This window comes from Electrona antarctica (assembly GCF_951216825.1).
Source record: "Electrona antarctica genome assembly, chromosome: 7".
Lineage (NCBI taxonomy): Eukaryota > Metazoa > Chordata > Actinopteri > Myctophiformes > Myctophidae > Electrona > Electrona antarctica.
Genome location: NC_136812.1, coordinates 48562693 through 48704738, shown reverse-complemented (window position 1 = coordinate 48704738; position 142046 = coordinate 48562693). Strand labels below are relative to the sequence as shown.

General features: G+C 42.3%; 11 protein-coding genes across 12 annotated transcripts; 4 read left to right on the top strand and 7 right to left on the bottom strand.

Moving 5' to 3' along the window:
• Positions 1-3880: 3880 nt before the first annotated feature.
• On the bottom strand, positions 3881-14214 carry LOC306927162 (lysozyme g-like). 2 transcript variants are annotated; one of them, XM_079506844.1, is made up of 8 exons: positions 14057-14214; positions 13696-13781; positions 11771-11952; positions 10890-10924; positions 5351-5431; positions 4993-5219; positions 4760-4898; positions 3881-4441 (listed from the first exon to the last, which is right to left on the bottom strand). In XM_079506844.1, the coding sequence occupies exons 4-8, from the start codon at positions 10891-10893 to the stop codon at positions 4314-4316; spliced, it is 579 nt and encodes a 192-aa protein (XP_079362970.1). In that variant the 5' UTR covers positions 10894-10924; positions 11771-11952; positions 13696-13781; positions 14057-14214; the 3' UTR covers positions 3881-4313. The 2 variants fall into 2 exon arrangements, with proteins under 2 accessions (XP_079362970.1, XP_079362971.1); XM_079506845.1 differs by lacking the exon at positions 14057-14214 and having other exon boundaries at positions 13696-13865.
• A 12628-nt stretch (positions 14215-26842) lies between these two features.
• Positions 26843-32443, bottom strand: LOC306927305 (GTPase IMAP family member 9-like; the record flags this gene model as incomplete). Its single annotated transcript, XM_079507014.1, has 3 exons — positions 26843-26897; positions 27308-28217; positions 32422-32443. 3 exons carry the CDS (start codon positions 32441-32443, stop codon positions 26843-26845), a joined length of 987 nt encoding a protein of 328 aa, XP_079363140.1.
• A 104-nt stretch (positions 32444-32547) lies between these two features.
• LOC306927303 (5-hydroxytryptamine receptor 3E-like) lies at positions 32548-43686 on the top strand (the record flags this gene model as incomplete). Its single annotated transcript, XM_079507012.1, has 7 exons — positions 32548-32604; positions 33295-33401; positions 34011-34180; positions 34584-34744; positions 42191-42401; positions 43028-43216; positions 43376-43686. The coding sequence occupies 7 exons, from the start codon at positions 32548-32550 to the stop codon at positions 43684-43686; spliced, it is 1206 nt and encodes a 401-aa protein (XP_079363138.1).
• A 3942-nt stretch (positions 43687-47628) lies between these two features.
• On the top strand, positions 47629-62179 carry LOC306927302 (5-hydroxytryptamine receptor 3E-like; the record flags this gene model as incomplete). The annotated part of the gene is made up of 14 exons (XM_079507011.1): positions 47629-47743; positions 48068-48131; positions 49897-50063; positions 50790-50834; positions 51641-51747; positions 53396-53565; positions 54123-54283; positions 55524-55734; positions 55851-56039; positions 56474-56736; positions 59526-59589; positions 60584-60747; positions 61289-61395; positions 61999-62179. The coding sequence occupies exons 1-14, from the start codon at positions 47717-47719 to the stop codon at positions 62177-62179; spliced, it is 1920 nt and encodes a 639-aa protein (XP_079363137.1). The 5' UTR covers positions 47629-47716.
• Positions 62180-62472: 293 nt separating this feature from the next.
• On the top strand, positions 62473-65721 carry LOC306927301 (5-hydroxytryptamine receptor 3C-like; the record flags this gene model as incomplete). The annotated part of the gene is made up of 4 exons (XM_079507010.1): positions 62473-62568; positions 62964-63174; positions 64408-64620; positions 65441-65721. 4 exons carry the CDS (start codon positions 62473-62475, stop codon positions 65719-65721), a joined length of 801 nt encoding a protein of 266 aa, XP_079363136.1.
• Positions 65722-69620: 3899 nt separating this feature from the next.
• Positions 69621-70988, bottom strand: LOC306927300 (5-hydroxytryptamine receptor 3E-like; the record flags this gene model as incomplete). Its single annotated transcript, XM_079507009.1, has 3 exons — positions 69621-69931; positions 70078-70266; positions 70754-70988. 3 exons carry the CDS (start codon positions 70986-70988, stop codon positions 69621-69623), a joined length of 735 nt encoding a protein of 244 aa, XP_079363135.1.
• A 5280-nt stretch (positions 70989-76268) lies between these two features.
• On the bottom strand, positions 76269-85175 carry LOC306927299 (5-hydroxytryptamine receptor 3C-like; the record flags this gene model as incomplete). Its single annotated transcript, XM_079507008.1, has 7 exons — positions 76269-76402; positions 77144-77313; positions 83146-83252; positions 83495-83539; positions 83949-84115; positions 84921-84984; positions 85149-85175. 7 exons carry the CDS (start codon positions 85173-85175, stop codon positions 76395-76397), a joined length of 588 nt encoding a protein of 195 aa, XP_079363134.1. The 3' UTR covers positions 76269-76394.
• A 6529-nt stretch (positions 85176-91704) lies between these two features.
• Positions 91705-93815, top strand: LOC306926009 (lysozyme g-like). The gene is made up of 5 exons (XM_079505206.1): positions 91705-91757; positions 92291-92368; positions 92500-92726; positions 92821-92968; positions 93302-93815. The coding sequence occupies exons 1-5, from the start codon at positions 91754-91756 to the stop codon at positions 93427-93429; spliced, it is 585 nt and encodes a 194-aa protein (XP_079361332.1). The 5' UTR covers positions 91705-91753; the 3' UTR covers positions 93430-93815.
• An 18754-nt stretch (positions 93816-112569) lies between these two features.
• LOC306927163 (microfibril-associated glycoprotein 4-like) lies at positions 112570-118051 on the bottom strand. The gene is made up of 5 exons (XM_079506846.1): positions 117677-118051; positions 116349-116406; positions 114868-114988; positions 113541-113698; positions 112570-113197 (listed from the first exon to the last, which is right to left on the bottom strand). Exons 1-5 carry the CDS (start codon positions 117766-117768, stop codon positions 113159-113161), a joined length of 468 nt encoding a protein of 155 aa, XP_079362972.1. The 5' UTR covers positions 117769-118051; the 3' UTR covers positions 112570-113158.
• A 1533-nt stretch (positions 118052-119584) lies between these two features.
• On the bottom strand, positions 119585-124951 carry LOC306927160 (microfibril-associated glycoprotein 4-like). The gene is made up of 5 exons (XM_079506842.1): positions 124642-124951; positions 123325-123382; positions 121839-121959; positions 120462-120619; positions 119585-119910 (listed from the first exon to the last, which is right to left on the bottom strand). The coding sequence occupies exons 1-5, from the start codon at positions 124731-124733 to the stop codon at positions 119665-119667; spliced, it is 675 nt and encodes a 224-aa protein (XP_079362968.1). The 5' UTR covers positions 124734-124951; the 3' UTR covers positions 119585-119664.
• Positions 124952-126022: 1071 nt separating this feature from the next.
• LOC306927161 (microfibril-associated glycoprotein 4-like) lies at positions 126023-138082 on the bottom strand. The gene is made up of 5 exons (XM_079506843.1): positions 137871-138082; positions 129737-129794; positions 128241-128361; positions 126876-127033; positions 126023-126324 (listed from the first exon to the last, which is right to left on the bottom strand). The coding sequence occupies exons 1-5, from the start codon at positions 137960-137962 to the stop codon at positions 126079-126081; spliced, it is 675 nt and encodes a 224-aa protein (XP_079362969.1). The 5' UTR covers positions 137963-138082; the 3' UTR covers positions 126023-126078.
• Between the last annotated feature and the right edge of the window lie 3964 nt (positions 138083-142046).

Genomic DNA, 142046 nt, shown 5'->3' with positions numbered 1-142046 from the left:
TCATAGGAGGGCTGTGGGCAGTTCAGAAACCGTCTTCCAGTGACATCATCGATGGGGAATACAAGCTAATAGAAACGGCAGGCTTTCTAGTCCTGAAAAGTTGCAATGCGAAAATGGAAGCCATCGTTCTCATGATAATGAAAATCTAAATATTTTTGTAAAAGAATCTTGTTTAAAAAAAGTCTGCCTAATGATGATGTCACTGGAAGACGGTTTCTAAACTGCCCACAGCCGTCCTATGAGACACAGACTGAGTAGAAAGAAATCGTGCCATTTTTTCATGATTATTAGTGAGGACCTATTATATGAAGATAGGTTGAAAAGTGGTGAAGTGGTCCTTTAATGGTATTTTGGTGTGGTCATGGGCGTGTTGGCACGCTTTCCCCTAAATTGCTATTTTGGTCACACACATTTGGGAAGGCGATAGTGGAGTTTAAAAGCACCCGTAAGCCGTATGCCAAATTAGTTTGGTATAGCGGCGGAAATTAAAAAAATTAGCGAGATATGAGCTATGAGCTATGAGTTGTGACTCAATGAAAAGACGAGTGTTCTTGGCTCTGTGCGCGGTGGGAAAAAAAAAGAAAAACGGCACTCTTCCATGGGCTATAGGCCTACACACTTTGATCATACAAACAGGGACAAATTAGCCATTGGGCAAGTGGGGCCGTGGCCCAGGGGCCCTTGGCTCTCAGGGGCCCTTCAGGGGAATTGGACCGTGAGGTACTAGGTTTGACGCCCTGAAAAGGGCTCCTGGGGCCCTTCATTGGCCATTGATTTTGTTACATTTCGGTCAAGAAGGCGATAAAAACACTGAAAAACACGAAAATGACGCGCACACGGGCGCTATGGGGGCCCTGCAAAAATTACCGGCCCAAGGGCCCTCGTGGGGGTTAATCCGTCCCTGCATACAAATGAGCAATACTGAAAAGAAATGATGAATTAAAGTATGATTTAGTCTGAGCATAATTACACCAGCGGTTCTCAAGCCAAGGACAAGGACCCCCAAATGATATACAGTATTTGGCTGTGGACATTGGCCCATCTGAAAATGTTTTGTGCTGATTTTTATTAAAATAATAAAGACTATTCAAAAATGATGACAAGACGCCAAAGGACGTTTTTGGTGCTATCCTTTTAGACCAAGTGCACTGTACTCTGTTGCTGTTTACTGATGGATAATTTCTAATTATTAAGAATTTAATTGTTTGTGGATGTCGTATTACATGATCCCTATGACTTATTTTTCATGTGCCTCAGGTCACACTGCCCCACTGAGGTACATCTCACTTCTCCCCTAGCCAGCGGGTAGATAAAGAATTGTTTTTCTCCCATTGGCCACAGATTACATGTGTATCTGTGAGAACTGTTGTTTGACCTTGTAACAAGGCAGACTTCATGTCTCCCCCTAAACATTATTTACGTCTTAAAGGTTATATTCGTCCACTGTATATGCATTATGCTTCCTGGTTTGTCGGGATATGACCGGCCCCAACATTGTTCTGACAATGACACGTAGCTCTGTGTGGCTTTCCCAATCTTGATTACAATGCTACTGTATATTAACCGTGTCCATTTGGTGACACAGGGAAGAGACTTTTTGTAATTTGGCTGGTATGTGGATTCATTCTTTGTGCTCTCCAAACTAAAGTGAACTGGCTGAAACATCATAAGCTCCTGACTGGACAATCATTTATTTTATGTGGATTAATTTATTCATCTTTGGGTATTTAAAGGTATTTTACCTTAAGTATTTCCTACTTAAGGTATTACATTTATATTGATTTATCCTAACAAGTATTCCTGTTAAAGCTAATTCTTAACTTTATAATTTAAAGGTTTATAACCATTTTTGTTACAGGCTCTCTGCATAGGTTTTTGGTACTGAATACTTTTTTTGTACTTTTTTGATTACTTTCAAACGTATTTTTACATTTCAGGAGTTTCTTGCTCTGCTATCGAAGATAAAATATATGCAGTCCTTTCTAATTAGCATTATTAATTACCTTAATTATACATTTATTTAACATTTACATTTCTGAATCAATCAATCAAACTGTTTCTGTAACAAATGTATTGTGGTGTTGCAGGTTAACGCCATGCACATTCATATCCACTAAAAATGCAAGATTATAAAAACTGTCTGGGTCATGTCTGCCGTGCACTAACCTGGGTAAACCCCTCCCCCCTCGCCAGATTTGCATTCGGCCTGAGAATGAAATGTTGTCCAGCAGGGGGAGTGGGTTTACCCAGGCTAGTCTGCCACAGGCGTCCCTTTATCCTTCAAATTGCTCACACAGCCTAATTGAAAATAACTATGGAACACAGCCCAAGTTAAGCTGTCAAAGTCAAATTGCAGACAGAGACAGCCATTTGGACCCTTGTCTCCAATTGCAATTTCCCATTTTTGCAATAGGAAAAATTGCAATAGGCCTAGAGAAGGAAATAAATGTCTTCAAGTTGTCTTTTAGTTTACTGTCACAATCTCCTGCAAAGTCTCTGATTCTCTCTCCTTCATGGTCTTTAAAGGACAACTTTAGTTTTTTTCAACCAAGGTTCATGTTTTAGGTTGTTATTAGAGAAAGTAAAAGATGAGTGTTAATTTTTTTTCATTTGCTGCTTTCTTTCGATTTAGGGTTTTTAGCGTTTTTGACGGGGTATTCGAGCATGGGGCTAAATATGTATTTTTTTTACAAGATTTTATGGCGATTTTCTCAGTAGATCCTGTGATCTTCTGTGGCCAGATGTAATTTCCTGGGGTTTATTAGGACTATAGTAAATAATAAAAAAATAAATCCCCATACAATTTTGTACAAAAATACATATTTAGCCCCATGCTCGAATGCCCCCGCACCCCTGTCAAAAAGAGCTAAAATCCCTAAAACGAAAGAAAGCAGCAAATGAAAAAAAAATTAACACTCATCTTTTACTTTCTCTAATAACAACCTAAAACATGAACCTTGGTTGAAAAAAACTAAAGTTGTCCTTTAAGCACAGCAACGGCACACATTTCCCCCCCGTATTTTCCATGGTAGCATCAAGGAGACGCACAGCTCAAAATAGTTTTTGAGTAGGTGAATAATGCTGATAACATGAATAGAAAGGAATGCCTCAGCCATACTCGCATGATAAATAACACTACCATATATTATTGCTGTGCAGTGGAAACCTTGTAAGTCCAAAACCATTCCTTTTATTCTGCATTATTCTGAAAACATATTAGCTTGTATCGGCTATTTTCACTTTTGTATGATGTCATTAATTCACACACACAAACAAATTGTTTCTCTCCATTATGGTTATATTGCAAAATTACTTTGATACAGTTTGCAATGCCAATTGTACCTCAGAAATTAATAACCCAAGAGTGCAAGTCTAATCAGTCCAATAAAGGCATGATTTGATTTGTTAGTTTTTGTATTTTTCACATCGGAAGATAATGTGTGAATACATTTGAGGCATTTTCTTAATTTTTGAGTGGTGCAACCACTCCCTTACGGACTGCTGCTGATATGGGGTGATACCAGTCGAATCGGCTGACGGACTTATGTGTGTGGGTGGGTGCCTGCCTGGCTGGCTGCCTGGGTATGAGCATGAAAACAGCATGGTTGTTTTTCACCACCTGTGCGCAACCTAACACACACACAAACACACACGCACATATTAACTGTATATATGATGATTCCGGGTGTTCCAGTACAGTACAGTACAGTACAGTACAGTACAGTAGAGGGACCGGCACACGGTAACTCTGTCATTTCTGTACCTTTTTGGACGCGGGGCGGCTCGCCGGAACCGGGCCGGCACCCTGGGTGCGTTCCTGTGGGCCTGGAAACACCCCCCCCCCCCGGAACCCCCACACGGAGTTGCACCACTCACTTCACACGGGTGTTATATTTTTATTTGACATGGACACCATAATTACACAAAGCACTGAAAGCAGACATTGTTTGAACTGTCCACAGGAGGATGAATGCACAGGATTAATAAAACAATTGTAAAGTGTACAATTCAAATCGAATTTTGTACTATTATATAGGTTTTAATGTGGATAGAGAAGCTTGTGACCATGGTGCAATATGACAAGTGTGAGTGAATCATTTTGAAATGCAAGTCCCTTCTAATGAACAGAAAATGAATATAATTTTAGCCGGACTTTCATGAATGTGCTTTACCTGTCTAAAATGTTTAATTCTTATACCTAACTGCATTAGAAATTATGTCATGTTTAAGCAGTAAGTCTACATTGACAGGCCTATTGCATCATCAGGATATAGAGGACGTTTTGTTTTTGCCACCTCTTCCAGGTCGATGTTCTAATAACCGTGTTGTTTGTACCACTGAGCTCTGGCCACCACGTCATTGGAGTAGTCTCTACCGGTGGTCTTGGCATCCACTTGTTCATAGGAGGTAGGTGGCCCCATATTGTAGTATGCTAGTGCTCCTACAGAAAGAGATTCTACAGTCAGTCAATGGTGGACATTGGACAATTAAGGTACTTAACCCCAGTACTGCTTAATGTGGTTAATTAAAGTACAGATACTCAAAAAATGTACTCAAGTATAAATGTAGTAACTTTATTGCTGTCCCCAAATGATCATAATCAAGTACAGTGCTTACAGTACAGTAAGAGAACTGTGACTGTACTGTGGATACACAACTGAAACATGTGAAGGGAACCTTTTGTCATTAATTAAAGCTTAGATAAAGATAAACCATAAAAATGAAAAATAATAATAATAAATAACCAACAACAACTAACCCATGAACTGCTTTTGCTCGCTTAACCCAGACCATCTTGTCTGCATCTCTCCAATGATGCCGACCAAGATCCTGGTGGCTTGGGTAAGGTGTTCCTCACCGTCCCATGCGCCGATTGGAGTGTGTGACCTCTTATCGACCTACATAAATACAATTACATATTAATGCATTATATTATAATATAATGTTCTCCTAAGAAGATGTGAGCTAATAAAACGTGATTATGGTCATCACCTGCATCAGTCCAAAGCCATTATAATTGTCACCCCAGCCTCCAGTATGTGCAATTGTATTCCCAGCCCTGGATTCTCTTGAGATGATGCCGGCAATGATCGCTGCATCAACACCCTCCCTTTCTCCCACTCTGGAGATGATGTACCGTAGTTTTTCTTTCGATGATGTAATGTAGTTGTTCATTCGATCCAGATCAGTCTGAGCCATAGCATTTGATGCCTGAACACCTTTGAGAGTGATTGAAAAGAGAAGACAGTTTCTCAAAGGGACCCTCAGAGTTCCTGGAGGGGTTTTAAATGAACCCTTGCAGGTCCGTAACCCTTGAAATTAAAGTGTTTGAGAAACATTGATAACTTACCTGAGCATCCCAAATTGTCCTGCTGAGCTGTTTGCCGTGATGCCCCAGTAGGTTTAATGCTCATCATGATGTCTGCATAACCTAAACATATGAGATATTTCAATCATATAATTAAATTCAATAAGTGTTATATTTGGTGAATGTCCTGATTTATTTTGTTTTATATTCTTTCTTTATTTTAATGTATTATTTATATTGTAATGTTTTTCTGCTTTTTACACTTTTTATTCACAATTTAGTTTTTAGCCAATGAATTCCTCCCAGCACACATTTTTGTGTTGTCACTGCTGTTGTATCCTACTGGCTCACCTGGCTGCCAGTTCGGCGCCCCCACTGTTATGATATTAGCCCATGCACACTGCATCTTAGTCTATGTACTTGAACGTGAGATACAGTGTACTTGATATGTATTGTGTACTGCCTGTACTGTAGCATACTTTATAGATAGGCTACGAGAGACATCTCGGCGGCAGCAAGGTCAGTCTTGCTGCAGTAGGCACGTTCTTCTGTCTCATATCTTATTGTCACGTCATTATGATCCAGCACTATATATGTTTCCTGTTTGTGTAATAAACTTTGTGAACCTTAGCGTGATACTGTCTCTTGTCCGTTAATTTGTTCTCCCGGGTACCCGCCGCCGCAGTCGCCGTACCAAAGGAATACTTCAACAGGATTGTCACACACCACCCAGCCTGCACACACTACCTGTCTGTCAGAACCAGACGAGGGTCCAGTACTTAGAGATTACAACACCCACCAGTAGAAGCTTTCGGCCTACTCCTCCCGCCTAACACCCCCTCGGGTGCCGCCCCAGCCCGTAGGAGTACGTGCAGTGACAAATATCACTCTCCCTGCCCAGCTTCCCTCCCCCGAAAACAGGCCAATTGTGTTAATTTAGCCTATTAAAGTCTGACGCTTTGTCTACACAAGATAGGCCTATAGGAGTTTTACTTTTCATGAGCTATCCATTGGTAACACCATTTTTTCAGAAAATGAAAAAAAAAAAAAAAATATCCCAATATGGAACAAATGTAGTTATTATTTAGTCATAACACACTTATTAATTTTAAAATAATTTGGTTTTCTGCCCGACATACAGTACCAATAATACATTTGAAAATAGACCAAAAAAATCTCACCCATTTCTGCGTTTGGTTGATGGTCTACTTAATAAAACTGGAAGCTGTCTGCAGTATAGACAGAGTTGTTCTACCTTTTATATGGTTATCTATAAGTTTCACTATGAGAAGCACTTTCACATTCTAGACCGTTTGTAAGTTTCACTATGAGCAGTGTACAGTATAAGTAATACTGTACTTTCACTTTCTCACTATTGTTATCAGCTGTCTGTTGGAGAATGATACATCTATAATTCAATCACAGAACCACTTTGGTCATCTGTGCTACTGTTAAGTATACATTGTGAGGCTATCATCCTGTCCATATGTAATTTAAAATAAATGTGCATATGCTAGTTCTGTTTTCCCAGAAATACCATGAGATAAAGCAATAACACCACGTGTCTGTCTGATGGCCTGAGGCACAAACGACATGAGGGAGTTTCCTTGTGTTATTAGCTGTGTGCCATGAAAGGAATGAAACATGGCATGGACCATTTACTTCAGCAGTGTGCAAAGAATAGCGTGACTAAACTAAACTATAGCCTACTTATTGTTATGATATTAGCCCATGCACAGTACATCTTAGTCTATGTACTTGAACTTGAGATACAGTGTACTTGATATGTATTGTGTACTGCCTGTACTGTAGCATACTTTATAGATAGGCTACGAGAGACATCTCGGCGGCAGCAAGGTCAGCCTTGCTGCAGTAGGCACGTTCTTCTGTCTCATATCTTATTGTCACGTCATTATGATCCAGCACTATATATGTTTCCTGTTTGTGTAATACACTTTGTGAACCTTAGCGTGATACTGTCTCGTGTCCGTTAATTTGTTCTCCCGGGCCCGCCGCCGCAGTCGCCGTACCAAAGGAATACTTCAACAGGATTGTCACACACCACCCAGCCTGCACACACTACCTGTCTGTCAGAACCAGACGAGGGTCCAGTACTTAGAGATTACAACACTTATACTTTCACTTTCTCATAGCCAACACTGTTATCAGCTGTCTGTTGAGTCATGTTGTTAAAGGAAAACTTTTACATCATGAACTTTTACAACATGAACCAAGGTTCATGTTTTAGGTTGTTATTACGAGAACGTAAAAGATGATTTATTTTCATGATTTTTTTACAGGGGGCTGGGGCATTCAAGCAAGTGGCTAAATATGTTTTTTAATTTTTTTATTTATAGCAATTTCTTTATTATGATTTACTATAGTCCTACAGACTAGACCGCAGAAAATTACATCTGGCCACAAAAGATCACGTGATCTATTGAATGTGAAGGAGGAAGTGACAAACTGACAATTGAGCCCATAATTGAGCTCATGATGACACACAGTATGGGAGACCCCTGAGACCTCCCATTTGTAGAATCGGCCTCAGGTCATAATGGGTTAATTAAGTCCATGTAATGTGTAGAAATGTTCCAGATTTGTAAGGGGGAAAGACACTCAACAGAGCAGGTAGGATTAGACAGTATATGTTTACTTTATGTATCCAAAATATCAAATGATCAGATGATCAGATGAGGTATTGTTGGATCTTTATGTGATATTGCAGAATGAGTCGTAACGTAACGTAAAGGTTAAAGGTGGTCAATCTGACCGGACCATGGTGTACTGTACTGTACATACATGGCGGAATTAACATCAGTGTGTATGCACAGGCACTCATGTGTGTTTGGTACGCATGGAGTTGGGTAAGCTGACTGTGTGTGTGTGTGTGCGTGTGCGCGCGTGCGTGTGCGTGTGTGTGTGTGTGTTTTTCCCCTTCCCCTAAACAATGAACAATGTTGTAGTTAGCTGGTTTCTGCTCGACAGCTGAGATTTGCATTATTGCATTGTGGAGCTTGCCACGTACTTGTTGTGTCCAAGCATCCAATGTCCTTTCAGTTTGTCTATTGTTGGGATAAAGTAGACCTTTAAGCAGTAACCATTAATTATAAGAGTGTGCACCCTAGCTGTGCTCAAGCAAGGTCACAGAGCGACAGAAAGATTTCTATATAGTGTCTGAAAAAGTAGAGACACGTCAGAATTCTCCAGGATAGACAAGCCTTCTGTCCTGCTTCCAGGGGCGCCCCGATCAACGGACTGATATGAGCGAATCTGATTTGTGATGTAACAGGTCGTATTTGCTATAATCTATGCCTTTGCTGTTCATATGCATATCACATGACCATTCATTTTGGGATAAGTATCCCGGGAAATCATTAAATATATGATTCCATGACTTATGTATACAGCCTGTTTATTGGACTCTCTGATAACTCCCGAACAACCATGACGCATCACTATGGTGTTCACCATGTATTCTGTTGGAGAAAGTATGCATGGCACAGTTAATGATTAATCAGAAGCCTGAACATAGTGAAACATGTTGTTGTTAAAGCCTATAAGGTTTGCCACTTCCATGTAAAAGCCATGACAATAATATGCCTTCCCACATGTCCATATTACTATGAAGCAATACAAAACTGAGCATAACGGGCAGCGGATAAGGGATCTCTTAAAGGCAATGGCATGTGGCACGGTGATTGGTTTAATTATTGTAACGCCCAAACCACACTTGTGCATAATGCAACGGGTAACAAAGGTGTTTTAGGGATTTAGACAGGTAACCAAAATACCACTGCTAAATCCTCAAATTGTGTATTTAGAATGCTTGAACGAAAATGGACCCCATAGTCTCTCCCCATGGCTTCGGCCTGGTGGACAATAAACTCCTATATTTTAATGGTTAACCCATTCTAAAGCCTGACCTAAGTTTTCTGAAACTTCAAATATTTATATAGCAGCATCCATTACAAAAAATGTAATACTGTACATACAGTATGTGCTCTGTGCTCATAATGTGTTCAGCTGATTGGCTGAGCACGTAATGTGTTCAGCTGATTGGCTGAGCACGTAATGTGTTCAGCTGATTGGCTGAGCACGTAATGTGATGCATGATGATGTATGATGAAGAACAGAACAGGAATTAATCATAAAGGAGGTAAAAAGGGAAAATAAACATATACAGTGAGGGGAAAAAGGGGTGGGCGGTGGGTGAAACTCACAACTGCACACTCCTGACCAGATAACAGGGTTGCCTGCAGGCTTTGGCCATATACTGATAACGTGGATATTCACTCACACTTCCTCCACGTTTCAGTCTGGACTTTGTCCCACATGTAGGCAGCTTGAAAAGTGGGCCTATACGTCGTTAAGACCTGAGGACAATTCTACAAATGTCTTAACCCCATGGTTCTATATCAGTGGTGCTCAAACATTTTCATGTCAAGGACCCCCAAAAATATATGTAATTGGCCGCCGACCCCCATCTGAAAATATGTTGTTCCAGGGACCCCCCAGAAGCAGAGATTTGAGTTAAAAACATGGCTCTGAAAGAATATAGCCTATATTCAAAGATTTGCACTACATTTTTATGATTTTTCAAAAATAGCAGATCTACAAACTCGTAGCGCGGCACTCGGTGCCGCACTATGAGCTTGTAGATCTGCTATTTTTCAATAGCTAAAGTATAAAATAATGCTTAAAACACCAAAAGGGGTTCCCGCCCTGAACGGGTTTAAACAGACCCGTTTAAACAGATAGGATCATGCACTCATACCAGTGTTGTTTTTGACAGCTGATTTTAGTTTTAGTCATAGTCTTTTGAATAGTTTTCATTTAGTTTTAGTCACCTGGAATGTTTTATTGCTAGATCTTGTTTTAGCCGACTAAATATCATCATGAGATTTTTGTCGACTAAATCTACAGTTGATTTAGTATTTTGATGCCTTGATGTCGTCGTAATGGCTGATTTCACAATTAGCCGATCTACAAGCTCACAATGCGTCGCGCTGCGACACATTGTGAGCTTGTAGATCGGCTATTTTCAGCATGCAACCAAGTGTAAAATGACTTCTGTATTTTGCTTATACGGATATTCATCCACTAGTCCCACCAGTCATCATAGTTTTCATTTAGTTTCCATTTAGTTTTCACCAGTGAAAAAAGGTAGTCGACGAACACTTTTCGTCATAGTTTCAGTCGACAAAATCAACACTGACTCATACAGTGCACACACACACACACACACACACACACACACACACACACACACACACACACACACACACACACACACACACACACACACACACACACACACACACACACACACACACACACACACACACACACACACACACACACACACACACACACACACACACACACAGCTAATGCAACATGACAGTATGTCGCAGGTTCGACTCCAGTCAGATCCCGACGACCTGTGCTGCATGTCACTCCCCATCTCTCTCTCTCCCCCCCATTTCCTATCAGACTACTGTTCACTTACTTCACTATCAAATATCAATAAAGGCAGAAAAACTTGAAAAAGCCACAAAATCTAAAAAGGACAACTCACCCATTGTGTTCCGTATGTTGCGTGTATTCTTTTACCTGTTGAAGAAACACAACGATAAAATTATTTGAATGAAATAAATCAATATGTGTGTGTGTGCGTGCGTGCATGTACAATCCTGTGCCTCAGCAGATCATGCCATTTCCAAGAAATTACCTCCTGGTACACTGTGTGCGCGCACACACACACTGTACATAGTCATACAGTACATATCTCTGCTGTCAGGAAGAAACCAACTAACTCCAAAAAGTTCATTTTTCAGGACATGTTAAATATTTATTTTTCAGAAAATTAAGAAAACCTTATATTATGAAAACAAAGCAATACTGCCTCATCAAAGTTGGTGTTGCGACTTTATATATTATTGTCAATTACTTGCATGAGAGGGAGAGGTGGTGGAGTATAGCTGCTTTAGCAGAGTTTGAGGGTCCAATGGAGTTAAGAGGTTTTGTCCAAAGCGTTTTTTACTACTTTCCATTGAATCTAAAAAAATCTAAAACCTCAAAAATGGAGTTAGGTGGTTTCCTCCCGACAGCAACGATTTATGCATACTGTGTGTGTATATATATATATATATATATATATATATATGTATGTACACATATATGTAGACATACGTTTATTTGGCATTAGTAAATAAAACATTTTGACTTGCCTTAAATGGGCACAAAAAAAAAAATAATTAAATGAACAAGTTGAATCTAGGTGGGTGGATCTTTGTTGGTTGTAAAGTGTCTTGACTCTTGAGACAACTTGTTGTGATTTGACACTTAATAAAATTGAATTGAAATGAAATGAAATGAAATGAAATGAATTTAATTTAATTGAATGATATACCAGAGTAATCACATGAAAGCAGGAATAGAAAGATATATTTCACCAACCTGAAGGAGACCGTACAGTAGTCCAGGACAGTTGTCTGAGTTGTCTCTTCAGTCCAGCAGCCTGCAGGCTATATATAGGCTAAGCAAACTTGCTTTCACTTTCGGTTGTGCTGGGTGGGCTTTTCTTGTAAATGGCCTGATCTTCCAGAGCTCGTTATGGGAGGGAGGATCGCTCGCTCGCTCTCACGCACGAGTCAATAAATAACATACATAATGATAATGGAGTTATACAATGCTATTCAGGGATCTGCCATGACAATAGTCACACACAAAAAAAAACTAAATTGCACACACAGTATGGGACATTACAGCAGTGTATAACATTTCAAATGGCCATAACTCTGACCATTGCTCTGATCAGCGCAATATATAGGACTGGATCTCTGGAAAATCTAGTGCTCTTAACCCATTTTGGGTGGGAAACCCTTTTGGTGTTAGCATTATGTTATGCTTTAGCTATTGAAAAATAGCAGATCTAAAAGCTCACCAGTGCCGCGCTACAAGCTTGTAGGTCTGCTATTTTTGAAAAATCGAAGAACGACTGACATAGAAACATAGCTTTTTCAGAAAACTGTCAGGATGTAGAAGACATTTTTAGAATCTGATCAAAATGGTTCTTTTAAAGAGTGAAAAAACATTAGGGTCTTTAAAAATTGTATAGAGAACACAAACACGCAAGATAATAGAAATGTTTCCCTAAAAAGCTGTAAGAGAAGCTATTTATTGGGTCTTTTGTATTAATTGTACACTTTTTTTTCTTTACAAAAAAAGAAAAACTACATTATTTACAGAATTAACTTAGAATGGACCTTTTTTCTGATTTAGGCACAACAATACAGGAAACCTTCAGTTTAGATTAGATTATTACATGTCATGGTTATAAAAAAAAAATAACCAGTTAATATGAAACTATGCCATGAATATGAAAGATTTCAAACAATTTAAAGAGTCTAATGTATCCTGGTGAACTTGGACTAACAATGTAGCTCTGAAATAAAATTCCTGCATTAATGGGGGGACAAAATAAAATAAGTTTAAAATATAAGATCTCCGTTAGTTTAGTGGATATTCATGGAGCTCTCTTTGGGACAAGAGATCTAAACAAATAAAACAAAAAGCCACATCTCTGGACTCGTCTAACTCAACTCCAAACCACCCTTTGCACTCTCAGAAATCACTTATAATACACATCGTCTCAATGACTGCAATGAGTCCAACCCATTTTGGGTGGGAACCCCTTTTGGTGTTTTAAACATTATGTTGTAATTTAGCTATTGAAAAATAGCAGACCTACAAGTGCCACGCTGAAAAATAGCAGACCTACAAGTTCACTGCGCGGCACTCGGTGCCACTTGTAGGTCTGCTATTTTTCAAAAATAGCAGACCTACAAGCTCGTAACGCGGCACTCAGTGCCGCGCTACGAGCTTGTAGGTCTGCTATTTTTCAATAGCTAAAGTATAACATAATGCTTAGTTATGTAGCCCTCCCATCAGCCTTACTCACATTAATTATCAGATTAATGAAAAGCATGGGAGGAGCAATACCAAAATTCTCGTTGTCTAGGTTCTCACTAGGGCGACCAAAAAGAGACCTTAGGTAGCCACAGAGACATAACATATACTGTAACTTGAACAACACTAACACTATAAGGTACTATTAGCTCTTGAGCCCCCACCCTGAACACAATCAGAGAATAAACCAAATTATAAATTCACAGACCATGGTACTTTAACTATATTGGTGTTTTTATTCACCCACCAAATCAATTAAAATTCAACAGTCAACCATGTAAATTCCAAAAATGTGTGTAAATAAAATAAATAAATACCCCAGGGTTTTAGTTCTTAAAGTTTATGGTACCATCGTTGGCGCGCATGTTGGAGCTCTTATTATGGCACAGTCAGTGGTCAGTTAATTTCCTTACTTATGTAGCCGGTTTGAGCTCTGCGTTGTGTTTGGATGCAGGACAAGGGGACTCTGGTCACTCTTTAGCCTTTGGTATATTTATTTCTGCACAGAAATAAAGAGACACACACAATGAAGCAGGCATTAGACACAGCCTCTGCATGCAGCACACCAACCCACCTTCTCTCAGCTGGCATCAAAGCAAGAGAGAGCCAAACATGACTTACAAAAATACAAAACTACAAAATACATAATCTGTCACAAAACATTCACATTACATCACAATACAAATACACTTGAAATGAATAAACCATCGGCTAAACAGTATTTTATATAAAAGGTAAATAAAACAAAACACATGTAGTACAACAAAAACATACCTGCACAGAAATAAAGAGACACACACAATGCAGCAGGCATTAGACACAGCCTCTGCATGCAGCACACCAACCTGTAATGAGTGACAATTGACAAATTGACAATCAAGCATGCTGCAGTCTCTGCTGTGTGTGTGTGTGTGTGTGTGTGTGCGTGTGTTAGAGTGCTGAGTCCTCACAAATGCTGTTAAACAAAACTTCTACCAAAACTAAAAAGTTTGTCAAAACACTTCAAACTTTGCAAAACAAATACATAGTAACATACAGAACTACATTACGACAATGTTTCACTGTTTGCATTGGTTAAATACACTTAAAACAACTTTAGAACAAACGTCTACTAAGAGCAGAGGACTAACCCACCTTCTCTCAGCTGGCATCAAAGCAAGAGAGAGAAGGGGAAGGAAACGCAGGTAGATGACGTCACTGCAGGAAGGAGTGACTTCAAAATAAAATAACAACACATTGCTCCCAAAACATTACAAAATAAAAGTGACAATAAATAATGCACGTGAGGGATCCTTGGTGGAATGCATTCACTTGTATATCTTATATACTTGCTACACTTACAGTCTGTCTGTACTCTGTGATATGAACCAATAATTCCCGAATCCCGCACAGCCCCGGTCCAACGTGTCCTCCTCCTCAACTGGCATGCACGTGCGTGCGTGTGCTGCGTGTGGTCTCCTGCACACAGTGAACCAGTTTGTAGTAGTCCCGAAATTGCGGTAAAACAAGCGTTCAGAAAGTGTCACTTAAACTCACTTCGGCAAAACTTAAAACTAAAATAATCCTCAGTTGCAAGTCATACAGCACTAAACTGTCTTCTTTCAAGTGTCAATATTGTAGCGGCCGGCTACGGCTTGAGCCAATGGGGTTGACTTGGAGGTGGGACTTCCGGGACTGGGGAGTGAGTGACGTGGGCTGTGTGTGGAATGTTGTTGTGTTGGTTGTGCAACAAGGAGTAAAGAGGAGCATAAACGCTGTTAACGTACTGAACGCAAAGGAGTAATAAAGAGGGATTCTTATATTGTGCAACACGTCTCTGCCTCCGGTTCCTTGGATCGCTACACTGGTGTCAGAAGAAAACTAAAACTAAAGACGGACTGTTGAAAGACGTAAGTTGCGCGCATTGTTTACTAGCTAGCTTAGCTTCAGTTAGCGTGTTAGCTAGACCGGCATTATAACATGGAGAGCTCCGGTGGAATGGAGATAAAGACAGAGCCGCAGAACGAAGCAGATTATGGGCTGCCTGGACCGTCGGACATGCCCCAGCTAGAGTTGGCCACAAGACAGATGGCTGACCACCGCGTGAGTCGCGCTGCGGGGGACGCCATGGACAGCGCCGCCGCCGCCTCCTCCTCCTCCTCCCGCCATTTTCCCGCATCTGCTGCCTCGGTGAAGACGCCCAAATACACTGGTGGCTCGGACTGGGAGGCGTTTCATGCTCAGTTTGAACTGCTGGCAGACGCTAGAAGGTGGGAATCAAGGGACAAGGCACTGCAGTTGGCTTTGTGTCTTGAGGGGGACGCTCTGTCATGTCTCCTGCTGCTGGACCCGGTGCAGCGGCGGTGCTACGATGCCCTGGTGGGGGCGCTCAAGAGGCGGTTTGGAACGTGGTCCCAGCCAGCGCTCTTGAAAAATGAACTTAGAGGAAGATGCAGGAAGCCTGGTGAGTCGCTTCGGGGGCTGGCTAATGACATTGAGGGCCAGGTGCGGCGGGCATACAGTCACATGCCCGCCGATGCACGGAGTGAGTTGGCTACTGATCTGTTCGTCGGGGCCATCTCCCCCCCTGACCTGCGTGTACAAGTACAGCTCCAGCACCCGAAGTCTCTGCAGGAGGCGATGGAGGCGGCTATAGAGAGGGAGAGCCTGCAGAGCGCTGCTGCCGGCGGTGGACAGGAAGTGAGCTCCCATGCGGTGAGGGCTGCGTCAGGATGCCCCGCCAGGGAGGAGGTGCCAGCATGGGCGGCGGAGATGACTGAGCTGCTACGGGCGGTGACTCTGCAGGGACCGCGTGGGCCGCGGGTCTGCTGGGGGTGTGGCCAGCCCGGCCACATGCTACGGGACTGCCCTGCTGCCCTCCAGAAGCGGGGAAACTCCTCGGGGTCCGCATAGACGGGGATATGCGGGCCCCTATTTCCGCCGCTGCCCCAACGTCGCCAGCCCAGGCCTGTTGTCCAGCGGAGGGAGCCCAGCGGTGCAGCAAGGGGGGAGGGGCTCCGTCCCCCCCAGAAGTAGATGACAGCACACCGCCGCCTTCTCAGCCTCGTCCGTCAGCAGGAGGAGCCCAGTGGTGCAGCGAGTGGGGAGGGGCTCTGTCCCCCCCAGAAGTAGATGACAGCGGTGCTCCACCGGTCGTGGTGGGGTGGATCCGTGGGAGCTCCGGGGGTGGGAGCTCCTGCCATGTCGCTGTCACTGTCCAAGGGGTGCCTACTGCTGGCCTGGTGGACACCGGGTCGTCGGTGACGTTGGTGAGGCCGGACGTCCTGCCCGGCGGGACGACACTACAGCCTACAGCGGTGCGGCTCCGCACGGCCACAGGTCAGCTGGCTCCCATGATGGGGAAGGGGCTGATGTGGTTGTGCGTGGGAGGCAGACGTGTTCGCCATCTGGTTTGGGTGGCGGACGTGCAGGACTGCTGCATCCTGGGACTGGACTTCCTCCAGGACACGGGGTGTCTGCTGGACATGGGGAGGGGTACGCTTAGCTTTCCAGGGGGTCCTACAGTTGCCATGGGCCATCTAGCTACCGGCCCCCTGCCCCCTGCCCAGCCCATCGTCCAGTCGCTACAGTTGCCCCTCGCCGTCCCCGCCTCCCCCTTCATGTGGCCGAGTTACTTCCCCCTCCCTGTCCCCCTTCCACCCATGTTGGCTGCCGGGGCGGGTCAGCCCCTGGCAGCTCCGCCCAACGCCCCCCGCCAGCAGCTTTCTCCGCTGGCCCCTGTGTTCACCCCGCCACCCTCCACCAGTCTTCACCCGTGCCCAGCGTGGCCTCCCCAGGGGGGGGAGGAGACGTCGATCGACGCTGGGCATCTCCAGTGCCAGTCAGCAGCCACGGCCCTGCCCGACGAGGGGGGCGGGGGTGAGCTGCCTTCAGGGGTGTGGAGAGAGGAGTACGGGGACTTGGAGATGCAGCAGCAGGAACAGCTGAGACAGCTGCTTGTGGAGTTCCAGGACTGTTTCGCGATGAGTGAGAGCGAGGTGGGGAGGACTACCATGGCGGAGCACATGATTGACACTGGACCTGCGGCGCCCATAAAGTGCCGGCCGCGCCGCCTCCCTCTTGCTCGTCAGCAGGCATGCGACAAGGCCTTGGAAGACCTGCTGCAGGCGGACTTTGTCGAGCCGTCAGAAAGCCCCTGGGCGGCGCCTGTAGTCATGGTCGCGAAGAAGAATGGAGACTGGCGGTTCTGCGTCGATTACAGGCGGTTGAACGACGTGACCACGAAGGACTCGTACCCCCTCCCCCGCATCGATGAGTCCTTGGACCTAGTCTCCGGGTCCTCGTGGTTCACCACACTGGACCTCAAGAGCGGCTACTACCAGGTTCCCCTCTCCCCTGAATCTCGCCCCAAGTCTGCTTTCTGCACTGGGCGGGGGCTATGGCAGTTCAAGGTCCTCAGCTTCGGTCTTTGTAATGCCCCTGCCACTTTCGCCCGGCTCATGGACAAAGTGTTGGCTGGTATCCCCCGCCAGGAGTGCCTGGTGTTTCTCGATGACTTTTTGGTGCACGGCCGTTCCTTCGAGGTGGCCCTGGAGTCCCTGAGGCGGGTTATGGGGAGGATAAGAGCTGCGGGGCTGACGTTGCACCCTGGGAGCCAAACAATAGCACACTAACCCACTGAGCCACACAGGCTGTGTTGAGCATTAAGGCCAGGGGAACACAGAGTGGGTGTGTGTGTGTGTGTGTCAAGACATTTTATTAGCAGCCAACTACACACACCTGTTGCAAGGTGTCACTGTGAGCTCCTCTCCTCTCCTCTCTAGACAGACACAAAACAGACCTTTAAAACATGTTTTTTAATGTTAATCTTCGTACACTAGAATTATTCTTCATATTTAGAGCGTGCCGAATCCAATGACGCCGGTCTCGGCTTTCCACGACGTTTGCAAAGGTCAAAGTTCAGCCAAAAGACTGCAACGGTGACCTTTTGGGCCAAATTCCTTAAAGAATGGGGTGATAGATATTTTTAAAAATATGTAACACCCCCGAATATCCATATTCAGGCCATGGCGAATAAAATGGCGTTGGTCTCGATTTTGTGGGACTCTTACTAGCGTCCGATAAAGGGAACTACACTGCAATGCTAGGCCTCGGGTCAGATTTGAGGTTCCCGAGGTCGCAGAAAATAACACAGACCATCACGACGATCGGCTCGTCGCCGCGATCGCAGAGGTGTTCGGCCCATCCCGAACAGACGATTGTCGACGTAGGCGCGCGTGAACGTCAAACCTTTGCTTCACTGGAACGCCACGACGGTGAGGCCTTCCGGGCTGATTTTCGGATATGTTATAGAGCTACTGGAGACGCACGCGTGGAACTGTAGTACGTCCTCGGGCGACCTTTCTAGGAGGCGCGGTCTCGTTTCACTTTTTCAGCCAGGATCCAGTTAGAGTCTATGGTCCTCATTCACAAAGGAGAAATACGCCATAGTGTAACGGAAGAGTAACGGAGGCGTAAACAGATGCGGGAAATTCCGTCCGATCACGCAACGTTGTTTTGCCGTGCAATTCAAAGAGCGGTGTGTACCACAGGTACGCAGGTGTATGTTGTGAGGTACGCAGGTGAATGCGAGCGGGTGCCAAATGATCGGAAAATCACCGGATAACTTCATTTGCATTGATCCACGCCCCATTTCACACCATAAAAGGCGTCAAGCATGACTCAGCAGACAGCAGTAAAAAAAACAAAAAAGAACTATAGGCCTTACAGCTCAAACGAAATAGAGGTCCTCTTGACGGAATGCAACAAAATAATGATATTTTCCAGTATAGTGGCTTCACAAATTAAAATTAAAATGATTGCTGGACAGAAATTAGGCTATACTGCCGCGGTCAGTCAGTGCTGTGCAGATATATCATGAATATAGCCCTCTATTAATTTCATAATTCCACAGGACCACAAACAAGTTTTTGCACCATTGTATAAAGTATACCACTATAGGCCTACCATACAAACTGTACAAACTGACACTCAATCCATCAAAGGACAGGAAATTAAAAGAAAATGATCTGACCATGTCAAGCGCCGGAGCGACGACCACCACCTGCAGTCTCTTTTTTTACATCCATATACCATTATATTTGTGCGTGATTCTTTATATTGTCTATAGCCTACCATTAAACTATATAAATCATTTTCCCAAGCTTACAAAACGGTGAACGCTGCTCCGCACCGCTACAGCAATGGCAAGCTGACTTACGGTATAAAATGCAGCTTGGCCATTTATTTATTTAAGTTCGGGACCAAGGCAGCAAGCTAGCCTATACTTGGCAATTATATTATAAAGCCTTTTATTTTCTATTGAACAATTGCTCACTCACACCTTTGCAGAGGTAAAACATATATCCGATATTTTTATCAGAGCTGCATTGATTCATGCGGGGAATAGATTAATATCATCTCACTGTCATCTGTCTGAATGCCATGTGGAGAATGGATTTGTTCTGATCATGGACACGTAGGCATAGGCCTATAGCTATTTAAATTTTCAACCATATACGGCGGGTAGCCTCCTCTTTGTCAGATCTAAGTGCAGGTTCATTTCATGATGTCGTCATATTAAAAATTAAAATGATTCACGGGACATTTGGCACCAAACTTGATTGATCTCATGATGAGATCAATGTAGTAGCCTACAGCCTAGCTATAAGTTCCCCATATTATAATTAACTAGAAAAAGTGCCCTTCTGGGCACAGGTCTCCACCAGGAGGATAGGACTGTGTGTGATGTTTGGCAAAATGTTTAGGAGTAATATAAACATGTTTTTTTGTAACAATTTTCTTCATTTTGTTGAGGAAATGCAGAGCCAGATCACTCATAGCATCTCTGAGGATAGAATTCTGGATGAGCAGGACATGTGCAGCATTTTGAAAACTCCTGAAAACTTTGGAAGGCAATGTTAGCCAATCAGTGTACAATCTGAGAAATCCAACAGACTCGTCTTGATCACATGACTACAGAGATCGTGTGTACCGATTTGCGTGATATTTGGATGAAATCTGTGCGACTAACATAAGCAATGTGTTTAGCAGAAATCGGCCTCATGGTGGCGCTATAACCGGCAGATGTGGAGGGATGCAGGGAAAATGTTTTTCCATGGCCTCTAGGGAGTGCGCATACATAAGTTGTATACAGATTGATGCAGTTATAGCTAAAAACAGGAATTGGCCTGTTATAGCGCCACCATGAGGCTGATTTGGAAAATAATGAGTGGCATGTCGTCCTCGGCCTAGTGGAAATGTGCGTGTATAATTTCACGGAAATTGCACACTGTTTTTGTGATTTGTGGCATTTTGTTCGAAACGGACCATTCATGTGAGCTTTGGAAGCCAATATTAGCCAATCAGGATGGAAGATGGGAAATGGTGCAAATCCGTGTTGATCACATGACTATGTAGATAGTGTATACCGAATTGTGTGATGTATGGATAAAATGTGTACAGGTAATCTACAGAAATGTGTTTTGCCTAAATCGGCCTCATGGTGGCGCTATAACAGGCCGTTGAGGAATATTTGCGGCAGAGGTTCATCGTTGGCATCCATGGAGTGTGTGTGCACAGTTTGGCATGGATCGGGCCAACGGTACCGGAGATTAGCTGGTAACGGACGGACGGAAGGACGGAAGGAAGGAAGGAAGGAAGGACGGACACACACACACACGGACGGAGTGCAAAACATACTCTCTCCCCATGCCTTCGGCCTGGTGGAGACAATTAAGGTGCACTGGCTTAAAACTATGCTGGCCGAATTGCACGCGCTGATGCAATAATGTGGACTTCTATATTTCTATAGGGCTAATTAGCCCTCGTGACTGCTGTCTGTCTGTCAGACCGGCGGAATAACACAGGGCATGTCTGTGAACCATAGAAATAATCTGTTCTGTCCGGGCCAGGCTCGCCGTTATATTCATTTTCCAATGTGAATTTCACCCAGATTGGACTGTCCACACACACACACACACACACACACACACACACACACACCGACAGTGTGACTCAAAGGAGCTCCGTAACAAAACAATTTCAATAGGCCTACTGCAGGCATTACTACACTAAACAACGTTGGATTCGTACAGTGCAGAATGCAGATAAGTGTATGTTCTTATAATAATTGTGAGTTTGTTTTTTAACATGCAGCGCGAGTCCGCGAGAGCCGATCTACAAGCTCACAACGCGTTGCACTGCGAGTAGAAAGCTGTCAAGTGAGCAGCGCAATCGCGCATGCTAGAAATATCCTAATAAATAAATAAAAAGGTGTCGGGCTTGCAGGGGCAGTTTCTGTATGGGACTCTAGGCTAACCTGCCTCTAGAATGCTTGCATTTAGGCATACAAGTGATACTTGGCTTTTATATAAGCTATCATTTTTTTTATGTGCTGACCAATGTTGACACATGCCTACATATTTTATCTGAGGTTTGGGGACTTTTAATTGAGTCAGCATGAAGACTAAAGCCTTCTGAATAAATCTACGCAAGCAGTACACGACCCTCTGAGGTGGCGCAGCTTATAGCGGAGTTTCCGACCAAACAACGTCACCGTCAAGTTCACGTTCAACTTCATGAATTCCCACGTAATGTGGGAATCCACGTAAATGCCTGTCCGCTCACGTTACGTAACGTTATGAGCGTAAACGCCGTTGTGAATGAGGCCCTATGGGTCTATGAGGTGTCTGCACGCACAGAGCCAAAGTGAAGGACGTTTTGTACGACTGTCGGAGGCGTACGTCCGAGACACCGAACCGTTCGTCTCGGCTCGCTCTCCGACATATCCGAACGTCGGACCGTGATGTTTTATCGGTGGCGTGTTGTCGCGCGTCAAAGTCGGCAATTTGTAGGCGTTCGTTTGGGGCTACCGCCGCGACCTTATGTCCGTTTGGCCCGAAACCTATACGGCTGCGATCGGGGCCGCGACCCGGCCGCGGTGATGGTCTCGGATTTGTTCTGCAACCTTCGCATCAAAGTCGCACATTTCCAGGCATTCGTGCAGGGCTACTGCCGCGAATTAGTGGGCGTCGCTTATGCAAATTAGTGTGTCGCCCCGCCTACTTTGTGGGAGTGGTTTATGCTAATGAAGGGGTGTGGTTCTGGCTACTTTGTGGGCGTGGTTTATGCAAATGAAGGCTGTGGTTACGGATACTTTGCGGGAGTGGCTTATGTAAATGAAGGGGCGTGTTTCGGCTACTTCATTTGCATACCACGCCCCTTAATTTGCATAAGCCAATCCAACAAAGTAGCCGAAACACGCCCTTCATTTGCACACCACGCCCCTTCATTTGCATAAACCAATCCCACAAAGTAGCCGAAACAGGCCCTTCATTTGCATACCACTCCCCTTCATTTGCATACCACGCCCCTTCATTTGCATACCACGACCCTTCATTTACATAAGCCAATCCCACAAAGTAGCCAAAACACGCCCTTCATTTGCATACCACGCGCCTTCATTTGCATAAGCCAATCCCACAAAGTAGCCGAAACACGCCCTTCATTTGCATACCACTCCCCTTCATTTGCATACCACGCCCTTGATTTGCATAAGCCAGTCCCACAAAGTAGCCGAAACAGGCCCTTCATTTGCATACCACTCCCCTTCATTTGCATACCACACCCCTTCATTTGCATAAGCAACTCCCACAAATTAGCCGGAACCACGCCCCTTCATTTGCATACCACGTCACTCCCACAAAGTAACCGAAACCACTCCCCTTCATTTGCATACCACACCCCTTCATTTGCATAAACCACTCCCACAAAGTAGTCGAAACAACGCCCACAAAACAGGCGGGACAACGGCCATTAATTTGCATAAACCACGCCCACAAAGTAGTCAAAACCACGTCATCAAATTTGCATAAGCCACACCCACAAAGTGGCCGGAACCACGCCCCTGCATTTGCATATCACACCCCTTCATTTGCATAAGCCACTCCCACAAAGTAGTTGAAACCACACCGCCCACTAATTTGCATAAACCATGCCCACAAAGCAGGCGTGGCGCCGCCCACTAATTTGCATAAACCACGCCCACATAGTAGTTGAAACCACGACCATCAAATTTGCATAAACCACTCCCACAAAGTAGCCGGAACCGCCCACAAAGGAGGGACGACGCCCACTAATTCGCATAAACGACGCCCATGAAATTTGCATATGGTTACATAACGAGTAGGCGTGGCCTAAGATAATGAGAGGCATGGCCTGACATTACGAGAGGCGGAGTCATTAACGAGAGGGCGTGGAGTTTGTAACCAATGTGAGGTGTGTGTGTGTAGTAGTAGTAGTAGAAGTAATACATACGAGATGATGCCTGATCTTCTGACATCCATATTTGGTTGACTGGATGGCATTGTCCTCACCTGGAGAGAAATGCCCCCGGAAATATGATTGATTGATTATTTATTTATATATATATTTATTCATTCATTCATTCATTCATTCATTCATTCATTCATTCATTCATTCATTCCCCCCGGAAATAAATAAATAAACAATGCCAATGCCAAAGCATATTTTAGACTGATTCAGTATTGACCATATTAAGCCAGGTATCACGGCAGACAGCACTAATATAATAGACAAACGTGAACGGAGCACTGTTGCCAACATAGTACACACATAGTGGCCATACTGGCATACTCACCATAGCCTGGTCAAGGTTTCCCCCTGGTGGACGTGTCATTTCCAACTATTGCCAGCCCATGGAAACTAGGGGCTACTGATACTATTCTCTGCCTATCGGGACGTAACTCGGACGCTGAGTCAGGTCTTAAATACATTTCAATTGTACATTTAGTTGACAAAAAGGTAAAGTGTGATTTATTTTGATTTATCCTTAGTCCTTAGTCCTTGTCTTGACTTTTGACTAAAAGGTAAAGAGTGATTTATTTGGATTTATCCTCATTCGCGAACCAGCATGTCGTGGCACTGTAAGCGACTGCCTGAACCACTGAGCCACCGTGGAATACTCTGAGCCAAGGATTGAGGGTATATTTATCGTCTTGTTTTTTTGTGAGACCTGCGGGTCTGTTCTCTGCATAGTACCCGGCAGATCCGGTTGGAGACCAGGGAAGAGTATTGTGAACAGTATCAGTGGGTAGATAGACACACTAGTTGTCAAAGTAGACAATGCTGTAAAAAGTGGGGACACAATCTTACAAGATTTTGAAAAGACCTGGTCAACGGTATTTTAGACCATCCCATCTAAAGTGAATATGGTGGCAACAACAGCCAAACCATTCAAATGATACACTCCAGTCCACAGTGTATGACCTGAATTCTATCTATTCAAGGGTCATCGTACTCCTGTCTATAGTGACGTGATGTTCATATTGTGGAGGATGCCCTCACATAATGAGCTGGCAGTCTGGCACCAGTCTTAACTGCCATGTTCATTGAGGATGGAATGCAAATTCAGAAAGCCAAGTCCACCAGCATGGGACCCAGAGAAGTTTGGATGGAAAAAGAAAGATCTATCCAGGCCACTGAGCCCTCCCAATCTACCTGAAGATTACAAACCTGCCCCAGATGACATTTTTAAATTGTAAGTGTGTCTGTGAGAGTGAAAACCATTTGCCACAGACATAATGATAATGTTCTGTTGATGTTTTGGTGTAGAATGCTCACTATAGGCCTGAAAGAGTTAATTCATAGGAAAGGAGATGTGGTGGACATGGCCACTTCCAAATAAGCCTTTATTTTGCAATGCAAATGTGTTGCATTTGCATTGATTATTGTATTTTATGAAATGTAGCTGTTTTAAGCATGGAGGGGTTAATATCTATAAAAATGCTCTATTCTGAAATCAAATGTACATATCCACATTCATGGATAAACACTCTAGAAAGAAACTTTTATGCATTTAGATCTCAAAAGATATCTTTTATGGGATGTTGGGGATTTCGAGCATGATTGAGTTAATATGCATTAATTAATAATGAATTAATCATAAATCAAATATAATCTGCATATCCACATTCATAAACACGGTAGAAAGCAAATTTGATGCATTTAGACCAAGTATTTTACATTAAATACCATAAAAACATTAACAAATACCCGGGTATTTGTTAATGTTTCGGGCATTAAACTATTAAAGGTGACCTCAAGCTACAAATATCAGTTGAGAAAAAACCGTTCACCCCCCCGGCTCCCGAACTATGATGTGTGAAAACATAGCAGTGGAAATTTGGGGCATGACTCCACTCCGCACCACCTCCCAAATCTAATATAGGATGTACCCACACCTTCCTATATGGTTCGGTAGTCAATTGACTACCGACTACCCAGCTAGCAGAAGAATGGTGGCGGGTCATCGGCCCACCCAACTGTAGGACTAGGAAGACATGACCTCTGATAGCACATTGTAATGTGCATGGTCCTTGGTGGCATGTGCTTCACAGTTCATGCCTGCGCAACTCCCTCCCTCACCCCACGCTATAATACAATGTTATTCTAACGGATCTACAGTAATAAAGGAGAACAGACACATGCACTTTTATTTCTTATTCTAATGGATCTAGTAAAAGGAGAACAGTATGAACTTTTATTTATTGTTTTATTTAAAGTGACAACAACATCAAACTGTCTTTGTAAATAATGAAGCCTACTCCAAACAATTGCTGTTTTCTATCCCATTATAAAATTGTAAGAGAGTGAAATTATTGTGTTTTAGCTCTTTAAGCCATTCTGGACGGGAACCCCTTTTGGTGTTTTAACTAAGCATTATGTTATACTTTAGCTATTGAAAAATAGCAGATCTACAAGCTCATAGCGCGCCACCGAGTGGCGCGCTACGAGCTTGTAGGTCTGCTATTTTTGAAAAAACGTGAAAATGCGGCACAAATCTTTGAATATATATTCTTTCAGAAGACTTTCTTTTTTATTTCGACGTCAGGCCTAAATGCAGGGTTAAAACACCAAAAGGGGTTCCCGCCCAGAATGGGTTGGAGGCAGTAGCTTACTCTGAGTCAAGTCAGCATCGCAGCCATCGCTGCAAACTTTGGCTAAAGGAATTACCAACAGTTCATACTAGCGTTAGCAGGGGAATGAGGTGAATCCTCCAAACGTCAATCATTTAAGTGTGCAAATTAGTATCGCGTCAGGTTATTAGAATGTCAACAAACATTTCTCACAGGCAGACGGAAAGGAAAATATATATTTAGCAAAAAATAAAAGACACAAGATAAGAAATGTAACTGTATGTAACTAATATGCACTAATCTGAACTCAAATTAAAACGAGCACAATAACGTAAATATAAAAAACTGCTATTACAACATAAAATGCAATTCTAGTGCTGTCTACGTAACATGCTATAAGTCTGTATAAAATGCTATCTAAGTCTACATGAAGTGCTATCTAAGGGGCTAGGGCAAGATAGGTCATCACATAAAATACAATTTCACTGCATTTTCACACAATTACTTTGATTAGTGGCGATAAACAGTGTGCAGTTAACATGTGTGGACATGGAAAAGCTCTCATGGAAACATTATTCTAAGTAGTCTTATTATACTGTATTCTTGGTTCTGTATAGTTATGTATCTACTGTATGAAGGCCCACTATGTGGTTGGGGTCAGTAGATGGATTAGCTCTTCCAAAGAGAAGTAACCATATCTGTCGCACCAGAGAAGACTTTTAGTGGAGCCTTCGCTACCTCCACCACGCCTCCCTTTATTTCTGCTCCCGCTATGCCTACAAGAACCTCTGGAAGATCAGATCCCTTTATTCTCTGTCTCCTATCACGATCATCTCCGTATTCCACGGCACTTTTGACCATGCCCACAGGAACATCCACCACTGCCTTAACCAGCCCGACTGCTGCACCACCTACTAAAGCTGGAACCGTCATCACCACCTTCCCCAAAAAAGCCAGCGGGTTGTTGTTTGACTCCCTCTCCTTCTCCTCTTGCCTTTTCTTCTCTTCCTCCTCCCTTCTCTTCCTATCTTGTTCCTCGTGTCTCTTCCTGTCTTCCTCTCGTTTCCTCTCCTCCTCTCTCTTTTCTTCCCCTCGTCTCCTCTCCCACTCCCTCTTCTCCTCCTCTCTACTCTGTCTGTCCTCTTCGCGTCTCTTCCTGTCTTGTTCATCGGACCTCGCTCTGTCCTCCTCTCTCCTCCTCTCGAACTCCATCTTGTCCGCCTCTCTCCTCTTCCTCTCCTCCTCTGCTTTCTGTCTGCTTTCGTCCTCAAACCTCCTCCTGTCCTCCTCACGCCTCTGGCTCTCTTGTCTCTCCCACTCCATTCTCATGGCCTCCTCTCTCTGCCTCTGTACCTCCTGCCTTTTGCTTTCCTCTTCCTGCTGTTTCATCTCTTCCTCCCTCCTCTTTCTCTCTGCCTCCTCTTGGATCCTTCTCATCTGATCTGTGTAATGCTGTCCACCGTTGGCCACTACCATCCTGTCAATCTTGGCTAGCAGACGGGTCACCTGTGTCCGCTCTTTCTTTCTGTTCTCAAAAGCATGGTACCTTCCCTCACACTCGCTAACCAGCTGCTTAAGTGCTGGGCTTTTCTCTATATAATCCTCCACGGGTATGTCGATGGCGTCTTCACCGGTGAACAGAACCAATGAGTACTTTAACGCCAGCTTGGAGAAGTTCTCCTGAATCCACCTCATGGTCATCCGCTCCTCTTCGGTGAACCTCGTTCCCAGCCTGATCACCAGCAGGAAGACGTGGGGACCGGGCACGGTCAGGTACACGCACCTCACGATCTCCTCCTTCAGCTGCTCGTTGGTCAGCGACGTGTCGAAGAGCCCAGGCGTGTCGACCACCACCACCTTTCTTCCTGACACTTTGCTTTCAGATCTACTGGCCTGCCGGGTCACCGATTCAGGCGAGGCTTCCTCGACAAACTCCTCACTTCCCAGGATGGTGTTCGCGGAGGCACTCTTGCCCACGCCGGTCTTACCCAGCAGCACGATACGCACTTCGGATCCAGCTGCTGACACAAATGATAGTGTGTTGTAGGTAGAGGATATTATAGAGCGTCGCAGTCCCGCCCCCTCGAGAGACCCGGAAAAGAAATCCCCGTTCATTTTCCTCATAGACTTTTCAGAAAGTATTTATTTAAAGACGTTTACGCCGCGGACAAAGCCAACTCTTGTCGTGACAAATCATGACAACAAACACAATCTTTCGGGCCAAACAAATAATTAGAAAGTAGAAAAAAACGGCAGGTTACAACACTTTTTTTTTTGTTTTTCTTCTTTGTAATTATTTGTTTGGTCCAAAATATTGTGTGTGTTGTCATGATTTGTCACGACTCGAGTTGGCTTCGTACAACGCTTAAAAGGTCTTTAAATAAATACGTTTTGAAATGTCTATGGGAAAAATGCATTGGGATTCATTTCCTGGGCCTGGCGTCATCATGAAAGGGGGCGGGACTGCGACGCTCTATTATGACAGGATCACAAAGGAAAACAAGTGTTATAAGTTATATAAGTCGTTATATAAGTCGGCCTCCTGGTGGCGCTCTAAAAGGCGAAAAAAAGGTGAAAAAGGCAGGCCAGACGTTTTTCCTTGGCCTCTAAGGGGTCTGCATACAAAGTTGTATGCAGATCGGTGCAGTTATAGGTAAAGACGTAAAGACGGTAAAGAAATCTAATTGTATTAAACAACATGAAACCAACATTGCAGCTGTACGAAAAGCTTGAATTATCCTCGTTCTCATTTCATTGTCAAAGTATTTGTATACTATGTGCAGTGACAATAAATAGAATCTAATCTAATCTAATCTATCCGCAAAGCGTTTGTGTTTGTGTCTGTTTTGGAGTGTTGGAAGTGCTCGTCAAAGTCACTGAACGCCGGCCCTGCGTTTGCTTTACTGATAACAAGCGCTTCCAAACTCTGACGCTTAACAGATAATCAGCTGCAAGGTATTTCTTGACAAGAATTAGCTCATAAAATGTCTACGGTGGATTTTTATGAAACAAACACTTTGCAGATAGAAAGAGGATATTTCAAGATTTTCGTAAAGCTGCAATGTTGCCGAGTTTGACATTGTTTAATACAATCAGATAGGACTTTTCAGTTTGGATGTATGGGCTGTCAATGGGAAATTGCACCTAGTTACCACCGTGACGCGGTCTGCATATGGACAATAGAGCCACCATGAGGCTGAAAAATGTCAAGTGGCATTTCTTCCTCAGCCAAAAACAGCTCCAAACTACAAGAAAACGTTCAAATCTAATTTGGAACCAAGGAATTCATTAAAGTGGTTATTATTAAGATTCAAGCACATCTGGACTCGATTTCAGGAACCAGAAATTGAGAAATATAACATTTATATCGTACAGGGTGGGGCCACCCCACAGAACTGGCATGCATGGTGGGGCGAGATAAGGACAATCGCACGCACGCACGCACGCACGCACGCACGCACGCACGCACGCACGCACGCACACACACACACACACACACACACACACACACACACACACACACACACACACACACACACACACACACACACACAACTTCACCATTTCTCAGAAACGGATCCAATGCAATAAATACAAGCTGAAAGTGAAAGTATTCGTTTGTTCTGGGTCATACTGGGTCATACTCTGGGCTATACTCTTTGCACATTGCTGACCAGATAACAGGGTTTTATTTTTCAATTTTTTTTCGTATTCATATCATTGATCAACCTGAGAAGTTTCGTGGAAATATCTCTCAGTTTAAAATTTTGCCCTATTCACCCCCATTATAACTAATAGGGGCTAATATTGGGGGCAGCCATATTGGACTTTCGCAACAAAATTGACCGAGTTGTCCATATAGGTTGTGATCCTATGGGGTCATAGATATTTCTGGTGGACAACTTTGTATGTTATGACAAATGCAGGTTTCCTAAAAAAAGGGTGGTTTGCCCCCTGGGTAATAAGAGCACTCCTCACTTAACACGAGTGTGATTTTTTGACTTTACTGGAGTGCTTCCAAATGTCAATGCTTTAATTACTTTTACTTCAACTACATCTCAGAGGCAACTATTGTACTTTTACTACACTATAATTACTTTGTAATACTATATAATACTTTGGCAATTTGAAAATAACCGATCTACAAGCTCAGGATGCAAGCGATGCGTTGTGAACTTTTAAAGGATTTGTATACGTTTTAAAACTTGTGAAACTGGACCTTCTGCATAATCATTTTGGTACTTTAAGTACATTTTCACGTCACTTTAGTACTTTTTCATGTTTCCGTAATTCCGTAATTCCGTAATTGATGCTTAAGTAAAACACTTGAGTACTTCTCCCATCACAGCAGATTTCACCCCTGCTATTTGCACGCATGCACAGTCGCACACATACACACACACTCACACACACACACACACACACACACACACACACACACACACACACACACACACACACACACACACACACACACACACACACACACACACACACACACACACACACACACACACACACACACACACACAAACACACACACACACACACACACTTGCCAAAGCCATCCACCACAACTGAGCAGTCTTGTCCAAGCACGTACAGGTAAAACAGAACAGAAAAAAAAAGCCACCTGATTTGCTGATGGTTTTATATCCAAGTCACGCTTGGCTTAGTTTATGCTGCCTGTGTCACTATAGCTTATTTAGGATTAAGGTTGATGGCACAAGGTTAATTTGGATTAGCAAGAGTTTGTAAGTATCAGATTATATCCTTCTGCATAGTTTTAGAATCAACACTGCAATAATGTCTCTCTGAATCTTTGATCCATATATGAAGACATTGAATCTATATGATCCATTCATTTTCTCGGCAACTTGTGCTATTACTTTACGTTATTTCATTTATTTGGACAGGACAATGTAGATTAATGAGCATTCATGAACATGAATTAAATCATGTATATACGTGCTGTGATTTAGCTAGAAGCTCATTTCCGCATCCACAGTCCCCGCACATCAATCCAGATTGATTGTTTATGTAAAATACCGTTGCATTGGTTATAAATGAATCTGTGATCTGCAGCCATTTGGAAACTGAAGGAACCATTACACTCTGACAGCGTTGAAAACACAGAACTGGAAATCAGTTTGATGGCTGACAAGAATTCTAAACCGCAGGTAAATGATGATTTCATGGTGCATTATTATACTCGTGTGACAGTATGTTAGTTGTAAGACAAAAAATGGATTAAGCTCTGATTGTGATAAACACTTCTAGTTCTGTCATATTTAACTGCTAATTTTAATTGTATTACTTAACATTGGTAATGTCAATTTTAGCTGCTCCAGCCACCAGTCCAGCCCTTTGTGATTTTGTGCATCATTACCATCAGTGTCATGAAAGGTAAGGAGTCGTCTTTTAATATTTAGGCTTCATTTTTGTTGTCCCCCAGCATCCACCATCCACCCGTGGGATTTATAATTCTGTATGAACATTCAAGATGTTCAGAAAATAGCATATCTACAAGAATCAAGAATCAAAGTGGTTTCATTTGTCACTAACTACAAGTACAAGCAGTGAAATGTTTTGGGGTCAGCAACCTTTTTGACATGAAGTGCCATGTTTTTATTTGCTTCATAGTCTGTGCCATAACAACATTAAGAAGTATGTCACTGCACATGAAAAATATATAATATCTACTTTTGAAATATTTTCAGGATTTGACTCTATCCCCACCTATCTTCTAGCCAGGTTAACCACTCCCCCTTTGAAAACATTTCAGTCCTGCAATGTGATTTCAAGGGGAGTGGTTCCTCAGGCTACCTATCTGCCAGACTCCCATCGATCCCAGTCAAAGAGTTCAGTTTTAATGAATGTAATATTGCGTGCAGAATGTAAATTGCGTAGAGATGTGAGAGGACTTGATTTACTTGCCTTTTTTATTTTATTTTATTTTATTTTAAAAGAAAATCCTCTCTCACACTTTCCAGTGATCACCCTGCTATGTGCCAATGTTGGCACCCCAGGCTTCCTATATGCCCCTGATAATAATTTAACATATTAAAGTAAGCTCACATTGTGTTCCAATTCACCATGTTGTGAGCTTGTATAGTGGCTATATTCACTCTTCATTGTACAAGGTATACAGGGTTTAATCGGGTGCTTAATGAGTTCACTTAAAGTCTGTAAGAGAACAAATAACCACAGCATGACCCTGACCAGAGTCGTCCCACAGTTCCATGCGATGCCAACATTGTATTGAACTGTACGCGTCCGGATCCCCCTGCTCTCCTGGAGGCTCTGGAACAGGTCTTCAACCTGAGGGCCATACGGCCCGTCCTGAACATGTCCACGATCACCGATGTCACAACAATCTTCACCTTGTACGGTATCCTCGGTGTGGTACGTCCTCTTGTAGGATCAGTGAACATTCTGTTCTCCACAACGTAATTATTACAGTCAGTGTGGACCATTCACTCCAGACACATATAGGCCCCTTTTCCACATATTTTTCCCCACCTAATTAAAGACCTAATTAAAGACTAAAACCAAAGTTATTTCAGTGGAAAAGGGGCCCGAGAGAGGGTTTCTTTATAGCATTTCATTTAGTTCAAGTCTGGACTTTTATTTCACCTAGCTGTCAATAATGTCGATGTTTGTTCTGTCTTTCATTAAATTGTGATACATAAGCTACAGGTACATCTGAAAGTGACACACTGATGTTTAATTTCCATAAAATATTTGTTCCTTGTAAGAAATATGTCTTAATTCCTATTATTTTCTTTTTTATAAAAAATAAAAACAGGATGAAAAAGCTCAGCTTGTGACTACATACCTCTGGCTCCTTTTTGTGAGTAAATTATCTTAAACAATACAAACAATTACTTGTGGGAAGTTGTGGCTGACCACTATTTGACGTGACTTAATTTACGGTATTTCACTGTGTTCTACATTCTGACAGATCAACAGTCCAAAACTCATGTAATGACGGTACAAATATTCTGCATTGTCTATGACTTGAATCCATTTAACCCACTGCAGGCCTGCTTTGTGTACAGCACGATATTAAATTACACCGGTATGTTGTTCTAGTATTGGGAGAATGAGTTCTTCAGCTGGGACCCGGTCCAGTGCGGCGCCGACAGCATTGTCCTACCCAGAAAAAGGTTTTGGGTACCAGATGTAGTGATCAACGAATTGTGAGTTCTATTACATGTACTACATGATTTTCTCTTCACAAGTATATAGAGTTGTTCAGATACCGACACCAGTATCAGAAAAGCTGCAGATACTGACCCCATTTTGTTTTGTTTTTAATGCTTCAGTTAATGAAGCATTATTTGCAATACTGTTTTATACTCTTAAGGTCTGCACAGTGCACACTGCTGTTTTGTTTTGGTTTTTTTATGTGCACCCAGTATGCAAGGACCTTTACTGTACTATTTACATTATTATTTTACTTAACTTAGGGCTGCACTATGAATGTGTTGTTATTTATTCCTAGATTTTATTATTATTATATTTCTTATTACGTGTTGGTATTGGATAAGTATTCTGCATCGGCCAATACGCAAGTTGTGGGTATCGCAACTTGTAATATTATGTAAACAGGGTCAGAGTCAGTTGAGAGTATAGGCTGAGATGATTGGCCAGTGAACCCACGTGATCAGTCTGGCTAATGTTATGGTTCAAACATGAGGAATGACTATAAAATACTTTACAAAAAGGTCATTCTAGAGCTGCTGTATGAAACCAGTCTACACTCAGCAGTGATGAACCTGCTGTTCTGCTTTGTTCCTGTCTTGCAGCATGGATGAGAATAACGCCCCGTCTGTCCCCTACGTGACCGCCTATCATAACGGCCACATGAAAGACCTGCTGCCCATGAGGGTAGTCAGCTCATGCAACCTTGACATCTACACCTTCCCCTTTGATGTCCAGAACTGCACTCTCACCTTCAACTCCTTCATGTACCTTGGTGAGGTGCAACACTTCCTCAAGAAGGGCTCCTCCTCAATACCCAAATTATTACAATACAAATGAGCTGTTGGTTGTTCCCTCACATGTATTTAGAATACTGGATAATAATGAATAATTGACATATATTAATTATTAATGTATACAGCTATGTCCAACACAATGATTATTCAGGACTTCATTTCAGCATCAAAAGTGAGGCAAATCATTGTGAGCTTGTAGATCTGCCACTTTTGTGTGACGCTCAAGTAGGTCAAGTATAGGGAGTCAAGTAGGGCGTTTAAAACACAAAAGGTTAAAATACGGAGATAGGCGGATTCTAGCCAGACAGGAACACATTTTAATTGACCCTTTTCTTCTTATTTCCTTCCTAATCTCTCATTTGGTCCCTCTTCTGCTCTCAGATAGTGAGGTGAGAATGAAACTTGGGGATCGAGTGGAGGACATTCTGGAGCGTTCCAAAGAGGTGATGACAACCATGGGAGAGTGGGAGCTGATGGACATCACATCCACTAAATATACCCTGCCTACTTATATTGGAGACGTCGATGAGCTTGCATTCCATGTAAGTAATTTGTAATTTGTAATCTTTATTGTTTTCCCCAATGTAGTCATTCACTAGTAAGAGACCATACCTTCTGCTTAAAGTTTACGGTTTTTATTGAACAAAAAGGGATGGATGAGTATTGAATGGGGAACTCTGTAGGGTGAGACCGTGAGACTCAGGGTGGGGAGTAGTCTTGGGAGCTGACGTCATCGATGCTTGCTCGGGGAGCGGTCGTATCAGCTCCGATACTGCCCCCAAAAAGAGCTGACTGCAGAGAGATGAGTGAGGAACTGGCAGACGATGGAGGGCGAACCTTAGGAGGGCCGTGAGTAACGGGAGGAGGAAGACGTGAATTCGGAGCAGCGTAGGAACCCGAAGAAAGCGAGCAGGAACATGCTTTCGAGGGTGAGGTCGACCCTGAGCGGACAGTAACTAGACACTTGAGGAGTGTGTCAGAGGTGAGTGGGTGGCAACCCTGTATTGGAAACCTCGGAGTAGCATGATGGCTCAGGAGGTAGAGCAGGTCGTCCAATGATCCCTGGGTCGGCGGTTCAAATCCCGGCTTCTCCTGTACACATGTCTAAGTGTCCTTGGGCAAGACACTGAACCCTACATTGCCTCCAATGAGTTGGTCGGTGTTAGCTTCCCACCATTGGTGTGTGAATGTGGCAAGTGAGGACGCTGGTGTCGACTGTTCGCCGCTTCACCTACCAATGTATGATTGAATGAACCATTGTAAAGTGCTTTCAGCACTTGGAAAAGCGCTATAAAAATGCAATTCATTTTTGATGATGTGAGGGTGAGTGATGGTTGGGCTTGGGGATCCATGGATGAGTTTGAAAAAGAAGTTTAGGCAGCTCAGGTAGACTGGCGTGGTGGATGACGGTGGGTGGAATGGTGATGGAGTGGAAGCGCTTGAAGGCGTTCCAGGCGGTGAGGTATAGGTTGAGATGGTTCCGTGTGAGTATCCGTTGAGGATGTGGTGTTGGGCTTGGAGGGTGAGGTGTCGGAGATGAGGGTTTAAGTGAATATCGTTGCAGAAAATGGAGGAACTGGCGTGGAGTGAGGATCCGCATACGGGGCTAGCCGCCAACATTTCTGAAACGACAGGCAGGGGAGGGAATCAGCGATCAGGTTGTGGCGAACGGGGACGTGCTCTGCGCGGAGGATGAACTGGTGAGTGACAGATGTCCTGTTAATGCGGCGGAGAAAGGGGCTGTGTTGTCGGAGTAAGGATGCTCCTTCGGGACCATTCATGGCCCCAAAGAAGCATGGCAATTACAACCGGGTAAATTTAATGAATGGCTTTTGATATCCGTGATACAGGCGGAGGCAGGGTGGAAGGGGGCTCCACAGACCTCAAAGGGAGGCCCTGGCTGCGAATACTCTACAGTAGAGCTCGTGGTCTCGAGTGGCGTTGGACTTGGGGGGGGGGGGGGGGGGGGGGGGTGTAGGTGGGAGGCTCACTTGTGTTTGTGTAGATAGACGCTCGACAAAGCCGGTGGTGGATTTGAACCCACAACCTCCGCAGTGGTGGGCACTGGACAGCCACTGTGCCACCTGAGCGCTTTAAATTTTATACATAATCTAAGAAATATACTGATAGCAGATATTATGATTTGTAGTAATAATTACAGATGTACCGATTGATTTCTTTCTTTCCCGATACTGCTTCGACTAGGCTTGATTTCAGAAAATGTGCTTATTTAAAGTGCTGAAGGCAAATCGTGTTAATTTATTACATACATGTTTTCTATGGGTATTAAGGGCTGCTGAATCCAAATCTGCTGTATGTATAACTCAAAAATTGTCACGGTTTGCAGAATGACTGAACCCAAATGCAGAGGAACGTTCAAATAAGGATTTATTAAATCAAACACGGTCAGGCTTACAAAAGTTAGCAGTAGTTAATCAGGAAAGCCAACAAATGAAACTCTTCAAAAAACACAAAGGCAAAAACAAAGTCCAAACAATGCAAACCTTTCAAAGGCACCCATGCAGTAAAGTCCAAAAACGCTAAACACTAGGGCACAGCAAGGAACCAGAAACGTAGAGAGCTCAGGGACAACCAGGTAGCGCACCGGACATTGAGTTATGTTCTGACAGTTTGTTTGTGTAATGAGTCCAGTACTTATAGGTGGTGGGTTGATTGTAGCAGTGTTCACAGGTTTGTAAGGGGCTGGGCTGATGAGAGTGAAACCAGGTGCAATGGGAGGTGGGAGTGGCCGAAATGGAGAGAGAGAGAGAATTGGGCAGAGGGAGAGATACAGAAAGAGATAAATAGCCAGGCAGAGAGCCAGATCATGACAGTACCCTCCCCTCAAAAGGCGGATACTAGACGCCCAACGACCTTGACCAGGAACGAGCAGGGTGGGTGGAGGGGGCCCGGAGGAGGGAACCTGAGGCAAAGGACCAGAGTACAGGGGAACTTCAGGTGGGCGGCCAGGGGTAGTGCTGGCGACTTCAGGAGGACGTCCCGGGGGCTGGGACGTGGCAGAATGGGCTCCATCGGGTGGACGGCCTGGGGGGCGGGACATGGTGGAACGGGCTCCCTCGGGTGGACGGCCTGGGGGGCGGGACATGGTGGAACGAGCGCCATCGGGTGGACGGCCTGGGGGGCGGGACATGGCGGAACGAGCGCCATCGGGTGGACGGCCTGGGGGCCGGGACGTGGCGGAACGGGCGCCATCGGGTGGGCGGCCTGGAGGCCGAGACGAGGCAGACAACTTGGGAGGCGATGCCGGAGGTGCTGCAGTCTCGGGAGGCGACGCCGGAGGTGCTGCAGGCAGAGGCGACGCCGGAGGTGCTGCAGGCAGAGGTGAGGCAGGCAGAGGCGACGCCGGAGGTGCTGCAGGCAGAGGCGACGCCGGAGGTGCTGCAGGCAGAGGCGAGGCCGGAGGTGCTGCAGGCAGAGGCGACGCCGGAGGTGCTGCAGGCAGAGGCGACGCCGGAGGTGCTGCAGGCTCAGGAGGCGGGGAGGGTGCTGCACGCCCTGGAGGCGAGGAGGGTGCTGCAACTGCACACCCTGGAGGCGAGGGGGGTGCTGCAACTGCACACCCTGGAGGCGAGGAGGGTGCTGCAACTGCACACCCTGGAGGCGAGGGGGGTGCTGCAACTGCACACCCTGGAGGCGAGGGGGGTGCTGCAACTGCACACCCTGGAGGCGAGGGGGGTGCTGCAACTGCACACCCTGGAGGCGAGGGGGGTGCTGCAACTGCACACCCTGGAGGCGAGGAGGGTGCTGCAACTGCACACCCTGGAGGCAAGGAGGGTGCTGCAACTGCACACCCTGGAGAAGGAGAGCCATCACCCAATGCTCCTGGCAGCTGAAGGAAGCTGCTCAACAGAAAACCCAGGACCACAGCTTCCAAGACCTCGGGCTGACACCGGTCACCACTGGAGACGACTAACAAGGGCTCTGGCAAGTCATCGGTTGATAAAGCCGGTGAGTGCGCAGAGGGCGCAGGCAGGTCACCAGTGGAGACAGCAGGCTGGAAGGGCTGGTGGATGCTGGGAAGCGGAGTGCTCTGGGTGTCTGCCAGCGGGGTGCCAGGCAGTGGAGTGCTGGGCAGCCTGGGCGGTGGAGAGCTGGGCAGGCTGGGGGCCGGAGAGCTGGGCGGCGGAGAGCTGGGCAGGCTGTGGGGCGGAGAGCTGGGCAGGCTGTGGGGCGGAGAGCTGGGCGGCAGAGAGCTGGGCAGGCTGGGCCGTGGTGAGCTGGGCCGTGGAGAGCTGGGCAGGCTGGGCCGTGGAGAGCTGAGCAGGCTGGGCCGTGGAGAGCTGGGCAGTGAAGACTGCTGGGGGTGTAAGGAGCCATGGCGACCACGCCTTCTCCTGGCAGGGCCACGGTTCCCCACACAGAGGGCCAAGCGAGACCCTTCATAAGGGTCCTGGGCTCGAGCTGGCTCAGAGTATACCGGGATTTTAGCATTTTTGCAAAAATATGAAAATAAATCCACTGGCTTGGTTGTTCGCTGATCAGGGACAGGGCAGGCATATTCCAGGCTCACCACTCCAAGTTGAACAGATTGGGTAACAGGCTGGTAAGCACGGGGTATTGAGGTGGATTCAAAATCCCTAAGCCTTCCCCGCACCACATCCAGGTGGGGGACAAAATGGCTGACCCATGGCCTCTCCTTGAACCACTGCTGCTGGATAGACATCTCCACTTGGAGTTCAGCATGCAGATTAGGGGGAGAGGCCATGAAACTACTAACCAAATGTTCAAAGTCCACCACCTTATGGCGGAAAAGCTTTAGCTCTGCTGGGTTCATTTTAGGTCAGAACATACTGTCACGGTTTGCAGAATGACTGAACCCAAATGCAGAGGAACGTTCAAATAAGGATTTATTAAATCAAACACGGTCAGGCTTACAAAAGTTAGCAGTAGTTAATCAGGAAAGCCAACAAATGAAACTCTTCAAAAAACACAAAGGCAAAAACAAAGTCCAAACAATGCAAACCTTTCAAAGGCACCCATGCAGTAAAGTCCAAAAACGCTAAACACTAGGGCACAGCAAGGAACCAGAAACGTAGAGAGCTCAGGGACAACCAGGTAGCGCACCGGACATTGAGTTATGTTCTGACAGTTTGTTTGTGTAATGAGTCCAGTACTTATAGGTGGTGGGTTGATTGTAGCAGTGTTCACAGGTTTGTAAGGGGCTGGGCTGATGAGAGTGAAACCAGGTGCAATGGGAGGTGGGAGTGGCCGAAATGGAGAGAGAGAGAGAATTGGGCAGAGGGAGAGATACAGAAAGAGATAAATAGCCAGGCAGAGAGCCAGATCATGACAAAAATGGATGCTAAGCCCTCAAAATTTACCATTTAAAGATGGTGGCCACCACTATACTGAAATATATTACATTGCATCTTTTTGACCAAAAAAGGTATAGAAACTTTTTTTTTTAGGTTTTCATATATGGGGAATCCAATTAAATATTCAGATTTCAAATAAAGTGTGAGTAAATTGCGTAAAACTCATATGTTGTCGCATAACGTTAACCTCTGTTGTACTTTCACAATTACATCTGATAATCTGATATCATCATGATGTGTGACTGAGTGGCATAATTTACTCCCCTGTTTTATTACTGTTAGTTGTGTAAAGAGATAAGAAATGTGGGTGGATGATTTCCATGAAACCATGTGGTTTCAAGAGAATACACAGCTCAGCATATTTCCTGTCAGTAGGCTGGGGTGCAAAACCCAAACTCAACTGTACTACACCATGCCATACATATTAGGGATATTAGTGATACCAGTGGTCCTTGAGGGGGTTCCAGGTGGTCCCCAGCTAAATGATAGAGAGTAACCAAATTGACCCTTAGATCTTTAACTCTTGAGAGCATAAAATGAAACGAAATTTGGTTTCATTTTAAGCTCTCAAGAGTTACATTATTGTTAAACATCTGCATTACTAAATTTACAAGAAGTCTACACAATTAGAGAATGTAGAAGCATTTCTACAGTCTTTCCTGTTCTCTCCTAATGGTACCAACATCAAATACAGCATGGAATTGTGGACAAAATCTTACATTTTGGTGGCTCAATTGCCCAAAAAAAGAATGGGCCTTGGTTGCTCTATAGTACAACGAGACTATGGAGAATATACCATCAGCATTTAATATTTGTATTAAGGTTTTGCAAAAAAAACAGACAAAGGAATTGAAAATAAAAAGAGAGAGAGAAAAAAAAAGAAAAAAAGCATAAACAACAAAAGAGAGAACAGGGCATGATTTCAAATCAATGAGTTACACTGCTAGAGACTAGAATATATCATATGGAAAGTGGAGGACACACAGATGCTGCATGCAGACTAAATGCTAAGTGGGATCAGTATTTGAGCAATGTGTTCTAAGAATTTATGCCAAATCGCATGGAACTTGCTTGAATTATCCATCATAACATAACACATTTTCTCCATGTGTAATATACAGTACAAGTCAGTTCAGATAACCAAGAGTGAGGTCTGTTATTTCTGAAATACTAGGACTGGATGTGAGGTCTGTTATATCTGAAATACTAGGACTGGATGTGAGGTCTGTTATTTCTGAAATACTAGGACTGGATGCAGTGGCGTGCACAGACATTTTGAGGGGCAGGTGCTCAAGTGAAAAAAGGGCACCTTGTGCAGCGCATGGATCCTATCACTCTAGATAACTTACAAAGGGACATTGGGATCAACTTTGAAACTAATAAAACTGCTTTTCATTCATGTGATTAAAATGATAAAACAATATATAGATAAGGTTTCACCCTGCTATCAGTTCAGAGTGATACAGCGAGAGGTGGGAGGTCAGGAGACTCAGGACACCACATCATGAAACTGAAAGTGTTTGTTATCTTTTATGAAGTAATAACAGGTAGACACAGCAATGCTGCTGAAGACCTTTGTCGGCAGTTAACCTTTATTGAGTTTTATTGGAATTTATTGGGCACTGTAATTGTATTCCCCCCTTATTTTGTCTTTTAATATGTGTTTTTCTTTTCTTATGTTTCAAACAGTACTAAAATGTCCTTTTATAATGTGTCTAGTGTTCTGCCTCTCAATGTGTTCATGCTTAATGTGTTAATGTAAAGAACTTTGAATTGACTCGTTGTTGAAATGGTAAACCGAATTGGTTACCACTCTGTCAGACACATTTTTTGATGCTGCATTAAAAAACAATTAACTCAACCTATATGGTCTCAGCCTATTCTAGTAGGCCTACTTCAGGATACACTATAGCGATAGTTTTCAACCAGTGGTCCAGGGACCACCAGTGGTCCTTGAGGGGGTTCCAGGTGGTCCCCAGCTAAATGATAGAGAGTAACCAAATGGATCTTTAACTGAGTCCTGAATGGTCAGTTGGTGCCAATTTTCACAATATAAATGATATAAAAGTGGTTCCTTTACAATTTATCTTAAATATGAATATGTCAATGTATTCCCCATATATAAAAACATAAAAAATGACATTTCAGTCTATTTTCTACCTTATTTAGTCAAACATATATAGTTTTATTATGTTTCAGCACAGTGGTGGCCGCCATCTTTAAATGGTCCATTTTGAGGGCTTGCGGCCATTTTTGAGTTATACATACAGCAGATTTGGATTCAGCAGACCTTAATACCCCTAGAAAACATGTATGTAATAAATTAACACGATTTGCCTTCGGGGTTCATATTTTTGGGAAATGGACCCAGTCGGTATCGTATACTGAGTACCGATCCGATACCAGTGTGACATTTAAAAATAATCTAGGACAGGGAGGGGTTCCAAATGGAAAGAGTGTATAAATGGAACCAAATGAACCCGTTCCATTTTGTACACTCTCAGAGTTACAGTATAGGGGTCATTGATACCAGCAACCAGCGTTGGCGGTATCGTCAGCAGCTTTTCCGACCCTGGTATCGGAACAACTCTAGTAATAATTCCCTGAACCCGGAAGCAGTGAACCCAGGAATGGTTTGTTCTTGTCCTGTAGATCAAGCTGAAGCGCAGGGCTGGTCTCTACGTGGTGAACCTCATCCTTCCCAGCTGCTTCCTCATCACATTGGACCTCTTCAGCTTCCTGCTTCCTCCTCAGAGCTCCGACCGTTCCTCCTTCAAGATGACCCTCATCCTGGGCTACACCTACTTCCTGCTCATGATGAACGACTTGCTGCCGGTCACTGGAAACGGCATTCCTCTCATAAGTTAGTAAAACAAGCTGTGCGCGCGTGTGTGTGTGTGTGTGTGTGTGTGTGTGTGTGTGTGTGTGTGTGTGTGTGTGCGTGTGCGTGAGTGTGCGTGCGTGTGTGCGTGCCCGCGCATGCGTGTGTCCAACCGTCCCTTGAAATACAGAATTGTCCCTCACTTGGACACTAAATGACGTGATAAGGGACTTTGTTCTGTATTTGTGGGAATAAATGACACAAAATGACACACATCCACAAGCTCACATCCCCTCGCAGCGGGAGTCGTGAGCTTGTGGATCATCTCTTCCCGGCTATAACGTTCCCCTCAGAAAAGGAATTCTAGGATGCCAAGTGGTTAATGTAAAAAAAAAGGTTCCCATCACCACACAAGCATTTGGTGGTCTCCACTATAGTAACTAGTGGTCCTGGACCCCCTGTTGAAGACCCCTGAGGGCCCTGAGTAGTCTCTTATCACACAGTTGTTGTGTTATTTTTCTGTGAGTGTGTGTTCGGAAGAAAATCCTTGCGATGTGCTATAGCTGCATGAGAACAATGCTACAGTATGTTGAGTTGTCTTCCAGATGCAGTAAGGTCAGGTGTAACACTCTGCTCTACTTCTCTCCCTTTTCTCCGTCTCTTCCCAGATGTGTTCTTCTGTCTCTGCCTGGCTCTGATGGTGGCCAGCCTACTAGAGACCATCCTCATCACCAATCTCCTGTGTGACTCCAGTTGGAACCTCACTCCGGTCCCCCGCTGGGTCCAGGTGTTGGTCCTACATATGCTGGGCTCTCTCGTAGGCCTTCCTCCAAAGCCCAAAGAAAAAACTAACTCAGGTATGGGAATAATGTCCACATTTCACAATACAATGACAGGAAATGTCATTGTGGATTGAGTATATAAGCCAGATGATGTCAGTTCAGAACTTTGCTTTTTTATACACCCAGTTCACCTCCCATAATGCCAGGCTATTTTACAAGTCATGTGTTTCCTAGAAGTGAATGCCTGCCCTCTGGTGGCGGTGGAGGGCAAGGTTGATGACCAAGCTGAAGCTCCAGAGGCTCAGGGGCCAGAGGCAGAGGATAAGGCCCTGGAGCAGCTGAGGAGTCTGGGGAAAGACCTCCAGGCCATCCGCCTCCAGGTGGAGCAGCAGCTGACAGGGAACCAGAGCTCTGAGGAGTGGCTCCAGGTGGGTTTCATCATTGACCGCCTGCTCTTCATCTTCTACATCATCTTCATATCAGTCAGCTTCATCACCATCATCGATATCTGGGCCAGCGCATACGCAGCTGATATGTCAAGATAACCACTGTTTGTTACAAGACCCCATGATTGTAGACCAGGGGTCTTCAAAAAAGATCTGTCTAGAGGCCGCTTACTGTAGCTGAGAGAGAGATGAAGCAGGGACTATTACTTGGCTATTTACTTTAGTGTGGTTGCATATAGGCAAGTGCAGACTATTGTTATTGCACCGCAAATCGTTTAAAAACCTTTAAATCGTGCAATAACTCTTTCTAAAACAGTTAGTCCCAATACTTGATTCCGATTGGCTGTTTTCTGATTTGACCACGTACTAAATCTCCCGTTAATATACACCAAGTTAAATCAGTTTATATCAATCCCAGGTGCATTACAGTGATCCCGCATCTCCGTAGCTGAACTAGGGAAGGGAAGCGCTTGATTTCCATACAAACACTAAGTAGGCTACTGCTAACTTCTAGCACAAGCTATTCCAAGACGTACTTGAAGAAACGTGTCGGATTCATACGCCGCATCAAGGCTTATATTAGGTAGGCCCTAAAATTATGATGGCCTTGGTCACAGGGAATTTGGGGTAGGGCCTACTTCCTATTCCGGTTTGTGGTTGTGAGCTTGTAGATCGGCTATTTTCAGCAAGTGTAAAATCAGCCATTACAACACCATCAAGGTCCGCCAAAATACATTTTAGACTAAAGCAACTGTAGAATTAGTCGACTAAAATCTTATGATATTTAGTCGACTAAAACTAGACTAACACTAAAAGATTTCAGATGACTAAAATGTGACTAAAACTAAATGAAGGCTATGTTGACTGGAATTTGAGTTAACACTATTGGACACACAAAGTCCCATACAATTAGAGCCAGGGCTTTGTGTTGTAGAATCTAGGAAAACAAGTAACACTAAAACGTTCCTTGATAACAGTCGAGGAGCATCCCTGTCCTTGTCCTGTTCTCTGTCAAGACGTTGATTGACAGATTGATTCCACCTGGGAAACACAGCTGAAAATGCTTGAGTTATAGTGTTCTGGTAATTAAAGGTGTAGTGAAATGAAAAATACGTTTTGCTACTGATTATAGAAATCCTCCGTTTTTAATCCAATTCAAGATGACATCCAGACAGTGTATTACTCGTTTTAAACTCAATCATCACGCTAAAATATTGATATAGGTTGTGTACAGGTTAGAAAAAAATCCCCTGGCTTTGCTGCCGTCTCTCTGTCACTTTGTAAACAAACCACTGTGCATGTGCGTGCGTGCATGAGACGGACCTATAGGACCCATAGCCTGGAGGGATGCATCGCTCTGATTGGTTCAGAAACCTGCCGTCTGAGGCTGAAACTTGCCCCAAAAGCCATTTCACTACACCTTTAAAATAAGACAATTTGGATTATTGTCTTTCAGTCTCAGTGTGTTCAGTCATGTGTTAGTTAATGTTGGAGTGTTGTTCCTCTGTGCTCTCGTTTGTTCTCTCATTTTGAGGAATACATTTTGTTTGCCTGTTTCTCTGAGAGCTGTAGGCCTACATGTGAGTGTTCTGTTCAGTAAAGACTTTTCGCCTACAATCTCACGTGTTCTCTTCTCTGCATCTTTTGGCTCCTTCCTTTCATGTGAGTGACAGGCAGGAGTAGCCTACTCAAATTAACAATGTTCTCAGATGTCTTGATTGTGAAACAAGTGCCCCCCCATGGCACTATTGTTTCCATTGTGGTCCTAAGTAAGATACCTTTTCAGCCACAAGAGCTCACAGAAGAACACAAATGCAATATAAGATTGAAAACAAATGTTGGTGTGAGATTGATTACAAATTTACAAAGGCCAGCTAGTAATAAAAAGACGCATGGGTTAATCCCAGAATTCACAGTTTCCAATGCAGCACCAAATAACCTATTGCATGTGTGGTACTACCCATGCAAATGTACCACAAAAATGATTTGTACTGTAAATACATTGTTGAACATGGGTGGGAACTATCTACAACTAGCCTATATTGTAGGGAGGCATCAGAGTTATGGGTCAAATTTAAAAACTAGGCCTACATTTAGCCTAGGGAGCCAGGACAATTGGGACCACGTACAGGAGAAAACAATTTGCATTAGCTGAAAGTCACAAGAACATGATATGAAGCCCCTCAAAATAGCCAATCTACAAATTCACAACATCACAGATCAACATGTGAGGTTGATCTGCTATTTTAAAGAACTAGACCTGTACGTGCCCGCCGGCCACCGGCCTACTTGAGAACGATGCAACTTGGGAACCTAATAATACCCGTCAATTTGTCATAGCACCCGTTTTAACTATGTCTGTGGCCCTTTTGTGCCCACCCCATACTGTATATGGAGATGTCTGTATCTGTCTGTCTGCCTGTGTCTGAAGAGTGCTGCAAACTGAAAAGTGGAATGGTTAAGTAATCAATTGGCAGGTGTGGGGTTGCCATGGCAATCAATTGGCTGAGGCAAATTGCACAAGTGAGGGGATTTAGGCTCATTAGGCCCACTGGCAGAGCCTGACCTTTTGTGGTGGTTCTGGAGAACTGTGCGTCCGGCCGACTGGATACCGGGCACTGCACTCCCTGCGGGGGTGTGGAACACGTGTGTCAAATTTGAAGTCGGTGGGGCGAACGGTTCTCGAGTTATGTGCATTACAACCGTACACACAAGCACACACGTACGCACACAGAGACATGGCGCATATAGTAGGATAGAACAGTGAGACGAAAATGTGTAAGTAAGAAAATGCACAGCGAAAAGAAAATAAATACAATAATGTATACTATAGTTTATACTGTAGTCAGTGAGTGCATTTAGAGAAGTGATATGAGCTTTTAAAAATCAGGACAGCTCTCACCGGAAAAGCACTTCTCAGTTGGATTTTGGACTTTGCAACAGTAAAGGTCTCCACACACCGGGCGCGAATCGGATGCGAATTCGGATTTTTAGCGGCGTTTCTCCATCGGTTTTCCGAAAAACGCGGCCGGTGTGCAACCACCTTTAATGCTGGTACAGTATGCAAGTAGTATGCAGTAGGCAATAGAACTCTAACTCTAACCATACCACTTAACACTTTCAAGTCATCAGTAAAATCCTACAAAACAATATACAGCCTAGTGAGGTTACAAATGGGTGTTATTTGATCCCATCTTGGATTTTGGTCAGAAGCCGCCTCTCTGCCTGAGACCAGAATGGAGTTGCAATGTTCTAAAACAAACAATCAATAAACAAGGAACAGATATGTGTTTAAACTTCTCAAAGTGGAAAGGTTTCTTCTTCTTTTTCACTGCGCAAAAAGCATTGAATACGGATGTGTATATTACAGGAAACTCCTGTTAAACTTTCCAACAAACTCTGCTAAACTCCCAAATTGTACCATCACACCTGCATATTACCGTATATTACTGTATATAACTGCTAAACTTGAGGTTTACGGGTAAATCTAGTGCCCATAATTGCCCGTTAACTTTTTTTCATGTGATTTCACCCGTGTTATTTCATGAAGGGGTAGAGGTGCATGTGAGAGTCACACACCACTGTGGTTATACTGTAGTTCTCACCACCTGCAGACACAGAAAGACTGACCACAGCCATCCACCACAACTGAACAGTGTTGTCCAAACACGTACAAGTAAAACAGAACGCAAATTTAAAAAGCCACCTGATTTACTCCGGTCGTCACGCTTGGCTTATGAAGTTATGCAACGTATCTAGGCTATATGTATATCTGTGCCGCACTGCCATGCTTATTTTAGTTTAGCAAGAGTTTGTCTGCCGGACATGCATGGATTACCTTCTTCTGCGCAGTTTGTTGAACGATTTCTTTTTTTTAATCCTGCAATTATTTTCTCACTTAAGAATTGCTTCATATGAAGAAACGGAATAGTTCAAAACACTGAATGGTCCTCCAGTCATTTTCCTGGTGATTACGTAATAGCAGCAGCTGTGGCGATCATCCAAGAGTGATATGCAAAATAGCTGGGCATTGGACATAAATTAATCTGTTCTCTCTGGGCATTTGGAAACTGAAGAAACCATTACACTCTGACAGCGTTGAACACACAACACTGGAAATCACAGTGTGATGGCTGACAAGAATTCTAAAATGAAGGTAAATGATGTTTTCATGGTGCATATACTGTATACCAGCATTTCTCATACTTTTACATTTCTCTGACAGTGTACACATGGAACCAAATGGACCCGTTCATTTGGTTCCTTTAGAGTTACAGACTTGTAAGGGTCAATTTAGAACCTCCTCAAGAACCCTGAGAGTTCCTGGACTGGACCCCACTTTGAGAACCACTAGACTCAGGTCTGGTTGTAAATTTTTAAGACGAATAACTGAATTGAGCTGTGGTAACTTGTGATAAACACTTAAATGTAGTTCTGTAGAGTTAATTATATTACTTAACCTTGCTAATGTCAATTTTAGCAGCTCCTGCCATCAGTCCAGCCCTTTGTGATTGTGTGTATCGTTGCCATCAGTCTCATGAAAGGTAAGGAGTTTAGAAAGCAGAGGATGTGTTGTGGTGTTTGAGCTCCCACCACCGCCCATAGCCTCCACTATCAATTCCACAGCCCATGAAGCCTTCAATTCAAGGAGATTTATTGGGTTTTGTAAGGCAATAATTTGATGAACGGCAGAATCTAGTAGGAGAGTCTTGAAGAGTATATATCCTGTCAAGCAGCCACCCGGTCATCAAATGATATAGGTTCAGGAATGAGACAAAAAAAATTATGAATTCAAGGCTTCACGGTGTGTGTAATTGATATAGAAAATAAGTTGTTTTTTGGGTGAACTAGCCTACTCCTTTAAGGGAGTTTTACATTGAATTCAATTTCATGTAATATCTACAGTATTTATTATATATTTCCAATATTTGTATTGGAAATATTAAATATTATATATATATATATATATATATATATTTATAATTTTTATTTGTTTAAATTATTATTATTTTATTTTTTTACAACTTGGTGGATTCCAAGAGTTGTCATAAGTTGACATATAGTAATAATACATTAATAATATACTGTACTTTGTATAACCCATACTGATACTATGGTTGCACTTTCTTAGAAAATACCAAGACATCTGGCTTTGACTGCAATGTCAAACATGAAACAATTATGAACTTAAGTACAGTCAAAAAGACAATTCATCCAAATGCATGGCTAAAAAAAATAGCAATTCCACTCACGTAGGTAAAATAAGACTATATAGTCGGCTTTCTATCATCAACTGACATCAATATCTGACTGTTGGGTGTTAAGCAGCACTTTCAACCTGTTGTCCCTATACTGTATATTTTGGGTATGTCATTGTATGCAAAATGTTTCCATTAAATTAAATGTTAAATTAAATAGCAAAACTAGCTAATCTACAAGTTTACGACGTGCCCCGATGCACAGCGTTGTAAACTTGAAGACGTTTGGATATTTTCACTGTTGTTGATTTAAGTCAGGGTTCAGCATCCTTTTCGAAATTAAGTACCATATTTTTATGTTCTGGAATAGTCAGTGTGTCATGTCACCATTTCATTTATTTTATATGACATCACATCAACATGAAATATTTGCAGCAGATTTTGAATGTCCATAAATAATATAGCATTCCATAAATATGCAGACACTCCCCAAACACCTTCTTTTGAAATATTTTCTTTCACATAAATGGTAAATGGTGCATTTATATAGTGCCTTTATCCAAGGCACTTTACATAGATTGTGCATTACATTCACCCAATCACACACACATTCACAGCGATCAAGTGGCAGCGGTGGCCGAACGGATTGCGGAGCGGTCTTGATACCGGAAGGTCACCAGTTCGAATCAGCGGTCCGACACGTTAAAATTACCACCGCTGAAGTGCCCTTGAACAAGGCATTGAACCACTACGATGAAATGTTCTATGAGCAGGGCCTGGCTGGAAACAAGTTCTTGAGCTTAGCCCAGATACCCTGGGTAAATATAGCAATCATTTCATTTCATTTAATTTCATCTACTGTACATGCAGGTCGCATGCTTTGGTTGTCGAGTAACCATTTTTTTTAGATTGTACTTAAAGGATGGAAATGACAGACAATCTCTTATTGTCAGAGGTAGGTCATTCGAGATTATCACCCTTATATGCCAATGTTGGCACCCATGCCTAAGGCTGCTTGTTAAACCCTGCTTTAAGTGGTTAATGAGTTCACTTAAAGTCTGTAAGAGAACTTAATAACCACAGCATGATCCTGACCAGAGTCGTTCCACAGTTCCATGCGATGCCAACATTCTATTGAACTGTACGCGTCCGGATCCCCCTGCTCTCCTGGAGGCTCTGGAACCCGTCTTCAACCTGAGCGCCATACGGCCCGTCCTGAACTCCAACACGCCCACCAATGTCACCACGTACTTCACCCTGTACGGCATCCTCGGTGTGGTACGTGAATCAGTGAACATTCTGTTTATCCACAAGACCACAACCCTCTAAATAATTGTGATTAATGCTATTATTGCTATGATGAAAATATGCCTTAAAATGCCACTTTTGTTAACCACTTGAACATTGTACTATATATTATATACTGTACAATATATTAATCCATTTTGGGCGGGAACCCTTTTTGGTGTTTTAATTTAGCTATTGAAAAATAGCAGATCTACAAGCTCACAGCGCGCCACCAAGTGGCGCGCTATGAGCTTGTAGGTCTGCTATTTTTGAAAAATCGTGAAAATGTGACACAAATCTTGAATACATATTTTTTCAGATTCAGGTTATACAAATACAATCTACTAACTGCAATCTATGATCTATGAGCTCAACAAAAGTGAATTCATACTATAGTGTATGACGAGGACATTTTCCAGATAAATTTAAATCTCCGGCGATGCAATTGCGTTTTTTTTATCACGATAAACGATAATAGCGATTATCGTCCCATCCCTTGTGTCCACCATTCACTCGGTCAGACAAGATCACAGTAATTCTCAAAGTTCTCTAAGTAGTCTTTTTTAGATTTGCTTATCTGTCAATAATAGTTCAGTCTGGTTTGTCTTTACATGATACATACTGTGTGTAGGCCCTCCAAAAGTGTTATACTGTAAAATATTGGGTCCTTATATAAAGAAATACAGCATATATGTCTTTAAATATATTGTTTTACAGGATGAAAAAGCTCAGATTCTGACTACATACATCTGGCTCCATTTTGTGAGTATCTTATCGTAAAGAAGGCAAACTATTTTGAGTTATTTAATTTGTTCCCACTCAATGCACTTTAAATTCAAACTGGCACATATCAAAAACTGCAAAGGTCAAGAAATTTTACAAAATAAAAATCTGTAATGACAATACAATACTATATTATGCATTGTCCATGACTTAATTATCAACACAGCATCCATATAAACTACTATAGGCCTTCTTTCTGTACAGCACAGTGGCGGAAAGTAGTAAAAAAAAGAAAAAAGGGATTGTTAAAGCCCTTTATTCAGTAATTTCTTGTAATTTAGATTTTTGTATTTAGATTTTTACTTTAGTATTTCCAATGTTCAGTACTTTTACTTACTACACTATATCAGAAGCAAATATTGCACTTTTACTTCACTGGAATTTTTTTAACATTTTTGTTACTATAGTTACTTTGTAGATTTTGATTTTGATTACATTTTTTTTTTTATTACAAAACATTACCCACTTTTCATATTACGCACTATTTACATTTTGCTTGTTTGAAATGAGCCAATCTACAAGCTTGTAGATCTGCTATTTTATAAAAGATGGTTATATATTTCATACATTTGAAAACATGTTAAAGGGGTTAGCACTTTCTACTTTTGGTACTTGTACTACTTTAAGTGCATTACTGATGCCAAATGTTTGTACTTTTTTAATCAAGTACATTTTGAATTTCCGACTTTTATAGAGTATTTTTTGTCTACATTGCAGTATTTACTAAATAAGAAAATAATGTGAGTCCCACCACTGAGCACAATAACACTGGTGTGTTGTTCTAGTATTGGGACAATGAGTTCTTCAGCTGGGACCCGGTACAGTGTGGCACCAAGATGATCAATCTTCCCAGAAAAAAGTTCTGGGTACCAGATGTAGTGATCAACGAATTGTGAGTTCTGTTACACCATTGTGGGTCAGTGAGTATATCCGACAGACAGTGGGTTGAGAGAGGTCGTGATTTGGATTTGGATTGTTTATCTCGGACACAGTTAAATGGCAACAAATATATAGTAATTTAAGAAATATCTTATTATATTATATAATAAGAAATCTATTATATAAGAAATATAATAGAATTTAAGTAGAAAGTAATAAAATAATAATAAAATGTGAAAAGGAAAATAGAAATAACTCCAGGGTTCACAAAGGGCTTAGGGCACAGTCACACCGAACTTAAGATTCTGCCTATGAGAGTGGAGATTTCCAAAATAATAATAATACAATAAAAAAGCTACATTCCCATTGGCAGAATCCACTCTCACAGGTCTAAACTTTGATGTGACCGCGCCCTAGAGAAGTTTAAAACATATCTAGTAATTTTATTGGTAAATTGTAAATGGTGCATTTATATAGCACCTTTATCCAAGGCGCTTTACATAGATTGTGCATTACATTCACCCATTCACACACCAATGGTGGCGGAAAATTTAAGGCACCAACCAGCACATCAGGAGCAATTAGGGGTTCAGTGTCTTGCTCAAGGACACTTCGACACTAACTCTGGGGGAGCCCGGGTTCGAGCTGGCAGCCTTGCGGTTACCATCCGGTCACTCTACCCCTGAGCCACTGCCACCCCTGCGGCACCATTGCTTCTATAGGCTATAATTTATCAATCATTAGGACACGTCACACCAACGTTTTAAACCTATGAGGGTGGAGTCTGCTAATGTTATTCTTGCTGAAATCTGTGAATGGCACGAAACCACTCCGTTCCCATTGAAAGGCATTGGTAGAATTAAACTTTGGTGTGACTGTGCCCTTATATGAAATAATTACAAAAAGAAAGACAATCTCAAATCTATCTAAGGAAGATAAAATACCTTGGAAATAGAAAAGTGATGTTGGGTGGGTATAAAATGCAGGAGGGGCCTGGGCCGTGGCTCAGCGGTCCAGGCACCTTGGCCGGTAGTCCAAGTCTGGCAGTGTGCCGCGGGTTCAACTCCCGATCCCGACGGCCTTCACTGCATGTCACTCCCCCATCTCTCTCCCCCATTTCCTGTCAGCCTACTGTCTGTCCCTCTATAACAGGGGTTCTCAACGTTTTTGGCCGGGGACCCCCGAAAATGCTTTGGCAACGTCTCGGGACCCCCGCCCCGCCCCCTCCCGACCCCCAATATAAATTGACTGCTACAATAACCTTAAACCATTTTTGGCGGGAACCCCTTTTGGTGTTTTAAGCATTGTTATAATTTAGCTATTTAAAAATAGCAGATCTACAAGCTCATAGCGCGCCACCGAGTGGCGCGCTACGAGCTTGTAGGTCTGCTATTTTTGAAAAATCGTGAAAAAAAATTAAAAAACTAAATCTTTTTTTTTTTTTTTTTTTAAATAATTTGGGGACCCCCTAAAATAATTTGGCGACCCCCCGAGGGGTCGCGACCCACGGGTTGAGAACCCCTGCTCTATAACAAAAATATAAAATAAAGGCGAAAGCCGCAAAAAAAAACATTAAAAAAAAAAAAAAATGCAGGAGGAATGACTTCAGAAAAGACACACCAGTGATTAACCTGCTGCTCTGCTTGGTTCCTGTCTTGCAGTATGGATAAGAACAGCGCCCCGTCCGTGCCCTACGTTATCGTCCACCATACGGGCCTGATACACGACGCCAAGCCCGTGAAGGTGGTCAGCTCCTGCAACCTCAACATCTACACCTTCCCCTTTGACATCCAGAACTGCACCCTCACCTTCAACTCCTACGTCCACCTGGGTGAGGTGCACCGCTTTGCTCAAGGGCCCCTCGACATCCAATGTCACATGTGACACTTTTTCATTTCTTTTTTGGGGGGGAAATTAAATAACTAAAATACAATAATAAAACCATAATAATAATATGGATGAAAAAAGTAATCAGAAGAACATAGCCTCGTCATGTATTAGGAGGACAATATCAGTCACCAGAACCAATGGCGGGTATTTTCGATGAATCTAACATCGTTAACATTGAGTTTGAAGTTACAATGGGTTTGTATCGGAAGGGGCGTGCCGGATAAAATGAATATCAAATATCTAAATACTGAATCGAGCAAATTAAAAAACTATCTTGGGTGTTCACAAAAGTCTGAGTAGATGATGGAAATGACCCATTTTTTTTAAAGACAAATATCCCGTTAACCACTTTCAATCTGGCACGTCGCATTGAGACACATTGTGAACCGACTGGCACTATACTGTAGCAGATAGGCTATTTCAGCTGTTCATTGTACGAAGAAGTATAACGTTGCTCTCTCTTCCCCTCCCCTCCCCTCCCCTCTGCTCTCCTTTCAGCGAAGGAGGTGAAAATGCACCTTGGTAAGCCAGTGAAAGTGATCCTGGAGAATTCCCTGCATGCGATGACTACCATGGGAGAGTGGGAGCTGATAGACATCTCATACCATAAATACACCCTGCATGTTCCCGATGGCGGCATCGATGAGCTTGCATTCCATGTACGTTTAACATACTATGGAATAAATATACTGATAATGTTGAATATCATTAATATTATTATGATTTGTAGTATAGGCCCCTATAGTAATAGTGTATTGTTGAGGCCAATAGTTAGTTAGAATAAAGATACTTTGTATAATTAAAAGAACAAACCCAGGGCAATGGTTTGTTCGATCTTGTCCCTGTAGAATTGTGGATCAACGTGTTAACACATTAACTGCCAGGTATTAAGTCATTAGTTACTTAACACAGTGGATGCGGGAGAGGGATTTCTACGTGGTTCAAATCTCAAACGTCACGTGCGGGAAGCGGATTTCTACGTTTACCGCATGTTTTTATTGATTACTTTCAATCGTCTTTCTACACACCCGGGTACTTTATCAACTAGCATCGGATGATAGCACAACACTCCGATCACGTGATCGCAAAAAAAAAAGAAAAAAATGCCTCACCCCCTCCCTTCCTGAAAACAGCACGAGGCAGCCCAGCCCCTGTATTGTCACTCACGTAAAGGCTGGAGACTCCCATGCATCTCGGGGCAAAATAATGGCTTCGTCTTCATAACCAAGCTGGCTGCAGTCTTCTTGTTTATCTTATAATATATTTGTTTCAGGGAGGGGAGGGCTCTCTCGTGTGACTTTCAATGGAGGGAGGGGTTGTGTGTGTAATCTGATCCGAGTGTGACTTCAGTGTCTCCGTCAGATTTCTCTTCTTTTTTCTTTTTTCTTCATTTCTTCACGCATGGATTGTATCGCCTGTGCGAACGGTTATTTCTTTATCATGATGATCAACGCCGGTCAGATAGAACATGGCAAATGTGTTGTGTTGTTTGGCAGTAATACTAACCGCCTAAAAACATCGGAGGGAACTCAGCGCGAGCACGGCTTTCCGAGTTTTTATGTCAGACAGCGTCTGACAAAACCGCTTCTAATTAGCCTTTCTGTTCAAGAAGAGTAGGCTACTACAAAAGCAGGTGTTACATAAAGGTGCATATCTCCAGAATGGAAGATGGTAAAATCACAATTTTTTTTAAAAATTTGAGTGGACAAGTTACGCTTTCTTTTGAGGTATTCTGTGTGATTCTCGCTATAAGAGAACATTTACTGTGGGCCTCAGACAAGGTCCTTCGTTCAATGCATCACCTTTAGCACCGGCGGAATAGCTCTACTCAAAATGGCCAGCATTCAAATTGTTAAAGATGAAGAATCTGACTGCCTTCTGTAACATCTCTCCATTCAGATCCGGGTGCGGCGCAGGGCTACTCTCTACGTGGTGAACCTCATCATCCCCAGCTGCTTCCTCATCACAGTGGACCTCTTCAGCTTCCTGCTTCCCCCTCAGAGCGTCGACCGTTCCGCCTTCAAGATGACCCTCATCCTGGGCTACACCGTCTTCCTGCTCATCATGAACGACCTGCTGCCTGTCACTGGAAACACCATACCTCTCTTAAGTCAGTATACGAGCTGTCCAGGCGACTAGCCGCGACCCGCATGAGAACAATGCTACAGTATTTTCACATCTCTCTCTGTCTGCTCTCCTTCTCTCCCTTTTCTCTGTCTCTTCCAGATGTGTTTTTGTCTCTCTGCATGGCTCTGATGGTGGCCAGCCTACTAGAGACCATCCTCATCACCAATCTCCTGTGTGACTCCAGTTGGAACCTCACTCCGGTCCCCCGCTGGGTCCAGGTGTTGGTCCTACATACGCTGGGCCGTCTCGTATTCCTTCCTCCAAAACCCAAAGGAAAAACTAACTCAGGTATGAGAATAGTATGGTGAGTTACTTGCCATGTAAATCCTCCTCCTGAGCATCCGCTGAATCGAGAGAAATGTGTGAGCCATGAGGGCCAGATTATGTTCGTTCAGAACTTTGCTACATATTTAGGGAGTGGAAGTTAACTTCTGAACTGTCCACAGCCTCCATGGTTGAGTGGGGAACATAGAACCTTTTATAGAACCTTTTCTTAGTTATGTGGGGAACATAGAACCTTTTTTGAGTGGGGAACATAGAACCTCTTTTTGGTTGAGCGAGGAACATAGAACCTTTTTTGGGGGGCCGGGTGAGTGGGGAACATAGAACCTGGGGAACATAACCTGGGGAATATTTATACACCAAGTTCAACTCAAAGCCAGTGATCAATGTATCTCCCATGCCCAGCTATGTTACATTAATGGCTGTTTCTTTTTCAAAAGCCTGCTCTCTAGTGACAGTGGTGGACCAGGCCGATGAGCAAGCTCCAGAGGCTCAGGGGCCAGAGGTAGAGGATAAGGCCCTGGAGCAGCTGAGGAGTCTGGGTAAAGACCTCCAGGCCATCCGCCTCCAGGTGGAGCAGCAGCTGACAGGGAACCAGAGCTCTGAGGAGTGGCTCCAGGTGGGTTTCATCATTGACCGCCTGCTCTTCATCTTCTACATCATCTTCATATCAGTCAGCTTCATCACCATCATCTGTATCTGGGCCAGCTCATATGCAGCTGATATGTCAAAATAACCACTGTTTGTTACAATTAAGGCCCCATTATTGGAATGCAGACAGTGACATACATGTTTGTTGAGATTGCTTTATATTTAATATATATAATATATATATAATATAATATAATTTTGTGTTTGTGCTATATTTCTGTGCAAGGCTTTGTTGGCTGGGAGTCGAGTTAACAATATTGGACACACACTGTCCCATACTATTAGATTAGTAATTTCAAAATTACTAATTCATTTCAAAGTGATTTGAAATATTGTTATTGACCTATGGTTTTGTGTACCAAATGTAGAATTAAAGAAAACAAGTGAATACTAATTCCAAATAAAAGTCCTTGAACACAATGTAATAGTTTTTGATGAATATATTGAGGAAAATGCACATATTCTTGTATACTGGATTATAGAATTCACAATAACACTTCCTCAGGTCAAACAGTAAGTGAAGTGACATTTTCAATTCTGTCACCATTATAAACACATTTTGCATTTTTATAACGGCATGGCAAACTTTCTGAAATTTAAAATGATGCTAATGTTTTGTGGATAATTTCCCAGTCTTTTATTATGTTTTATGGATAATTACCAGGTCTTAAGGTAGCTCTCCACCACACCAATGTAGGTAAGCGTCTGTTACCGAAAATCTGTGGTTGAATGGACGGTGGGTACACTGTTAAATCTGCTGTTGAATGGACGGTGGGTACACTGTTAAATCTGCTGTTGAATGGACGGTGGGTACACTGTTATATCTGCTGTTGAATGGACGGTGGGTACACTGTTAAATCTGCTGTTGAATGGACGGTGGGTACACTGTTAAATCTGCTGTTGAATGGACAGTGGGTACACTGTTAAATCTGCTGTTGAATGGACGGTGGGTACACTGTTAAATCTGCGGTTGAATGGACGGTGGGTACACTGTTAAATCTGTGGTTGAATGGACGGTGGGTACACTGTTAAATCTGCTGTTGAATGGACGGTGGGTACACTGTTAAATCTGCTGTTGAATGGACGGTGGGTACACTGTTAAATCTGCTGTTGAATGGACGGTGGGTACACTGTTAAATCTGCTGTTGAATGGACGGTGGGTACACTGTTAAATCTGCTGTTGAATGGACGGTGGGTACACTGTTAAATCTGCTGTTGAATGGACGGTGGGTACACTGTTAAATCTGCTGTTGAATGGATGGTGGGTACACTGTTAAATCTGCTGTTGAATGGACGGTGGGTACACTGTTAAATCTGCTGTTGAATGGACGGTGGGTACACTGTTAAATCTGCTGTTGAATGGACGGTGGGTACACTGTTAGTCCATTTAGACTTGAGGCCGATTCTACGTTTTTCTGAAAAGTTTTCTGAAAAATGTCAAATATTTATTTTAAAAAAGAAAGAAGAAAAAACTACTAAAAATGGGTTCCTGTCTTGAAATGTATAGTTACAAATAGGTGTTCCCGTCCTTAATGTGTTAAATCTGCTGTTGAATGGGCGGTGGGTACAGTCGCGTCGGGTCGTAAGTTGTATACGGAAGCGTCAAATGCTTTTGACCATCGGATAGCAGTGGGCTTGTTGATAAAAAAGACATCAAAGCCCCATAGTAGCACAACTTCCAACCAACTGATCTTCCAACTTCATTCGACTGCATGCCGTTCTGTAGTAATCTGTAGTAGTCTGTTTGGTGGAGAGCTACCTTTACTGATCAGTAATTATAATAAAAAGAAAGAAAATAAAAAATAAATTACTGAATGAACAATTGAGCATCTGTTCATTTTCATCAATCATTGCCTTTCTTATGACACACAATGAACGCCAAAATTAGTAAAAACCTAAAACTACAAAAGTCAAAACAACAATATGAGGTATATCCTATAACAACCTCCTAAATAATATAGCCTATACTTATTAATGTTCTGTAAAAAAAAAAAAGCATTTCCCATATGTTATCCAAGTAATGAAAAAGTATGTAGGCCTATATATATTTTTTGTTTTAATTAGAGTTAACTGGTTTAAAACTAAATGATGCTGCCTATTGCTGAAGCCATAAAAGAGACCCTCATCATAATTATTATATATATTCCACAAAGTTATCCAATTATCTAATTAAGAGGACCAAGAAAAGTCTTTGTCTTCTTAGTGTGGTTGTCTCCAAATCACATATTCCAAGACTAGAAGATCCAGTATTCTAAAGAAGAAAGTGAGGTCATTTTTATAGTGCAATTAACCCAAAAAGTCACGACATTTCAATACTAACAGCGTTGTTGTTTACAGTGTCGATGGATCACACAGGTAACATCATAAATTGGATAAGATGGATAAGATTTTCTTTTGTCTTTTCTATCCAAGATAGAGTATATTCAAGCTAGGAAGGGAATTTACAATTGCTCAAATATTTAGACTTAAAGCTGCAATATTATAACTGTCCTCTTCTAACCCGGATTTGAAAGCAGTTTGCTCTGCAAATGCTGATTTTCTCTTTCATTTATTTTTTACCATGACCCATGAGTGTATGCTTGCTCAGGGGATAAATTGAACATCTTCCAGATCCTGTTTCATAGGTGAGGGCCTTTGTCACAATCTAAATATCTCAATGAAAAAAGCAGGGAGGCAAAATTGAACCGCCCCAAAAAGTTATACACTAACAAAAAGTCACGTGCCACTTTAAATTAGTTTTAGTTTTAGACCAGTGACATTTTTCAAGGTTGAACCACCACAGAACAGTGAGTTGATACGTATACGGTATAGTTGTTGTTTAATGTGTACTCAATGTTTTAGTGCCAGCTGCTGACAGCCAAGCATTCTCAGGTTCTGTTCATCTTCATCTCACTGCTCACACTCGGTAAGTGACGTTTCCCAGATTTCCTTTGTTGTTGCTATAATACGGATCATGTGGGCCAACGATCGATGCATAGTTTGGGATACAAATATAGACGATCATGGTGGAAAGTAACTAAGTACATTCACTCAAGTACTGACTGTAATACTGTAATATTGTACTTTGTACTTATTTACAATTATTTGAAAACTTTAGTTACTGCAGTTACTTTGTAGATTTTGATTACTATTACAAAACATACAGTAACAATTCAGCCCTATTTGGATATTTAAAAAGAGCCAATCTTCAAGCTCACAACGTGTCGCACTGTGACGTCTTGTGAGCTTGTAGATCTTCTATTTCCAAAATAATTTCATACATTTTATACACTGTATGATACCTTGTGAAACGGGACGTTCTGCATGAGTAGTAGCATATTTTGATGGCAATACTTTGGTATTTTTACTCAAGCTAATTTTGATTACCGGACTTTTCACCTTGCTGGGTCATACCAAAGAATGGCTGGGAATGTGCTTGTACGTCAAGCCGCCTCATGCTACAGAAACAGGTGCTCCTGCCACGGCTTGGCAAGGCTTTCTCTATTTCATTTTCAGAAACGATGTTTGGCGACCGAGTTTAGTCCATGTTTGACATGGTTGTTCCCAATTAAGTAGCAAGGTTGCCCATTTTAGTGGTCCAGGTTGGTCAGCGGCCTTATAATCCCTAGAGAAGATAGTGCGGCAGCTGAACAATCAGTGGAAGCTGACCATATATGTTATCACTTTATAACAAATAATGACTGTATGTGATAAATCCATTGTGTCCTGTCAGGATTCTGTCCAGCATCAACATTTAGCCAGAATCCATATACACATAGAGAAAAATGTGTAGTTACCGGTACTAACATCATCTTCAAACTTATTTGTCCCAAAACTAAGATCGTCTACTGTAGCAGCTCTCTCAATGGAGAGATTTGACTCAAAGGCTATGCTAACAAAGTGCCCCGTTTCCTCCATAGCTCCATGCAACGCTACCATGTTGAACTGTTCTCGACCTGAACTCCCTGCTCTCCTGGAGGCTCTTGGTCCAGTTTTCAACCTGAACTCCATAAGACCTGTCGTGCACATGTCTACCCCAACCAATGTCAGCATTGGCTTCACTCTTTATGGCATTCTTGGAGTGGTAAGATTTTTTTCTTTTTTGTATTATTATTTTTTTTTTTTGGGGGGCCACATGAAAGTCATGGACGACTGATGCCACAGACTAGCCACATGAAAGCCACATTAGAGAATGTTGTTCCCATATGAATCCTCACATCTACATGGGAACTTGATGTGATGAATCTATTTAATTCCATTTTTTTCCAGGATGAAAAGGCCCAAGTGCTGACAACATATATCTGGCAAGAGGAAGTGAGTACTCAATCAATTAAAAAAACGTCAATTTTACATGTTTAGCAGTCACCCGAACTCTTAGAAGTAAGCACAAACCACAAAATGTTGCATACATTTCTTATTCACATGATGTGTATAGTATTCTGGAAGTTTCCCATATGTGATAACAAAAAAGGTATAAAAAAAAGGAGAAAAATGTAAGCTAGCCGCTAGACTCAATTCACTTTCGGACGACGTGGACAATCGTGATTTGGCCTTAATGCACAGTGTTAATGGAGACAGCCAAAATCGACCACGCATTAACATGTATGCAAATGTATTTTGTTTAGATGTGGAAAAATGAGTTTGTAAGCTGGGATGCAGATGAGTGTGGCAGTAATCATATTAGCCTGCCAAGATCAAAGCTTTGGATGTCAGATGTGGTGATCAATGAATTGTAAGTTTAATCTAATGTGAGTTATTTTGGCCTATAGGCTATGGTACATACAGCCCATGTAGGGCAGCATCAGTCAAAATCCAAACCTAGCCCTAGATTTGTATTCTGTAAGCATTATCTCCTAACCAATTCAAATGTCAGCACTGCTGCAGGTTTTAAAAACACATGTTGAACAGACTGCAACCTTTTTGACTGACTGACTGACCAAACTACTACTAAAAAGTAGTTATTTTTTTTACTATAAACCCAGGATCCCTATTCTTTGGGGAACATTAGCCAAAAATAGCAGATCTGTGTGTTAATATAGTAGACAGTTAATATAACTTCACACAAGTGATTGTATTATTATTGCGCTTGCCGAAGGCACGTTTATTGGTCTTTCTGTTCTCTCCCCTGATTGGACGATGATTATGTCCTCCTCCTCTGATTGGAGAATAACTCCACTTTGTCTGTAATAATTGCCCTCATATGATGGACAATATGGTGACATCACAATAGGCCTATGTGTATATGTCCCTGCCCTCTTCTGACTGGACAATAATATTCCTATAACCACAGTCACAATTCCCATAATCATCAATGCTGTGTTTGCCTTCCTTTCAGCATGGAGGAGAACTCGGCTCCATATGTTCCATATGTGGTCATGTTCCACGATGGCACAGTTCATGACGCTCAGCCATTCAAAGTGGTCAGTTCTTGTAACCTCAACGTCTACACCTTCCCCTTTGACGTCCAGAACTGCACTTTCACCTACAACTCCTACAGTCACCCCAGTAAGTGTTAAATTGTCCATAGTATACTAACTGCCCCTGGAGATCAGGCTTAATTGCTGAGTCTGTTCCCCGTGTTTTAAATCTCTCCTTAAAACCCACTTCTCCAATAACCAGTTCCAATAACCAGTCAGAAACTATATATTCATGTGAACAACACAGTTTATTTGATTTCAACCAAAGTCTTTACATAGTTTAGAGAGAATATGGATTAAATTCATTTTTTCTTTCAGTATCTGAAATTCAGTTGAACCTGGCCTGGAAAATAGAGGAAATACTGAAGTATTCTCTGTCTGTGCTCACGACCATGGGGGAGTGGCAACTGGAGGACATCACCGTAGAGAAGCCACTGATTAGAGGCACCGATGATGACAGAGACCCGTATGATGTGCTCTACTTCTATGTATGTATTTAATATTGCAGAATTGAAAGTGCATATTTTTTATACAGGAAGCCGTGGGTTCGTTTTAACCTGCCACGCATATCGGGAACCACGGGTGAATTTAACCACGCCACGGGTTAGTTGTAACTAGCCACGCATGTCAGGAGCAACGGTGTTGTCGGACTAATGTCTGTCGGACTGTTATATAATCAACGTATGCATGTTTGTTGGAAAGAACATTCAGAAACTATAGTAATAATGTCCAAACTGGAGGCCATTATCTGTTGGTATAGCATTTTTCTGTATACCTATAGTCCTATACAGTACATTTTGGGTAAATTCACATCATTTCTCAAAGTGTGTCCTCTTATATAGATGGATAATTTGACTGGCCTCTGTAACATCTCTCCATTCAGATCCGGGTGCGGCGCAGGGCTACTCTCTACGTGGTGAACCTCATCATTCCCAGCTGCTTCCTCATCACAGTGGACCTCTTCAGCTTCCTGCTTCCTCCTCAGAGCGTGGACCGTTCCGCCTTCAAGATGACCCTCATCCTGGGCTACACCGTCTTCCTGCTCATGATGAACGACCTGCTGCCCAGCACTGGAAACGGCATACCTCTCATAAGTCAGTATCATTATCCAACAAGTAATTTGAGATGATTTCATTAAAAAAATGATGACTATTTTATATTTGTACATCTTGCTATACTGTTGAGTCGCTTGTTGGCAATCCTGGAATTTATACTTGCACCTCCTCACTTGCACTTATAGCATCTGGTTGACCCCTAACATGAAAGAAAACATAATTTTGGACATTCTGGTCAATGTAATAAGGGTAGTTAGTTAATGGTTATTAACTCTAGCACTTAACACTTAGCGCGCCATTGCCGACGATTAAAGTCAATAGAAGCCTAATTTTGATACTGACGCTTAACGCCATTGCCGACGGCCTTCGGCAATTGAGCTTTTATAGCGCGTTCGATAGCTTGAGCCAAAATGCTACTCACGTTAGCCGGTTAGCTAGCTGTGTTGTTAGCACAGCACTGGATCGCCCATCTTAGATCGCCGTCGCCATAAGAATCCATTCTATCCATTTCTTTCTTTCAATCTCCTATTCCTTGTCCCAGATGGCATTTTGGTCAAAACAGCGTTTCTTTGACGGCACAGATCGGACGATGTAGAGCTCTCCAGAGCTCCGGTCTGGCTTCAGATGGTAAACAAGGCCTGTCCGTGTTAAAAGACACTAAACCCGGGTGATTTTCACAATGTTGCTGATGTCTTCTGACTAGGTTGTTGTAAGGTTGCTAGGAGGCAGCCAATCATGACTAGGTCGTCACTAAAGTCACCACTAAAGTGGTCTTTACGGTCGTCAGTAGTGGTGTGAGCAAATGTAGTCCAATCGCTTTTCAAGCATCATCAAAAATCCCATACTCCCACAATGAGCAATGAGTTGATGCAATTATCACTGGACCATTCTTATGTCCCAGGAATGGGTGGACCAAAGGTGAAGTTGCCAGCTACATTATTTATTTATTTTAGAACCCCGCCCCCCAAACTTCCCCCCCCCCCACTCGATCATGATTGGAGGAAGGCCCCTCTCATCCTGATTGGATGAAGGTTTTGCCACCCGCCACCAAAACTGAAACTAGGATTTTTTTGACCCCAGGGGCTCACTGGGGACAGGGAGGATTTAATTATATGGTCAGCACACTCTATAGTAGGGAGGATTATCCAGAAAAAAATAAAAAATAAGTGATATTTGAATTAAGTCAAATCACTGAATATACCTTTAATATATTTTGATGAGATTGTTTTTCTTCAGTGTCCTCTAGCCTCTCTTCTATCCTCCTCTTCCCAGATGTGTTCTTCAGTCTGTGCATGGCTCTGATGGTGGCCAGCCTACTAGAGACCATCCTCATCACCAAGCTCCTGTACTCGGGTGCAGGGAACTTGTCTCCGGTCCCCCGCTGGGTCCAGGTGTTTGTGCTACACGTCCTGGGCTCTCTAGTAGGCCTTCCTCCTAAGCCTAGAGGGCAAGGAGGCACTGTCATCCCAAATCCTGCAGCACAAGGTAGTCATTTATACCGCACGAACGTGACATACATATATACGTTGCTGTTGGGAGGAAACCACCTAACTCCATTTTCTTTTCTTTTTTTGCATAAATCAATTCAGTGCTATTGAACACCCTTTGGCTCTGTGTGGTCCGTGTGTTGGTTAAAACAAATATTGAACCAATGAAAAGTATTAAAAAGCGCTTCTGACAAAACCTCTAAACTCCATTGGATCCTCAAACTGTCTTCTAAAGCAGCTAACTCTATCCACCACCTCTCCCCCTGCATGCAAGTACTTGACAAATAAAGTCACAATAACAACTTTGATGAGGCAGTAATGCTTTGTTTTAACAAATATAAGGTTTTCTTATAATTTCCTGAAAAAATTAACATCTGTACGACCCTGTCATAAAGTATATTCTTTTATGACTATGAGCTACACTATGACCTGTCACAACTCATTTGTCTGTCTACTGAAAAGGTTATATGTATGCTTGTATTTGAAAAAGTTAATGTTGCAATTGTGTCATATCAGTCATACAGATTACAGAGTAGCTATATTTGTCCATAGGCTAATGTGTTTGTCCAAGTAGTCCTGTGTAAAGTAATAACAGAATTCCATAAAGTTGCTCAGCAGGTTAAAGTACGTCCTGATTGGTCGCAAATTTCAAGAACTCATCCGTAAAGTGTGTACGTTTTATCCATTTGTCCATCCAACCAGTTCAGTTGGTACTGTATATTACAGAAGATCTTTGTGCAAATTAACATCAGCTGTCCATGCATGCTCTTTACAGTACACTGCCATAATAATGTGTTGCTCTGCTCTCCTCAAAATAGATGCAAAAGCCTGCCCTCTGGTGGCGGTGGAGACCAAGGCTGATGACCAAGCTCCAGAGGTAGAGGATAAGGCCCTGGAGCAGCTGAGGAGTCTGGGTAAAGACCTCCAGGCCATCCGCCTCCAGGTGGAGCAGCAGCTGACAGGGAACCAGAGCTCTGAGGAGTGGCTCCAGGTGGGTTTCATCATTGACCGCCTGCTCTTCATCTTCTACATCATCTTCATATCAGTCAGCTTCATCACCATCATCGGTGTCTGGGTGATGTCATACAAAAAGTTTTAAGCTCATGTATGACAATGTTTCTCTGCTGATTTATTTTGGTAGAAAAGAGTGCTAGTGCTCAGAAACTTTCCTGGTTAAATAAAGGTAAAAAAGAGGGGAAAATTATATCAAATGTCAATTGAATGAAGTGCTTAATGCATGCATTTTAACACTATAATGTAGACAAAGAAAGAACTTGGCTTAGCTTCAAAATTGTCAATTTGTCCTTGTCGATTATATATATGGTAGAGCAACTGAAATAGCTGATGGGAAGTTCAGTTGCAATTTTGCTTAATTTACTACTGTAATTCAATTTGTTTTGTGATTATTTCTCAAATCTACACAAAGTATGATGGCTTACTATCTAACCCGCACTTAGCCAAAACACTTGAACTCAGCCAGTTTTCATTTAGGCTTTGTCATTGTGAATTATTAATTATTATTGTTATTAAATTCTTTCTGGAAATCTGTCACAGCCTGCTAATCAGCTTTTGGACTTTGACTATGTATTTTTCAAATTGGACATTTATTTCTTGCTGATAGTGTTGTATATATGAGGATATCAGAAAATATCAGAATCAGTGACTTCCATGACAATACACACTGGGCATACCATTCTCCACAACTCATGGTGCTTCAAAATACCTCCGTCATACAGTGTGCAATGGAAGTAAATTTGTCTTATATTGCTAATCAAATTATTTGAAGCATATACAGAGAGAGAGATAGATAGATAGAAGAAATGTAAATATAATTATATATACGGGAAGTAAACCAGATATAGCATGTCTTTCTTTCTTTTTTGGTCCTGGCAATTAATGTCACCTGCCCCGACAATCCCAGTGTTGATTGTACTATGACTTCCACCTGTGTCTAGACAGTTCCCTAAAAGCCGTTTGTTTTTGGGAGTGCCTGTCTCATCCTCTTTTCTTTTAGCCGTTGGCTGTCAGTTTCGCCACCCGGCCGGTGTGTCATGAGGATTGGAGAATAAAGTATAGGCTACTTCTGCAATTTGTGTTGAGTCCGATCAGGTTACTTATACGGTGTAATTTCTGAAGACATACAGTATCACAACACTGGCTTTGAAGATAGCTATTTTAATGTTCACGTGCTAATGTAACCTTCATGAAATGTGTGTCAGCCATGCTGTCAGACTAGACTACTTATTATATTCATGAATATTGTGTTTTCCGTCGCCATGTTAGCCATACAGTGAATACAGAATAAATGAGATGCTGCCCCATGTTATCCCCACCGCCCCCCCCCCCCCCCCCCCCCCCCCTTTCCCTCACTGTATATGTTTCTTTTCCCTTTTTACCTCCATTATGATGAATTCCTGTTCTGTTCTTTGTCTATATAGAAGTGTCTATTTGTACGTCTCTAAATGTTTTGATGAATTGAACATGGTGGAACCTCTTGTAAACAAGTGTAATGCTTAATTGGGTCGTCCACTCACAGTTAACAGCCTTTGTATTGAGTTTGTGCTTGAAATGTACTGTAATTCTGCAAACTGTTAATACAATTATCAATCAATCAAAGCGTCGCAGTCCCGCCCCTTTCAGAACGACGAGGGCAGCAGGAAATAATTTCCCCATTCATTATTCCCATAAACGTTTCCAAACTTATTTATTCAAAGCCTCAGACAAAGCCTATAATAAACAAAAAAAGTGTTGTACCCTAGCCCTTTTTTTCTTGATGTGGCTTAAAGGTAGGGTATAAGTTTCTTTGGTTAATGATTATTTTCTGTTTTCAAAGAGCTGGAGAGACAGGGAGACTTCTGTTACTGAACAAACACTATAGCAAAGACTACTATCAGAATAGCTTTACAGTAACAACAAACGTTTTTGCATGTCATCAAGATTATTTGAGATAGTTCATTTGTAATTCTTCACATTGCTCATTATGTTGTTTATTAACTAATCAACACATTCATCGTTAATTGATCGATTATTTCAGTTGAAACTCAGGCAGCAAGTATAGTATCTATAAGTTCATATAAGTAGTGCATACTAGTGCTATAACATGTCAATCAGGAGTGCTGGGGTTATTATTGTCAATAAAAACAACACATTTTGTAGTAGCAGATCTAAGCTTAGCTCTAAGCTCAAAAGCTTGTAGAGCTGCAATTAGTTGCTATACCATACTTTTGTATGACAATGTGTAGTACATGATGAAGAGGGGCATTAATTTATGAAAAAACATAAAATGTTGCCCTACAACAACAATGTCAAATATGCCTATACTCTAAGTTTGAACTTGTTTTGGTCATGTATTTTAAATTGTAACTAGTTTATGAGGAACACATTTTAAAGTTTGATTGAAACCTTTATTTCAGGGGAATCCTTTGAGACCAAGGTCTCTTTTTCAATGGTGCCCGTGCATTTGTGTTCTTCTGTGAGCTCTTGTGACTGCTGAAAAGGTATGTTACTTAGGACCACAATGGAAACAAGTTTCATGGGGGGGCACTTGTTTCACAATCAAGACATCTGAGAACATTGTTCATTTGAGTAGGCTACTCCTGCCTGTCACTCACATGAAAGGAAGGAGCCAAAAGATGCAGAGAAGAGAACACGTGAGATTGTAGGCGAAAAGTCTTTACTGAACAGAATACTCACATGTGCAGCTCTCAGAGAAACAGGCAAACAAAATGTATTCCTCAAAATGAGAGAACAAACAAGAGCACAACACTCCAACATTAACTAACACATGACTGAACACACTGAGACTGAAAGACAATAATCCAAATTGTCTTATTTTAAAGGTGTAGTGAAATGGCTTTTGGGGCATTTTATTTTGAAGTTTCAGCCTCAGACGGCAGGATCTTAGTTTCTGAACCAATCAGAGCGATGCATCCCTCCAGGCTATGGGTCCTATAGGTCCGTCTCATGCACGCACCAGCACGCACATGTACAGTGGTTTGTTTACAAAGTGACAGAGAGACGACAGCAAAGCCAGGGTTTTTTTTCTAACCTGTACACAACCTATATAAATATTTTAGCGTGATGATTGAGTTTAAAACGAGTAATACACTGTCTGGATGTCATCTTGAATTGGATTAAAAACGGAGGATTTCTGTAATCAGTAGCAGCTGTGATTTTTTGGCATCCATTGTTAGGTATGCCCATATGATGACCACGGATATGGTCTAAAAGTGTGAAAATTTATTTCACTACACCTTTAATTACCAGAACACTATAACTCAAGCATCTTCAGCTGTGTTTCCCAGGTGGAATCAATCTGTCAATCAACGTCTTGACAACGGGACAAGGACAGGGATGCTCCTCAACTGTTATCAAGGAACGTTTTAGTGTTTATATTACTTGTTTTCCTAGATTCTACAACACAAAGCCCTGGCAATCTAATTGTATGGGACTTTGTGTGTCCAATAGTGTTAACTCAAATTCCCTGTGACCAAGGGAATCGTAATTTTAGGGCCTACCTAATATAAGCCTTGATGCGGCGTATGAATGCGACACGTTTCTTCAAGTACATCTTGGAATAGTTCGTGCTAGAAGTTAGCAGTACTTAGTGTTTGTATGGAAATCAAGAGCTTCCCTTCCCTAGTTCAGCTACGGAGATGCGGGATCACTGTAATGCACCTGGGATTGATATAAACTGATTTAACTTGGTGTATATTAACGGCAGATTTAGTACGTGGTCAAATCAGAACACAGCCAATCAGAATCAAGTATTGGGACTAACTGTTTTAGAAAGAGAGTTGTTGCACGATTTAAAGATTTTTAAACAATTTGCGGTGCAATAACAATAGTCTGCTCTTGCCTATAGGCAACCACACTAAAGTAAATAGACAAGTAATAGTCCCTGCTTCATCTCTCTCTCAGCTACAGCAAGCGGTCTCTAGCCAGATCTTTTTTGAAGACCCCTGGTCTACAATCATGGGGTCTTGTAACAAACAGTGGTTATCTTGACATATCAGCTGCGTATGCGCTGGCCCAGATATCGATGATGGTGATGAAGCTGACTGATATGAAGATGATGTAGAAGATGAAGAGCAGGCGGTCAATGATGAAACCCACCTGGAGCCACTCCTCAGAGCTCTGGTTCCCTGTCAGCTGCTGCTCCACCTGGAGGCGGATGGCCTGGAGGTCTTTACCCAGACTCCTCAGCTGCTCCAGGGCCTTATCCTCTACCTCTGGCCCCTGAGCCTCTGGAGCTTCAGCTTGGTCATCAACCTTGCCCTCCAGCGCCACCAGAGGGCAGACATTCACTTCTAGGAAACACATGAAGTGTAAAATAGCCTGGCATTATGGGAGGTGAACTGGGTGTATAAAAAAGCAAAGTTTATATAGTTATATACTCAATCCACAATGACATTTCCTGTCATTGTATTGTGAAATGTGGACATTATTCCCATACCTGAGTTAGTTTTTCCTTTGGGCTTTGGAGGAAGGCCTACGAGAGAGCCCAGCGTATGTAGGACCAACACCTGGACCCAGCGGGGGACCGGAGTGAGGTTCCAACTGGAGTCACACAGGAGATTGGTGATGAGGATGGTCTCTAGTAGGCTGGTCACCATCAGAGCCAGGCAGAGACAGAAGAACACATCTGGGAAGAGACAGAGAAAAGGGAGAGAAGTAGAGCAGAGTGTTACACCTGACCTTACTGCATCTGGAAGACAACTCAACATACTGTAGCATTGTTCTCATGCAGCTATAGCACATTGCAAGGCTTTTCTTCCGAACACACACTCACAGAAAAATAACTGTGTGATAAGAGACTCAGGGGTCTTCAACAGGGGGTCCAGGAGTAGTGGAGACCACCAAATGCTTGTGTGGTGATGGGAACCTTTTTTTTTACAATAACCACTTGGCATCCTAGAATTATTTTTATGAGGGGAACGTTAGCCGGGAAGAGATGATCCACAAGCTCACGACTCCCGCTGCGAGGGGATGTGAGCTTGTAGATGTGTGTCATTTGATTCCTACAAATACAGAACAAAGTCCCTTATCATGTCATTTAGTGTCCAAGTAAGAGACGATTCTGTATTTCAAGGGACGGTTGGACGCTCACACGCACAGCTTGTATTACTAACTTATGAGAGGAATGCCGTTTCCAGTGACCGGCAGCAAGTCGTTCATCATGAGCAGGAAGTAGGTGTAGCCCAGGATGAGGGTCATCTTGAAGGAGGAACGGTCGGAGCTCTGAGGAGGAAGCAGGAAGCTGAAGAGGTCCACTGTGATGAGGAAGCAGCTGGGAAGGATGAGGTTCACCACGTATAGAGACCAGCCCTGCGCTTCAGCTTGATCTACAGGACAAGAACAAACCATTCCTGGGTTCACTGCTTCCGGGTTCAGGGAATTATTACTAGAGTTGTTCCGATACCAGTGTCGGAAAAGCTGCTGACGATACTGCCAACGCTGGTTGCTGCTATCAAGGACCCCTATACTGTAACTCTGAGAGTGTACAAAATGGAACGGGTTCATTTGGTTCCATTTATACACTCTTTCCATTTGGAACCCCTCTCTGTCCTAGATTATTTTTAAATGTCACACTGGTATCGGATCGGTACTCAGTATACGATACCGACTGGGTCCGTTTCCCAAAAATATGAACCCCGAAGGCAAATCGTGTTAATTTATTACATACATGTTTTCTAGGGGTATTAGGGTCTGCTGCATCCAAATCTGCTGTATGTATAACTCAAAAATGGCCGCTAAGCCCTCAAAATGGACCATTTAAAGATGGCGGCCACCACTGTGCTGAAACATAATAAAACTATATATGTTTGACTAAATAAGGTAGGTTTTTATGTTTTTATATATGGGGAATACATTGACATATTCATATTTAAGATAAATTGTGAAGGAACCACTTTTATATCATTTATATTGTGAAAATTGGCACCAACTGACCATTCAGGACTCAGTTAAAGATCCATTTGGTTACTCTCTATCATTTAGCTGGGGACCACCTGGAACCACCTCAAGGACCACTGGTGGTCCCTGGACCACTGGTTGAAAACTATCGCTATAGTGTATCCTGAAGTACTAGAATAGGCTGAGACCATATAGGTTGAGTTAATTGTTTTTTAATGCAGCATCAAAAAATGTGTCTGACAGAGTGGTAACCAATTCGGTTTACCATTTCAACAACGAGTCAATTCAAAGTTCTTTACATTAACACATTAAGCATGGACACATTGAGAGGCAGAACACTAGACACATTATAAAAGGACATTTTAGTACTGTTTGAAACATAAGAAAAGAAAAACACATATTAAAAGACAAAATAAGGGGGGAATAAAACAGTGCCCAATAAATTCCAATAAAACTCAATAAAGGTTAACGGCCGACAGAAATGTCTTCAGCAGCATTGCTGTGTCTACCTGTTATTACTTCATAAAATATAACAAACACTTTCAGTTTCATGATGTGGTGTCCTGAGTCTCCTGACCTCCCACCTCTCGCTGTATCACTCTGAACTGATAGCAGGGTGAAACCTTATCTATATATTGTTTTATCATTTTAATCACATGAATGAAAAGCAGTTTTATTAGTTTCAAAGTTGATCCCAATGTCCCTTTGTAAGTTATCTAGAGTGATAGGATCCATGCGCTGCACAAGGTGCCCTTTTTTCACTTGAGCACCTGCCCCTCAAAATGTCTGTGCACGCCACTGCATCCAGTCCTAGTATTTCAGAAATAACAGACCTCACATCCAGTCCTAGTATTTCAGATATAACAGACCTCACATCCAGTCCTAGTATTTCAGAAATAACAGACCTCACATCCAGTCCTAGTATTTCAGAAATAACAGACCTCACTCTTGGTTATCTGAACTGACTTGTACTGTATATTACACATGGAGAAAATGTGTTATGTTATGATGGGTAATTCAAGCAAGTTCCATGCGATTTGGCAGCAATTCTTAGAACACATTGCTCAAATACTGATCCCACTTAGCATTTAGTCTGCATGCAGCATCTGTGTGTCCTCCACTTTCCATATGATATATTCTAGTCTCTAGCAGTGTAACTCATTGATTTGAAATCATGCCCTGTTCTCTCTTTTGTTGTCTCCACCAGGCCGAAGGCATGGGGAGAGAGTATGTTTTGCACTCCGTCCGTGTGTGTGTGCGTGTGTGCGTCCTTCCTTCCGTCCGTCTGTTACCAGCTAATCTCCGGCACCGTTAACCCGGTCGATGCCAAACTTTGCACACACACTCCCTGGATGCCAACAATGAACCTCTGCCCCGCATTTTCCAGAACGGCCTGTTATAGCGCCACCATGAGGCAGCTTTTCAAATTTTTTACCTAAAACTGCACCGATCTGCGTGAAACGTTGCATGCACACTCCCTAGAGGCCAAGGACAAACCTTTGACCTGCATTTTCCGCATCTGCCTTTTATAGCGCCACCAGGAGGCCGACTTTTGTAAAACACATTTTTTGATATTACTCCTCCAGATTCTGTCCAAAAATCACCCAAATCGTTACACAGTATCTCTATGGTCATGTGCTCAAGTTGGATCTGTCCCATATTTCATATTCCATCCTAATTGGCTATAATTGGCTTTCAAAGTTTGCAAGATTGGCCCGTTTCGAACAAAAGCCTCAAATCATCAACACAGCATGCAATTTACGTGAAATCTTTCACACACTTTCTTACTAGGCTGAGGAATATATCCCACCCTTTTCACATTGGCCTGTTATAGCGCCACCAACAGGTTGATTTTTGCAAAACACATTTTTGGAACAAAATGCCTCAAATCATCCAATTGCCATCAAAGGCAAACATGTTTATATTACTCCTAAACATTTTGCCAAACATCACACACAGTCCTATCCTCCTGGTGGAGACCTGTGCCCAGAAGGGCACTTTTTCTAGTTGTTTATGCTTTTTTTCTTTTTTTTTCTCTCTCTCTTTTTATTTTCAATTCCTTTGTCTGTTCTTTTTTTTGCAAAACCTTAATACAAATATTAAATGCTGATGGTATATTCTCCATAGTCTCGTTGTACTATAGGGCAACCAAGGCCCATTCTTTTTTGGGCAATTGAGCCACCAAAATGTAAATGATTTTGTCCACAATTCCATGCTGTATTTGATGTTGGTACCATTAGGAGAGAACAGGAAAGACTGTAGAAATGCTTCTACATTCTCTAATTGTGTAGACTTCTTGTACATTTAGTAATGCAGATGTTTAACAATAATGTAACTCTTGAGAGCTTAAAATGAAACCAAATTTCGTTTCATTTTATGCTCTCAAGAGTTAAAGATCTAAGGGTCAATTTGGTTACTCTCTATCATTTAGCTGGGGACCACCTGGAACCCCCTCAAGGACCACTGGTATCACTAATATCCCTAATATGTATGGGCTGGCATGGTGTAGTACAGTTGAGTTTGGGTTTTGCACCCCAGCCTACTGACAGGAAATATGCTGAGCTGTGTATTCTCTTGAAACCACATGGTTTCATGGAAATCATCCACCCACATTTCTTATCTCTTTACACAACTAACAGTAATAAAACAGGGGAGTAAATGCCACTCAGTCACACATCATGATGATATCAGATTATCAGATGTAATTGTGAAAGTACAACAGAGGTTAACGTTATGTGACAACATATGAGTTTTACGCAATTTACTCACACTTTATTTGAAATCTGAATATTTAATTGGATTCTCCAAATATGAAAACCTAAAAAAAAAAGTTTCTATAAATTTTTTGGTCAAAAAGATGCAATGTAATATATTTCAGTATAGTGGTGGCCGCCATCTTTAAATGGTCAATTTTGAGGGCTTAGCATCCATTTTTGAGTTACACATAAAGCAGATTTGGATTCAGCAGCCCTTAATACCCCTAGAAAACATGTATGTAATAAATTAACACGATTTGCCTTCAGCACTTTAAATAAGCACATTTTCTGAAATCAAGCCTAGTCGAAGCAGTATCGGGAAAGAAAGAAATCAATCGGTACATCTGTAATTATTACTACAAATCATGATATCTGCTATCAGTATATTTCTTAGATTATGTTTAAAATTTAAAGCGCTCAGGTGGCACTGTGGCTGTCCAGTGCCCACCACTGCGGAGGTTGTGGGTTCAAATCCACCACCGGCTTTGTCGAGCGTCTATCTACAGTACACAAACACAAGTGAGCCTCCCACCTACACCCCCCCCCCCCCCCCCCCCCCCTTCACTCAGACCACGAGCTCTACTGTAGAGTATTCGCGGCCAGGGCCTCCCTTTGAGGTCTGTGGAGCCCCCTTCCACCCTGCCTCCGCCTGTATCACGGATATCAAAAGCCATTCATTAAATTTACCCGGTTGTAATTGCCATGCTTCTTTGGGGCCATGAATGGTCCCGAAGGAGCATCCTTACTCCGACAACACAGCCCCTTTCTCCGCCGCATTAACAGGACATCTGTCACTCACCAGTTCATCCTCCGCGCAGAGCACGTCCCCGTTCGCCACAACCTGATCGCTGATTCCCTCCCCTGCCTGTCGTTTCAGAAATGTTGGCGGCTAGCCCCGTATGCGGATCCTCACTCCACGCCAGTTCCTCCATTTTCTGCAACGATATTCACTTAAACCCTCATCTCCGACACCTCACCCTCCAAGCCCAACACCACATCCTCAACGGATACTCACACGGAACCATCTCAACCTATACCTCACCGCCTGGAACGCCTTCAAGCGCTTCTACTCCATCACCATTCCACCCACCGTCATCCACCACGCCAGTCTACCTGAGCTGCCTAAACTTCTTTTTCAAACTCATCCATGGATCCCCAAGCCCAACCATCACTCACCCTCACATCATCAAAAATGAATTGCATTTTTATAGCGCTTTTCCAAGTGCTGAAAGCACTTTACAATGGTTCATTCAATCATACATTGGTAGGTGAAGCGGCGAACAGTCGACGCCAGCGTCCTCACTTGCCACATTCACACACCAATGGTGGGAAGCTAACACCGACCAACTCATTGGAGGCAATGTAGGGTTCAGTGTCTTGCCCAAGGACACTTAGACATGTGGACAGGAGAAGCCGGGATTTGAACCGCCGACCCAGGGATCATTGGACGACCTGCTCTACCTCCTGAGCCATCATGCTACTCCGAGGTTTCCAATACAGGGTTGCCACCCACTCACCTCTGACACACTCCTCAAGTGTCTAGTTACTGTCCGCTCAGGGTCGACCTCACCCTCGAAAGCATGTTCCTGCTCGCTTTCTTCGGGTTCCTACGCTGCTCCGAATTCACGTCTTCCTCCTCCCGTTACTCACGGCCCTCCTAAGGTTCGCCCTCCATCGTCTGCCAGTCCCTCACTCATCTCTCTGCAGTCAGCTCTTTTTGGGGGCAGTATCGGAGCAGATACGACCGCTCCCCGAGCAAGCATCGATGACGTAAGCTCCCAAGACTACTCCCCCACCCTGAGTCTCACCCTATACCTGAGTTCCCCATTCAATACTCATCCATCCCTTTTTGTTCAATAAAAACCGTTAAACTTTAAGCAGAAGGTATGGTCTCTTACTAGTGAATGACTACATTGCGGAAAACAATAAAGATTACAGATTCAAAAACTTACATGGAATGCAAGCTCATCGACGTCTCCAATATAAGTAGGCAGGGTATATTTAGTGGATGTGATGTCCATCAGCTCCCACTCTCCCATGGTTGTCATCACCTCTTTGGAACGCTCCAGAATGTCCTCCACTCGATCCCCAAGTTTCATTCTCACCTCACTATCTGAGAGCAGAAGAGGGACCAAATGAGAGATTAGGAAGGAAATAAGAAGAAAAGGGGCAATTACAATTTGTTCCTGTCTGGCTAGAATCCGCCTATCTCCGTATTTTAACCTTTTGTGTTTTAAACGCCCTACTTGACTCCCTATACTTGACCTACTTGAGCGTCACACAAAAGTGGCAGATCTACAAGCTCACAATGATTTGCTTCGCTTTTGATGCTGAAATGAAATCCTGAATAATCATTGTTTTGGACATAGCTGTAGGTATATTCAGTGATTTCACTTCATTCAAATATCTTTTTTTTTTGTTGATAATCCTCCCTACTATAGATGTGCTGACAATATAAGGAGTTCCTCCCTGTCCCCAGTGAGCCCCTTGGGTCAAAAAACCCTAGTTTCAGTTTTGGTGGCGGGTGGCAAAGCCTTCATCCAATCAGGATGAGAGGGGCCTTCCTCCAATCATGATCGAGTGGGGGCGGGCCTTGGTGCACGTGCTGTTGGCCTGTTGCACTTCCCCCCACTGTAGTGCGTGCATGTGCACATTTTGTTACCGGGGCGGACTGGGTGGTTTTCCAAATCACCCAAATCACTGCATGCTCCTTTAATAATTAATATATGTCAATTATTCATTATTATCCAGTATTCTAAATACATGTGAGGGAACAACTAACAGCTCATTTGTATTGTAATAATTTGGGTACTGAGGAGGAGCCCTTCTTGAGCAAGCGTTGCGCCTCACCAAGGTACATGAAGGAGTTGAAGGTGAGAGTGCAGTTCTGGACATCAAATGGGAAGGTGTAGATGTCAAGGTTGCATGAGCTGACTACCCTCATGGGCAGCAGGTCTTTCATGTGGCCGTTATGATAGGCGGTCACGTAGGGGACAGACGGGGCGTTATTCTCATCCATGCTGCAAGACAGGGACAAAGCAGAACAGCAGGTTCATCACTGCTGAGAATAGACTGGTGTCATACAGCTCTAGAATGACCTTTTTGTAAAGTATTTTATAGTCATTCCTCATGTTTGAACCATAACATTAGCCAGACTGATCACGTGGGTTCACTGGCCAATCATCTCAGCCTATAACTCTCAACTGACTCACCCTGTTTACATAATATTTCAAGTTGCGATACCCACAACTTGCGTATTGGCCGATGCAGAATACTTATCCAATACCAACACGTAATAAAAAATATAATAATAATAAAATCTAGGAATAAATAACAACACATTCATAGTGCAGCCCTAAGTTAAGTAAAATAATAATGTAAATACTGTACAGTAAAGGTCTTTGCATACTGGGCGCACATAAAAAAACAAAAACAAAACAAACTAGAAAAAGTGCCCCTCGGGGCACAGGTCTCCACCAGGCCAGGTCAGGTTGTTGCCTCCTGGTGGCGCTATAATAGGCCAAGGTGAAAAGGGTGCCATTTATTCTTACACCATTGATGGCAATTGGATGATTTGAGGCATTTTGTTCCACAAATGTGTTTTGCAAAAATCCACCTGTTGGTGGCGCTATAACAGGCCAATGTGAAATGGGTGGGATATATTCCTCAGTCTAGTAGGAAAGTCTGTGAAAGATTTCATGTAAATTGCACGCTGCGTTCATGATTTGAGGCATTTTGTTTCAAAGCGGCCAATCCTGCCAACTTTGAAAGCCAATGTTAGCCAATTAGGATGGAATATGAAATATCGGACAGATCCTTCTTGAGCACATGACTATAGAGATAGTGTGTAACGATGTAACGATTTTTGGACAGAATCTGGAGGAGTAATATAAAATAAAAAAAACGGACGGACGGACGGAGTGCAAAATATACTCTCTCCCCATGCCTTCGGCCTGGTGGAGACAATTAACGTGGAACTTTTGTTGTTGAAACGTACTAAACCCTTCCAAAGAGCACCTGGTTGCAGTTTGCCATATTCACAGACCCAAGCAGCGCTTCTTCCTCTATTACAGACCTGGGCATTGTACGGCCCGCGGGCAGACTCTGACCGGTCCGCGAAAGATTACTTGATAATCAGAAAATAAAACATAATTTCTAATTACTTTATGGGTGGACTAAAACCACATCGCTTTTATTTTGAAGCCCACGTATATTCTCACAGTGCATGCAATCTGCACGTCAACTGTGCATGTGAATTGCGTGTGATTGAGAACCTGTCTTCCTTCCTTCACCCCCCTCAAAAGCAAAAACGTCTGCGTTTTGGATGTATTGTTGACAACATCGTCGGTGAATGCAAATAGCCATGAAGCATGCAGCCAGAGCCGGATTTACCTTGCTGAGGCCCACCCTAGCCCAACGGGCATTGTTAAATTAAAATGCTAGTATTTAAGGACTTAAACAAAACTGTTTTCAACTGGGAAAGGAAACGTCTCAAGCATGCAAGTAGAAAGTAAAAAAATCACACCCATGTGAAGTGAGGGGCGCTCTTATTGTACATCATCATGACGTAAAATAGTCATTATGCCTATAATTTCAGTCAAATGTTTCTGTTGTTCTAAAACAATGCCATTTCTGCTTTTTATATAGAAATAAAATTGATATTATGCATAATTAAGTTCAGCCTTTTGGCCCGGCACTACAAAATAATTTCTGTTTCACATTTGGCCCCTTGGGAAAAATAATTGCCCACCCCTGCTCTACCTAACTTAAAACCTGTTTTAACATTAATTCACTCATTATGAGAAAAGTAAACAGGCTATCTTTTTGCATGAGGGAACCGGGCCTTGGATCAAGCCTGTCATACATTTATTTGATCGATTCTGACAACTACAATTCCCATAATGCTTTGGTGCACTGCTCCTCCTTGTCTTACTGAGACAACATGTAGTCCAAGGACTGAATAAAGAGGACGAGACGCGAAGACGTCATGTTGCTCCATGGAAGGAAAGAAACATGCGCAGTTGAGACCAGGACGTTGTACATGCACAAATTTGGGCATGTACAACAGTCCAGGAAGTAAGTGAGTCCAGTGTCCATGACATCAGAGACACTTGGCTCACTGCTAAAATCTAAAATATCAAAAACCACATATTACACACATAAAGACCCCAGGAAAGTGTTCTAAATCTTCTAAACATCATTAACATATATCTGCCGTCGGGAGGAAACTTCATAAGTCCAAAATTTTCAGGAAATGAAAAATATACATTATTCAGGAAATTAAGAAAACCTTATATTTTTAAAACAAAGCAATAGGCCTACTGCCTCATCAAAGTTGGTGTTGTAACTTTATATGTTGTCAATTACTTCCATGAGAGGGGGAGAGGCGGTGGAGTTAGTTGCTTTAGCAGACAGTTTGAGAGGGGGAGAAGTGGTGGAGTTAGTTGCTTTAGAGGACATTTTGAGGGTCAAATGGAGTTAAGAGGTTTTGTCCAAAGCACTTTTTACTACTTTCCATTGGTTCATATTTTCGAAACAACACACAGACGTAAAGGGTGTTCAATAGCACTGATTTAAAAAAATCAAAAACCTCGAAAATGGAGTTATGAGGTTTTCTCCCGACAGCAATTGTTTTGCAAAAAGGGTGAAGTTTCCCTTTAAGGTACAATAAGGCAAACATTTCTAAATGGGGGTTTTCATGATTCTGAATCCATTCCAAGCATTAGTTTTGCACAAAGGAGGGGCATGGGGGATCAATTCGTTTTTTAACCTTCATAGATACGGAGAAACGGACCTTCACTGTCCGCTGTCATGGAAGTATCAGATATGACCCAACCAGTGTTGGGACAGTAGGCTACGCACACTGTCACACACACACACACACACACACACACACACACACACACACACACACACACACACACACACACACACACACACACACACACACACACACACACACACACACACACACACACACTCCAGCCCTACTCGTCGGATATTTGTGCTGCCCCCCCTCCCGATGAGAGCGCTGCATTTCCTCATTCAGATCGGCTATTTTTGCCGTTTGCACACGTACACGGCTACTCCTTATTATTATGATGGTCGGCTTGGCACTTTTGTGGAAAAAAAAGGCAAAGAAGTTTAGGGATAAGGAGGTACGGCAGTAAAAAGGCACAGACGAAAGTAAGGCCCTTAGCCTTCCTGACCCAAATAGTGTGTGGAGTTCTGTGTTTAAGGCCTGTACATCTCCATAGTGATACATTGACCTGTACGAGACCATTATCATATAAAATACTTGTATCTACTGTCTTATTGCACAATCAGCAGTGTGCAAATAGTAGCTCGACATAAAACAAACTCATTAATGTATTTTTATTTCTTTTTTTCGTTTAATTTTTATCCCACGATTTTGTGGGTGAGGGGCAGCGGAGGGTGGGGGGGACTGACCTCATGCTTCCTTCTATGCATGAGGAGTCCAAGCTGCTTCTTTTCACCTGACAGGGGAGAGTTTCCCCGACTGGACATAGCGCATGGAAGGAACACGTTATTCCGACCAGTTCCTTTCCCCTCCATCAGGTGCCTCGGCTGGCCAGGGGGAGGTAGTTTAGAGACCAGGATTACTGCATGTTTTTTGTGAGGGTACCCTAGGGGACACAGGGGGAACATGCAAACTCCATACATAAAGGCCCTTTCGCCAACCCCACCTCGGGTAAGGGCACTGATGACGCGGAGGAGAGAACACACCCACAGCGTCACCAGTGGGAATCGAACCCAGGACCTTCTAGCTGTGAGGCGACAGCACTACTGACTGTGCCACCATAAATGTATTTTTTATCAAATCAAATCAAATCAAGCTTTATTTATATTGTACATTTAAAACCATCGAGATTGACCAAAGTGCTTTACACAATAATATATAGAAACAGTTATGCATATTAAATCAAAACAATTATGAATGTGCACCCACATAACAACGAGAAATTAAACAGTTCAACTGACAATAAAATAAAATAAAATTAATGATCAAAAGCCATAGAAAAAAGATGAGTCTTAAGAAGAGACTTAAATAGTTCAATGTACTTTTGATATAAAAAGAGGCTATTCCAGAGAATGGGTGCTGCAACAGCGAAGGCACGATCACCTCTAGATCTTAAATTGGATGGGGGTCAGTCAAAAGCAGCTGGCCAGCAGACCTCAAAGGTCAAAGGATTTTTAGAGTGGTCACTGTTCACTGCTGTATTGTAAGTGTGTGTGACACAAGTAATCAACCCATAAATCTTAAACATTGCGCCATACTGTACATAGACCTGTCTGAGATAGTTATCAGATAAAACCATGTTATCTACTGTCTAACTGCAGAATCAACAGATCAAAGAGTAGCTCAGCACATAAACTCATACATGCTAGACACACCTTTACTTTCAATTGTGTTGTTTGTCAGGGATTAATTTCTGGGAAATGGGCTGACTGACTGTGAAGCTTTGTGTGTAAATTACGTAGTACACATTTTGATATTGAGAAACTAGAATATATAGATAGGAGAGAACACAATAATCAATACCAGCTCAGTGGCCTTGTGGGGGCCCTGGGGGGACTGGGTTCCAGGTGGTCCCCAGCTAAATGACGGAGAGTTGGTGACCAAATTATGGACCCTTATAGCTCTTTAACTCTTTAGAGCGTAAAATGAAACCAAATGGGTCCATTTGGTTTCATTTTATGCTGTGTCCCAAGTGTTCCATTAGTGTTAAACATCTGCATTATTTAATTTACAAGAAGTCTACACAAATTAGAGAATGTAGAAGAATTGTTATTTTGTGGACCAAATATTATCCGACAACAAAATATTAAAAGTTTTGGGTCTGAGGGGCTAAATGCCATCAAATGGTGGTCCGTGGCTCAAATGGGTCTGAGAGGCTAAATGCCATCAAATGGTGGTCAGTGGCTCAAATGGGTCTGAGAGGCTAAATGCCATCAAATGGTGGTCCGTGGCTCAGATGGGTCTGAGAGGCTAAATGCCATCAAATGGTGGTCCGTAGCTCAAATGGGTCTGAGAGGGGTGCATACAAAGTTGTACACAGAACGATGCAGTTCTAGGTAAAAACAGGAATTGCCCTGTTATAGCGCCACCATGCGGCTGGTTTGGAAAATAAATTGTGTCATGTCGGCCTAGTGGAAATGTGCGTGTATAATTTCACGGAAATTGCACACTGTGTTTGTGATTTGTGGCATTTTGTTCGAAACGGACCAATCATTTGAGCTTTGGAAGCGAATCAGGAAGGAATCAGGAAGGAAGAATCAGGAATCAGGAAGGAAGATGGGAAAATGATTCGTGTTGATCACATGACTATGGAGATAGTGTATACCGAATTGTGTGATGTATGGATAAAATGTGTACGAGTAATCTACAGAAATGTGTTTTGCCTAAATCGGCCTCATGGTGGCGCTATAACAGGCCGTTGAGGAATATTTGGGGCAGAGGTTCGTCGTTGGCATCCAGGGAGTGTGTGTGCAAAGTTTGGCATGGATCGGGCCAACAGTGCCGGAGATTAGCTGGTAACAGACGGACGGAAGGAAGGAAGGAAGGACGGACGCACACACACACACACGGACGGAGTGCAAAACATACTCTCTCCCCATGCCTTCGGCCTGGTGGAGACAAACAGCAGTGTGCACTGTGCAGACCTTAAGAGTATAAAACAGTATTGCAAATAATGCTTCATTAACTGAAGCATTAAAAACAAAACAAAATGGGGTCAGTATCTGCAGTTTTTCTGATACTGGTGTCGGTATCTGAACAACTCTATATACTTGTGAAGAGAAAATCATGTAGTACATGTAATAGAACTCACAATTCGTTGATCACTACATCTGGTACCCAAAACGTTTTCCTGGGTAGGACAATGCTGTCGGTGCCACACTGGACCGGGTCCCAGCTGAATAACTCATTCTCCCAATACTAGAACAACATATCGGTGTAATTTAATATCGTGCTGTACACAAAGCAGGCCTGCAGTGGATCAAATGGATTCAAGTCATAGACAATGCAGAATATTTGTACCGTCATTACATGAGTTTTGGACTGTTGATCTGTCAGAATGTAGAACACAGTGAAATACCGTAAATTAAGTAACGTCAAATAGTGGTCAGCCACAACTTCCCACAAGTAATTGTTTGTATTGTTTAAGATAATTTACTCACAAAAAGGAGCCAGAGGTATGTAGTCACAAGCTGAGCTTTTTCATCCTGTTTTTATTTTTTATAAAAAAGAAAATAATAGGAATTAAGACATATTTCTTACAAGGAACAATTATTTTATGGAAATTAAACATCAGTGTGTCACTTTCAGATGTACCTGCAGCTTATGTATCACAATTTAATGAAAGACAGAACAAACATCGACATTATTGACAGCTAGGTGAAATAAACTCGAAAGTCCAGACTTGAACTAAATTAAATGCTATAAAGAAACCCTCTCTCGGGCCCCTTTTCCACTGAAAGAACTTTGGTTTTAGTCTTTAATTAGGTCTTTAATTAGGTGGGGAAAAATATGTGGAAAAGGGGCCTATATGTGTCTGGAGTGAATGGTCCACACTGACTGTAATAATTACGTTGTGGAGAACAGAATGTTCACTGATCCTACAAGAGGACGTACCACACCGAGGATACCGTACAAGGTGAAGATTGTTGTGACATCGGTGATCGTGGACATGTTCAGGACGGGCCGTATGGCCCTCAGGTTGAAGACGGGTTCCAGAGCCTCCAGGAGAGCAGGGGGATCCGGACGCGTACAGTTCAATACAATGTTGGCATCGCATGGAACTGTGGGACGACTCTGGTCAGGGTCATGCTGTGGTTATTTGTTCTCTTACAGACTTTAAGTGAACTCATTAAGCACCCGATTAAACCCTGTATACCTTGTTGTACAATGAACAGTGAATATAGCCAATATACAAGCTCACAACATGGTGAATTGGAACACATTGTGAGCTTACTTTAATATGTTAAATTATTATCAGGGGCATATAGGAAGCCTGGGGTGCCAACATTGGCACATAGCCAATCACTGGCAAGTGTGAGAGAGGATTTTCTTTTAAAATAAAATAAAATAAAAAAGGCAAGTAAATCAAGTCCTCTCACATCTCTACGCAATTTACATCCTGCACACAATATTACATTCATTAAAACTGAACTCTTTGACTGGGATCGATGGGAGTCTGGCAGATGAGTAACCACTCCCCTTGAAATCACATTGCAGGACTGAAATGTGTTCAAAGGGGGAGTGGTTAACCTGGCTAGAAGATAGGTGGGGATAGAGTCAAATCCTGAAGATATTTCAAAAGTAGATATTATATATTTTTCATGTGGTGACATACTTCTTAATGTTGTTATGGCACAGACTATGAAGCAAATAAAAACATGGCACTTCATGTCAAAAAGGTTGCTGACCCCAAAACATTTCACTGCTTGTACTTGTAGTTAGTGACAAATGAAACCACTTTGATTCTTGATTCTTGTAGATATCCTATTTTCTATTATAAATCCCACGGGTGGATGGTGGGGGGGGGGGGGGGGGGGGGGGGTAACAACAAAAATTAAGCATAAATATTAAAAGACGACTCCTTACCTTTCATGACACTGATGGTAATGATGCACAAAATCGCAAAGGGCTGGACTGATGGCTGGAGCAGCTAAAATTGACATTACCAATGTTAAGTAATACAATTAAAATTAGCAGTTAAATATGACAGAACTAGAAGTGTTTATCACAATCAGAGCTTAATCCATTTTTTGTCTTACAACTATAACATACTGTCACACGAGTATAATAATGCACCATGAAATCATCATTTACCTGCGGTTTAGAATTCTTGTCAGCCATCAAACTGATCTCCAGTTCTGTGTTTTCAACGCTGTCAGAGTGTAATGGTTCCTTCAGTTTCCAAATGACTGGAGATCACAGATTCATTTATAACCAATGCAACGGTATTTTACATAAACAATCAATCTGGATTGATGTGCGGGGACTGTGGATGCGGAAATGAGCTTCTAGCTAAATCACAGCATACATATACATTCATGTTCATGAATGCTCATGAATCTACATTGTCCTGTCCAAATAAATGAAATAACGTAAAGTAATAGCACAAGTTGCCGAGAAAATTAATGGATCATAGATTCAATTTCTTCATATATGGATCAAAGATTCAGAGAGACATTATTACAGTGTTGATTCTAAAACTATGCAGATGGATATAATCTGATACTTACAAACTCTTGCTAATCCCAAATTAACCTTGTGCCATCAACCTTAATCCTAAATAAACTATAGTGACACAGGCAGCATAAACTAAGCCAAGCGTGACTTGGATATAAAACCATCAGCAAATCAGGTGGCTTTTTTTTTTTTACATTTCTGTTCTGTTTTACCTGTACGTGCTTGGACAAGACTGCTCAGTTGTGGTGGATGGTTTTGGCAAGTGTGTGTGTGTGTGTGTGTGTGTGTGTGTGTGTGTGTGTGTGTGTGTGTGTGTGTGTGTGTGTGTGTGTGTGTGTGTGTGTGTGTGTGGGTGTGTGTGTGTGTGTGTGTGTGTGTGTGTGTGTGTGTGTGTGTGTGTGTGTGTGTGTGTGTGCGACTGTGCATGCGTGCAAATAGCAGGGGTGAAATCTGCTGTGATGGGAGAAGTACTCAAGTGTTTTACTTAAGCATCAATTACGTACAAGTACGGAAACATGAAAAAGTACTAAAGTGACGTGAAAATGTACTTAAAGTACCAAAATGATTATGCAGAAGGTCCAGTTTCACAAGTTTTAAAACGTATACAAATCCTTTAAAATAGCAGATCTACACAAGTTCACAACACATCGCTTGCATCCTGAGCTTGTTGATCGGTTATTTTCAAATTGCCAAAGTATTATATAGTATTACAAAGTAATTATAGTGTAGTAAAAGTACAATAGTTGCCTCTGAGATGTAGTTGAAGTAAAAGTAATTAAAGCATTGACATTTGGAAGCACTCCAGTAAAGTCAAAAAATGCTCGTGTTAAGTGAGGGGTGCTCTTATTACCCAGGGGGGCAAACCACCCTTTTTTTAGGAAACCTGCATTTGTCATAACATACAAAGTTGTCCACCAGAAATAATATCTATGACCCCATAGGATCACAACCTATATGGACAACTCGGTCAATTTTGTTGCGAAAGTCCAATATGGCTGCCCCCAATATTAGCCCCTATTAGTTATAATGGGGGTGAGAGATACATTTTTAAACTGAGAGATATTTCCACGAAACTTCTCAGGTTGATCAATGATATGAATACGAAAATGTTTTGAAAAATAAAACCCTGTTATCTGGTCAGCAATGTGCAAAGAGTATAGCCCAGAGTATGACCCAGTATGACCCAGAACAAACGAATACTTTCACTTTCAGCTTGTATTTATTGCATTGGATCCGTTTCTGAGAAATGGGCTGACTGTTGTGAAGTTGTGTGTGTGTGTGTGTGTGTGTGTGTGTGTGTGTGTGTGTGTGTGTGTGTGTGTGTGTGTGTGTGTGTGTGTGTGTGTGTGTGTGTGTGGGTGTGTGTGTGTGTGTACTGTATGAGTCAGTGTTGATTTTGTCGACTGAAACTATGACGAAAAGTGTTCGTCGACTACCTTTTTTCACTGGTGAAAACTAAATGGAAACTAAATGAAAACTATGATGACTGGTGGGACTAGTGGATGAATATCCGTATAAGCAAAATACAGAAGTCATTTTACACTTGGTTGCATGCTGAAAATAGCCGATCTGCTAAGTGTGAAATCAGCCATTACGACGACATCAAGGCATCAAAATACTAAATCAACTGTAGATTTAGTCGACAAAAATCTCATGATGATATTTAGTCGGCTAAAACAAGATCTAGCAATAAAACATTCCAGGTGACTAAAACTAAATGAAAACTATTCAAAAGACTATGACTAAAACTAAAATCAGCCGTCAAAATCAACACTGGTATGAGTGCATGATCCTATCTGTTTAAACGGGTCTGTTTAAACCCGTTCAGGACGGGAACCCCTTTTGGTGTTTTAAGCATTATTTTATACTTTAGCTATTGAAAAATAGCAGATCTACAAGCTCATAGTGCGGCACCGAGTGCCGCACTACGAGCTTGTAGATCTGCTATTTTTGAAAAATCATAAAAATGTAGTGCAAATTTTTGAATATAGGCTATATTCTTTCAGAGCCAACGTTTTTAACTCAAATCTCTGCTTCTGGGGGGTCCCTGGAACAACATATTTTCAGATGGGGGTCGGCGGCCAATTACATATATTTTTGGGGGTCCTTGACATGAAAATGTTTGAGCACCACTGATATAGAACCATGGGGTTAAGACATTTGTAGAATTGTCCTCAGGTCTTAACTACGTATAGGCCCACTTTTCAAGCTGCCTACATGTGGGACAAAGTCCAGACTGAAACGTGGAGGAAGTGTGAGTGAATATCCACGTTATCAGTATATGGCCAAAGCCTGCAGGCAACCCTGTTATCTGGTCAGGAGTGTGCAGTTGTGAGTTTCACCCACCGCCCACCCCTTTTTCCCCTCACTGTATATGTTTCTTTTCCCTTTTTACCTCCTTTATGATTAATTCCTGTTCTGTTCTTCATCATACATCATCATGCATCACATTACGTGCTCAGCCAATCAGCTGAACACATTACGTGCTCAGCCAATCAGCTGAACACATTACGTGCTCAGCCAATCAGCTGAACACATTATGAGCACAGAGCACATACTGTATGTACAGTATTTAATTTTTTTTAATGGATGCTGCTATATAAATATTTGAAGTTTCAGAAAACTTAGGTCAGGCTTTAGAATGGGTTAACCATTACAATATAGGAGTTTATTGTCTCCACCAGGCCGAAGCCATGGGGAGAGACTATGGGGTCCATTTTCGTTCGAGCATTCTAAATACACAATTTGAGGATTTAGCAGTGGTATTTTGGTTACCTGTCTAAATCCCTAAAACACCTTTGTTACCCGTTACATTATGCATAAGTGTGGTTTGGGCGCTACAATAATTAAACCAATCACCGTGCCACATGCCATTGCCTTTAAGAGATCCCTTATCCGCTGCCCGTTATGCTCAGTTTTGTATTGCTTCATAGTAATATGGACATGTGGGAAGGCATATTATTGTCATAACCTTATAGGCTTTAACAACAACATGTTTCAGTATGTTCAGGCTTCTGATTAATCATTAACTGTGCCATGCATACTTTCTCCAACAGAATACATGGTGAACACCATAGACAAACTGAAAGGACATTGGATGCTTGGACACAACACAAAGTACGTGGCAAGCTCCACAATGCAATAATTCAAATCTCAGCTATCGAGCAGAAACCAGCTAACTACAACATTGTTCATTGTTTAGGGGAAGGACACACACACACACACACACACACACACACACACACACACACACACACACACACACACACACACACACACACACACACACACACACACACACACACACACACACACACACACACACACACACAGTCAGCTTACCCAACTCCATGCGTACCAAACACACATGAGTGCCTGTGCATACACACTGATGTTAATTCCGCCATGTATGTACAGTACAGTAGTAGTACACCATGGTCCGGTCAGATTGACCACCTTTAACCTTTACGTTACGTTACGACTCATTCTGCAATATCACATAAAGATCCAACAATACCTCATCTGATCATTTGATATTTTGGATACATAAAGTAAACATATACTGTCTAATCCTACCTGCTCTGTACCTCGAGTGTCTTTCCTCCTTACAAATCTGGAACATGAAGCATTTCTACACATTACATGGACTTAATTAACCCATTATGACCTGAGGCCGATTCTACAAATGGGAGGTCTCAGGGGGCTCCCATACTGTGTGTCATCATGAGCTCAATTATGGGCTCAATTGTCAGTTTGTCACCTCCTCCTTCACTTTCAATAGATCACGTGATATTTTGTGGCCAGATGTAATTTTCTGCGGTCTAGACTGTAGGACTATAGTAATTCATAATAAAGAAATTGCTATAAATAAAAAAATAAAAAAACATAATTAGCCACTTGCTTGAATGCCCCAGCCCCCTGTAAAAAAATCATGAAAATAAATCATCTTTTACGTTCTCGTAATAACAACCTAAAACATGAACCTTGGTTGAAAAAAAAACGAACAGTTTTCCTTTAACAACATGACTCAACAGACAGCTGATAACAGTGTTGGCTATGAGAAAGTGAAAGTATAAGTGTTGTAATCTCTAAGTACTGGACCCTCGTCTGGTTCTGACAGACAGGTAGTGTGTGCAGGCTGGGTGGTGTGTGACAATCCTGTTGAAGTATTCCTTTGGTACGGCGACTGCGGAGGCGGGCCCGGGAGAACAAATTAACGGACACGAGACAGTATTACGCTAAGGTTCACAAAGTTTATTACACAAACAGGAAACATATATAGTGCTGGATCATAATGACGTGACAATAAGATATGAGACAGAAGAACGTGCCTACTGCAGCAAGGCTGACCTTGCTGCCACCAGGATGTCTCTCGTAGCCTATCTATAAAGTATGCTACAGTACAGGCAGTACACAATACATATCAAGTACACTGTATCTCAAGTTCAAGTACATAGACTAAGATGTACTGTGCATGGGCTAATATCATAACAATAAGTAGGCTATAGTTTAGTTTAGTCACGCTATTCTTTGCACACTGCTGAAGTAAATGGTCCATGCCTCCACTCACTTCTCATGTTTCATTCCTTTCATGGCACACAGCTAATAACACAAGGAAACTCCCTCATGTTGTTTGTGCCTCAGGCCATCAGACAGACACGTGGTGTTATTGCTTTATTGTCTCCGCCAGGCCGAAGGCATGGGGAGAGAGTTTGTTTTGCACTCCGTCCGTGTGTGTGTCCGTGTGTGTGTGTGTGTGTCCTTCCGTCCGTCTGTTACCAGCTAATCTCCGGCACCGTTAACCAGGTCGATGCCAAACTTTGCACACACACTCCCTGGATGCCAACGATGAACCTCTGCCCCACATTTTCCAGAACGGCCTGTTATAGCGCCACCAGGAGGCCGCTTTGTGCAAAACAAGTTTTTGGACAGTACACCTACAGATTTTGTCCAAACATCACACAAATTGGTACACAGTCTCTCTAGAGCCATTCAACGAAACAGGTCTTTCAGATTTCTCAGACTCCATCCTGATTGGCTAAGATTGGCTTCCAAAGTTTGAGTGCTCAGTTTCAAACAAAATGCTGCAAATCATGAACACATCGTGTGATTTCCGTGAAATTGTGCATGCACATTCCCACTAGGCCGAGGAAGAAATGCCACATGAACATTTTCAACTCAGCCTAATGGTGGCGCTATAACTGGCCGAAAAGTGTTTTTACCTCTAACTGCATGGATCTGTGGATAACTTTGTATGCCAACTCCCTAGAGGCCAAGGAAAAACCTTTGCCTGGAATTTTTCACATCTGCTCTTTATAGCGCCACCAGGAGGCCGACATATGTAAAACACATTTTCTAATATTACTCCTTCAGATTTTATCCAAATTTCACGCAAATCAGTACACATGTTCTCCATAGTCATGTGATCAAGACGGGTTTGTTTGATTTCTCATAATCCACCCTCATTGGCTACGATTGGCTTCTAAACTTTTCAGGAGTAGCCCGCTTTGTACCCGTTTTGTACAAATCGCCACAACTACTCAACGCAGCGTCCGATTGCGGTGAAACTGTGCATGCTTATTCCCACTAGGCTGAGGAAGAAATGCCACTTGACAGTTTTCGAATCAGCCTCATGGTGGCGCTACAACAGGCCAAGCCGCGTCTCACACACACACACACACACACACACACACACACACACACACACACACACACACACACACACACACACACACACACACACACACACACACACACACGTTTATATATTACTCCTACACATTTTGCCAAACATCACACACACTGGTGGAGACCTGTGCCTGGAAGGGCACTTTTTCTAGTCTCATGGTATTTCTGGGAAAACAGAACTAGCATATGCACATTTATTTTAAATTACATATGGACAGGATGATAGCCTCACAATGTATACTTAACAGTAGCACAGATGACCAAAGTGGTTCTGTGATTGAATTATAGATGTATCATTCTCTAACAGACAGCTGATAACAATAGTGAGAAAGTGCAGTATTACAGTATTACTTATACTGTACTTTCACTTTATAGGCTATAGTTAGTTGCGCTATATTTGCACACTGCTCATAGTGAAACTTACAAACGGTCTAGAATGTGAAAGTGCTTCTCATAGTGAAACTTATAGATAACCATATAAAAGGTAGAACAACTCTGTCTATACTGCAGACAGCTTCCAGTTTTATTAAGAAGACCATCAACCAAACGCAGAAATGGGTGAGATTTATTTGGTCTATTTTCAAATGTATTACTGGTACTGTATGTCGGGCAGAAAACCAAATTATTTTAAAATTAATAAGTGTGTTATGACTAAATAATAACTACATTTGTTCCATATTGGGACAAAGGGTTTTTTTTTTTTTCTAAATTAACACAATTGGCCTGTTTTCGGGGAGGGAAGCTGGGCAGGGAGAGTGATATTTGTCACTGCACGTACTACTACGGGCTGGGGCGGCACCCGAGGGGGTGTTAGGCGGGAGGAGTAGGCCGAAAGCTTCTACTGGTGGGGGCGCCAAACTGGCAGCCAGGTGAGCCAGTAGGATACAGCAGTGACAACACAACAATGTGTGCTGGGAGGAATTCATTGGCTAAAAACTCAATTGTGAATAAAAAGTGTAAAAAGCAGAAAAACATTAAAATATAAATAATACATTAAAATAAAGAAAGAATATAAAACAAAATAAATCAGGACATTCACCAAATATAACACTTGAATTTAATTATATGATTGAAATATCTCATATGTTTAGGTTTTGCAAACATCATGAGCATTGAAACTACTGGGGCATCACGGCAAACAGCTCAGCAGGACAATTTGGGATGCTCAGGTAAGTTATCAATGTTTCTCAAACGCTTTAATTTCAAGGGTTACGGACCTGCAAGGGTCCATTTAGAACCCCTCCAGGAACTCTGAGGGTCCCTTTGAGAAACTTTCTTCTCTTTTCAATCACTCTCAAAGGTGTTCAGGCATCAAATGCTATGGCTCAGACTGATCTGGATCGAATGAACAACTACATTACATCATCGAAAGAAAAACTACGGTACATCATCTCCAGAGTGGGAGAAAGGGAGGGTGTTGATCCAGCGATCATTGCCGGCATCATCTCAAGAGAATCCAGGGCTGGGAATACAATTGCACATACTGGAGGCTGGGGTGACAATTATAATGGCTTTGGACTGATGCAGGTGATGACCATAATCACGTTTTATTAGCTCACATCTTCTTAGGAGAACATTATATTATAATATAATGCATTAATATGTAATTGTATTTCTGTAGGTCGATAAGAGGTCACACAAACCAATCGGCTTATGGGACAGCGAGGAACACCTTACCCAAGCCACCAGGATCTTGGTCCGCATCATTGGAGAGATGCAGACAAAATGGGCTTATTGGGCTGGGTTAAGCAAGGAAAAGCAGTTCAAAGGTTAGTTGTTGTTGGTTATTTATTATTATTATTTTTCATTTTTATGGTTTATCTTTATCTAAGCTTTAATGAATGACAAAAGGTTCCCTTCACATGTTTCAGTTGTGTATCCACAGTACAGTCACAGTTCTCTTACTGTACTGTAAGCACTGTACTTGATTATGATCATTTGGGGACAGCAATAAAGTTACTACATTTATACTTGAGTACTCAGTACTGTACTACATTTTTTGAGTATCTGTACTTTAATTAACCACATTAAGCAGTACTGGGGTTAAGTACCTTAATTGTCCAATGTCCACCATTGACTGACTGTAGAATCTCTTTCTGTAGGAGCACTAGCATACTACAATATGGGGCCACCTACCTCCTATGAACAAGTGGATGCCAAGACCACCGGTAGAGACTACTCCAATGACGTGGTGGCCAGAGCTCAGTGGTACAAACGACACGGTTATTAGAACATCGACCTGGAAGAGGTGGCAAAAACAAAACGTCCTCTATATCCTGATGATGCAATATAGGCCTGTCAATGTAGACTTACTGCTTAAACATGACATAATTTCTAATGCAGTTAGGTATAAGAATTAAACATTTTAGACAGGTAAAGCACATTCATGAAAGTCCGGCTAAAATTATATTCATTTTCTGTTCATTAGAAGGGACTTGCATTTCAAAATGATTCACTCACACTTGTCATATTGCACCATGGTCACAAGCTTCTCTATCCACATTAAAACCTATATAATAGTACAAAATTAGATTTGAATTGTACACTTTACAATTGTTTTATTAATCCATTGAGACCTGGAACGCATCCATGTCACGTTAGCGTTTAGCCACATTAACCATTAATCCTGTGTATTTATCCTCCTGTGGATAGTTCAAACAATGTCTGCTTTCAGTGCTTTGTGTAATTATGGTGTCCATGTCAAATAAAAATATAACACCCGTGTGAAGTGAGTGGTGCAACTCCGTGTGGGGGTTTCCGGGGGGGGGGGGGCACAGGAACGCACCCAGGGTGCCGGCCCGGTTCCGGCGAGCCGCCCCGCGTCCAAAACGGTACAGAAATGACAGAGTTACCATGTGGGGGTCCCCGGGGGTGGGGATTCCAGACCCCCAGGAACGCGCCCAGGGGGCCGGGCCGGTTCCGGCGTGCCGCCCCGTGTCCGAAACGGTTGAGAAATGACAGAGTTACCGTGTGCCGGTCCCTCTACTGTACCCTCTACTGTACTGTACTGTACTGTCACTGTACTGTACTGGCACACCCGAAATCATCATATATACAGTTAATATGTGCGTGTGTGTTTGTGTGTGTGTTAGGTTGCGCACAGGTGGTGAAAAACAACCATGCTGTTTTCATGCTCATACCCAGCCAGGCAGCCAGCCAGGCAGGCACCCACCCACACACATAAGTCCGTAAGGGAGTGGTTGCACCACTCAAAAATTAAGAAAATGCCTCAAATGTATTCACACATTATACATTATCCTCCGATGTGAAAGACTTAACTCAATACAAAAACTAACAAATCAAATCATGCCTTTATTGGACTGATTAGACTTGCACTCTTGGGTTATTAATTTCTGAGGTACAATTGGCATTGCAAACTGTATCAAAGTAATTTTGCAATATAACCATAGTGGAGAGAAACAATTTGTTTGTGTGTGTGAATTAATGACATCATACAAGAGTAAGTTGTGAAAATAGCCGATACAAGCTAATATGTTTTCAGAATAATGCAGAATAAAAGGAATGGTTTTGGACTTAAAAGGTTTCCACTGCACAGCAATAATATACGGTAGTGTTATTTATCATGCGAGTATGGCTGAGGCATTCCTTTCTATTCATGTTCTCAGCATTATTCACCTGTGTGTCTCCTTGATGCTACCATGGAGAATATGGGGGGGGAATGTGTGCCGCTGCTGTGCTTAAAGGACAACTTTAGTTTTTTTCAACCAAGGTTCATGTTTTAGGTTGTTATTAGAGAAAGTAAAAGATGAGTGTTAATTTTTTTTCATTTGCTGCTTTCTTTCGTTTTAGGGATTTTAGCTCTTTTTGACAGGGGGGCGGGGGCATTCGAGCATGGGGCTAAATATGTATTTTTGTACAAAATTGTATGGGGATTTATTTTTTTTATTATTTACTATAGTCCTAATAAACCCCAGGAAATTACATCTGGCCACAGAAGATCACAGGATCTACTGAGAAAATCGCCATAAAATCTTGTAAAAAAATACATATTTAGCCCCATGCTCGAATCCCCCGCCCCCCTGTCAAAAACGCTAAAATCCCTAAAACGAAAGAAAGCAGCAAATTAAAAAAACTTAACACTCATCTTTTACTTTCTCTAATAACAACCTAAAACATGAACCTTGGTTGAAAAAAACTAAAGTTGTCCTTTAAAGACCATGAAGGAGAGAGAATCAGAGACTTTGCAGGAGATTGTGACAGTAAATTAAAAGACAACTTGAAGACATTTATTTCCTTCTCTAGGCCTATTGCAATTTTTCCTATTGCAAAAATGGGAAATTGCGATTGGAGACAAGGGTCCAAATGGCTGTCTCTGTCTGCAATTTGACTTTGACAGCTTAACTTGGGGGCTGTGTTCCAAAGTTATTTTCAATTAGGCTGTGTGAGCAATTTGAAGGATAAAGGGACGCCTGTGGCAGACTAGCCTGGGTAAACCATAGAGTATATAAAAGGATAGAGACTGAACTGGCGCGAAGCTCCGCCCCCCCAGCTATTCATGTCAGTGGAAGTTGCTCAGTGGCGTTTTGAAGCACCCGGAAGACTGCCGGAAGTAACGTCTCAGAACGTCTACTTCCGCATTTGACCACCAAATTTTGGTGGTCAAATACGGAAGTGCAACCGAGCGCTCAATGTTAAAGCCCAGCTGCACAGGGTTTCCCGGTCATGAATCCACGGGTCCGCCTGTAGTCCCTCCTGCCCGGTGTACAAAAAGGAACATTTAAAACTAGAAAAAGTGCCTCTCGGGGCACAGTTCTCCACCAGGCCAGGTCAGGTTATTGTGGCCTCCTGGTGGCGCTAGAATAGGCCAATGTGAAAAGGTTGCCATTTCTTCTTATGCCTTTGATGGCAATTGGAGGAAAAAAATGTGTTTTGAAAAAATCCACCTGTTGGTGGCGCTATAACAGGCCAATGTGAAAAGGGTGCGATATATTCCTCAGCCTAGTAGGAAAGTGCGTGAAACATTTCACGTAAATTGCACTCTGCGTTCATGATTTGAGGCTTTTTGTTCAAAATGGGCCAATCCAGCAAACTTTGAAAGCCAATGTTAGCCAATTAGGATGGAATATGAGATATCGGACAGATCCGTCTTGAGCACATGACTATAGAGATACTGTGTAACGATTTGCGGGATTTTTGGACAGAATCTGGAGGAGTACTATAAAAAAATGTGTTTTACAAAGATCGGCCTCCTGGTGTCGCCTAAACAGTCAGGTGTGAAATATGCAGGTCAAAGGTTTTTCCTTGGGTGATTTTATTTTATTTGATTTGATTTATTTGATATATTCAAGATACAGTTCAAAAGGAGCAGTACAGAATTTTCAGGATTGCACAAAAAGTCAAAGACTTAATTCCATTGTGGTCCAAATAAATAAATACAGCATATGATATAGGAAGAACATGCGTTGACAATAATGGACATTACAACGACACCATCATAGATCACTAAATAAAACATTAAATACATAATAAATAGATAGATAGATAAATACAGCACTATTCTAGCTTGCCCATCAGCCAGTTTTTCAACATATTTTTAAAAATGTTCAAGGACTGGGCAAATTTAATTTCCCTTGGGATTTTGTTCCAATCCTCCACCCCCGTATATATAAATGCGCTTCTGCCTACCTTATTTTTTAGGTTTGGTAGTTTAAGATCAGCTACACTCGCCCTTGTATTCAAGCTATGGGATTCGTTGACATACGGGAAGTAACCTTTAAAATATGTTGGGCATTTTTCCTTTAAGATTTTATAGACCATAATGAGTCTCAGTTGTTGTATTCTGCCTTCGACTGGAAGCCAATTTAACTCTCTAAAATGGTTAGCACCAATGTGGGTTCTTGGGGAGAGATACAGAACTACCCGCATTAGTTTATTTTGTGATGTCTGTAGCTTATTTTTGGTGTTTTTAGATATACCGCTGTACCAGGTTAGGCTTGTGTAATCAAAGTGACATTGGACTAATGCTGAGGCCAGTGTCCTCATAGTGGTTCTGTCTAGGAATGTGGCGATCCTGGCTAGGAACTTAGTCCTTGCGTGGATCTTGCCAATAACTGAGTGAGCCATCGATTCACTGGTCATGATCTGGTCTAGTGTGCAACCTAGATATGTGACAGATGTTTTCACCTGGAGTTTAACTCCGTTACATTCTACTGAAAAGTTGGATATCTCTCTTAAGTTGTGTCTTGAAGCAAAAACTATACATTCTGATTTACCCAAATGCAGGGATAACTTGTTATCACTTAACCATCTGTTGACTTTTTTTAACTCGTTTACTAGAGAGCGACTAAGCTGCTATTTTAGTAGTCTAAACAGTATAACAGAGGACGAGTAAGACGCCCTGAGGGCGAGAAGCGACCTAGGTCGCGTGCACGCATCTGCCTGGGTGACGGTAGACTGCTGGGCGAGCGCTGGCGCTTTGGCATGGGGCCGGGGTCAGATCAACATATGGAATTAATTATGTACTGGCCATATATGGAGCGTGTCTTGAGTGCACAGGGTTTGATGAGGTCAGATCAACATATGGAATGTCAGAACAGGTCAGCTCCATATTACTTGTTATCACTTAACCATCTGTTGACTTTTTTTAACTCGTTTACTAGAGAGCGACTAACTGTTTCCAAGCACTCACCTGTCACCAGTAGTGCAGAATCATCTGCGTACAAAAATAAAGGACATGAACAGGCTGCATCCATGTCATGGATTCCTTGAGGAACTCCACAGGTGAGTTTTTTCGGCTCCGAGAGCAAACCACCTGTTTCGACCATTTGGAATCTGTCTGAAAGGTAGGACTGTATCAGTGACAGAGCCTCACTTTTAAAACCTATTGCCTTTAATTTATATAATAATATCTGGTGATTGACTGTGTCAAAGGCCTTCTGAAGGTCCAGCATGACCATCCCGCAGTACTTGCCATTGTCAACTTCCTTTTTTATCAGGTCAGTTAGGTATAGCAGGCAGGATTCAGTAGAGTGTGACTGTCTAAAACCCGACTGTAAGTTATATAAAATATCAAACTGATTTACATAGTTTGAAATCTGTTCGTGGATAACTCTTTCGAATATTTTGCTAAGAATGCTTAAAATAGACACTGGCCGGTAATTACTAACATCATCCCTCCTGCCTTTTTTATGTAGGGCAGTAACTCTGGCCTTTTTAAATTCATGAGGCACCTTTGCTTGGGAGATTGAAAGATTTATAATGTGCGTTACATATGGAGCTATCACCTCAGCTCCATCCCGCAAAAATGTGGCAGGGATGGCATCTAGGCCTGTTGCTTTGGCAGTATCTAATCCTCTTAAAATCTTTGCAACTGTTTCCTTTGGTATTTGTGAGAAAGAGAACTGCTCTTTCCCTATGCCTTTGGCCTCGTAATAATGATTAACTTGGGTTTCTCCATATTCACCTGTACTAACAGGGAGTTTCTGGACTAAATCGTTAGCAATATTGGTAAAAAATGTATTAAAATTCTCTGCCACACTGGCTTTATCAAAGGTTAAAGAACCATTTATCATAAGACCTACATTTTCGTTTTTCGTTTTGGGCTTATCTTTTGTCCCTAGTAACTTCAGGGTTGCCCAGAGCTTTTTTGAGTCACTTTTATGTTCTTCGATCTTATTCTTAAAAAATGTTTTTTGGCTTCATCCACCATTTTTTGTACTTTATTTCTCAACTTTTTGAATTTACTATCTAGTTCTGGTATCCTGTTTCTCTTACATTTATTTAATATTTTGTCTCTTAGATGTATTGTGTCTAGAATAGCTTTATTCATCCATGGCTGTGTTCTTTGTTTTATTCTAACCTTCTTTGTTGGAGCTATTCTATCTAAAACATTAAGAAACGTACTTTGAAATTTCGCTCCTACAAGGTCGGGTGAGTGTGCATGCAACGTTTCACGCAGATCTTTTATAGCCTCAGGGTGGCTATAACAGGCCGTTGGGGAAACATTGGGGCAGAGGTTCGTCATTGGCATCCAGGGAGTGTGTGTGCAAAGTTTGGCATCGACCGGGTTAACGGTGCCGGAGATTAGCTATACACAGACGGACGGACGGACACACGGACATAGTGCAAAACATATACTGCACTCTCCCCATGCCTTCAGCTGGTGGAGACAACAATGACGTTACAAATCAAAAGTGATGGAATGTCTTCTAGCAGCCGTTGTCTTCCTGAGCCAACCTTTTTACTATCTCTCTCCCTCTCTGCGTCTCCACGTCTCCCCTCAGTCGCCCCGCCCTGAGTGTTTCGTGTCTGTCTGTATGGTGTGAGCGGGACAACAGCCAGCGGTAATGTTCTGTATACCTAACCGACCTGTCATATACCCTTTACACTACAACCTGCTCCTATGGCGCACAAGACAAACACAAATCTACATCCTTGTTTGATGAACATAAATACATCAGTATTATGGAGCTGGATTGCATTTTGCAATGTGTCAACTGATTAACGGCCAATAATGGCCAAATGAATAATGGCTTTCAGATCAGGGACTTCATAAAACAAGATGATTCCAGATTAGAGCTGCTATTTTAGTAGTCTAAACAGTATAACATAGGACGAGTAAGACGCCCTGAGGGCGAGAAGCGACCTAGGTCGCGTGCACGCATCTGCCTGGGTGACGGTAGACTGCTGGGCGAGCGCTGGCGCTTTGGCATGGGGCCGGGGTCAGATCAACATATGGAATGAATACTGTACTGGCCATATATGGAGCGTGTCTTGAGTGCACAGGGTTTGATGAGGTCAGATCAACATATGGAATGTCAGAACAGTTCAGCTCCATATTATGGAGATCTGTAATTTCTAAAAAATAATATATCTTCACGTTGTTTTTGCTTTGTTCCCTTGTTTCTAGTGTTAGTCGGCATGTGGCTGCCCTCAGAGAGAAAATAACGTAGCTGCTACTTTAGTGTGTATAGGCATATGGTGGAGGGTAAAGAGTATATCAAAATTAGGCGTCAAAATAGGCTTCAATATTGTTTGTCAGTGCGGAGCACTACAGAACACGTCCTCACTATGTCATGTCAGGGCGGAACTCCCATATATGGAGATCTAAGGGTGGCAGCGGGGTCAGTGTCTTGAGTGTACAGAGTTTGATGAGGCCAGATGAGGTCAGATCAACATACTCATTACCATGGGGACTAGCAGCCTCCTGCCCAGCATTATGGCTGTTTGGAAGGAGTTATATCTTTAAGAATAGAAGGATCTCCTAGTATAAATAAGCGGATACTGAGAGGGATATCTCGACCAATGATTCTCTCAATGAAATCATGTATTTGTGTCCAAAAATCTTGTACCCTGGGGCACTTCCATCAACGTACCTTCGTTCGGGCACTTCCAGCATCCTGGATCATTTTTGAGCTTTGCTCTATGTAATTTAGAAGGGGTCCAATACATTCTATTAAATATTTTAAACTGAATTAGCCTAGTGCGAATATTGCGTGACATGTGCTTTGAATTGCCTAGTAGGTTGACCCATTATTTTTCTGTAAAAGTAGTTTGCATGTCTTTTTCCCATACCATTTTCAGAGCACTAGTAGTACTAACTTTCTCCAGCAGTAGTAGAGCGTTGCTTCGTGACCACTACCGTAGCTAGTGATAATAGAAGAGGAAGTCTTCCCATTCTGAGGGACCATGGAGCTTCTAGACATTTTTCTCAACAAGCTTTGAAGTTGGACATAGTGCCAGTATTGTTGTCTATTTAGGTTAAATTCTGCCTGTAGGTCATTCAATTATTTGAGTTCCTGGTCTCTGTAGAGGTCACCAAGCACCGCCACTCCCTTTTCCACCCATTCCTTCCAATAGATGGAGGATCTACCAATATGTATACGAGAATTAAACCATATGCTAGAAGTGTTATTTAATAATAGTTAAGAATTTTAGCTGCCTTGTTCCAGACCCCCTTCAGACATGACAACACTGGATGAGACTGTACACTTGAAGGTAGGGAGGCCGAGGCATAGGCCTTGTTCTGCTTGTGTTCTGTGCCTTGTGTTCTGCTCTCCCCTTGGGGAGAGCAGAACACTGATATCCTTCCACGTCAAACCACGGGGGGGCACGTTCGGGGGTAAGTGACCACTGTGCCAAATGCCGCAGGCAAAAGGCATAGTGGTACAAAAGTAGATTCGGTATCCCTAAACCACCTTGATCCACCCTGTTCTGAAGTTTCTTGAGACATATCCTAGGTCGTTTCCCCTCCCACAGGAAAAGGCTACACAACTGGTTGTACTTGTGGAAGTACTTCATGGGAACCTCAACGGGCAATGATTGTAAAATATAGTTAAATTTGGGCGCTACAGTCATTTTTAGCACATTCGCTTTTGCCCACAAAGAAGAGGTGCCCATCGTTCTATGTCAAGCTTAAAATGTTCAAATAGGGGTTCTATGTTAACCTTTATGAGATCTGACAGGTTAGATGGGAATACAACCCCAAGATAGCCTAGGCCCTGCGTTGGACAACTAAAGTTTCCTGGTTGGAACAGGGTTCTGGGGCAGTATGCTGTGAGGGGCAACGCTTCACATTTAGACCAATTTATTTTGTAGCCTGAGAGTCTAGAACGTTGCCTTCTTGCCTCGGCTGGTTTGTCCGCATACATACATACAAACAGACATGACAGCCAGGAATGTTGGTCTGTTGACATACATTTAACACCCAAGGCCTGCAAGTCGTTCCAACTAAAGAAGCTCGTTGTGCAATCCAAATAGTATTTACATACTTGTACATTCACATTGTTACCCTGAAGTCAAAAAATGACCTTTGGAGATACATGTCTGTCTGTCTGTCTGTCTGTCTGTCTGTCTGTCTGTCTGTCTGTCTGTCTGTCTGTCTGTCTGTCTGTCTGTCTCTAGGCTCATCCAGCAACATGCAAGCCTCGGCTTCAGCCTACAACCTTTCGGGGCATTTTCAATTGAATTGACTTAACTGTATAGGCATATTTATCCATGTTTTGTTCACTGGGCCAAAATAAATAAACAACTAACGAGTCACAAACGATACCCTATTGATTTGAGGATAATTGTAAACTTACTACGCTGATGTTTCCATATTTTCCACATTAAGCATCTCTGTCAGCTGGAAACCTCATAGCCTATATCCAAACTACTGTTACTTTTCGGGATTCTAATTCAAAAGCATCTAAAGTAGCAGATCTACTAGCTCAATACACTCTGCGACTTTTGATGCTGTAGTGTGATCAAGCAGGGCGGTAATTTACAAAGAAAACACAACAAGAGGGTTATAGGGTTATATAAGAGATAAGAGGTCTGATAAGAGATAAGAGGTCTGTCAGATACAACATGTGTCTATGGCAGCGGTGGCCGAACGGATTGCGGAGCGGTCTTGATACCGGAAGGTCGCCAGTTCGAATCAGCGGTCCGACACGTTAAAATTACCACCGCTGAAGTGCCCTTGAACAAGGCATTGAACCACTACGATGAAATGTGTTCTATGAGCAGGGCCTGGCTGGAAACAAGTTCTTGAGCTTAGCCCAGATACCCTGGGTAAATATAGTAATCATTTAATTTCATTTAATTTCTATGAGCTGTACTGGTGAGTTCATCAGAGGCCATGATATGATCTGCAGTGTGAACTGTATCAGGATTCAACCAGTTCTACAGGAACTCATGTTAATGTCAACTCAACTGATAGAGTGAGACATTGACTGGTTGATGGTGACATTGACTGGTGTGTGTGTGATTTTAAATATATAAGCCCTAACGGTAAGAGGAGCTATTTTTGACAAAATATAATATAAACCTTTTTTTTTCACTCACTAATTTACTGTACTAGACCTGTGAAAAAGTTAATACATGTATTTGAATAGCCTCTGATATGAGTAGGTTTAGCTTTAGGGTTATAGTTTATTATCATTTTTATATTTCACATACAACTAAATTGTGTATCACACATCCACATTCCACAGCTAAGTACAATACAATGCACAATAAAAATACAAACAGATTAGCTCAATGCTTAGCTCAATGGTGTCATGTTTAATTGTTAAAATAACAATTAAACATGGAACCATTGAGCTAATCATGTAAATACGTTTCAAATACATTAGTGTAACATTAGTTAACACATTTTATACTTAAGTTTGCAATTACTTTATATTTACAATTATGCCGCAGTTTATTTTAACAGTTTATTTTAAAATGCAGCTCATTTAACAATTCAAACAGGTGCCCCTGTGACGTTTGTTTCCTAAGGGCTTAGTTAGTAGTGTCTCTGTACTGAGAGATGACAGACAGGTTGATGGTTTACCTATAGGCTACAGTATCTCCACCCATCCCTTACTGCTGTGTGCGAACAACCACACAAGTCTGGGAGACATTTTCTCAGTTGGTTGCTTTTTATAGGCTTTTATTCCCAATAGTTTTTAAATGTATGACAAGTCATTTGAAAGCTTAAAAGAAAGGAAAGGAATAGAAAAATGACTGAGCCCTATACTTGGGGACTCAAAACACCAGCTGTTGTCACGTGATGAGGTGAGTCTATTTTTTAAACATTACACTCATTTGCGTGCCGTGTTTAATGTCTTCTATACGGAGACAATGTGTCATTCTGATCTCTGACAAGCTTTTTTTTTAAATATATTTGCAGTAAGTCGACAGGAAACGGGGAGAGATCCCCATCTCTCTCCCCGTTTCCTGTCGACTTACTGTGAATCTAGACACGCAGCAAAGTTTGTCGGGGTCGGGGCTCGAACCTGTGACACGCTGAGGTGCCTGAACCGCTAGGCCGGCCCAGGCCAAAACATACTGTTCTAAGTTTATACTTGTACATGTATGTCTATCAACTGCTCCTTTCCATGTGACCGATGTGACCGTGTGTCCACCGGGGCGGACCTCTGTCTCCTTTTCCTATGAATGATTTATCATTCATCGTTTTACCTGCATGTGATACAGGGCGTGGGGTTGGTGACTCTTTAATGGGGAACTGCCCATAGATCCGAAGTCCCGTTAGTCCGAACATGCATTAAGTTTGGCGAACATGCACTGCTCCCGTGCTTGCGGTTATGTTTAGGTTAGGGTTAGAGATAGGGATAGTCATTTCGGAACAATGAACCGTCTGACTAATGACACGGCGCCCTTTAATGAATCCCTGATGAAGGCCAGCCATGGTCGAAACGTTGTGTCTGATACCATGCCAGCGTTTTTTAAATAAATGAAGCAGTGTGGAGCATGCAGAGCTCTGTGCGGACTTATCTATTTTACATTGTATCTACCTTTTGTCCAGCACCAGCCGAGGGACTGGATGTGCGCAACCCACTTGGTTTAAACTCTTGAATTAATCCCCTCATGTAGCCTATAGGTCAAGGTCAAGGTCGAGGTCAAGTTTATTTATATGTCCCAAACTGGGCAATTAATTTTACTATGTAGATGATTTGGTCACCTTCAGTCCATAACATGGACAATTCACATTATATCATGGTGCTGGTCTTCAACAGCTTCTGAGAATATGCTCTCAATATGGGTTTGAGTTTAATGTAAAATGGCACTGGCACGGTCCTTATTGTGTACAGTGAGATGACATATTTGGGCCATATTATCTCAAATGACCTGATCTGATGACAAGGACATCCATAGCGCCAGAAGCTGTATTCTCAAGTGAACATGCTGTGTGCAAATTTAACGTTGTCATATGACCAACCCTACCAGTTCTGTCACGTTCTCCCATGGACTGCGGAAACGTTGTTGTTATGTTGCTGTTTTTTTATTGCGATATGGATCTTCGCTGGGTCTGAAATAAAGATTGAATTGAATTGAATATAATCGAATGAATGAAAATCTTTCCCAGACACCAGAGATGACGGATCTAAGGAATACTGTCGAATTGGTGTGCATCTGTGTCATGCTGCTCCACGGTAAGAACATACGGTATGCAATGAATGTTAAACAATGTACAGTTAGGTACCTGGTAAAATGTCTTCTCAGTTTCCACATTTTGGCTCTGGCTATTTATGCTATGCAGGTGAAATGACAAAATGATTACTGTAGTTATGTGGTGTTCTCCTCGGCTCAACGCAATGAAATTCCCCCTAACTTAAAAAGTGAAAATCATTGTAGATTCACTACCGTAGGGCCTATAGGCCTACTTTAGGCCTATAGGCAGCCTCTTATTTCTATTTCTATTACCATGAGCAAGAGGTTTATACTTTACCACGTGATACTTCAATCCTTTGACAAATAGGAGAGTGGTCAGTGGATCAATATGTCTTGCGTAGACTATTGATTGACTGTTATTGAACTATTAGTGAACTATTCCACAATCTCCGAATGCTATATATAGAGTCTGAAACTACACCTACGGAATCAGAGCTCTCGTGCCAATTCACGGAAATATTATTTTAAAAATATCTTTACATTATTACCGTATTATTATTATTATTATTTATTTATTTTTCAATTTCCATTTCTGCTAAGCACCAAGCTACTGTTATAGGCTATAGGCCTATAGGCTTCAATGATTTAAATGTATATTACATTAAATGTGTGCGACTGTAAAGACGAAAGAGAAGTGGGGAGAAGGCCCTCTCTCTTCATCAAAGGAGCTTAGCTTCCGTGCTCCAGACTGTAGCGTAGCCTATATGACTGGAAGCATTTGAAAGTTGTGGGAGGCAATGCAGTCGATCTGGCCACGCGATACAGTCTGTGTCAGCTTGCTGATACTTCTGTTCTGTCATTTCCACTAATGATTATTTAGAGTCATTGAAATATAAACACACAGAAAATAAAAATATCCCCACTGTCTCAGTGCCATATAGCAGTGTTTCTCAAATATATATAGGGTCTGTGGCCTGTAGGTACACAGAGGTAGCCTATACTTGAGAACAAAAAACGGAAACATTTACAAATGCATGTTGTGGACGTGCTGCTCTGTAAAGGTTTAAACCAAATAAATGATAAAGATTTTGACTACCACAACTGTTTCTGAATAGAAAACAATAGGCTCTACTTACTTATATTTTCAACATATTGACATAAAAACTGGACTTTTGATGTCAGTATTTTCTAATCAAAATGTTGTCGTCGATGAAAGAGGGTATTTACATTTAGCAATCAGGAAAAGACAGTACTGAAGGCCAAAAGGTTTTCAAGAATAATACATAATACACATATAATTAACTCACTGTTTCCCCATACATTCAGGTTGGGCAGCAGCATTGAACTGTAGCAGTCCAACTCCTGAGTCCTTGTTCAAGGCCCTGGAGGCGAATTTATTTAGTAAGAGTCGCATACGTCCTGTGAAAAACTTCTCAACACCAACAAACGTTACCGTTTCTTTTACCATAGTGGGAATTTTAGGAGTGGTGAGTACACTTTTTTCCCCTTTCATTTCTGTACATGAAATTAAAAAATATATATTTTCCAATTATTGAACATACTTCAATAATGTAATATGACTCAATGTAATATTTTTTTAAAGTTTTTCTCTGTACTAAACATTGAAATTATTATTATCTCTAGAATGAAAAAACCCAGTCATTGACAACCTTCCTTTGGCAAATTCTCGTAAGTCCTTTCAAGATTTTTTTTTCTCTTTGTTTAATATTTTTTGCATTAAATTAGAATTATTATTTTGTATTTTTTAACCCATTCTGGACGGGAACCCGTTTTGGTGTTTTAACTAAGCATTATTTTTAGCTATTGAAAAATAGCAGATCTACAAGCTCATAGCGCGCCACCGAGTGGCGCGCTACGAGCTTGTAGGTCTGCTATTTTTGAAAAATCGTGAAAATGTGGCACAAATCTTTGAATATATATTCTTTCAGAAGACTTTTTATTTATTTCGACGTCAGGCCTAAATGGGTGTAAGTGGATCTTAGGATCCGCATGGGACTTCATGTGGCTAGTGTGGAATCATCGTTGAACGTCCGTCGTCTATATGATGATGATGACATATATACTGGATCTGACATATTATAATAACTCCAAATCTGTTCAAGGTTTCAGACGGATCAGCGTGCCAATTGACTTCCATTATGACATTAAAGTTAAAGGCAAAGTACTGTAGCGTGTACTAGCGTAGTGTGCGTGTGTGTTATGTAACGCACGCTCACACACACACGCGGCCCCACCTCTCTCCCTGTGTTTTAGGATCCAAGATGGCCGCAGCAGCAGGAGGGGGTGGCCTTACTGGGCTGCGTTCACACATTCAAGACACCCGTCTTGCGTTTGTCTTGTGTCTGTGTTTAATAGCCACTCCAATGCATTTCCAATGGAACCCCATATGGTTTGACCAAACATTTTGTTTGATGGGGGGAGGGGGGCAGAACACATCCATCAAAGCTGTGTTCAGACACAAGTCAGGTGTCAGACACTACAAGGCAAGTGTCTTGAATGCAGCCCAGTAAGGTAAGGTCATATGTCGACCCCGCCCGCTCACCTCTGCCCCACCCCCTCTTGGTGCTGTGGCCATCTTGGATCCTAAAACACAGGGAGAGAGGTGGGGCAGAGAAAGGCCCTTATTACCCATCACTACCCATAATTTCCCTCTATATCAGCAGTTACTGTATCCTGGATAGTGTGGTGGTTTACCTGCTGAAACACATTGCTCTCTCACTGTATTTTGGTGTTTTCACAGATTTATGTTTTTCTTTTTTTGTTAATCTCTTATAAGAATAGAAAAAGGGTGCTGTTTTTTATATATTTTGGTATGCCTCCCATGGCCTGGGAGGCATACCATTATTGGGTTTATGATCTGGTCATGTTGTATCAGGTTTGTAGTCAGGCAGGAAACCACAAACAGGAATTAGAAGTCTCCTGGAGACCCGTGAACAAGGGCATCATCATTTTAGGGCCTATACCCAATAAAAGCATTGATTCGGCGTATGAATCACGTTTCTTCAAGTATACTTCTAGGAGTAGTTTGTTTGGTATATCAATCTTTTATTCCAACTCGTAGCGACTGGCGAGACTTTTATTGAGAGAGTTTTATTTTAATTTTTTATGTTATCCTCACGCCTAGACCGGATTACACAGGTGATTTAGAAACACGGCTTTCCTCAAAATGTGGGAACGTGAGGTTAGGGTTCCGGGGCCTGCAGGCTGCAGCCAATCCCTGCGTTGATTGTCTTTGACTTCCACCAGTGTCTATAGGGTGTACCAAAATCTCCTGGAGGGGGCGTCAACATATGTGTCACGTGGTAGCTTCCGCCATACTTGCTGGCTTGTCTGGTTTGTTTACATTGAGCGACCATCCGTATGCTTTTATACGTTCTTTTTCTAAACTGACCTCACAATGGTGCAGACTTGCTCAGTAAATAAGTGCCACAGCAGGTCGCGTCGAGGAAATGAGCCAGAAAACGGAATTAGATGTTCAGCTTTCCAGCATGGAGACAGCATCAAGGAACCCAGATTGACGAGTTTACAAAAAGACGTAGAATGACTTGGATCGGCGCACGGGCGCAGAGACATAACGTTCAACAAAGTATCTAAGCACAGCCGTGTTTGTTCACAACATTTTCCTTGTCCTTGTAATGTATTTGGGCCCGACGTTCTTTCTATCCATCCTGGTGTTTGTTCACTATGTTATCGCCAAGAACGAGCTCAATATTTATAAAAACATACCACCGTCATTCTATTCTGAGTGATGCGGGCTAGAATTTAATGCCCACCAGGGGGCCGTCCCTAGCCTTTTAGACGCCGCCCCCCTCTTGGTGACGTACACGTTGGCACACGCTATAGTTATAGTGCCCGGTGAATATTGTTTCTGTGGATGTTTGTTGGATCCTCTGTTTAATGTTTGCTGTTGGTTCTTCCAGCTTGAATTTTTAATGAACTGGAGAACAAAGAACGTAGTTCTTCACTTCCATTTGGAGTTTTACTGCAAGTAGGCTACTGTTGCCAAAGCACTGCATGGATAAATAAGTGCATTGTCAATATTTGCATACGTTTTATAAGACAGCTAATGCAATCAGTGCTAGTTTAAAATCTGTCTCTTTGTAATATTGTGTGTGTGCACAAATAGTTTAATCATTTAATAATTTCTGATTCTATATCTAGGAGTGGAACATTGAGGGTTTGAGCTGGGATGAGAAAGAATGTGGGACGAGGAGAGTCTCCGTACCTCGGGTGGACCTGTGGTCTCCAGACATCCGCATCGGCGAGTTGTAAGTTAGTTCCCCCATTTTATGGAACTTTCTGAAAAAGGCTGAACCTTCTGAAAACCTTCCGAGAAATGTTATATGCTGACCAGGCACGTGCAGAGGGGGTGGGGGGGGGGGGGGTGGGGGGGGGGGGGGGGGGGTTGCCTCAAAGTGCCCTTTCCCTAAAAAACTTAAAAAAAACTAAAAAAGAAATCCCCAGTCCACATAAGGGCATTGGGGGGATGTGTGGCCTACAAGGGCTTATGTGGGCGTCAATAAGAGCTTGGGGGCCAATAAGGGCTTGTGTGGGGGCCAATAAGGGCTTGTGTGGGGGGCCAATAATGGCTTATGTGGAAGGCCAATAATGGCTTATGTGGAGGGCCAATAAGGGCTTATGTGGGGATATAAGAGCTTATGTGGGGGTGCCATTGGTACTTCAAAACGAACATTTGACAAGTAATGATAATTCCACTATCATTATACTTTTAATGTGCTGGCTGCCACCAGTCAGATTTAGTTTCAGACTATTGAGAATGTATTGCTTATTTTACTGTCCAATGACATGAAATGGCACAAGGGACGGACCCCACAAAAAGACCACCCCCAAAAGTCGGTGCGCCCTGCGCGCGCACATATGTGCCCTTTTGGTTTGAGCCCCTGCCCCCTCAGTGCTCTCTGCACGGCCCTGATGCTGACTGATATTCTGGCATGTTGTACACAGTAGACTGAACTTGTAGTGCCGGTGTGCGGCAAGGAACTCAGATGCTATAATACTGGCATTTAGAAAAGTCCTATCTGAGTGTATTTAATTACGTTAAACCCACCAATTAAGATTGATGCTGTACGAAAGCTTGGAATTTCCTCTTTGTATCTGTCAAGTTTTTGTTTGAGTTAATTACTTTCTATTTCCTTTATTATCTAAGTGTTTTCTAAGTTTGGAAGCGCTTGTTAACTGTTTCAAAATGGCAGGAGGCAGCAGGACGTTGCGTTATTGAAAACGTGTGCTTATACAAACTCGAACACAAAATACAAAATACCCACCGACATGGGAAATCTGAGCTCTGCAGGCTTCTCTTCCCGGGAAGTTAGCATGCTATAATAAGAAAGGGATAATGTCTGGCTAGCTATAGGTGGTCATTGTTGGGAGATGATTCACCGACAGTCACTCGCTCATCCCCTGGTTCGTGGAAGTTTTTCTCCATGGAGAATGACATTGGGTCATCTTAAAATTGTCTCATAAGAATCGTGGTCCAAAAATAAACAAACTGTCTCGGCATTATTGTCGGGGAGGTGTCTCTGTATCATTCACTCTATATAGTCATATTTGATACAGTCGGTTTCTAGCGAAAATGTAACATTAGCGTTTTATCGCAGTCAGTTGATTCTTCACATCAGAGTGAAACCGCCAGGAAGATTTGTTTATTTTTCAAACACAGTTCTTGTATGAGGCGATCTAAGATCCCCCTATGGGGATTATAATACAAATAAAAAAGTAGGCCTACATGAACCCTGGGAACAGCGCCCTCTGCCGAAATTGACGTCAGTCTTCGGTGCTCTATTGGTAATAATTAGCATTGTTGAGTAACTTTTCCAACACCTGTCCTCTCCCGGTACAGTATGGATGAAGACAACTCTCCCCCTATGCCATATGTGTACCTGTACAACACGGGCCATGTCTTTGACGATAAGCCTATGAGAGTGGTCAGTTCCTGTCGCATGGAGATCTACGCGTTCCCCTTCGACGTCCAGAACTGCACCATAACCTTTGGTTCCTACCTTCACGATGGTAAGACAAAGAATCATAAAGACATGCATAAGAAAAGACAAATATGGGCCTATAATATAGTAATACAAACATTATGTGTATTCTCTTTTGAGAAATCACACCTGTGTGAAGTGTGCGGTGTAACTCCGTGTGGGGGTCCCCCGCGTCCGAAACGGTTGAGAAATGACAGAGTTACCGTGTGGGGGTCCCCGGAACATCCAGACCACCAGGAACGTGCCCAGGGGGCTGGCCCGGTAACCGGTGAGCCGCCCCGTGTCCGAAACAGTCGAGAAATGACAGAGTTACCGTGTGGGGGTCCCTGGAACATCCAGACCCCCAGAAATGCGGCCAGGGTGCCGGGCCGTTTCCGGAGAGCCGCCCCCATGTCCGAAACTGTCGAGAAATGACAGAGTTACCAACCAAGCTATTTTCGCGCTTGAACAGACAGACCCAGGGACAGACAGACAGACCCAGGGACAGACCCAGGGACACACATAGCTGTGTAATGGAGTGGTTGCACCACTCAAAAATGCCAAGGACAATTAACAGTCACGAGTAAAATAAATCTCAGTTCTTTTTATTTTCTTCTATTTTTTGTAGATGCTCATATTGTGATAAACATCCTCTTCAAAGATCAAATCTCATATTGTCCTCTCGTCTTTGCATGAATTATTCTATTCACAGGAATATGAAACAATGTTTCCAACCACATCGAAATATATACTTTTTTATTCTTCAAAAAATTACATAATAATAATTTGTTATACACTTTACTGAAGACCAGTAAATGTATGAGTTACTGATTAGACCAGTGGCTCTCACACTTTTTGTTTTTACTTCAAAGACCCCATAACCTCTACAAATGGAACCTAATGGACCCGTGAGGTTCAGATTAGTTTTTCTACATCATATGCTTTCACTCAAGTAAAAAAAAAAAAAAAAACAGTACTTATTCCACCACTGACCACAACCTTCATTTCCAGAAGAAAATGCATAATTATGCATGTATAAATAATAATATAATTGTATTCATATATTATTAATATATCAAGGCAGGGGTTACCAAAGTGCTCAGCTTGAGACCCAAAAGAGAGATTTGTTGTCTCCACAGGACTCTAAACTTAAAGGTATAACTATTAGGGTCGCCGTGTTCGTTCAATTACTTTTTTCATTTATTTTTAATATATAGCCTATATATTAAAAAATCACACCCGTGTGAACTGAGTGGTGTAAGGTCTTATATAGACTGATCAGCTGTGGTCTGACGTAATGTCTGACGTAATGAAATCACACCCGTGTGAACTGGGTGACCATAGCAACCATGCTCATTTTTTGGTACGAACAGACAGACACACAGACAGACAGACACGTAAACTAACAAAGCCAGTTGTAGGAGTGGTTTACACCACTCAAAAAAGGTCTGGTAAAATGCATATCAAATATGGAGCAACTTCAAAACTTTCTATAGGGTGTTTGTTTACAAAAGCACATGAGTAGACGATGAAATTACCCACATTTTAATATCCCTTGAACAAAAAAATACACAACGAATGAAACGTTTAAGCCCACTTTTGAAAATAGCAGATCTACAGTTGGAGGCCATCGATATTGTCCTTGTCTTTTTGCTGAGGTTTGCGTGATCTGCGCAAAAGGACAGTTAAGCCATTTTGGGCGGGAACCCCTTTTGGTGTTTTAAACATTGTTATAATTTAGCTATTGAAAAATAGCAGATCTACAAGCTCATAGCGCCACCGAGTGGCGCGCTACGAGCTTGTAGGTCTGCTATTTTTGAAAAATCGTGAAAATGTAGAAGGATTTTTTTCAGGTATACATGCTCAAATGTTTCCCACCCCCCATGAACACACATGCCGGGGGTTCAAGTGTTTAGGAATCACGTCTGATCTTCATGGATATGGAGAATATTTGATGAGGAGAGCTCGTGTCCTGCCAGAGGTAGAAGCCGTTGGGGTTGTCGTAGTGACAGCTGTGGCGGTCGTGCCAGAAGGGACCGTGGTACTGGTTAGCGCAGGCCTTGTTAAACTGCTCCTGGTTCTTGTCCAAGGTGGAGAACTTGCGTCCGTTGCGATGCGTCATGAGTCCCCCGCGCCTCCCTCCTTGAAGCCTGACACCTGTGACGGTTAACAACATACATTTAAATGGATATTTCACTTTCAATTTTTTTTGGTCATTTTATCGTCGACTCTAAAAAATACAAGGCCCCTCACGTATATGAGGGCAGTATGAGTCACCAGAACCAAGGATGGGTGTTTTCAGTGTATCTATCATGGTTCAAATGGTTTGAATTTACAATGGGTCGCGTGTCTCATAAAATTAATATCAAATATCTAAATACTCAATCGAGCAACTTAACAACTGTCAACACCTAAATTTCCCCTCCGAGGTGGGAAGCCTGGTGACATGAGGTTATAGTGGTCTATACAGTATGGTTGTAGAATAGATGTGTCTTCAGACCCGCAGCTTGTAGTCGGTGGCCTCGGAGCCCACGGAGAAGTGGGAGTAAAAGGCGAAGGCCGTGTTCCCCCCAAAGTCCTCCAAGTCCAGCCTCAGGTGGTAGCGCTGCCCCCTGGTGGTGAGGAGATGCATGTGGTCCAGTCCCAGCCAGAACTCGGCTGTTAGGTGAGGTGGTGGACAAAGCATAATATCGTCACCGGTCCGTGCACGGGCAGAACCCTTCTAGAATCTCTACATCCACATTTCAACTTGTTTTTTTCGTAAATGAATAGGCTACTTCGTCATGCTATACCTTGTTACACAAAAGTAGCAAAAAATAGCTATAATATATATCTACAAGCACACAACTGAGCTTGCAGATTGACTATTTTCACTATTTTAAAAATAATAATAGCCTAATAATAATAATAGTAATAATAATCATAATAATCATAATAATCATAATAATCATAATAATGGTTTACAGTTTACAGCTGACAGCAACATAATACTGTAAAATTAGGCTTTGTTAGGTCTTGTGCGAATTCTTATATAATTAGGCCATAGGAATGATTGTGTTTCATTATGGGCTATAACTGCTTTTATTTCTGTCCTATAACAAAAACACATTATTTCTAGTTACAAAACACATTATTTTAATTGCGCCTTATTATTAAAAATGTATGTTAATGCTATTATTAATATTATTACTAATTATAGAACAGTGCCCGTTGGCGGGGGTGATCAGGTGTGATCAATTGGCTAATAAAGGGCGAGGCCGTGCACCATTGTGATGTCAGAACAGGCCAGCTCCATATATGGAGATCTAGGGGTGATCAGGATTTGGAGCCTGCGGGCAGTGGCTTTTGTGCTGGTTCTGGTCAACCGGCGATCTGACGGCCTCAACACCGGGCACTGCACTCCCTGTGGTGGTGTGGAACGTTTGTGTCAAATGTGAAGTCCGTGGGGCGAACGGTTTCCGAGTTACGACATACAGAGACTTGGTGCATTTATGGATAAAATAGACCTGAGTGGTGCCTGTTGGGCACTGGCCTACTTGGAACGATGCAATTTGGAAATGCATGCCCCACCCAGATATTATGTCTGTAACCCTTTTTTGTCCATATATGGAGTTCTTTGTCATGAATGGCCAAATATGGAGTCTATGCAGATGTCAGAATAATGTCAGAACAGGCCTGCTCCATATACAGTATGAAGATCTACTTCTCGAGTTACGTAGATAGATAGATAGATAGATAGATAGATAGATAGATAGATAGATAGATAGATGTGTAGGCCTACAGCAAATTGGCCTGCGACTGCAATTATTTTAGTGCTAGTAACTCGCCTGCAGGGTTTCCAAAGCCAGCCTTGTACTGAGCCCAGGGTCTGTTGAAGATGACATGTCCGTCCATCCTCCTCTGAATGACTGTCCATCCTCCTCCGTCTGTGTCCATGTCACAGTACACCTGCACGGGGGTATAGTAGAACAGTGACTAAAGGACAGTAAAGTATGAGTAGGCTACTGTAAACTAGCGCCCTACTTGATCCTGTACAGCGTCACACAAAAAGCATAAAAAACATCAGATCTACAAGTTTGAAACATATGCAACTGTGCAAAGCAATGCGTTTTGAGCTTGTAGATCTGATAGTTTTGAATTGAAATCCTGAAACCGTTTTGGACATGTGAGGACAGAGAGGTGAGATGATATATCTAATAATAATAATAATAATAATAACTTGGATTTATATAGCGCCTTTCAAGAAACCCAAGGACGCTTTACAAAACAAAAAACAAAACAAACAAACTAGTTGCCAAAAGCCAGAGTGAACAAATGTCTCTTCAGTGCAGACTTGAAAGAGTCCAATGTAGGAGTCTTTCAAGTCTGCACTGAAGAGACATTTGTTCACTCTGGCTTTTGGCAACTAGTTTGTACTTTGTACTTTACTCGAGTGTTTTGCATTTTTGGATAGTTAATTGACTTTCACTCCACTAACTTTCAAAGACAATTGTAGTCCACTCCACTAAATGACAAAGACACTATATTGTACTTTTGACTCCACTACTACTTCTAGGAAGGGAAAGGGGGCATGTAACCACTCAAAATCGAGTGAAAAAGATCCACAAGCTCACAAAGCATCACGATGCAACGTGTTGTAAGCTTGTAGATCTTGTAGTAGTGGTTAATTCGTAATGTACTTTTTGTCTTTCTAGAAAAAGAAAACAAAGTAGTGGAGTGCACGTCATAGTTGTATGACGTGCAGTTTGACGTACACAAGTATCCAAAAATGCTCTGTCTACCAAGCAATCTTTGTTCCTACTCTCACCTACGGTCATGAAGTTTGGGTCATGACCGAAAGAAAAAGGTCGCGAATTCAACGGGTGGCTGGCATCTCCCTTATAGGGTGAGAAGTTCAGTCAAGCGAGAGAGACTGAGTATAGCTACTTCTTCGCGTGGAAAGGAGCCAGCTTAGGTGGTTCTGGCATCTGGTTAGGATGCCTCTTGGGCGTCTCCCTATAGGGAGGTCCTCGAGGCACGCCCCACTGCATGGGAGGAGACCCCGGGGCAGACCAAGGCACAGTTGGAGGAATCACATCGACTCACTGGCCTTGGAACGCCTCGGGATCCCCCAGGAGGAAGTCACTAATGTTGCTCTGGAGTTGTTCTGGAGTTCTCTGGTGGAGCTGCGACCCAACTAATAAGTGGTTGAAGATGGATGGGTGGATGGATGGATGGATGGATGGATGGATGGATGGATGGATGGTATCCAAAAAAATGCAAATACTCAAGTACAGATGTAAGTTATGAGTTAGTGTCCAGGACTGACCTTAAGGGGAGTAGCATCTGGGTAGATGGTGTAGACGCCGCTCTGGGTGGAGACATTCCTGTGATCACCATTATTTGGAGAAAAGCACAGTTATTTTTCCATCATCGTCATAATCCTTTCATGTTGCAGCTATTTCTGCTATTTGTGGAAAATGTATGAACATTTTTCAAAAATTCGCGGAAATGGCTCTATAAAGTTAGGAATTATGTATATTTAAATTATTTGTCATATTTTCTGCCCTGTGTATTTTTTATTAGGTTAGTTAAAATTAGTTAAAATGCAATCACAAATAGGACTTTTCTGTTTGGATGTATGGGCTGCCTGTCAAGGCCAGAAAGTGTTGGGGTTTTTTGCCACTCAGTAGGTGTTCCCACACCTGATGCTGTCACACAGTCACACGCATACCCTCTGTAGCATTACAATAAATAAGCAAACATGATACCAAAATAAAATCATCTTTAAAAGAATAATGTTTGCTCATGAATGTTTGTTCTGGAATTGTTTGTTCTGGCATTGGAAGTAGGAGTTAGTGTTGCCTAAAGGCTTGCTTGTGTAAATATTTAGTTGTTACAAGAGATCATGTCATTTACGCTATAACGAGGCAAAGTTTGAACTTAGTGTGAGGTGGTGCAACTGGCCCTTGTTATTTTTTCTTACTTGTTATTTTTTACACCAAAACTTCAGGTGTATTTGTGGAGGAATATATTTTGTAATGCATGTAGCATTTTTATTTTTATTCATTGAAAATATAAAATCAACATGACAAAAAATATACTAAAGTATGATGTGAATGTTTTTATTTCTGCTAATTCAAACTCTTTTTTCTTCGCCCACTTATTAAAAAAAAAGAAAAAGCTGCACCCTTAATAAAAAAACAGACGGCTGGCCTGTACTGTAGCCTGACTGCACGTCGGTTTCGGCCGGCCTACTGTCCTATCAATAATAAAGGAATGAAAGCCCACAAATAAATAATAATTATAACAATAATAATAATAAAATAAAACATGTCCAACACATGTCCCTAGTCTAAAAACAACACAATGTCCCTCTGGGCTCACAATTCACAGCTCCTTGAATTATCACACAAACAAAACACACAGGGCTCCATTTTCGTCAAAAACATTTTTGAATAGTTCAACTAGCCAATCTACATTGACACGTTGTGAGCTTGAAGACTGGCCATTTTAACTATTAAATAATGTTTTGCAAAATAGTAAAAAAGGCAAAGAAGTTTAGGGATAAGGTTTTTTTTAGCGGTGACGGAAATGGAGCCCACAATCTCCATGATGTGACAGTGACAGTGGTCCAGTGACAGACAACAGGCCTACCTGTAGATGACAGCACAGTCCTCCAGCATGGACAGGCCCTCGCCGTGGACGCGTACAGACACACACACCGCCAGTACCAACAGTAGCAGCATGATCTTGCACCTGCTAATATCCTCAAGTGTTTCTCACACTATACGCTCTATCCTCTTCTCACAAACAAATACAAAATAAAGTAAAAATCCTCTCCCTTCCGATGATTTATTTTGTATCCTCGTCCTTCTGGCGAAGGGAGGAAAAAAATATGCATTCCCCTCTCGCAAAAAAATGATTCCACCCACTGCTTTACACCTATAAGCCTGTTATGATGTGTCAACAGCAAGGAAGTTGGCACGGACGGTCATCTTTTAGGGTGTTGCCGTTGGACAGATGTATATATACTGCTTCTAAAACGGTTAGTCCCAATACTTGATTCTGATTGGCTGGTTACCGTCACGTGACCGGTGTAAATTTCACCGATAACCCACACCTTCAATCACTATATCATTCGCACCTGATTCCGCATCTCTGTAGCTGTACTGGGGAAGGGGAGCGCTTGATTACCTTACAAACCCATGCCGTGCGGGCGTCTAAGCGCCGCCCGGCTCATATGACTGTGAATGTGTGGCTCCAGGCAGCCCCGTAAAGACATCAAGCGCTATTCTCCCGTCACATAGGCTACTTGCCGAGCAAAACAAGGAAGTGATGTGGCTCGCTCTGGTGGTGCAAAGCGTAGCTACTTTTGTGAAATTAATAGTTGTATTTAGGTTAATATTGCTATATGTTTGTAACCGTTTTAGAAAAGCAATAAGCCACTCGAGGCCCCATCTTACCGGGTATTTTACAATGGCTGGGGGGTAGAAGACCCTCCGCTCCGCGTCGGGTCTGCCTACGCCCCCAGCCATTGTAAAATACCCGGTAACCTGAGACCTCTCGTGGCTTATTGCTTAAATAAAGAATAATCAAGGGTTATCAAAAGGACAAAGGACACTGTACTTGAATCATCTGCAATAAAAGCCCTTTGATGGCTGATATTCACCGTTTGACGTGGACAGTCATAAAAAGACATAAAAAGGAACAATTATTTGATTACAGTATTCCATAATAAATTTGTTTTGGCCTCGCATTAACTTTATGCACCTCACTGAGGCACTGGACAGACTCACAATTGAAGACCAGTAAATGTATGAGTTACTGATTAGACCAGTGGCTCTCACACTTTTTGTTTTTACTTCAAAGACCCCATAACCTCTACAAATGGAACCAAATGGACCCGTGAGGTTCAGATTAGTATTTCTACATCATATGTCTGCTTTCACTCAAGTAAAAAAGAAAAAAGAAAACAGTACTTATTCCACCACTGACCACAACCTTCATTTCCGGAAGAAAATGCATAATGATGCATGTATAAATAATAATATAATTGTATTCATATATTATTAATATATCAAGGCAGGGGTTACCAAAGTGCTCACCTTGAGACCCAAAAGAGAGATTTGTTGTCTCCACAGGACTCTTAAACTCTTGAACTTAAAGGGATAACTATTAGGGTTTTCATTTATTTTGAATAAATAGCCTATATATAAAAAAATCACACCCGTGTGAACTGAGTGGTGTACGGTCTTATATAGCCTGTCTGACGTAATGAAATCATGTCTGACGTAATGAAATCACACCCGGGTGAACAGGGTGAACATAGCAACCATGCTCATTTTTTCTGCACAGACTAACAAAGCCAGTTGTAGGAGTGGTTTACACCACTCAAAAAAGGTCTGGTAAAATGCATATCAAATATGGAGCAACTTCAAAACTTTCTAGGGTGTTTGTTTACAAAAGCACATGAGTAGACAATGAAATGACCCACATTTTATTTTAACTGAAATATCCCTTGAACAAAAAAATACACAACGAATGAAAAGTTTAAGCCCACTTTTGAAAATAGCAGATCTACAGGTATACATGCTCAAATGTTTCCCACCCCCCATGAACACACATGCCGAGGGTTCAAGTGTTTAGGAATCACGTCTGATCTTCATGGATATGGAGAATATTTGACGAGGCGAGCTCGTGTCCTGCCAGAGGTAGAAGCCGTTGGGGTTGTCGTAGTGACAGCTGTGGCGGTCGTGCCAGAAGGGACCGTGGTTCTGGTTAGCGCAGGCCTTGTTATACTGCTCCTGGTTCTTGTCCAAGGTGGAGAACCTGCGTCCGTTGCGATGCGTCATGGAGTCCCCCACGCCTCCCTCCTTGAAGCCCGACACCTGTGACGGTTAACAACATACATTTAAATGGCTATTTCACTTCATTTTATCGTCTACTCAGCTAGGCTTTTGTGAACACCCAGGCAGACAGTTTGTTTGATTCAGTTAAAATAAATAAAAGTAAAACAAGGCCCCTCACGTATATGAGGGCAATGAGTCACCAGAACCAAGGATGGGTGTTTTCAGTGTATCTATCATGGTTAAAATGGTTTGAATTTACAATGGGTCGCGTCGCGTGTCTCATAAAATTAATATCAAATATCTAAATACTGAATCGAGCAACTTAACAACTGTCCGAGGTGACCCATAACATTTTTTCCGCGCCACCCCATGAACATCAAAACAAAAGCGACGCCGAAAAAGCCCCAAACGGGAAAAATGTTTTATTCCTTTTTTTTTTAGATTTTACCATCCGGTCTAGACCAGATCACATGGCAATATAGAAACACAGACCAGGCTTTCCTAAATGTCCCCTCCGAGGTGGGAAGCCTGGTGACATGAGGTTATAGTGGTCTATACAGTATGGTTGTAGAATAGATGTGTCTTCAGACCCGCAGCTTGTAGTCGGTGGCCTCGGAGCCCACGGAGAAGTGGGAGTAAAAGGCGAAGGCCGTGTTCCCCTCAAAGTCCTCCAAGTCCAGCCTCAGGTGGTAGTGCTGCCCCCTGGTGGTGAGGAGATGCATGTGGTCCAGTCCCAGCCAGAACTCGGCTGTTGAGGTGGTGGATAAAGCATAATATCGTCACCGGTCCGTGCACGGGCAGAACCCTTCTAGAATCTACATCCACATTTCAACTTGTTTTTTTCGTAAATGAATAGGCTACTTCGTCATGCTATACCTTGTTACACAAAAGTAGCAAAAAATAGCTATAATATATATCTACAAGCACACAACTGAGCTTGCAGATTGACTATTTTCACTATTTTAAAAATAATAATAGCCTAATAATAATAATAGTAATAATAATCATAATAATCGTAATAATCATAATAATCATAATAATCATAGAATGGTTTACAGTTTACAGCTGACGGCAACATAATACTGTAAAATTAGGCTGTGTTAGGTCTTGTGCGAATTCTTATATAATTAGGCCATAGGAATGATTGTGTTTCATTATGGGCTATAACTGCTTTTATTTCTGTCCTATAACAAAAATACATTATTTCTAGTTACAAAACACATTATTTTAATTGCGCCTTATTATTAAAAATGTATGTTAATGCTATTATTAATATTATTACTAATTATAGAACAGTGCCCGTTGGCGGGGGTGATCAGGTGTGATCAATTGGCTAATAAAGGGCGAGGCCGTGCACCATTGTGATGTCAGAACAGGCCAGCTCCATATATGGAGATCTAGGGGTGATCAGGATTTGGAGCCTGCGGGCAGAGGCTTTTGTGCTGGTTCTGGTCAACCGGCGATCTGACGGCCTCAACACCGGGCACTGCACTCCCTGTGGTGGTGTGGAACGTTTGTGTCAAATGTGAAGTCCGTGGGGCGAACGGTTTCCGAGTTACGACATACAGAGACTTGGTGCATTTATGGATAAAATAGACCTGAGTGGTGCCTGTTGGGCACTGGCCTACTTGGAACGATGCAATTTGGAAATGCATGCCCCACCCAGATATTATGTCTGTAACCCTTTTTTGTCCATATATGGAGTTCTTTGTCATGAATGGCCAAATATGGAGTCTATGCAGATGTCAGAATAATGTCAGAACAGGCCTGCTCCATATACAGTATGAAGATCTACTTCTCGAGTTACGTAGATAGATAGATAGATAGATAGATAGATAGATAGATAGATAGATAGATAGATAGATAGATAGATAGATAGATAGATAGATAGATAGATAGATAGATAGATGTGTAGGCCTACAGCAAATTGGCCTGCGACTGCAATTATTTTAGTGCTAGTAACTCGCCTGCAGGGTTTCCAAAGCCAGCCTTGTACTGAGCCCAGGGTCTGTTGAAGATGACATGTCCGTCCATCCTCCTCTGAATGACTGTCCATCCTCCTCCGTCTGTGTCCATGTCACAGTACACCTGCACGGGGGTATAGTAGAACAGTGACTAAAGGACAGTAAAGTATGAGTAGGCTACTGTAAACTAGCGCCCTACTTGATCCTGTACAGCGTCACACAAAAAGCATAAAAAACATCAGATCTACAAGTTTGAAACATATGCAACTGTGCAAAGCAATGCGTTTTGAGCTTGTAGATCTGATAGTTTTGAATTGAAATCCTGAAACCGTTTTGGACATGTGAGGACAGAGAGGTGAGATGATATATCTAATAATAATAATAATAATAACTTGGATTTATATAGCGCCTTTCAAGAAACCCAAGGACGCTTTACAAAACAAAAAACAAAACAAACAAACTAGTTGCCAAAAGCCAGAGTGAACAAATGTCTCTTCAGTGCAGACTTGAAAGAGTCCAATGTAGGAGTCTTTCAAGTCTGCACTGAAGAGACATTTGTTCACTCTGGCTTTTGGCAACTAGTTTGTACTTTGTACTTTACTCGAGTGTTTTGCATTTTTGGATAGTTAATTGACTTTCACTCCACTAACTTTCAAAGACAATTGTAGTCCACTCCACTAAATGACAAAGACACTATATTGTACTTTTGACTCCACTACTACTTCTAGGAAGGGAAAGGGGGCATGTAACCACTCAAAATCGAGTGAAAAAGATCCACAAGCTCACAAAGCATCACGATGCAACGTGTTGTAAGCTTGTAGATCTTGTAGTAGTGGTTAATTCGTAATGTACTTTTTGTCTTTCTAGAAAAAGAAAACAAAGTAGTGGAGTGCACGTCATAGTTGTATGACGTGCAGTTTGACGTACACAAGTATCCAAAAATGCTCTGTCTACCAAGCAATCTTTGTTCCTACTCTCACCTACGGTCATGAAGTTTGGGTCATGACCGAAAGAAAAAGGTCGCGAATTCAACGGGTGGCTGGCATCTCCCTTATAGGGTGAGAAGTTCAGTCAAGCGAGAGAGACTGAGTATAGCTACTTCTTCGCGTGGAAAGGAGCCAGCTTAGGTGGTTCTGGCATCTGGTTAGGATGCCTCTTGGGCGTCTCCCTATAGGGAGGTCCTCGAGGCACGCCCCACTGCATGGGAGGAGACCCCGGGGCAGACCAAGGCACAGTTGGAGGAATCACATCGACTCACTGGACTTGGAACGCCTCGGGATCCCCCAGGAGGAAGTCACTAATGTTGCTCTGGAGTTGTTCTGGAGTTCTCTGGTGGAGCTGCGACCCAACTAATAAGTGGTTGAAGATGGATGGGTGGATGGATGGATGGATGGATGGATGGATGGATGGATGGATGGATGGATGGTATCCAAAAAAATGCAAATACTCAAGTACAGATGTAAGTTATGAGTTAGTGTCCAGGACTGACCTTAAGGGGAGTAGCATCTGGGTAGATGGTGTAGACGCCGCTCTGGGTGGAGACATTCCTGTGATCACCATTATTTGGAGAAAAGCACAGTTATTTTTCCATCATCGTCATAATCCTTTCATGTTGCAGCTATTTCTGCTATTTGTGGAAAATGTATGAACATTTTTCAAAAATTCGCGGAAATGGCTCTATAAAGTTAGGAATTATGTATATTTAAATTATTTGTCATATTTTCTGCCCTGTGTATTTTTTATTAGGTTAGTTAAAATTAGTTAAAATGCAATCACAAATAGGACTTTTCTGTTTGGATGTATGGGCTGCCTGTCAAGGCCAGAAAGTGTTGGGGTTTTTTGCCACTCAGTAGGTGTTCCCACACCTGATGCTGTCACACAGTCACACGCATACCCTCTGTAGCATTACAATAAATAAGCAAACATGATACCAAAATAAAATCATCTTTAAAAGAATAATGTTTGCTCATGAATGTTTGTTCTGGAATTGTTTGTTCTGGCATTGGAAGTAGGAGTTAGTGTTGCCTAAAGGCTTGCTTGTGTAAATATTTAGTTGTTACAAGAGATCATGTCATTTACGCTATAACGAGGCAAAGTTTGAACTTAGTGTGAGGTGGTGCAACTGGCCCTTGTTATTTTTTCTTACTTGTTATTTTTTACACCAAAACTTCAGGTGTATTTGTGGAGGAATATATTTTGTAATGCATGTAGCATTTTTATTTTTATTCATTGAAAATATAAAATCAACATGACAAAAAATATACTAAAGTATGATGTGAATGTTTTTATTTCTGCTAATTCAAACTCTTTTTTCTTCGCCCACTTATTAAAAAAAAAGAAAAAGCTGCACCCTTAATAAAAAAACAGACGGCTGGCCTGTACTGTAGCCTGACTGCACGTCGGTTTCGGCCGGCCTACTGTCCTATCAATAATAAAGGAATGAAAGCCCACAAATAAATAATAATTATAACAATAATAATAATAAAATAAAACATGTCCAACACATGTCCCTAGTCTAAAAACAACACAATGTCCCTCTGGGCTCACAATTCACAGCTCCTTGAATTATCACACAAACAAAACACACAGGGCTCCATTTTCGTCAAAAACATTTTTGAATAGTTCAACTAGCCAATCTACATTGACACGTTGTGAGCTTGAAGACTGGCCATTTTAACTATTAAATAATGTTTTGCAAAATAGTAAAAAAGGCAAAGAAGGTTTTTTTTTAGCGGTGACGGAAATGGAGCCCACAATCTCCATGATGTGACAGTGACAGTGGTCCAGTGACAGACAACAGGCCTACCTGTAGATGACAGCACAGTCCTCCAGCATGGACAGGCCCTCGCCGTGGACGCGTACAGACACACACACCGTCAGTACCAACAGTAGCAGCATGATCTTGCACCTGCTAATATCCTCAAGTGTTTCTCACACTATACCCTCTATCCTCTTCTCACAAACAAATACAAAATAAAGTAAAAATCCTCTCCCTTCCGATGATTTATTTTTTATCCTCGTCCTTCTGGCGAAGGGAGGAAAAAAATATGCATTCCCCTCTCGCAAATGATTCCACCCACTGCTTTACACCTATAAGCCTGTTATGATGTGTCAACAGCAAGGAAGTTGGCACGGTCATCTTTTAGGGTGTTGCCGTTGGACAGATGTAATATATACTGCATAAAGAATAATCAAGGGTTATCAAAAGGACAAAGGACACTGTACTTTAATCATCTGCAAAAAAAGCCCTTTGATGGCTGATATTCACCGTTTGACGTGGACAGTCATAAAAAGACATAAAAAGGAACAATTATTTTATTACAGTATTCCATAATAAATTTGTTTTGGCCTCGCATTAACTTTATGCACCTCACTGAGGCACTGGACAGACTCACAATTGAAGACCAGTAAATGTATGAGTTACTGATTAGACCAGTGGCTCTCACACTTTTTGTTTTTACTTCAAAGACCCCATAACCTCTACAAATGGAACCAAATGGACCCGTGAGGTTCAGATTAGTATTTCTACATCATATGTCTGCTTTCACTCAAGTAAAAAAGAAAAAAGAAAACAGTACTTATTCCACCACTGACCACAACCTTCATTTCCGGAAGAAAATGCATAATTATGCATGTATAAATAATAATATAATTGTATTCATATATTATTAATATATCAAGGCAGGGGTTACCAAAGTGCTCACCTTGAGACCCAAAAGAGAGATTTGTTGTCTCCACAGGACTCTTAAACTCTTGAACTTAAAGGGATAACTATTAGGGTTTTCATTTATTTTGAATAAATAGCCTATATATCAAAAAATCACACCCGTGTGAACTGAGTGGTGTAAGGTCTTATATAGCCTGTCTGACGTAATGAAATCATGTCTGACGTAATGAAATCACACCCGGGTGAACAGGGTGAACATAGCAACCATGCTCATTTTTTCTGCACAGACTATAACAAAGCCAGTTGTAGGAGTGGTTTACACCACTCAAAAAAGGTCTGGTAAAATGCATATCAAATATGGAGCAACTTCAAAACTTTCTAGGGTGTTTGTTTACAAAAGCACATGAGTAGACAATGAAATTACCCACATTTTCTTTTAACTGAAATATCCCTTGAACAAAAAAATACACAACGAATGAAAAGTTTAAGCCCACTTTTAAAAATAGCAGATCTACAGGTATACATGCTCAAATGTTTCCCACCCCCCATGAACACACATGCCGAGGGTTCAAGTGTTTAGGAATCACGTCTGATCTTCATGGATATGGAGAATATTTGATGAGGCGAGCTCGTGTCCTGCCAGAGGTAGAAGCCGTTGGGGTTGTCGTAGTGACAGCTGTGGCGGTCGTGCCAGAAGGGACCGTGGTACTGGTTAGCGCAGGCCTTGTTAAACTGCTCCTGGTTCTTGTCCAAGGTGGAGAACCTGCGTCCGTTGCGATGCGTCATGGAGTCCGCCGCGCCTCCCTCCTTGAAGCCCGACACCTGTGACGGTTAACAACATACATTTAAATGGCTATTTCACTTCATTTTATCGTCTACTCAGCTAGGCTTTTGTGAACACCCAGGCAGACAGTTTGTTTGATTCAGTTAAAATAAATAAAAGTAAAACAAGGCCCCTCACGTATATGAGGGCAATGAGTCACCAGAACCAAGGATGGGTGTTTTCAGTGTATCTATCATGGTTAAAATGGTTTGAATTTACAATGGGTCGCGTCGCGTGTCTCATAAAATTAATATCAAATATCTAAATACTGAATCGAGCAACTTAACAACTGTCCGAGGTGACCCATAACATTTTTTCCGCGCCACCCCATGAACATCAAAACAAAAGCGACGCCGAAAAAGCCCCAAACGGGAAAAATGTTTTATTCCTTTTTTTTTTAGATTTTACCATCCGGTCTAGACCAGATCACATGGCAATATAGAAACACAGACCAGGCTTTCCTAAATGTCCCCTCCGAGGTGGGAAGCCTGGTGACATGAGGTTATAGTGGTCTATACAGTATGGTTGTAGAATAGATGTGTCTTCAGACCCGCAGCTTGTAGTCGGTGGCCTCGGAGCCCACGGAGAAGTGGGAGTAAAAGGCGAAGGCCGTGTTCCCCTCAAAGTCCTCCAAGTCCAGCCTCAGGTGGTAGTGCTGCCCCCTGGTGGTGAGGAGATGCATGTGGTCCAGTCCCAGCCAGAACTCGGCTGTTGAGGTGGTGGATAAAGCATAATATCGTCACCGGTCCGTGCACGGGCAGAACCCTTCTAGAATCTCTACATCCACATTTCAACTTGTTTTTTTCGTAAATGAATAGGCTACTTCGTCATGCTATACCTTGTTACACAAAAGTAGCAAAAAATAGCTATAATATATATCTACAAGCACACAACTGAGCTTGCAGATTGACTATTTTCACTATTTTAAAAATAATAATAGCCTAATAATAATAATAGTAATAATAATCATAATAATCGTAATAATCATAATAATCATAATAATCATAGAATGGTTTACAGTTTACAGCTGACGGCAACATAATACTGTAAAATTAGGCTGTGTTAGGTCTTGTGCGAATTCTTATATAATTAGGCCATAGGAATGATTGTGTTTCATTATGGGCTATAACTGCTTTTATTTCTGTCCTATAACAAAAAGACATTATTTCTAGTTACAAAACACATTATTTTAATTGCGCCTTATTATTAAAAATGTATGTTAATGCTATTATTAATATTATTACTAATTATAGAACAGTGCCCGTTGGCGGGGGTGATCAGGTGTGATCAATTGGCTAATAAAGGGCGAGGCCGTGCACCATTGTGATGTCAGAACAGGCCAGCTCCATATATGGAGATCTAGGGGTGAACAGGATTTGGAGCCTGTGCAGAGGCTTTTGTGCTGGTTCTGGTCAACCGGCGATCTGACGGCCTCAACACCGGGCACTGCACTCCCTGTGGTGGTGTGGAACGTTTGTGTCAAATGTGAAGTCCGTGGGGCGAACGGTTTCCGAGTTACGACATACAGAGACTTTATGGATAAAATAGACCTGAGTGGTGCCTGTTGGGCACTGGCCTACTTGGAACGATGCAATTTGGAAATGCATGCCCCACCCAGATATTATGTCTGTAACCCTTTTTTGTCAATATATGGAGTTCTTTGTCATGAATGGCCAAATATGGAGTCTATGCAGATGTCAGAATAATGTCAGAACAGGCCTGCTCCATATACAGTATGAAGATCTACTTCTCGAGTTACGTAGATAGATAGATAGATAGATAGATAGATAGATAGATAGATAGATAGATAGATAGATAGATAGATAGATAGATAGATAGATAGATAGATAGATAGATGTGTAGGCCTACAGCAAATTAGGCTGCGACTGCAATTATTTTAGTGCTAGTAACTCGCCTGCAGGGTTTCCAAAGCCAGCCTTGTACTGAGCCCAGGGTCTGTTGAAGATGACATGTCCGTCCATCCTCCTCTGAATGACTGTCCATCCTCCTCCGTCTGTGTCCATGTCACAGTACACCTGCACGGGGGTATAGTAGGACAGTGACTAAAGGACAGTAAAGTATGAGTAGGCTACCGTAAATTAGCGCCCTATACTTGATCCTGTACAGCGTCACACAAAAAGCATAAAAAACATCAGATCTACAAGCTCGAAACATATGTGGCGCAACTGTGCAAAGCAATGCATTTTGAGTTTGTAGATCTGATAGTTTTGAACTGAAATCCTGAAACCGTTTTGGACATGTGAGGACAGAGAGGTGAGATGATATATCTAATAATAATAATAATAATAATAATAATAACTTGGATTTATATAGCGCCTTTCAAGAAACCCAAGGACGCTTTACAAAACAAAAAACAAAACAAACAAACTAGTTGCCAAAAGCCAGAGTGAACAAATGTCTCTTCAGTGCAGACTTGAAAGAGTCCAATGTAGGAGTCTTTCAAGTCTGCACTGAAGAGACATTTGTTCACTCTGGCTTTTGGCAACTAGTTTGTACTTTGTACTTTACTCGAGTGTTTTGCATTTTTGGATAGTTAATTGACTTTCACTCCACTAACTTTCAAAGACAATTGTAGGCCTGCTTTGTTTTGACTCCACTAAATGACAAAGACACTATATTGTACTTTTGACTCCACTACTACTTCTAGGAAGGGAAAGGGGGCATGTAACCACTCAAAACCGAGTGAAAAAGATCCACAAGCTCACAAAGCATCACGATGCAACGTGTTGTAAGCTTGTAGATCTTGTAGTAGTGGATAATTCGTAATGTACTTTTTGTCTTTCTAGAAAAACAAAAAAAAGTAGTGGAGTGCACGTCATAGTTGTATGACGTGCAGTTTGACGTACACAAGTATCCAAAAATGCTCTGTCTACCGAGCAATCTTTGTTCCTACTCCCACCTACGGTCATGAAGTTTGGGTCATGACCGAAAGAAAAAGGTCGCGAATTCAACGGGTGGCTGGCATCTCCCTTATAGGGTGAGAAGTTCAGTCAAGCGAGAGAGACTGAGTATAGCTACTTCTTCGCTTGGAAAGGAGCCAGCTTAGGTGGTTCTGGCATCTGGTTAGGATGCCTCTTGGGCGTCTCCCTATAGGGAGGTCCTCGAGGCACGTCCCACTGCATGGGAGGAGACCCCGGGGCAGAACAAAGGCACAGTTGAGGGAATCACATCGACTCACTGGCCTTGGAACGCCTCGGGATCCCCCAGGAGGAAGTCACTAATGTTGCTCTGGAGGTTCTCTGGTGGAGCTGCGACCCGACTACGGATAAGCGGTTGAAGATGGATGGATGGATGGATGGATGGATGGATGGATGGATGGATGGATGGTATCCAAAAAAATGCAAATACTCAAGTACAGATGTAAGTTATGAGTTAGTGTCCAGGACTGACCTTAAGGGGAGTAGCATCTGGGTAGATGGTGTAGACGCCGCTCTGGGTGGAGACATTCCTGTGATCACCATTATTTGGAGAAAAGCACAGTTATTTTTTCCATCATCGTCATAATCCTTTCATGTTGCAGCTATTTCTGCTATTTGTGGAAAATGTATGAACATTTTTCAAAAAAATCGCGGAAATGGCTGTATAAAGTTAGGAATTATGTATATTTAAATTATTTGTCATATTTTCTGCCCTGTGTATTTTGTATTAAGTTAGTTAAAATTAGTTAAAATGCAATCACATATAGGACTTTTCTGTTTGGATGTATGGGCTGTCAATAGGGTTGCCACCCGTCCCTTAAAACAGGGGTTCTCAACGTTTTTGGCCGGGGACCCCCGAAAATGCTTTGGCAACGTCTCGGGACCCCCGCCCCGCCCCCTCCCGACCCCCAATATAAATTGACTGCTACAATAACCTTAAACCATTTTGGGCGGGAACCCCTTTTGGTGTTTTAAGCATTGTTATAATTTAGCTATTTAAAAATAGCAGATCTACAAGCTCATAGCGCGCCACCGAGTGGCGCGCTACGAGGTTGTAGGTCTGCTATTTTTTTTTTGGAAAATAATTTGGGGACCCCCTAAAATAATTTGGCGACCCCCCGAGGGGTCGCGACCCACGGGTTGAGAACCCCTGCCTTAAAATACAGAATCATCCCTTATAGAATTAAATGATGCGTCCCTTATTGAACCAATAAGGAACACAGTTTGTTCCTTATTTTCCTAAATAGCCTCTACACGTCAACACTGAATTTAACAATAATGAACAAAACAAAACACAGGAAATATTAAAGTCAGCACAATTGTTCTAGCAGGAGGCACACAGTACCTAAAGTAGCCTAAACCAGTGGTTCCCAAAGTGGGGTCCGGGGACCCCCAGGGGTCTTTGAGGGAGTTCCAGGGGGTCCCCAGCTAAATGATAGTTTGGAACCAAATGGACCCTTATGGGTCTGTAACTCTGAGAGTGTACAAATGGAACCAAATGGACCCTCAGAGTTAAATTAACATTGATTTTACAATATGAATTGGGGGCCCAGAGATAGAAATGCCATTAAATGGGGGTCCGTAGACTAATGCATGTCAAACTGGTAGTTGAAATTAAATGGGTTGAGAATCACTGCGTAAAAATCCTCTCTTATGGGGGTTGCTGGCATATATTTTCTAATGGGGCTCCTAGTATAGAGTCCTGTAGCCATTCCAGCCAGGTGGGTTCGGGGAGTGAGGCCAAGTAGTAGCCTGTTTTAAGGGCCTTTGAGGTGCTGTGGTACCGTCCAGGAGGTGCATGCATAGTCGAGGAAACCTTGTACGAGGGCTCCTGTTAGGGTCTTCAAGGTGTTTTTGTTGACCAGTGAGGAGATCCTGTATAGGAATCTTGTTCTTTGGTTGACTTTTTTGATTACGTTGGTGGCCATTTTATCACCGGAAAGATTTGACTCCATGATGGAACCTAGGTAGGTAATTTCATCTTTTCGTGTTCTTCATGTTCAGTTCATTTTCAGTTCTTCATGACCCAAACATCCAGTAAGGGCGAAATCCATTTGACATTTGACAAACATCTCCTGAGATCGATTCGGTATGGGACCTTATATTATTTATCATCTTATTTATCCGTGTTTTTACAAGATGTCATGTCAGTAGTATTTCTAATACCTGCCCAATAGCCCACATCTTGGCTGCTGATGTGGGGATAGGTTAGCCTGCTATTTCAGTAGACTATTATAGTTGATTGTTTAATAATGTTATGCTCATTTGGAAAACAAAATTCTACTTCAAAAGTTGTGGATAGCATTAACAATAAGTTGAAGGGAAACTTAAACGTATTGCTTCAACTTATTGCTTCAACTTATTGCTTCAACCTATTGCTTCAACCTATTGCTTCAACTTATTGCTTCAACCTATTGCTTCAACCTATTGCTTCAACCTATTGCTTCAACCTATAGAGCGTCGCAGTCCCGCCCCTTACCATGGACCAGGAAATGATTCTCCGTTAATTTTCCTCATAGACATTTCAGAAAGTATTTATTTAAAGACGTTTACGCCGCGGACAAAGCCAACTCGAGTCATGACAAATCATGACAACAAACACAATTTTTGCGGCCGAAAACATAATTAGAAAGAAGAAAAAAACGGCAGGTTACAACACTTTTTATGTTGTTTTTCTTCTTTGTAATTATTTGTTTGGTCCAAAATATTGTTTGTGTTGTCATGAGTTGTCACGACTCGAGTTGGCTTTGTCCGTGGCGTAACCGTCTTTAAATAAATACTTTTCGAAATGTCTATGGGAAAAATGCATTGGGATTCATTTCCTGGTCCATGGTAGGGGGAGGGACTGCGACGCTCTATTGCTTCAACTTATTGCTTCAACCTATTGCCGGCCTTGCCGCACACGCCTGCGCCGCAAGGCCGTGGCAGGCGTAAAGAGTGTCCCTTATTTCAAGATCTTGAAGAATCTGTTCTACAAAGGAGAGAGGGCTTTCCCTCTCCCCATAGAGCATAAACAGACGTTGAATACTTAGACTAGAAAATACTCAGGAAGGAGCATGAAGTCAACAGCAGAGACAAAGGCAGATGAAAGTTGCTCCGGAGTTCCATTTATTTTGCAGAGAGTACAAGACATCATTCACAGCCATGGGCCTGGCCCACCCGCCTCACGGCGTGTGAGCCACTGAACTAACTGTTACAAACATTTTCAATAGACCTTATACACAAAGGAAATGCAAAGGTGGTCCCAAACTACCCTACCCCCCTATACCAAATGGTCATGTCTAAATAAGGTAGTGGTCACCAGGAAGCAAGCACAGAACAGTAGGTGTCCTAGAGGCCTGGCCGTTTACTATCAGCAAGCCAGATCTTTAGGGTCCCTCCTGCAGCTGCCCATGCATTCTGTCTAAACACGTCATGTCACTCTCTCAATGAGAGACAAAGATCCAGGTTTACACTTTAGCTAAAACAGACTATATTAATGTGAATTGTGATTTCCAGATACATCAGACCTCCCTTTGAGGCAACCATGCCTCATAAAAACGAATATGGAAACACAATTGACCCTCGTCCTCCCTTTGGCACTGACTGGAACATCAAAATATGACACAAAGAAATCAACAATTACAGTAGAATTCAAAAATGGTTTGCAGACTTCTAGGCATTCAAATCACATAACTCGTTACCAGTGTTCTCATTCCATTACAGTATTATCATCGGTGTGCTTATAGAACTCCCTTCTGTGTTCAATTTAATTTCAGGCTAAAACATTACATAGGAAATACAATGAATAAAAATAAGTAAGTAAGTAAATAGTAAAAAATACTTTCCAGCCCGAAAACCACAGTAAGAATCTCTCTTACACACTAACAACTTCTCTGTACTGTAATCAACTTCTTTTAACCTTTACATAACTCAAAACATGATCATTGACATAAATGATAACCCGTAAACATATATCTGACATTTAAACACAATACACCGTCGCTGTATCCAACCCCTTTTGCTTCACTCCAAAGCACCCAATTATTGAATACAAAGTGTGTTACAGTTCTTCAAACTTTACATCTGATGCTCTTAGCATCAGTTAATGTTAAGGATAAATTTTACCATAGTCATTCATAAAATGATTCATTTTTGTTTAGTTAACTCATCTTTTTAGGACATGCAGAAATCATCTATAATTATTTCAACACTCTAGATTCCCCAAGGCTCGTACAAATAACAGCACTGTTACCACCGACGACCATAAACCCTAACTAAGTTTTTCCAGATCTCGTGCATGCTACTATTATTCACTTACGTTAAAATCCTAGAGTAATTTATATAACTCTAGAGTTTTCCCCACATGTCATAGCAGAAATACCTTCGTTGACTTTTCCCATTCACAAATTTATTCGAACAAAAATAAGAACGTTATGCACAATTAGGATGATTAATACTTATGCGTACGACAGGAGCGCTGTCTTTCGCCTGACAAAGAGACATCTAACTAATTTTACTCCGGTAAATATTTCTATTCAGCTCCAAATCTCCCTTAGGCATATCATCCCATTAAGCCAACTTCTCTAATTAAATACCTGACACATAAAATCAACATATATGCCCATTATATGTTGAACTAGACAAACGTAGACATACATTTGGAATCAAATGGAACGATATCCATCTGATATAATAGAATCTTCTGTAACGTTTCTTCTCCTTTTGTCTCACCTTCGTCAGTGTCCATCAGTCAGCGCACACGGGCCAAACGAGGTTTGTGATGCAGTACACTTATGCACCGCATGGCGTAGGCCGCTCTGTTGTCGAGAGTTGCCCTTTGTCCGAAAACTTTCATTCTGATCCGAATTCACTTCATCACCTCCTCCCTTTCAGTCATGATAATACAACATGACTAAAAAAACGAGAAAGTGAATTAGTGTCATCACAGGAGCCTGTAGGCCCTGCGAGGCAGAAACTTGTGATGTGCCGCGTTGCGAGCTTGTAGATCAGCTCTGTCGAGCCGCTGAATGGAACGAAGCCACGACGCCTCGCCGCCGGCGCCTGTCGAGTCGAGACGCGCCGTGAAGAGTCAATGAAGTGGCCATCGCCTCCCTTGGACCGCCGACCGCCGATGAACGCCCTCGGGCCGGGGCACGCTGTGCCCCTCTCCCCGCCGTCCAGCCGCTGTCCATCGCCCTCTGGTCACGATCGCCGAGAGCCGTTGCCCATCGCCGCTCCTCTGTGCAGGCCGCCTCCGTCGTGGTGGTGACGAATGAAATCCCCCCCACCGCGCCGGGCAGGCCGTCGCCATTGTCTCGCTGGTTCGACTGCAGTGCGCATAGCGCCGTCGTCGTCGCCATTCCCCTCCGTCCAAAAAATTGCCGACCGAAATATCTATTAGACTGAATTGTCAATTGTCCACTGGTTCTCTCGCCTGACGCAAAAAATGCACCATCGCGACCGGGTAATCGCACCACTTTGAAGAATCTGTTCTACAAAGGAGAGAGGGCTTTCCCTCTCCCCATAGAGCATAAACAGACGTTGAATACTTAGACTAGAAAATACTCAGGAAGGAGCATGAAGTCAACAGCAGAGACAAAGGCAGATGAAAGTTGCTCCGGAGTTCCATTTATTTTGCAGAGAGTACAAGACATCATTCACAGCCATGGGCCTGGCCCACCCGCCTCACGGCGTGTGAGCCACTGAACTAACTGTTACAAACATTTTCAATAGACCTTATACACAAAGGAAATGCAAAGGTGGTCCCAAACTACCCTACCCCCCTATACCAAATGGTCATGTCTAAATAAGGTAGTGGTCACCAGGAAGCAAGCACAGAACAGTAGGTGTCCTAGAGGCCTGGCCGTTTACTATCAGCAAGCCAGATCTTTAGGGTCCCTCCTGCAGCTGCCCATGCATTCTGTCTAAACACGTCATGTCACTCTCTCAATGAGAGACAAAGATCCAGGTTTACACTTTAGCTAAAACAGACTATATTAATGTGAATTGTGATTTCCAGATACATCAATCTCAAAGGTGGCAACCCTAGCTGTCAAGGCCAGAAAGTTTTGGGGTTTTTTGCCACTCAGTAGGTGTTCCCACACCTATGATGATGCTGTCACACGCATACCCTCTGTAGCATTACAATAAATAAGCAAACATGATACCAAAATAAAATCATCTTTAAAAGAATAATGTTTGCTCATGAATGTGCATTCTCCCAACCAAAGTTCACTCAGTTTGTTCTGGCATTGTTTTTTCTGGCATTGGAAGTAGGAGTTAGTGTTGCCTGAAGGCTTGCTTGTTTAAATATTTAGTTGTTACAAGAGATCATGTTTTGGTGCAACTGCTTTCATTTTACTTCTTTCATTTTACTCTTGAATCATTCAGTCATTTACGCTATAACGAGGCAAAGTTTGAACTTAGTGTGAGGTGGTGCAACTGGCCCTTGTTATTTTTTCTTACTTGTTAGTTTTTACACCAAAACTTCAGGTGTATTTGAGGAATATATTTTGTAATGCATGTAGCATTTTTATTTTTATTCATTGAAAATATAAATCAACATGACAAAAAATATACTAAAGTATGATGTGAATGTTTTTATTTCTGCTAATTCAAACGTTTTTTCTTCACCACTTATTATTATTTAAAAAAAAAAAGCTGCACCCTTAATGAAAAAAACAGAAACAGGCCCAGACGACTGGCCTGTACTGTAGCCTGACTGCACGTTGGTTTCGGCCGGCCTACTGTCCTATCAATAATAAAGGAATGAAAGCCCACAAATAAATAATAATTATAACAATAATAATAATAAAATAAAACATGTCCAACACATGTCCCTAGTCTAAAAACAACACAATGTCCCTCTGGGCTCACAATTCACAGCTCCTTGAACAAAACAGACAATCTCCATGATGTGACAGTGACACGCTTTTTATGAGGTGGCAGTGTGGCACTATTATTTAAACTTCACCACCACCACCACCAGCTAGACACCACAACAATATCATTGTTGCAATTTGTACTGTATATTGCAATTTGTACTGTATATTAAATATAGCCTACAGTACACATTGCAATAATGATATTGTTGTGGTGACAAATGTTGTCTTTAATGTTCAGATTAATTTAATATGAAGGACCCCTTACCCTAATGGAAACAAGCCATAGTGCTTTCTTGGATTATAAAATCGTTTTAGCAGACCTTGTATTGAACTGTAGACTACGTTCCTGTGCTTTTTTCTGCAAACTGTTCATAAAGTAATCAATCTATGGAGGTATGCACCTAAACGCTGGGCTCTCAACAGCCACGCGATTAATTTAGAACCAAATCAAAAGCAGTTGAGTTGCTTATAAGTGCAGACAAATTGATTTGGCTCTATACTATAGTTAACGTGATTCATAAAATATCAGACAGAAAGACGTCGAGTCATTGGCGTTCTAAATTAACACCATTAACAACAGTTGTACAATACGCCGCGGCCTAATGAAAAGCTCTGTAGACGACAGTAGTTTTTATTTTCTATTACGTTACTAGCCTGGGTAAAGTGAACGAGCCTTGCATCATGTTTCCTCAATGTGGACGTGGTGCAAAACTGCAACTGGTACAAGTTGCAACAACCTTTGCAGCCAGCCAGGGAACTATAGCATCGCATTTATTGCACTTGCGTGCTCACTGCTCAGCCTCAGAGTAATTTCCCTCTCTGTTAACCACACTTTGGAGATCTCTTCAACATACTGTCCCAGTCACTCCGCGGCGGTCGCTGAATGCACAGAATAGTGGGCGTATCCTCCCCGACCCCACTAACTCACTCATGTAGGTTGGGTGACGTCACCCCAGTAACTTGGCTCTGCTTGCACAGACACAGCGGAGCTAAATAACGACTGATGAGATCCGTTTGGGGAACCGTTAATAAAAAAACGATGGAACCGGCTCCGGATCCGCAATGTCGGAACCGGGTCTGAAATGGACCCGGTTCCGAATCCCAACCCTAGTTACAAGAGATCATGTTTTGGTGCAACTGCTTTCATTTTACTTCTTTCATTTTACTCCTGAATCATTCAGTCATTTACGCTATAACGAGGCAAAGTTTGAACTTAGTGTGAGGTGGTGCAACTGGCCCTTGTTATTTTTTCTTACTTGTTAGTTTTTACACCAAAACTTCAGGTGTATTTGAGGAATATATTTTGTAATGCATGTAGCATTTTTATTTTTATTCATTGAAAATATAAATCAACATGACAAAAAATATACTAAAGTATGATGTGAATGTTTTTATTTCTGCTAATTCAAACTTTTTTTCTTCACCACTTATTATTTAAAAAAAAAAGCTTCACCCTTAATGAAAAAAACAGAAACAGGCCCAGACGACTGGCCTGTACTGTAGCCTGACTGCACGTTGGTTTCGGCCGGCCTACTGTCCTATCAATAATAAAGGAATGAAAGCCCACAAATAAATAATAATTATAACAATAATAATAATAAAATAAAACATGTCCAACACATGTCCCTAGTCTAAAAACAACACAATGTCCCTCTGGGCTCACAATTCACAGCTCCTTGAACAAAACAGACAATCTCCATGATGTGACAGTGACACTCCAGTGACAGACAACAGGCCTACCTGTAGATGACAGCACAGTCCTCCAGCATGGACAGGCCCTCGCCGTGGACACGTACAGACACACACACCGCCAGTACCAACAGTAGCAGCATGATCTTATCTTCACCTGCTATACCCTCTACCCACTATACCCTCTATCCTCTTCTCACAAACAAATACAAAATAAAGTAAAAATCCTCTCCCTTCCGATGATTTATTTTTTATCCTCGTCCTTCTGGCGAAGGGAGGGAAAAAAATGCATTCCCTTCTCGCAAAAAAATGATTGAGCAAGTGCGGAAAAAAAATAATTCCACCCACTGCTATAAGCCTGTTAATTATGATGTGTCAACAACAAGGTCGATTGAGATTCTGAATGAAATGTTTCCTTGTGTTTCCTTTGTGCTGCATGGCTCTGGACAACCGGCGATCTGACGGCCTCAACACTGGGCACTGCACCACTCCCTGTGGTGGTGTGGAATGCGCTCCCTGTGGTGGTGTGGAATGCGTGTGTCAAATGTGAAGTCCGTATAGGGCTAACGGTTTCCGAGTTACGGCATTGGTGTGTGGTGTGCGTGCGTGCGTGCGTGCGTGCGTGCGTGCGTGCGTGCGTGCGTGCGTGTGTGTATGTGTGTCAAGGCCGGTTCTAAGGGGGGGCACCCAAACGTGCGTCCTGCCCACCCAATCAATGGTTATGGAGTGTGTGTGTGTGTGTATATATATATATGTATATGGCCAAACTACTGTAATGAAGTAATTGCGATGCGATGTGAAATGCCCCCCCCCCCCCCCCCCCCCCCCCCACCAAAAAAACCCAAAAAAACAACTCCCAACTTTGTCTGCCCAGTGCTCCCCCAGTGCCTCCCCAGTACCTCCCCAATGTCTGCCCAGGGCCTCCCTAGTGACTCCCCAGTGTCTCCCCAGTGCCTCCCCAGTGCCTCCCTAGTGCCCCCCCAGTGCCTCCCCAGTGTCTCCCCAGTGCCTCCCCAGTGTCCCCCCAGTGCCTCCCCAGTGCCTCCCCAGTGCCTCCATAGTGCCTCCCCAGTGTCCCCCCAGTGCCTCCATAGTGCCTCCCCAGTGTCTCCCCAGTGCCTCCCCAGTGTCCCCACAGTGCCTCCCCAGTGCCTCCCCAGTTCCTCCCCAGTGTCTCCCCAGTGCCTCCCCAGTGCCTCCATAGTGCCTCCCCAGTGTCCCCCCCAGTGCTTCCACAGTGCCTCCCCAGTGTCCCCACAGTGCCTCCCCAGTGTCCCCACAGTGCCTCCCCAGTACCTCCCCAGTGTCCCCCCAGTGCCTCCCCAATTTTTGGGACAGAGTAAAAAAAAGATTTTAACAGAAAGATAACGCTCAAAGTGAGTGACAACTCAACACTTGTCAGTCACTTGGCATAGTAGCACACACTACACAGCATGCAAGTCAGCGATGCATGCATGCAAACAACATGTTTCCCAAAGGACGGCAGTGATGATGCTGTCACACGCATACCCTCTGTAGCATTACAATAAATAAGCAAACATGATACCAAAATAAAATCATCTTTAAAAGAATAATGTTTGCTCATGAATGTGCATTCTCCCAACCAAAGTTCACTCAGTTTGTTCTGGCATTGTTTGTTCTGGCATTGGAAGTAGGAGTTAGTGTTGCCTAAAGGCTTGCTTGTTTAAATATTTAGTTGTTAGGGTTGGGATTCGTTAGGATTTTAACGGTTCCGGATCCTTCCCGGATCCCTCTTAACGGTTCCGGTTCCTAATGGTTCCCTTAACGGATCCTAATATTATTTTTTCCCCTTTTTTTCTGACATAGATTATGCTTATATTATAACTAACCTAACCAAGTACATAATAAAAACACATTCATTAATTCAATTATTGAAAATACGCTTTTTATGAGGTGGCAGTGTGGCACTATTATTTAAACTTCACCACCACCACCACCAGCTAGACACCACAACAATATCATTGTTGCAATTTGTACTGTATATTGCAATTTGTACTGTATATTAAATATAGCCTACAGTACACATTGCAATAATGATATTGTTGTGGTGACAAATGTTGTCTTTAATGTTCAGATTAATTTAATATGAAGGACCCCTTACCCTAATGGAAACAAGCCATAGTGCTTTCTTGGATTATAAAATCGTTTTAGCAGACCTTGTATTGAACTGTAGACTACGTTCCTGTGCTTTTTTCTGCAAACTGTTCATAAAGTAATCAATCTATGGAGGTATGCACCTAAACGCTGGGCTCTCAACAGCCACGCGATTAATTTAGAACCAAATCAAAAGCAGTTGAGTTGCTTATAAGTGCAGACAAATTGATTTGGCTCTATACTATAGTTAACGTGATTCATAAAATATCAGACAGAAAGACGTCGAGTCATTGGCGTTCTAAATTAACACCATTAACAACAGTTGTACAATACGCCGCGGCCTAATGAAAAGCTCTGTAGACGACAGTAGTTTTTATTTTCTATTACGTTACTAGCCTGGGTAAAGTGAACGAGCCTTGCATCATGTTTCCTCAATGTGGACGTGGTGCAAAACTGCAACTGGTACAAGTTGCAACAACCTTTGCAGCCAGCCAGGGAACTATAGCATCGCATTTATTGCACTTGCGTGCTCACTGCTCAGCCTCAGAGTAATTTCCCTCTCTGTTAACCACACTTTGGAGATCTCTTCAACATACTGTCCCAGTCACTCCGCGGCGGTCGCTGAATGCACAGAATAGTGGGCGTATCCTCCCCGACCCCACTAACTCACTCATGTAGGTTGGGTGACGTCACCCCAGTAACTTGGCTCTGCTTGCACAGACACAGCGGAGCTAAATAACGACTGATGAGATCCGTTTGGGGAACCGTTAATAAAAAAACGATGGAACCGGCTCCGGATCCGCAATGTCGGAACCGGGTCTGAAATGGACCCGGTTCCGAATCCCAACCCTAGTTACAAGAGATCATGTTTTGGTGCAACTGCTTTCATTTTACTTCTTTCATTTTACTCCTGAATCATTCAGTCATTTACGCTATAACGAGGCAAAGTTTGAACTTAGTGTGAGGTGGTGCAACTGGCCCTTGTTATTTTTTCTTACTTGTTAGTTTTTACACCAAAACTTCAGGTGTATTTGAGGAATATATTTTGTAATGCATGTAGCATTTTTATTTTTATTCATTGAAAATATAAATCAACATGACAAAAAATATACTAAAGTATGATGTGAATGTTTTTATTTCTGCTAATTCAAACTTTTTTTCTTCACCACTTATTATTTAAAAAAAAAAGCTTCACCCTTAATGAAAAAAACAGAAACAGGCCCAGACGACTGGCCTGTACTGTAGCCTGACTGCACGTTGGTTTCGGCCGGCCTACTGTCCTATCAATAATAAAGGAATGAAAGCCCACAAATAAATAATAATTATAACAATAATAATAATAAAATAAAACATGTCCAACACATGTCCCTAGTCTAAAAACAACACAATGTCCCTCTGGGCTCACAATTCACAGCTCCTTGAATTTCCACACAAACAAAACAGACAATCTCCATGATGTGACAGTGACAGTGGTCCAGTGACAGACAACAGGCCTACCTGTAGATGACAGCACAGTCCTCCAGCATGGACAGGCCCTTGCCGTGGACGCGTACAGACACACACACCGCCAGTACCAACAGTAGCAGCATGATCTTATCTTCACCTGCTATACCCTCTACCCACTATACCCTCTATCCTCTTCTCACAAACAAAAACAAAATAAAGTAAAAATCCTCTCCCTTCCGATGATTTATTTTTTATCCTCGTCCTTCTGGCGAAGGGAGGGAAAAAAATGCATTCCCTTCTCGCAAAAAAATTATTGAGCAAGTGTGGAAAAAAATAATTCCACCCACTGCTATAAGCCTTTTAATGATGTGTCAACAACAAGGTCAACAAGGTATTGCAGTGAATAGAAGGAAGTTGGCACGGACGGTCATCTTTTAGGGTGTTGCCGTTGGACAAAGGACACTGTACTTTAATCATCTGCAATAAAAGCCCTTTGACGGCTGATATTCACCGTTTGACGTGGACAGACATAAAAAGGAACAATTATTTGATTACAGTATTCCATAATAAATTAGTTTTGGCCTTGCATTAACTTTATGCACCTCACTGAGGCGCTGGACAGACTCACAATTGAATGAATGAATGAATGAATGAATGAATGAATGA

What these genes read in the sequence shown, in the direction of transcription:
- LOC306927162 (XM_079506844.1), bottom strand. An exon ending in GGACAATTTGGGATGCTCAG is followed by an intron (nt 5,220 to 5,350) that starts GTAAGTTATCAA and finishes TCACTCTCAAAG; the next exon opens with GTGTTCAGGCATCAAATGCT. An exon ending in CGAGCAAAAGCAGTTCATGG is followed by an intron (nt 4,442 to 4,759) that starts GTTAGTTGTTGT and finishes CTCTTTCTGTAG; the next exon opens with GAGCACTAGCATACTACAAT.
- LOC306926009 (XM_079505206.1), top strand. An exon ending in GGACAATTTGGGATGCTCAG is followed by an intron (nt 92,369 to 92,499) that starts GTAAGTTATCAA and finishes TCACTCTCAAAG; the next exon opens with GTGTTCAGGCATCAAATGCT. An exon ending in ATGGCTTTGGACTGATGCAG is followed by an intron (nt 92,727 to 92,820) that starts GTGATGACCATA and finishes GTATTTCTGTAG; the next exon opens with GTCGATAAGAGGTCACACAA.
- LOC306927163 (XM_079506846.1), bottom strand. Translation starts at nt 117,768, where the DNA reads ATGCTGCTACTGTTGGTACTGGCGGTGTGTGTGTCTGTACGCGTCCAC. An exon ending in GACTGTGCTGTCATCTACAG is followed by an intron (nt 116,407 to 117,676) that starts GTAGGCCTGTTG and finishes TGGTGATCACAG; the next exon opens with GAATGTCTCCACCCAGAGCG. An exon ending in CAGATGCTACTCCCCTTAAG is followed by an intron (nt 114,989 to 116,348) that starts GTCAGTCCTGGA and finishes ACCCCCGTGCAG; the next exon opens with GTGTACTGTGACATGGACAC.
- LOC306927160 (XM_079506842.1), bottom strand. Translation starts at nt 124,733, where the DNA reads ATGCTGCTACTGTTGGTACTGACGGTGTGTGTGTCTGTACGCGTCCAC. An exon ending in CAGATGCTACTCCCCTTAAG is followed by an intron (nt 121,960 to 123,324) that starts GTCAGTCCTGGA and finishes ACCCCCGTGCAG; the next exon opens with GTGTACTGTGACATGGACAC. An exon ending in CCACCGACTACAAGCTGCGG is followed by an intron (nt 119,911 to 120,461) that starts GTCTGAAGACAC and finishes TAACCGTCACAG; the next exon opens with GTGTCGGGCTTCAAGGAGGG.
- LOC306927161 (XM_079506843.1), bottom strand. Translation starts at nt 137,962, where the DNA reads ATGCTGCTACTGTTGGTACTGGCGGTGTGTGTGTCTGTACGTGTCCAC. An exon ending in GACTGTGCTGTCATCTACAG is followed by an intron (nt 129,795 to 137,870) that starts GTAGGCCTGTTG and finishes TGGTGATCACAG; the next exon opens with GAATGTCTCCACCCAGAGCG. An exon ending in CCACCGACTACAAGCTGCGG is followed by an intron (nt 126,325 to 126,875) that starts GTCTGAAGACAC and finishes TAACCGTCACAG; the next exon opens with GTGTCGGGCTTCAAGGAGGG.